Genomic DNA, 103,538 nt, shown 5'->3' with positions numbered 1-103,538 from the left:
TAACTGGACAAAAAAAACGCCTCGGGGCTTAACCTGAAATTTTGGCAGCACTGTATATTGAATGTTCCGAAAACAGCAGACACAACACAAATTTAGAGTTGTCATATTTTTCGCTTTCACGTTTTTCTTGTATTTTTCGTGAATGTTTTACAAAGATATACAAGAATGAATGCTAACAAAAATAGTTAAATACATTTTATCATTCCAAACGTCAGTTTTCACGTTTGTAAGTAAATTCTAAACAATTTATGAAATAGGTATTTTGGTAGCACCGATTTAAAACTGTTCAAAAAGTTAAGCCCAGAGAAATCTCCGGGCTAAACAACTAAGGCCAAGGGGCTAAAGTGTTGTTGCATTTAACATGTAAATTGCTTAGCCCAGACTGCGTTTTTTTTGTCCAGTTAAGACCGGTGGTAATAAAAAACACACCTATTACCGGTCTTAACTGGACAAAAAAAAACGCCTCGGGGCTTAAGCCTGGTACGCTGCTCGCGCTAAATTTTAGCTGAGATAAAATTCCCATACAAGTTATCGATAACTTGTATGGGATCCATTTTATCTCGGCTAAAAATTTTCGATAATTTGTATGGGAGCTAAAATTTAGCGCGAGCTGCGTACCAGGCTTTAACCTGAAATCTTGGCAGCACTGTATATTGAATGTTCCGAAAACAGCAGAGACAATAAAAATTTAGAGTTGTCATATTTTTCGCTTTAGTCATTTTCCTGTATTTTTCATATATGTTTTACAAAGAGATACAAAAATGTATGCTAGCAAAACTATTTTAATACAATTTGTCCTTCCAAACGTGAGTTTTCACGTTTTTTAATAAATTCTAAACAATTTATGAAAAAATTAGTTTGGTAGCACAGATTTAAAACTCTTCAAAAAGTTAAGCCCAGAGAAATCTCCGGGCTAAACAACTAAGCCCAAGGGGCTAAGGTGTTGTTGTATTTAACATGTAAATTGCTTAGCCCAGGCTGCGTTTTTTTGTCCAGTTAAGACCGGTTGTAATAAAAAACACACCTATTGTTCACATCAGACAGGTACTACATGACTAAAAAGTTATTTGGAAAAAAAATTTTTCATTTTCTTGGTACAGTAAAACCAACTTAAGTGCTTAAGCCTGGTACGCTGCTCGGTACGCTGCTAAATTTTAGCTCCCATACAAATTATCGAAAATTTTTATCTGAGCTAAAATGAGTCCCATACAAATTATAGATAACTTGTATGGAAATTTTATCTTGGCTAAAATTTAGCGCGAGCAGCGTACCAGGCTTTACCTCCCGTTTAAGCCTGGTACGCTGCTCGCGCTAAATTTTAGCTGAGATAAGATTCCCATACGCAGCCGTGAAAAAAATATTAAAAATCATGTGCTTTACTTAAAGCCTGGTACGCAGCTCGCGCTAAATTTTAGCTGCCATACAAATTATCTAAAATTTTTATCCGAGCTAAAATGGATCCCATACAAATTATCGATAACTTGTATGGGAATTTTATCACGGCTAAAATTTAGAGCGAACTGCGTTCCAGCCTTTAATAACTGATCAAGAATTGAAAATAAGAAAGAAAATGAGTGCCCTTTGCCCCACAAAATTATTTTGCTCACTTTCAAAATGAATTGAGGAATTGGGCCTTTTAAAAATCGGTCTTTGTATCATAACTGTTTATTAAAGAAGTACCATTAAAAAAAAAACAACCAATCAAATCTCCTCACCTTAGAAAAAAACAAACAAAAAAGTTCAGATGGTTTTAGTATTCAGTCGGCGGTGATTAGAGGTGATTAAAGGAAACTAAGACAGTCACTGTGGTGTATGCGTATCTTTTGGAATGCAACAATCTTAACGTCTATCTTCATCAATCTTACTAGCCCAGTCGGGATGTACAAAAAATTAAGCTGAAATGGAAAAAATTAGATCGTGCAATTTTTTTTTCATAGGACGGTAGAGGGGATCACTGAGAGCTTAAAACCAGTTTTTCGGGGAAATCGACCTTTTGCTTAAGCCGCCATCTTGGATTGAAGGTAAAACACGTTTTAGTGAATAACTCGGCCATTTTTGATTTTTGACAAAAATTATATATGTAAAACTTGTAGAAAATTTTATTTTCTATAACTTTTAAAATTTTCTATATGGCCCATATTTTTCGAGTTAATTTGAAAAAACTATAGGGTCAGTGTGGGTAAATGTAAACAATTTCACTTTTTTTTTTTCTTTCGACTTTAGATTTTTTTATGTTTTCACGGAACAACTTGAATGGTATCTTCAAATGCAAATATGAAATGATGGCAATTCTTCTTTATAAATATAAACAAATATTTCCCAAATTGTTTACATTACTGTCAAATATGGCATGTTTACAAATACCCCACCATGTTTGAGTTTTTTTGCAAATTCGGGGTAAATGTAAACGGTGGTATAAAATTTAGAATTTCCTCTTTATCATATGGATAACAACTTGAAAAACGTTCAAGAAGGAATTTGACAAAAACTTTTTCAAATTCCAATAAAAGTTTTTGTTTTCTTCCTTTGATTCTTTATATAGGCGCCCAATATGCATCCTTCGCAGCTCGGAACGTAATATTTTTTTGTTTTTTTACGTCAAAGGCCGATTTTGCAACATCATTCACTGAAAATGATGGTGTTGGCTACTTTAAAATGTGACTCCGCGGCACTTTAGCAGTAGTAATTGACTAAAAATATGTTATTTTTATTAAAACCAATAATTTCACCAAAAATTTATGTTTATATTTACCCCCAGAATACGTTGTTTACATTTACCCATTGTGAAAAATATTCTGGGGTAAATGTAAACACATGCAAATCGACATAAATGTCCTGTATTTTAAAATTTGCTTGTATCACATAGAATCTACATCAAAATTAAAAACAAAAAAATATTTGCAAATTATACTGACTTTATTGAATCTGCAAAAATATTTAATTTTTCTGAAAGACTAACGACTTGTTTGGCACTTTAAAAAATTATCTTTCACGGAAAATACGCTCGTCGAATGAATTCTCTCTTGACAGCAATGAGCTTGACGTATAAGTTAAAAGATACATGCGTCCGCGATTTGTACTTATGTATGCATCAAATAGATTTAACTGAAGCTTGTAATGAGCCATGTTTTCATTTACCCCTGTTTACATTTACCCACATTGACCCTACCCCTACTCAGCTTAAACTTTATACCCGCTTTGATTAGCTGCGTTCCTTTGGAAATATTTATCTACTTTTTAGTACTTAAAGCTGTTTTGAACTACTTTTTCAGTATAGCAAAGTAGATCAAAGTAGTTTTAACTACTAAAAAGTAGATAAATATTTCCAAAGGAACGCAGCTATTATAAATTTTAAGATCAACGCAATATGGGAGTGTTTTTATATGTTTTTGGGGATGATAAATCTAGTTGCAATGTTAGTTTTTGCAAATTCCTGAAAAGGAACTATCTCAAAATCGGTAAGTGTCGTTTTGAACAAAATTAGTAAATATTATAACTGATGTCTAGCAAGAAAAATTAAGTCTTTGAATTTTTCGAATCGGTTCATTAATGCCTGAGATATGACCAATTGTTTATAATAAAAGCTTAAAAGTGAGAGTGAGTTATAAACAATTGGTCATATCTCAGCCACTAATTTTGTTTAAAACGACACTTACCGATTTTGAGATAGTTCCTTTTGTTTATGAAATTTCAGGAATTTGCAAAAACTAACATTGCAACTAGATTTATCATCCCCATATTGCGTTGATCTTAAAATTTATAATCAAAGCGGGTATAAAGTTTAAGTTGAGTAGGGGTATAGTTTTTTTCAAATTAACTCGAAAAATATGGGCCATATAGAAAATTTTAAAAGTTATAGAAAATAAAATTTTCTACAAGTTTTACATATATAATTTTTGTCAAAAATCAAAAATGGCCGAGTTATTCACTAAAACGTGTTTTACCTTTAATGCAAGATGGCGGCCGAAGCACAAGGTCGATTTTCCCGAAAAACTAATTTTAAGCTCTCAGTGATCCCCTCTACCGTCCTATGAAAAAAAATTGCACGATCTAATTTTTTCCATTTGAGATGTTTAATTCGACTGGGCTATATCTCAAAATTTGTGAAGAAATTTGTTGGAATAACCATGAAAAGGTGTAGGAAGGATAATTTTTAACTGAAAAAACAAATTTTGATTTTTAAGAGTTTGGTAATTTGAGAAAAGTTTTTTGTTATAATTTTTGGTTTAAATTATTAAAATTACCATACTTAATTGAGAAAAAGTTTAAAAATGACAATTTTTACACTGAAAAAAAAAATTGATTTTGATTTTTAATAGGTTGGTAATTTGAAAAAAAGTTTTTTTTTCTTAATTTTTGAACTCAAGGTGGGGTAGCGAAAAAAAAAAAGTTGGGCTATCCTGGGCTAACGTTGGGGAAACGAAGCACAGTGCAAAACTAACAATTTTTGACACTGAACAAAAAAAATATATTTTTTGTGGTTTTTGAGGTGAAAAAAAAGAAATAATTCCATTATAATTTTAGAACTAAGGGTGGACTAGTAAAAAAAAATTGGTCTATCCTGCTTTTACCTTGGGTAAACGAATCTGGCGAATTTAAAAAAAATACCATTTTGGGGTGGCAACTTTAACAGGTAGTAGGTACTAGTGCACACACTTTTTATTTGCACTTCTTGCTAATTAATTTTTATTATTATTTTTTTAATATTCATTGTTTAAATATTTTGTATGTTTTATAAAATATTTACTTTTCCAAAAACCTATAAACATTGAACTGTTAAATTTGTTTCACTTATTTAAGTGGCCCAACCTAATATCGCAAAAAAATATTTTTTGCACCATCTTTAATTTGATATATCATACATAACAGTACCTACATAAATTCAAAAAATTATCAATTTCTAAAAAATGTACCTGTGGAGATATTTTACCAACGAATTGAAATTCCCCTTAAATCCCTAAAATCAATTTTTTTTTTCAAAAATTCAAACTGCTGTCGTTTGCCCACCTCGAGTTCTTTACATATATCAAAAACCATTGTTTGTCCACCCTCCGTTTATTAGATATTATTAAAAAAAAAACAATGTTTTTATAGCATTTCTAAAATCCCCAAAAATATTTTTTTTCAAAAGTAATTTTTGGGGATTTTAGGGACTTTGTAATTTTCTGTAGGTACACTGGGGTGTATGCGTAACTTTTTTTTGGGAATTTTAAAAAAAATTTTATTTGAATATCTCCTATCTCGATGATTTTTGGTATGTATCCATTTCTCCAGGTGGAAAAACGAAGGCCGAGCCGTTTGAATTTTTGAAAAAAAAAATATTTTTTGAAGATTTTAGAAAAAATGATACTTTGTAAGAGAGTTATAATAATAATAATAATTTAAACTATATGCCTGTAAGACCTAAGGTCTTTTTAAATGCATACTGCACGGCACTAGTTAGAAAGAATAGAAAGATAGGAAAGAATTTTTTGTTGGCACAGTGAATTGAGAATAAGATGATTATTATCTCATATAATCCCACGGGTGGCTTCTAAGCTGGGGGATATAGAAAAGAATGCTGCCTGAGGTAGGGCTCGAACCCACATCACTAGGTTAGCAGTCAAGCACTACATCCACTGCACCATTTCCACCCACGAGTTGCTATAAAAATATTTTCAATATCTAATAAACGGATGGTGGAACAATGGGTTTTGGTATATGTAAAGAACTCAAGGTGGACAAACAACAGCAGTTTGAATTTTTGAAAAAAATTAATTTTTGGGTATTTTAGGGGAATTTCAATTTGGTTTTTTGAATAGAACTCGAGGTGAACAAACGGTTGCAGTTGGTTTTATACGTCTACCTCAAAATGTGAGCGTTTTAGACGATTTTTCATTTTTCAGACTTCCTATAAAAAAAAGAATCTCCTCTAAAATTTTTTTGAAAGGTGGACCAACGAACATTTTGGAAGGACAAACATAGACAAAAGGTTGACAAACGAATTAGACAAGTTTGGTTCAAAAATTTTGGGGTCGCAGTTCTGACTTCACGGAGCTAACAATCACTCTCATTTAACCTCATGAAAAGAAGAATATGATTAAGCCCACCAACGAAACTTTTGATCTATACAAATGCAACTTCTGGGACCAGTCAGTGCCTATAGCTTTCGGGCATGGCGCATCATCTCAAAAACAGTCATGAAGGAAAGAACTACAAATGCTCGAGAAAAATATATTGAGGATGTGCACGGGACGGTTCTTCGACCAGCAGCGGCAGAAGTACTATAGCAACAAGGGCGACAATAAAAGGAAATAGAAATAAAACCCTTGGGCAATGGACAAGTATGTATGTGCTGCAATCGGCGAAGATACTTGTAGGAAATATCGCCAAAACCACTCCAATCTACTGATGAGAAGGACGACTACAAGTATCCTAAGGGCTTTGGATGTACTGTATGAGCACATGATTTCAGCGGCATAGATATTACGCCAGCCCAATTAAATCAACCTTCCAACTGGACATACGGCTCTGAACACTTCGAGGACAATCTAGTCAGCAGACTTGTTAGTAATTAAACATTGTATAAGGTTAGGCCATCTCTGTGCTAGCAACATTTTGTATCAATCAATGTTTTTTTTAGAAAAAAGTTAATTTGAAGTCAATTGAAAATAGCAAGTTCAATAAACTATAATTGAATTTGAATAGAATTGATGGCTTTCATGTAATTTTACTTGAAGGTCCCCCTTCCAAAATTAATGTGGGGTCAAACTGGTAGCACGTTCGTCTATTTCCTTAAATGCCGTGTGCGGGACATGTTATACAACCAATATGACTTACTGCCTGAGTGACTTAGGTGAAGTCATTAGACCACGATCAGTAGGTCAGATAATGAATGGAAACTTGAAAAAAATCGCTGGTAATATAGCAATGTATAAAAAAACTTTATAGCTTCCACCTAGGTTTGAAATACCTTCCTAATTCAATACTTTTACACTATATGATGTATTAAAGCCCATCAGAATTGTTTACATGCACGCAATATATGTAGATACAATAGTAGGAATTTGTGTTTTTATTTTTCAACAAAGAGTGTAGTGATAGCTCCATATTAGTTGTGTCCATTCATATCATCCGGAAGTATCTCAATATTTTTCTACTCAACTACTGATGGATTAGTTAGATTCCATACTTTTTACAATTTATACAGGGCAGAATTCTTTTCAAATTGAATTCTATATTAGTTTTGAATTTTAGTTGAAGTTTGACATTTCACATATGAGTATGAGTTTAATAACTTACTAACGTGGTTGCGGAGAACAGAAATTTTTTATTGTTAATCCAGATTATAGTATATTTTATACTACAGTATGCAATATACAAATAAGTTTTATTTTATATGGATTGTAACGTTTCAAATTTTGTATATCGGTTGTAATTGTGAAAAAGGCGATTTCGGTAAATACTGCTCAATATTTATTTAATTTATTTCAATAATGAGTGTTTTGTAATAAAATTTCACTAAATTATCGATTTCATAATGTGTAACTCTTATTGGTTTTAAAGTAAAGTGTGGTCAATTATTGTGATTTTTCTATGTAGAAAATTAAGGAAATTTTGAATGAGTGCCTTAAACTAGTTCGTGAGAAAAACTTTATCCGCGAATTGTTTATTAAGACAGTAAATTTATCTTAAATTGACTAAAAAAAAATTTTTTTTTTAATTTATATGGACTAAATACGAATATATTTCACTAACAACCTTCATCCATTTAAATATTTGTACCTGAAATCGACAGATTTGTTATAAAACTAAGAAATAATGGTCTCAAAATAGTTTGGATTGTGCCTTGAAAGACTCTTAAAATTGAAGCATATTATTAAAATATTACATATTTTAAAATTAGAGTCAGAAATGTCTTAATTTTTGGAAAAAAAATGTAGTATTTGATAAAAAAAATTGTAACTCTTAAACAATCGAAGTTTAAAAGAAAAGCCATCGCAAGAAATCATTGCAAGTATTGTGTTTTTTATTTTTGTTATATCTCAGTAACTATTCAACGTGTGTTTAACAGGAGTGTGTCAGTATGTGATTCTATCAGAAAAACCACCTCCCCCCAATCTCAACAAAGTTTAATAGGAATAATCTAGCAGTTTATCTTTCACGAAATTAAGTTTCATATATTCCGCTATGTAAAAACCGCTTTAAAAACTAAGCCTGTTTCGCAGATCGAGGAAGATTTAGCCGAGCTAAACCTTCCATACAAAAATTATTGATAATTTGATACATTTTAGCTCGGCTAATTTTTTTTTATAATTTGTATATGAGCTAAACTTTAGCTCGATCTGCGTAACAGGCTTTAAGGCTTTGTTTTTCGCAAGTGAAGAAAGTGCAGTAAAATAGTCCTGTCTGGAGTTTGTGTGACCCTAACACAGGCATGTCAAACTCAATGGTTACTAGGAACCAAAACAGCGAGATCTAAATTTGTATGGGCCGCAAAAAAGTAACAATAGAATTTTAATAAAACAGTTTTTTAAAAATCCTAGGCGTAAGTTAGGTTTGATCTTATTTCTTTTAATAATAAAAATATATACCTACTCGCATCGGAAGGTTGTGTGAAATTTGAAAATGATTTTATATAGAAATTTTAAATTGTCAAAATCTGATTGAAAAATACTAAAAAAGTGGATACTCTATAAGTTTGGAACTTACTTCGGAGTCACACTGAAAATCGCATGCCTCCATTTCCATATCATTAGACATTTATTCTATTTTTATGAAAAAAAAGAATGCCATTCATAGGGCACTCATGATTTAACCTACCGTTGGGTTAAATCAGAACATTTGCTTCCTAATTCACGAGATCTTATAAATTTATAATTTTGTTTTCAGGTAGGTACCTACATTCCATATTTATTTGTTCATTAAAAAAAGAAGAGGTGAATGTGCGTTGAATAGAAAATATAAATTATAAACTATGTAAGTCCGTTACGCAGATCGAGATAAATTTTAGCATATTTCGAATTTTAATTATTCATCAAAACAAACTCATAATAAGATACATTTTAGCTCGTATACAAACTGTCGAAAAAATTTAGCCGAGCTAAAGTTTATCTGAGCATCTTATCGATAATTTTTATGGGACCTAGTACTTAGCTCGGAATGTGTACCAGGCTTTAAGCTCAAAATTTTCAAAAATGTCGAGGGCCGCATAATTATTCGTTGTGGGCCGCATGCGGCCCGCGCGTGGCAAGTTTGACATGCATGCTTTAGCCTATTGGAATGTTTTAACAATATTCTACACTTTTTCTACAATAAAAGCGTCTGAACTAAAATTCTTTGTATTTCTTTTCTTTGAACTATTGAATCGCAGCTTTTGAAGTACATATAACCGACCGCAGTAAATAGATAATCAAAATTGCTTCGCTTGTTTGACTTTGGAGACAGGAATTTATGCACGTATCCCAAAATACAACCAGAAAAGTTAATTTTCTAAACGAAACAAGTTGTTATCTTTTAACCGCGATTAGCAAATGCAGTACATGCCTCCGTGAAATTAAATATCAATAGGCACTGCCCATCACAATTTCGTTAATACACTGTGCAGTGTGCAAGTCGAAATTTTAGACGTCTGCATTGTTGACTGTTTCCCCTAATTCGGACTTGAGAAATCGATTGGCATCATTAGTTTTTCGATTTATCGGTACGACTTCGTTCGAAGAAACATTTTTTTAAAGTTTTTTTCTTCAATTGTAAGCATTTTGAACGGTTAAGAGTCATTTTTCTTCTTAAAACAATATTTAAGTTGCTATTTATTCTACTTAAACTATTTCGAGCAATTTATTTGACAATTAAGTGTTAATATTTTTTTAATAAATTTCGATTTTTTGGCATTGTTATCGTTTATTATGTTTGAGTGGAGTTTACTAAAGCCAATTACAGATCCGATTTTGATGATTTTTGTTTTTAAACGTCGGCAATTTAAAATAGTTTAACCTCTATGAGTTAAAAATTGATATTTTTTTCAAATTCAACAATTCAAGTCTAGTGGAATTCTGCCTTACCCCGCTGCACCATGATCAAAAATTCTTTTTTCGTGCTTAGGGGCCGGTTATAGCGATCAGGAAAATGAGTCAGGAAAAATACAAACACAAATGCTATACCAATCGATTATAAATGACTCAAAGAATTTTGTTTGAAAAGAAAATTCACAGCTGATTGTCATTTCACAGATAATGAAACAAATCGTTCCCTAAAATGTTTCACTTTTGTCCGTGTATTTCAATCAGGAAAAAAGAAAAGAAGATAGATTTTGTGGTTTGTCAGGAAAAAATATTCAATTGCATACTGTTTCTTTTTTCCGGATGCATTTTCCTGATCGCTATAACGGGTCCCTTAGGCGGAGAATCCCCCAAAATTATTCCATAAGAGAACTTGCTAAATTATTACTTTGGCGGATCCTTTGTGGCAGAATCAAAGAAAAACTAATCTCAGAAATTGAAGCTAGTTAAATGGTAATGTGTTGCGCAAATATCAATTTTCTAGTTCCTAGGGTAGTTTTATATTTCAATTTTAATGCACTTCCAGTTTGCTCGGACAGTGGACATATTCTGAATAAAATATGGTTTTTATTTTTGTTTGTTTTGTCGTTAATTATTGTAACTTTTTTGGTGTAAACGCCAAATTTGTAGCTGAAACTTTTTGAAATATTCAAACTTCAAAGTTTAGCTTTGAAAATACGAAAAAATGCAAAATTCTTTTGAAGTAACCTAGACCTTATTCGTTTACATCCCCGATTTTGTAGAAAATTAATCGAGCTCTGGGTCCGGGCAAAACAAATTTTTTGAATTTTGAATTTTTGGATTTTGGAAGCTGACTTTTGAGCTAACTTTTATTAACAAAAACATTTTACGCAAAACGCAATAAACTCTCTTTTAAATAGCTCCAATTTCTGAGATTATTTTTTTTTATTATGATTTAATCAACAAATTTGCATAAAGACAAGGAAAGTACTACTTTGATAAGTTTTGGTGCAATGGTACTTATTAACATAAGTGTTTTAGTTAAAACAAGCTTATAAGGCCTTGTTCAAGTCTAGGAAATGGAGGGGCCCCCCAAAAAAATTCGCATACAGGGCCTTCAAAGTGTCGGCTACGCCAGTGGGATATTATAGGTATTGCTAACGGAAATATGAATATTGTGTTTTGGCTTTGCTATAGCTGATGATAAAACGTAATGGGAATTCGACTTCTAAATATCGAAGCAGGTTGAATGTTCTATTAATTGTTTTAAGGCATTTAATTAAGTGATCATGATTCGTAATAACGTAATCTTTATGTCAAAATAAAGATGATGGCATAGAAAACCTTCCGCTTGCAAATTTTCGCACTAAATTTACCTACATTTCTCTTGAGCTATTGGGGGTTTAACCAGGGCCGTCTTTAACAATCCTGGGGCCCTTGGGCACACATGAATTTGGGGCCCTTTTGGAAAGTAAAATTAGTACAATGGTTGGCTAAAAGGCAATGGTTGGTTAAAAAGGCGTGCCTAATATATCGTTCCATATAAAGTACCTAGTGTGTATTATTGGCAGGGGGTGCCAATAATACGTGCATTGAGACATTAGTCTTGCCACTGCCAATAATTGTACTTACTTTTATACTGCCAATAAATTATACCCTGTATCCGTTATAAGTTTCAGTTTGAAGAATTGGAAAAAAACGATTTGTACGTGATTTCCAAGAGCCGTTTTTTTATTTTATTTAATGTCTCTTTTTCAACGGATATCTCCAATATAAAGTTTTCGAGATATTGCAATTTTCTTAAAAACAGATAAAAAGAAACATGTAATGCTGCAAATAAGGCCGCACTTTTGAAAAAAGAAAAATATCTTTTTGGATCGTTATTAACGGTACCTACTTGCCATAAAACCGATTTCATAATGTAAAGGACACGACCGATTTTAATGAAAATTTTTACATAAATAGGTTCATACTGATATTAAAATTAAGAAATCTTAAAAAAAAATTATTTTTGGATTTAAAAAAAATTAATTTTTTTTTGAAAAACAATTTTTTTTAAGGTTTTTTAATGAATTTTATGTGTCAATCTTTAAATACGAGAGCAATTCGCAATTAAAATTAAAAAATGTTTGGGGTGCCAACTGCCAACCATTGTAAGATGGGGTTTTCCATTGAACCAAAAATTGATGTACCGTCGACGAGCCGGCAATAGTTTTTTCTTAAACGTTTTCCAACGGAAAAAGTATTGATATTTTTTTCCCGACGAATTATTCTTTTTTCGTCTTTTAATACGAATCTACACATATTTTTAAACTGATTTTAAACGCACTACAAATTTGACAGTTTTGCAAACTTCAAACGAAATTATTTTTTAAGGAAAAAGATAATGGAAGAGAATTCGTTGTTTTTATTAATAAATAATAAATAATCTTACTACAGTGAAAAAAAGATATTTTTCTTGTTTTTTGAAAATATTAATGTCTTATTTTTTTTTTGAAAATTGAATTTGGGTTTGGTCGTTTGGATTTAAAATTTTGTCCGCATACAACGCCACATAATTTGTTTTGATTGTTTGGTTGCCATATAAAAACTAAAATTTTTTGGTAAATGGTCTGCCCGACAAAAATGTTTTAAGAATAAATGTGTGAGAGAAATGTTCGTTCCTTTGGGGCCCCCCTGAGAATGGAGGCCCTGGACACGGGCCCCGTGTGCCCTTATGGTAAAGACGGCATTGGGTTTAAGAAACGGAAATCGTTCAAAATTTTGTACTCAGCCTTTTTTTCAGCCGATTTTCATAAAAAATATCTTATTGAATTTAGAAATAAAAATAATTTCGAAATGTAAAAAAGAAATTATTTGGAAATTGGAAATTGGAAATGTCGAGAAACCAATCAAAAAGTAATTTTTATTTGTCATCTGAACAACCAAAGGCCCTGTTCTGTAACTTTTATCACTGGCAATAAAATTTTTGAACGACTCTAAAATTCATTTTATAACATCAAAATTAAAGAAATTTCATTGAAAAGTATATTTTCTTTCTTAATAATTTTGGAATTTGAAAAAAGTTTTGCTTTATTTTTAGAAGAAAGTGGATTTTTTAGACATTCAAAAGCGTTTATCGCCAGTGATATAGTTACAGAACAGGGGCCCAGAACTGAAAAGCTCTGGGATCGGTGTTTAAAATGCAAGCTATTGACAAACTTAAGAACTAATTTTATATCAAATCATATTGTCAGTTCAAACTTTTACTAGACTAGTTTGTACAAGAAATTGGTTTTTGAGATTGAACTTTAAAAAAAAAATTTTATTTTTCTCATTCAAGACAGTATTCTTATCCATTCAAACCAAGGCTCAAGTTACGAAGATCGTGAACCACTTAAAGTACGATCATATTATGGTTCAAGTACTGAATGTGCAGCAGGAACTGAATGCAGTCCTATGCACGAATGCCCTTTGATGATCTATGAAGTCGCTAAAATGTGTTTTTACGGTGAAAAAACTCTGTTCTGTGGCAGTGAAGAGGATACACCTTACGTCTGTTGCCCCAGCAGTCCACTGGAAAAAAATCAGGTGTGTGGCAAGGCTTTAGTTCAAGGCCATTTTTACAAAGGCTTGGGTTCGTACCCATTCATTGCTAGAGTTGGATTCAAACGTAAGTGAAATTAACAGGTTATTTTTCTTCGAATCTGCTAAAATTTTATTTAAGATGTCAACACTGGGAGTTTTGCTTATCCATGTGCTGGGTCCATTATTGCACGTCGCGTTATTTTAACTGCCGCTCATTGTGCTTTAGCGAAGGCTGACGGTCATCGTCTGTAAGATATGAAAAACGAAATAAATCTTATTGCGATTTGATATTTTTTTAAATTTTATAATGACATTATAATAAAATAACTTGCTGGGGTACAAATATAAAATTCTATATTAAATTTTTCATTTTTTTAATTAAGATCATCAGTCCGAGTCGGAGAGTATGATACTTCGACGGACCCCGACTGTGCCAGTACCGGATTTTGTGCTCCAAGAGCTGTGAACCATGCAATTAGTCACGTGATTGTTCATCCAGATTATAAACAGGGTCAGTACCATCACGACATTGCGCTGCTTGTTTTAAAAACGCCTTTTAATTACTCAGGTAAGCTATGATGTTTTGTTAAATATTTATTATTTGTACTTCGTTGTTGTATGTATGCATGTATATAAACACAAATTCATATAACCCGCACATAAAAATTGAATAGTGTTTATATTGAAATAAAATGTACAGCTAGGTCGCATGTACTTGCTCTTTTGTTGTAAATTCCTTTGAATGTGACCAAAAGCAAATATTCTAAACAAAATTATTAGATTTGACTCTAATTGAAAGAAGCTTTGCAATTACATCCCATGTACCGTAAGCTTTTGATCCTAAATACAAATTCCATTTTTCTTAGTAACTAGGGCTAGGGTTTCCTGAACTTTTATTTTTCATATACCTAATTAATTTTGTGTTCGCTTAGTTTATAAACAGAACTTATTATAAATTATAATTGAAGTTCTAATTTTGCACAGCTATACTTAACCCTCTGTAGGCACACCTATTTTTTGCAAATTTGGTTTATACTTTTTCATGTCACTAGAATTTTTTTTGGTCTCACTATTTTATAGAGTATCAGATATGAAATTCATGTAGAGGAATCGAATATTGTATTCATAATTTGAAAAAAAGAAATATTTTCACCCTTAAAAAGAGACTTTTTTGTGATCACTTTTTATTTTTGTAATGCCAAATTCGCACCCGTGTGCCGACAGAGGGTTAAAACTATCCTCAGTAATATTGCATTCCAAGATATAATTAAAAAAAATTCTTGAATCACAAAAAAATCGAAAAGGAAATCCTATGAAGTTTATTACAACGGCTTAACCAATTTTTTGCAAACTTCGTCAACTAAAAATTTTCATAAGTGTTTTAATTTCCTTGTAAACATTTTTTTAAATTTTATTTCATATATTTTGTTTTTTTTGTTTTCAATTTAAACTATTTCAAATCTATGTTAAGTTTATTTATATACTATGTTTAAAAGGTTTTTTTTTGGCGACCATATGTTTTTTCACTCACATTTCAATATTTTGTTGGAAATACCCAACAAAAAATTCCCTCAAAATATGGTCCCCTAAAATTAACCTCCTCCGCGTATGAAGATTTCGCATTCAAAATAAGTTTGAGTTTTTATTTTTAAGATTTGTACAATGATATTTGCTATTTCAACTAGCTAAAAACCAAATTTCTTAGGAATTCGGATTAAATTATTTATTTATAATATTTTATACATTTTAGAAATGAGTTTGAAAAAAAACCAAAGAGATTTTCAAAAGTAAAGGCTTACCATTAGACTGGGCCAAAAAAATAAAATATTTTTTTTTTGAAAGTTACTTCGAAAATCTTGTTCAGGATGATGAAAAAATAATTTGGTGAAAATTTGAGCCGTTAAAAAAAATTTTAAGAGGTCTATCATCGGTGTTTTTTATTTTTATACATGATATGATGTTTTACAACAGAACTGCTAGACGATCAAAGTAAAAAAAATTTCTGTTCATTTTTTCTTATATAAAATTAAATTTCCTACAAAAAAGATCTAATTGAAAATTTTCGTCAGACGAGCCGTATTCGAGTAATTAAGCTTTTTAAATCGAAGTGTTTTTTCAATTTGCCTGTTTCACTTTGGAATTTTGTGATGAGCAAATAAGTGAATAGAAAAATAAAACCTTGACAGATTCTTATAGGAAATTTAATTCTCTACAAAAAAGGTCTTGTAGTAATTTTCCTTTAATTGAGTTTTGAAGAAGTTATTCACGATTTAAATCGAGAAAAAAATTAAAAAATCAATTTTCAATTTCAAAATTTTCTAATTCACTGAAAATTCAATATTTTCAAATTAGCAAGATGTTTTCTTGTAGGGAATTAAACGTTCTATAAAAAGTTCCTTGGCAGCAAATTAATTGCTTTAACCGTTAAGAAGATATTCGTATCAAAACCAATGCCCACTGATTTCAATAGTTTTCTTATGACAAGTATGCATTTGCGATTTGAATACGATTATCTTCTAAACAGTTAAAGCAATTAATTTTCTGCCAAGGAACTTTTTATAGAACGTTTAATTCCCTACAAGAAAACATCTTGCTAATTTGAAAATATTGAATTTTCAGTGAATTAGAAAATTTTGAAATTGAAAATTGATTTTTTAATTTTTTTCTCGATTTAAATCGTGAATAACTTCTTCAAAACTCAATTTAGGGAAAATTACTACAAGACCTTTTTTGTAGAGAATTAAGTTTCCTATAAGAATCTGTCGAGGTTTTATTTTTCTATTCACTTATTTGCTCATCACAAAATTCCAAAGTGAAACAGGCAAATTGAAAAAACACTTCGATTTAAAAAGCTTAATTACTCGAATACGGCTCGTCTGACGAAAATTTTCAATTAGATCTTTTTTGTAGGAAATTTAATTTTATATAAGAAAAAATGAACAGAAATTTTTTTTACTTTGATCGTCTAGCGGTTCTGTTGTAAAACATCATATCATGTATAAAAATAAAAAACACCGATGATAGACCTCTTAAAATTTTTTTTAACGGCTCAAATTTTCACCAAATTATTTTTTCATCATCCTGAACAAGATTCTCGAAGTAACTTTCAAAAAAAAAAATATTTTATTTTTTTGGCCCAGTCTCCTTACCATGCTAAATCCCTGTTATAAAGATAGAAATTCGTGGGAAAAAATAAGCTGGAAGCAATTTCTACCGAAACACTCGGGCGTATGAGTATTTTTTTTATTAGGAGTAGATTGTACAATTAAAAAATAAATAACAAAATTTGTAATTTAGCTACTTCTTATAACCTTCAAGATTATGAAAGCCATTTAACTCTCTATAATCTACAGTAAATGGCATAATCTTAACCTTCTTCTTCCTTTGCATGGAGCTATTATGCGTCATTTAATTATTATTATTTCTCTTCCACCTGCTTCAAATTAATCCGTCTGTGGGGTTTGTCTTTTAAGTTTGAATCATTCCATTCCTGAGGATTTGTAATGAATCGTTGCATTGTGTATTAGTATTGCACTATGAGTTTCTTGGCTTCTACTATGGTACTCACCTAACTCACTTTGGTGCGGTACCAAGATATCTATAAGCCAATTGAAAGTTTATGTTAATGCAGCAGTTCTTTGTTGGTTATAAAACCTACACTCTACTAGGTCCCACAGCACAGCAAAAAAAAAAATGCAATGTCTTCAGTATATTTCCTATCGCTGATAATTTCTTCTTTCTCTTATTGTTTATGTATGTTCAAATTCTATTGCCGTATAATAGTAGCTCATCTCAAAAGCTCAACAAAAAAATTTAAACTACCAGCTCAATAAGTTATTATAAGGTTTACTTTTATATATTTATTTAGTTGCAACTCAACCCATTTGTTTGCTTAAATCAAGAACTAATTTGGTTGTTGGAAAAAGAGCGATAATAGCTGGATGGGGAAAGATATCCACATCGAGTAAACGTTCATCTGATATGGTTCAAATGGATGTACCGTTAACCAGCTGGGATATGTGCCTTAGAAATTATGGGGCTACCGGCGCTCTGGAATCCCCGAATTCAATTGGTAAGATTTTCATGTATTTAATTATTTTTTTCAAAGTAGTATACAGGGTGACCCACAGTCACCACCTCAGAGCATAATTATGTGTTCTTGAGATAATTTGAAGTCGAAAAGCAATTGTTTCATAACTTTTTCCTGTTTATGTAACGGTTTAATATGGCGGAATTTTTTACCAAAGATAATTTTAATCTTTTAGTCTTGTTTGTTCCTGTTTTTTTTTTTTATTTTGACATTATTTTATTCAAAAAATGCGTTATTGAGTAGAATCTTTTTCTTCTGATTATGAAAGACCAAATTATTTTCTTCAAATCATTATTATTAAACATTTTTTTAATTAGAATTTTTTTTAATTAAAAAAATAAAAAGAAATAAATTATGTTAAAATGAAAAAAAGTTAAATTTTTCAAAAAAATGGATATAATATTTCGACACTGAGTTGTTGTTATGTTTAAAAATCTCAATAATTTAAAAAGAAAAATATTGTAATCACTTTAAAACTACTAAAAAACAATTAGACAACTTTTAAGACAACATTTTAAGAATTATGTTTGAAAAACTTATATTTTATACGTTTAGTTTAGAAAAAAATTATATGTTAATTCTAATTATGTATATAATAAATGAACTAGTTAAAACTTTTAATAATGTTTTGAAATTCTGATAATATTTTCTTTTACATACATTTTTGTTTATATTTTAGAGGGCCAATGGATGTGTGCTGGGGGTGAGGGAAAAGATGTTTGTCAAGGCTTTGGCGGCGCTCCATTGTTTATACAAGAAAGTGGAATCTATTCACAGGTGATAATAGAGTCTATAAAAAAAACCATATTTTTCAACCAGCTTTGATTTATATTTTAGATTGGTATTATGTCTTTTGGATCCGATAATTGTGGTGGTTTGCGCATACCAAGTGTTTATACTTCGGTGTCGCATTTTTCAGACTGGATTCATGATAATACACCTTTGGATTGATTTTTATTTTAAACTGTGCAATAAAGAGAAATATTTTGCAGCGAAATCTTCAGTTATTATTTTATTTAGAAGAGACGTCACGGCGGATCTCAGTAGGTTAGGTGGGCTTTTAATGTTTAAATTTTTGTACAGCATTTTTTTGTTTTTTTAAATAACGAACACACCTTCTTAAAATGTCTATATCTTCAAAATTAGTATGAATGTTATATAATTTCTTGCATACCAAAGATTTTTTAGATTATTTTCTGGAAATTTTAGAAACTTTTTTTTAAATATAATAAATACATATTTATCTACATCTACATAGTTTTTTTTAAATAAAAAGAGGATTTGGTATGATATTCTTAAAAATTAATTTTATTCGACACAAATAAAAACAAATTAAACTTTCAAAAAAATTGATTAAAAAAAATTGAAGTATTTTTGAAAAATCCAAATGTTCAGAAATCAATAAAACGTTTTTATGACAGGTACCGTTAAATTCTGTTTAAAACGTATTTTTTTATTTCAAAAGTAAGATCTCGTGTGTGATAATACACGTATTTTTTTAAAATCAAAATCGTTAGAGCCGTTTTTGAGAACAACAACTTTTCTTCATTTTCCTCATATGGCAAGTAGGTAGGCACCGTTAATATTGATAAAAAATGACACCTCCAAATGCTAATTTTTTTCAAACCTGGTTCGATTGCCCAAGGTTAGCCCAGAATAGCCCAACATTTTCTTACTTGCGATATAGGCACTATAGGGCAAGTTAAGGATTCGGAAAAAATATCGAACTCGAGATAACAATCACACATGACATTACGATGGAGAAAGCCCAAAAAGTGGTTTTAGGTGATTCCCTGGAGCGTAAATTGAAATTTTTGTTTAAGGACCAAAACTAACGGTACCTGTAATATAACGGAAATCGAAAAGTATATTTCTATCGATTTTGAATAAATTTGTTTGCATAATTTTAAAGATAAGACCAAACTTTTGAAATAAAAGCCATAGAACCGTTATTTGGGTTTCTGAATATCTCTTACTAACCTGATTTAACCGTAATATTAAAATTTTGGAAAAAGTTCAAAAAAAAAAAACGGCTCTAACTATTTTCAATTTTTTTTTTTCTAAAAATTCGTTTTCATACAAAAAACCAGATGGCATAGGTACTACGTTTTGTAATCAGAGCCATTAAAAACCATGATTTATTAATTATAAAAACATATTTTATGTCTTTTTTTGCATTCTCAGAAATATGTTATAAAAATAAAATCAAATTATAATTTTCCCTAATTTTTTGTTTATAAAATTAAAGATAAGAGCTTCTTTTACCATAAGAGCAAGTATACGTGCATTTTATTTTTTTTTTTAAGAAAGCAATTAAATCAATAAAAATTATTTGAATGTATCAATAAAACACTGCAATTACTTTGTAATTTATAGTTAAATATATTATGTTTTATTTATTTATATGCACCATGTTTTTGGACAGTATTTCAATTATTATCATTAAATTAAAATTAAATTGGTAATACAGTTTGGTAATACAGTTTATGAAGTTGCTTTGAGCTATAATAAAGCAATTAAAGGGTCACTTTATCCTTCATCTACTACTTATCTTAGAAACTATTGCGGAACTCCACCCTATCCAAAACAGGGACAAGAGCTTGACGATCCTCTATTCCCAGAACATTACGGACCCTTTCAGCTCCCCTTCTCCACGGATGAAAGCGTGTAAGATTTAACCAACCTTTCCGGTAGCATAACCAAACGAGCAATACAAATATAATAACAGCAGCCGCAATCAACATAACTTTAACAGGAGTGATTTTCGATTTCGATGGTACACAAATATCAATATCAAACCATTTGCTAACTTCACTTCCTCCCGTGGTTACAACTCTTATATTAAATTGGTTAGGCATATACAGATCTTTAAATATAACCGTGACCTTATATCCATTGGTTTCAAATTTCTTTCTACTTATGCAATGGCCGAATCCATAGTCCACCGTTGGAACATTAACTGGTTTTGTGTCCTGAAATTGTATAAAATAATTTAGTATAGCTCCATTTGGGGTCGGAGGCTCAGAAAATCTTATTATATGTTCCTGAGTAGTTGAATCTCTACAGCCATGTGCATTAGTGATTATATTAAAACCTTTTGCAAATGATGTTCTCTCGGTGTGCATAAAATAAGTTCCACAGCCCATGTCATTACAGGCATATAAAAAGGAGGTGTATCTTGTAAAATGCCTTAAACTAGCAAGTGTGAATTTGTCCGCTTTGGCGTCAATTAGCGTGATCGTTGTCCCAAAAGCATTCTTTATCATAGGATGACAATTTGGCTTTGAGCTCATACTGCATACGAATTTAGCTTCCATATCGCTTTTGAACTCGTCATCTTCTAGCTTTTCTCGTTTTCTTTGACAACAGTCATCGAAATCTTCTAAGCCACTTTCTGCATAGTGTATCACAGGCGATAGACAGTAGTCTCTTGTGTCTAAGGTTTCTAGATCATTGGTCAGTTCGTATGACTCTAGAATATAATATTTAACGACTTCTCTTGATTTATTTCGTGGAATAAACATAAATGTAATATTATCAAATTTTTTGTCATATGTTATAAGTTGGGGTGGCGTGGGAAAATCTGGTTTTGTTAAAAACCTTTGAACATGAGACCTTGCAGAGTAAGAGTCTTTCTTTTCAAAGGTTTTTACAAAGTAATCATAAAAAGTATAGGACGTTAGATTGGATATGAAATAGGTTAAATGAGTTGAATTTTCTGGCTCAACATCAGTTTTGAACATTAAATCTCGTTGCCAGTGAACTCTGAAAAAATAAAATTATTATTTTTAGTTATTTTAAAGCAATACCAATGAATAAGGAGTAAAGGAATTATTTTTCTGGATTTGGATTTTGAAAAGATAGCCCATTTAAATCGTATTCAGACTTATATAAAAGTGGAAAATTCTGGTGTAATTGTTTTTTGTTTATGCTGAACCCGAATCTGAATCTGTGCAACAATATTTCTGATGGCAAACAAATTCGTATAGAATAAAAATACAAAAGGGTAGGTATGTATCTATTTTTTTGTGGTTCAAATAGTAGTTTTCACTCAAAAGAGCGTCGAAAAACCTTGCTTTTTGTCAAAGTGTTAAAATTTTTATTGGTCTTTAAAGTGAAACATATAATTTCGAATTTACACGACTGGCAACTTGCAAGTAATTTTGCCATTTTGTTACCATTATTATTTTCGTTGTATAAAAGTTCTGCCATTAAAAATAAAATGCACGACTGAATCGCACGTACTTGCTCTTACAGTTCAAAACACTTTTATGCTAGTTTACTTGCAAGAGCTGTCTCTATATAATTATAAAGAAATTTTGTTTATGTTGGGGAAGAGCCGACATTTGAGCAAAATTTTGTTGAATGAAAAAAAAATTTTTGTTAGTTAACTTTTTTTTTGGAAAAAATAAAAATACAATTGCTTTGAATATTACGTCTGCAAAGTTTAATCAAAATCGTTAGAGCCATTTTCGAGTTATTTTGTTTGAATTGAAAAATTTGTATGGGAGGTACACTTTCTAGGCGTGATATAAAAAAAAAAACAAAAAAAAAAAACAGCTTTCAGAATTCTATAAAAATCATCTGTACCAAATTTGAAGAAAATCCGTCCACCCGTTTAGGCTGTGGAAATGTGTACAGATGGACGCACAGACGCACGGACGGAATTTGGAGACCCCCTTTTTTGGAATTCTTCATCATCTTAATGTTGGTTTTAATTAAAACCGTGTCGAAAACGACACGAAACTAATACTTGCCCTATAGAGCAAGTAAAAATGGTAAGGCGCCATAACAAAACCAGCTCATTCTTTGGCAATATTAAGGCATTTGACAGTTGTGTGCCAAAATTACTGGCAAGTTGCCAGTCATGTAAATGGTGCATAAGTCTTCCAAAAAAATAAATAATGCAAAGCTACTTACTACTTAGGTTCTCCGCCTACTAGGTACATAAATGGGTTATCCCTTAGGCTTAGGGGACATTGGGTTTCAACAAAACCCACACGCCATTGTGTACACTTTCTAGCGATGTAATATTTTCCTCCCTCCACCTCTATCTAAATTGCGCTGACTCTTCCTCTACTACTGTCGAAGCTTGGCCTTGAAGATCAAAGAGTTATTTCTACCGATATTGGACAACATACCGCACGCAGCTTTTGCCTTCCCGATTCGGATGATGATGTCTTGTTCGATTATCTACACATTTGCCATAAACTACTTGTATTTTTCTCTACTGTTATTCGTGGTAAATATCACTTTTCAAGTAATAAGCCAATGGTTGCCATGATTCAGATTCGTTTTCAGCACCCCAAGGAACATAATAAAACAATAATTTCACCACAACTTCCCTATTTAATACAATTCACCTAGACTTAGAGATTGGATTTGACATTTAGAAGATTTTTAAAATTTTTGTTTCAGCACTTTTTATGGCTTACGGAAATTCCTTTACATCTCTCATTTATTGAACAAGCTTATGTACCTCATACAAACATCATCGTCAAGTTCACTTTCTTCGCCTTTGAAATATTGAGATTCACGATAAATTACTTCTACTTCATCAGCTGTTTTCTCTTTCAGCCAGGATATTTGAACACTATTTTGCGTAGCTCTCTGCAATGAATATTTGAAGATTTTATGATGGGTTAACAAAACATATTTTGATAAATTTAAAATTTCTCAATATTAATAATTAATAAATAAATAATTAAAAAAATGGGCACGTTCAGGAAATATTAGGGACTAGATATTTAGGTAACGTCATTTTCTGAACGCAAATTTGAGTAAATTGACTAAATTAGTTTGGATCTGATGTTATTGTCAAATTTCGAAATTTATTTAAGAATTTTTAGATATATCGCATGGGGCAGACACTAAATTTCACTTTTCTTTAATTAATTATAACCGATAATACACTTTTGCTCGTTGTTCACACAAATAGATTCCATTTTGCTAACGCAATTCTATATTTAAAAACAATCAGCTGTCATGTTGACAAAAAAAACTTTCCTAATTGTATAGGGAAAAATTTCTTGCCTAACTTTCCAGTCAGCTTTCCAATAAAATTACCTAAATTGGAAGGATTTTTTTGACAGTTGACCAATCAGAGGCCGAGAAATTACCTAAATATTTAGTCCCTAACGTTTCTGAACCTGCCCAATAAGTTAAAGGTGAGTTGACATTGACAAAATTGTAGGAAATAAAATAATTAAGACTGTCATAAAAATTTGTCAAAAAATAAAAAACCACCACGGGTGGAATCGGCTTATGTGATTTGAGATCGGTGACACGTGACAGTCACATAAGACAAATTTGATCTGCATAAGATGATAGTCACAGTGATAATCACATTTTTGTGATTCTTTCCTGTGAAAGCTTTTTTGTTATCACATTCATACAAAATTGACACGTGCTCAACATTTTTGTTCAAGAATTTTGTCAATTTCTTTATAAAAATGAATGTTTTTGTGCCGGTTCAACTATTTTCAAGAAATTCAAATGCAGAAAGTGAAATTAACTATAATACAAAAGCTCGGTACTTTAATTTTTTGTATTTATATCTCAAATTTTACAAATTCTTGAAAAATTTTCGAATGACAAAAAAAAATATTTTCGTTTGCACATCCTAAGGCTTTTGGATTTACCATCTGGAGTTCGATCGACTCATATTTCACCTACTCTGCAATTAGCTACGACACTGAAATTTTTTTAGCTCCATTGCTTAAAGTTCTTTTTTCAGAGCAATGAAGCAATTGTCTCTCTTTTGACTTTTCGTCGGAAAGAGTGGACACAATTTTTCAGTTTAACTATTGTTCCATTTAGTTTTCCAACGACTTACTTATGCAATTGGAACTTTCTTTTTGTGTTTCGATAATTTTTTTCTGCAGCTGTATTTGTTTTTGTACAAGTAGTTTCCTCTTCAACTGATTTACTAGTTCTAAATAAAAAGAGAAATATAAAGAAGCTAGTGCCCATGTTCTGTAACTCTCCTGCCCTTTCCAGAAGACGTAAATTATTCTTGGAAAAATATTTCTTAGAAGATACTAGTGAACTATTTAGTTCATACTGACATCTTAAACCTTCGCGGCTTCATTTAAAGCTCCAACTGGTTTATTTAGGAGTTTCCTTGCAAAATCATGGTAGCCATTTCTACCTAACCTAACCTTACCTTAGGGAATCTAATTATTTAATGATAGGTATATTTCTAAAAATGGATTCGTTTCTACCAGCTCTCCACTAGAACCTACATACAAAATGAGCACAGGAAATTCAGAAAAGGGTCCTGTAAACATATATGATCCAAGCTTAACGGAATGTAAACTGCTGTTTAAAATACAAAAATAAATAAAAAAACATTTAATAATTGAAGCGTTTGGATGAAGAAGGGGGTAAGTGACATTTGCAACATTTCGAGATATAAGGACTTAAAGTTTTTTGTTGAGAACTTTTTTCGTAAATAAATAAAATTGAATGAACTAATAAAATAAGAAAAATAATAGCTTTTTAACAATGTTACTTTTATTTCAATAAAGCACTTTGGTATATTAAAAAAAAAAAACAAAATTTTTCAAAAAAAGAGCAGTTAACTCTTTCTTGCACAAAAAGCTTATTAGTATTTTGAATTTTTAAGAATACAAAGGGGTTAAGTAACACAATTCATTTGTTTTTCTTTTAATTTTGAATATTTTTTTGTTCGCATGGTTCCGATAAAGCTTTTCCATAAAACCAGTGGTGTTCCCTTGGCATGAACATCATTTGTTCCTTTAAATTTTTTATTTTCTCAACAGAAAGCTGCTTTATCTTTTTTTCTCGGACGAAAAAGCCTTGGTTTTTTTATTTAACCCAAAAAGGAGTTAAGTGCTGTTACCCCATTCTTCCACTCATATTATGCGATTTTTTTCTCGGACGAAAAAGCCTTGCTTTTTTTATTTAACCCAAAAAGGAGTTAAGTGCTGCTACCCCATTCTTCCACTCATATTATACTATTTTTAGTTTTGTTAATTACCCTTTTATACCAAAAATTAAAGCGCTTAATAAGAAAATACGAATCGTAGCGTGACATAGATTAGAGAAATTTAAGTTTTCGCTAGGCATCCTCATTTAAAAAAAAAAAACCGAAAATCGAAAAAATGTCACTTACCCTCTTCTTCATCCAAACGCTTCAATTATTCTTTTTAGATTTTTTATTTTTTTTCAGCTGAGAAGGTAACAATAATGGCGCAAAATTTTAAACGATTAAGTAAAACGCTAAGGCTATTTTAATAAGTTACTAAGTTAAAGAGCATACTGATTTTTAACTTAAGTTAATTACTAAAATGGCTTAAGCATTTTACTAAATCGTTTAAAATTTTTTGGTTTTTTACTTCACGACATTTTAAAACCGTGTCGTCAATGAATATTAAATTAATCAGAAAACAAGAAGCAGTAGGCGTATAGATGACTATAAATATTTTTATCACCATTCAAAAACTATAGAATGTTGGAATGAATACGCCAGTTGTGGAAACAGGTCTTTTCAACCCATTTATAGGTAATTATATTATTTTGATAAATTATACAAGGTTTCCTACAGTCACCGCTAAAGACGAAAACCCTGGGGTCGAATTACGGCATACGTTCGTTAACGAATGGTTGCTATGTATCCCTATCGTTTTCTAATAATTAAATAGAGACAGAAATAGTCAAAACGTTAACGTATGATCGTAATCGTGTGCCGTAATTCGACCCCTGGTTTCGTAGTAATTCTAAGTCGAAATCAGTAAAACATAAAAACCGTTTAAACTTGAGAATGAAGCGAAAACGAGAAATTTACCACATACATTTTTTGACATAGATTTAGTATTTTTTTCTATGGTGGTGACTGTAGGACACTCTTTGTCTGTATATGTATAACTATTAATTAAATCGAAATTGTGCATTTCTAACATAAAATACTCCGTCGACTCCATTAACGAAACTACAATCCTTGAGTACAGTTTTTATCCGGTTCGCAATCATATTGCTATGGACAAATATAATGCCAAGCAGACCGGTGGTGGTTACTCGTCTGTGTCAAAAATAGAAATAAACGGTCCAATGTTTTGAGCTCAGGTCATATTATGGACATTTACTTTCCGGATTACCATCTTATAATTGTGACTACCAGAAATTACAAAACGCAATGGAAACGACTAAAAACCACAAAAATGAATGTTTCACTGAGGAAATTTTAACAGAAAATGACTGCAGCAGCGAAAATACGAACGCAAAAACAATATTTTACTAGTTTGTCGCAAGCCGAAGAAAAAGCAACTGAAGAATCAAATGTTACAACGAATTCCAGCTCCAATGGACAATTTGTACAACAGCCAAAACAATAGGTGTGTTTTTTATTACCACCGGACTTAACTGGACAAAAAAAAACGCCTCGGGGCCTAGCGAGAAAAATTGGCAGCACTGCATATTAAATGTTCCGACACAAAATGTTCAGCTGACACAAAAAAAATATATAATTGTTATATTTTTCGCTTTTGGGTTTTCTTGTGTGTTTTTGAAAAAAATAGTTTGACTAGCTATTAAATAAGTATTTAAAATAATAATTGTGAACAAATTCTAAACAATTTACGAACAAGTTGATTTGGAATCACAGATTTAAATCTGTTGAAAAAGTTAAGCCCAGAGAATTCTCTGGGCTAAACAACTAAGCCCAAGGGGCTAAAGTGTTGTTGTATTTAACAATTGCTTAACCCCGACTGTGTCTTTTTGTCTAGTTAAGACCGGTGGTAATAAGAAACACATCTAATATTTTAAAACAAGTGCTCAACGTAACCGTGTTTTACCGACGGCAACCGTGTCGAAGGAAAAGGGAAAGAATGACGAAGAGCGTAAGCGCATGGCAGCATTTGGAGCCATGCGCATGAAGTTTAACGACGATGAGTATGCGGCTTGTTGGTAGAAATTAAATAATGCAAAGCATTCAATCTTGTTTTGCATCAAAAACAGGTGGAGTTTTGGAATACTGCGATCAAAACTATGAAGTCCAATGAACCATCACCATTTCAACCTCAATCATATCCAGTCGGCACTATTTTCAGTGTTCCAAACTCGTCTGTCAAAAGGTTAGCAAGTCACATGCAATTTGCGGCATCAAATGCTACACCTGATTCTGGCTGTACCAATGTGCCTTTTACTACAGAGCAACAATTTGAAAAATCCGTTATAGAAGCATTGGGTAATCAACAAGCTATTATTGAATTTATACTGATAATGACATTTTCAACGACACTTTTTCTAAATAAATATAATAATCAGTCCTTTTTAGTAGAAATAAAAAATCGAAATTTAAGTAAAATTGAAGCATTCTACATATATAAAACAAACATTAAGAGCCGATTTTTCAATCTTCTAATAAACAGTCAGTTAACTGTTGGTTCGCCTAGTACGCAGCTGAAGCGAAACGAAAATTTCTATACAAAATTTAATTAACGAGATCGAGATCTTGAACTAGAAATTTCGTTTTGCTTTTCGTTTTTTCAGTACGCAGGTCTAGCGAAAAATTGGAGAGTTTTCATTCATTTGTCACTTACTTTTTACTATCCTGTGCATTTTTCTTGACTCCAAGAACAGTGTTGACGGTTTTTTTTTTCACTTTTAAAATTATTTTTTGTTGATTTTTCTTGATTTTTAATTAATTTTGAATTTTTTTATTTTGACTTTGACAGAATACTCGATGATATTTTTTCGTAAGCATTTTCGTTGTTGACTTTGGAGACTTTTCGCTTCAGCTGCGTACTAGGCGTAATAAACAATCAGATAAAAACATTGAATTTTTCAATCAAGTAAAATCTATTCTACAGAATAACAAAAAAAAATATGTCAAATTAAAAAATATTCATTTTCAGTCATAATTGTTTTTGTTTTCTTGTGTTCCGGTCTATTTTTTATCGATATTTTCTTCAAAACAGCTTTGACAATTGACACAATATTTTTGTTGTGATTATTTCTTAGAATAATTTTTATTATGATTCTGAACTTTGCAGACAATTTGTGGGCTGAGGTTTGGACAGCCACCAAAGTCGCAAAACTCGTCTGATTAAAAAAAAAAAAATAAACGGCAATCGCTTCATTAAATCATATATATTTTTTGGTTTTTTTTTTATTTGTCTTAACAAAAAAGTTATAGCCAAAAACCGCAAAAAACACCAAAAATGTATTAAAACAATTTTGGACTTATGTCACAACTGTAATAATGGACCGATTTTCGCTTCGATTAATCAAAATCATATCATTTCATTAAAGTAAAAAAAACACGTAAGTGAGTTCTAATTTTTTGAGCTTATTATTAAAGCCCAGTTTATTTTCTTAAAAAAAATAAGTTTTTTCATAAAAAAGACTACTGATTTAAAAAAAAAAAACTGAGTGAATTCAATTAATTTTTGTAATTTTTTTTTATGTTTTTTTGCGTTTTTTGGCCATAACTTTTTTGTTAAGACAAATAAAATAAAATGCACGGCTGGGTCGCACGTACTTGCTCTTGTGGGTCAAAGTATCGATATCTTAAATATCTATCGGAAATTTATGATTTTGTTAAGTTTCGAGAAAAAAATAAAAAAAAATATACCTAAAGCTAAAAATAAATTTTATATTTTTTTTCAAAAACTTAATTTTTTGGTTACATTTAACACTTCAAAATTATAAGTAATACCTGTCTGTAAATTTTGAATACAATTGGCTTATGCTTTGACGATATATACGAACCTTAAAAATATGTCAATTTTTGAAGAACGGCAACGCCAAGTTTTCGTTCTCCGCATTTTTCTAGAAAAACTAAAAACGCAGTTTTGTTACAATCAATGAGACTATTACGTCCACCAAATTTAATCAAAATCGTTAGAGCCGTTTTCGAGAAAATTGCAATACCTCGAAACGTTATATGGGAGATATGCGTTAAAAAGGAGATATTTAAAAAAACGGGTCTGGGGAATTACTCAAAAATCATCTGTGCCAAATTTCAAGCAAATACATTCATCCGTTTAAGCCCTAGCTCGATGTACAGATGGACGCACAGACGCATACACGCACAGACGCACGGACGCATAGACGCACAGACCGACGGACGGCATGACGATCTTCTCCATCATCGTAATGTTGGTTTTGATTAAAACCTCAATTTTTTTTCTACACGAAACCAATACTTGCCCTATATAGAGCAAGTAAAAAAAAACTAAAAAATATGGCCCGTAGATTTTGATTTAACGAAGCGATTGGCGTTTAATTTTTTGAATTCAGACGAGTTTTGCGACTTTGGTGGCTGTCCAAACCTAAGCAGACAAATTAGGCGTGTTTTTTTGGCATTTCTATCCGCATTAGGATTTCCAAAAAATCAACATTGAACAAAAATTTATATGCACGCACCAAGAGAAAGGAATACGTAAACTTGCATACCTCCTCAAAATTCTACCCGCAGCTTGGTTTAGTTTCTAATCCTATCGGCAGCTGCGTGTTGTTTTTGTAATGCATGTATACGGCAACTGCGGATACGGATAGAAATACCAACAAAACACAGCTAGTGTCTGCAAAGTTCAGGATAATTTTTTATTCGTCTCTGAAAGAAACAGATAGTTTTATTCCTCTTTTAAAAGTTTTATTAAAGGAATAAGCTATATCCGACTGCTAAAAAATTGATTTTTTCTCTATAAGTACTAACTGATTGTTTAACTAACTATTGAAAAATTGGCCCATGGCCCTTAATCTAATTTAATTTTTTTGAGTTCACAGTTCAGTTAGGGCTGAGTTATTGCTGATTGCTATAAACGCTCACCAGTAAAAGATTTCAGATTCCTGATGTTTCAATTTTTACTGATGGATTTTACTGATAGCTATAACTGACGCCTAAGTAATGTTTCTTTACATATTTTATAGGAAAAGTCAGATTAACAGGAACTTGTTTATACTCAGAAATCAGAGTAGTAGTACTTGATGAAGAAACGCTGGGTACCTACTAGACAAAAGGACTTTGGCACTTTTACGTCTCAAACTTCAAAAATAAATTTTTAATTCGTACCTTTTTTAATTTTGAATAAAGCAAAAAAACCCATTTTTTAGAGATTTTGCCTGGTTTTCTGAGTTTTCTGGCAAACTTGTAAACAATACTTTTGTTCATTATTGTTTTCTTCATAAGAATAAATTTATAAAACACTATTTTTACAACACATTTATCGGCCCCAAAGTCAAAATTATCATGGGTAAGAAAAAAATAATTCCATTTAAAAATTAATATCTAAGTAACTAAAAAAGATTTTAATATTTCCTAAGTGCACGTTTCTTCTAAAAATCAAGACATTAATGAAGTTTTTCTCATAAGTATTAACGGAGTAAAGGCATGCCAAAGTAAGCATTTTCTTCGATCATCGCTAAATGGTATCAACTTTGCAGATAGAGAGTTACTGTAGAACAATTTTTTTCTTAGAATTTACCCAAGAATCATCCCTCAAAGTCTTCTTATCTCATCCCGTGACACCCTGTATAACAATAACTTGTACTACTTCTTCTAGCTAAAAGTTAAAACACTATTTTTTACAAAATTAGGACCAGAATTTAAAACTTTTAGCAAAAAAAAAAAATGTGAATTAAAGTCCCTTTTTCGATAAAAAAAAACTAAATACCTATATGATATTTGACTAACTTTTTGCACTAACCCAGTAACTAGGAATTATTATCTCAACTGAAATGCCAGCTGCTCTTAGTGCAAATTTGTGTTTCAATACTCCACGCTATTCAAAACTTCCCAATACCATGAAAGCCAAAAAGAATCCAATCAAGATAGCTACTTCTTCCAAGTTTTTTCCACCAAGTTGCTAAAAGTTAAAACACCCATTTTGTTATTTCAACTTTAGTAAAATGTTAAGAAATAATAAAAAGAGATAGAAAAATCGTTTAAAATTTGCAAATTCTTCTTTTCAACCTAGTACCTAACTTACTAAAATGGCCGTAACATTTTACAAAATCGTTTAAAATTTTGCGCCAATATCTTTAAATCATATTATATAAACCTCTTTTACACCCTTTCACACCATCTCCATTTTCATTAATTTTATGATAAATTAACATGATTGATAAATAAAAAACGATTTCAATTTCTTCAATATAGAAAGATTTAGTGAGTTATTTAGATAGCTATAAACAGCTATAAACAGCTATAAACATAAACAGCTATAAACAATAATTAACCTATATTTATGTATAATTTAATAAAATCTTAACTTACCTTTTCATTAACATATAATCTAACAGGTTCACAGAGTACATCTTGGTCATTTATCTGGATTAAATCCCTTTCTTTGTTGTGAATTATCTTGCCATCGAAGTCTTGAACAATTTTGTTACAAAGTTTGTTATTCGCATACGAGTAGATTCCTCCATTGACGAACTCTACAATCTTTTCTGGCTGTGGATTCCAAAGCTCTTGAAGATTCTGATTATTGTATAGAACTAAGGCAAAAGTATCATTTTCTAGTGGTTTTCCTCCGATTTTTTCTAGATTTTGAAGAAAATTCAGCGATCTTAGGAACGGGGAGCTAAGGCAATGATATAAGTAATATTAAGAGCTAAGTCAGTATTTATTTTAACAACAACATACTAATATACTTTAATGTATCCATCAACTATTTGCAAGCTTTTTAAAGATTCAGCCAAATCATCTTCCTCAACTTTGGCTCCAATCTGGATTACCAAGCTGCCTTTGAGATGCTGACAGCCTTTAATACCTTCTGCGTCAGATAGGCTTAAAATAGTATATTCTTGATAACCTTCATCAGGGTGACAGTCTCTAACACACTCGGATTCACATTTTACGCACTCTCCCAATCTTCTGCTGCGATTATATCCTGAGGGACACTGTCTATTGCATTCACGGCCGAGTATATAGAATCTTAAACTATAGCATTCCTCTTTTGTGTAACAACGCTGATGATTTTCAGAATAGTACCTATCAAAATAAATATTATTAACACTGTTTAAAAAGGGTTTTATCATAAAAAAGAATAAAAATATATTTTATAAGTGTATAGTTTTTTTCCAGACCTTATAATGGACAGAAACGTTAATAACGTACACAGTACATACAGAGGCGGCGGAAGGGGTGTGCGGAGTGTGCCCCCGCACACGGCCCCGCGCTTAGAGGAGCCCCGCGGTCGCTAAATGAAAATGTCTCACAAATAATAGAATCCGAAAAACCATGTCTCTTCTCTTTATTCAAAACAATCAAATAATTGAAATTGGCTTGTTTCCACTCGATTTCCATAATTCCATCGAGATGAGTCGAAGCATACATTGGCCACTTTTTGCAAAAGTAGGAAATAAAAAATAAATCAAACAATTTAAGATTATTGTTTGTTTTTTTTTTTTTCTCAAGTGAAGCAAATAATTAGTTTGCCAAGCAACTTGGATTATCTAAAATTTTGCTTATAAAATTCCCAATTAAATTTAAAAAATACAAAATCTCAGTGATAAAAAACAGTTTTTTTTTTCTTTTTTCTATTTTTCAATTTTGTATAGGTATTTAAAATTGTATGAAATAAGTTTTTGTAAAGGTTAAGAATGGGTAAACTTTATTTCCCTTAAATAAAATTCTTTGCTCGCTTACGCTCGCAATTTATATAAACTGATTTTTTACACTTTCTATTTATACAATTTAAACACTTTGTTACGTAGGACTTAAGAACATTTCTGTTTTCCGCCGCCAATTTAATGATTAAAAAGGACCATTTTATTCAGTGGAATTTTCGAATTTTCGCTGTTCGAAATTTCGTAGGTATTCGAACTCATTTTGCGGATTCATTGATGTTTCAAAATACGGACGGATTTACAATCCACCAAACTTCAAAAAACTGTTTTAAACCAAAGATTTTGCTCAAACAAACATGCGAATAATTTATGTTTTTCTCAGTTATTTCGTAAAAAAAATATTTAATGATTGATAAGTATCTAACAGAGGAAAAACATCAACAAAAACAATTTCAATTTTTTATATATCTTCCTGTATTTAGCAGGGGGAGCCCCTTGGTTTTTTCCGGTCTCTTCTTCTTCAACTAAAAAGCAAAATTGAATCACCATTTAAAAGAAGCAATAAGTCCTCAATATTCCTAAAATTACATTTTGATGTTAATCTTGTCTCTATACAAAAGAAAGAAAAAAAAAACGATTTTCTAATAGAAATCATATACATATACAAGTGATTTAAAAAAAAACAATAGTTTAAAGAAAGAAACAAATCCCGACCTTATTTCCTTCTTCCTACTGATAAATTTTAACTTTTTTATTTTAATATAGCAATGGCACTCAGCTATATTACAGGTTGTTTGAAAAGTGTAAATTTTCAAATTTTAAGAATAACGTGAGACTAGCCTAACCACATTCTTAGAACCATCAAATAATGAAGTTTTGCAGTTATTTGCGTTTTGCCAACAATAAGATGAGATGGACTTATTCCCATTTTCCAATTGGTAATTCAATTGATATTTTTATATTCTAAAAAAGAAACCGAGAAACTGACTAAAACAAGAATTTCTACATTAAAATAAATAGCTATATTATACTATACCAATTTTAGAAAATTACAATTTAATCAAAAAAGCAATCAAGTGTTAGTTTTTATTTTGATGAAGAAAGTTTGATTTTTATTTGAATAGTCAAATTTTAGAAAATTTTGCATTTAATTTTTATGAAATTTGGAATGTAGATTAAAAATTTCTGCAAAATTTCATATCATTTTTTCTTAAAATAGTTTTTTTCCGAAAAATGTTTATAGCGATTTCTAACGATTTTGATTTTTTCTAAAAACGCGCCCTAATAAAAGAAATCAATTTGCTGAAATTCATTCTAGATGTCGATTTTGTTTGATTTGAAGAACGAATTATTTTTTTTGATATGTACGTTTCAGAACATTTAACGAAAAATCTTATTTATATAAAAAGTTTTAAAAATTAAAGGAATCTGAAACTTAAGAAAAAGTTCGTGAGATCGAGTCGTTCATTTTGTTTTTCATCTACAGCCCTGTTCCATTGGAAGTGGTAGTCTTCTAATAGTAGATGTTTTGGTTAATCTAGGACTATCATCTACTGTCTTGGGAATCGCTAGTAAAATACTAGTAGTACTTTGCCACCTCCCAAAGGAACAGGGCTTACATTGAAATGAAACGTTTTGTCTTAAGGGGTTATATCTAGTTGTAAGTGCAAAAAATCCTTCTTTTTTGTGGATTTTTGGGGAAGAGGCATTTAATTATATAAACATAAAGAATACATATACACATAGCAAATTAAATGTATTAAAAGAATTCGCTATGTATTTAAAAAAATATTGGGTTCCGTTGTTTTTGTAGTAGATCTCCTAGACGACCTCCAAAAAAAAGGTATCTGGTGGTGAGCAAGATATCTCTGATCCAAGTCACTCAAAATTAAAAAAACCAAAAGATTCATTTTCAGGATAGACGAATGCAGGTAATGAACGAAGAAATAGTCAAAATTTTGATTTTTGACAAAATGGCGGCTTCCCAAAGAAAAAAATCGTTTTTTTTTACGAAAATTTACACTTTAAAGTGGCTTTAAAAATCGAATTATTGTCAAAAACCTTTTTCCTTCCTTCATTACATGACAAAAGTATCTAAGAAAATTGTGTAAAAATTTAAAGCCGATTACTTCAGCCGTTTGGGAGAAAGTTTGCTCACCGCCAGACACCTTTTTTTTTGAGGTCGTCTAGGAGATCTTCTACAAAAGTTACGGAACCCAATATTTTTTTAAATACACATTGAATTCTTTTAATACATTAAATTTTCTATATAATTAAATGCCTCTTCACAAAAAATCCACAAAAAAAGTTTTTTTTTGCACTTACAACTAGATAACCCCTTAAGTTTGTTATTAGAATTTTGAACTTGAACTTGGACGGAAGATTTGATACTTTTTTTCAAAATAATAGTCCAAATTCATTTTCTCAGGGGCCCCGAAAATTTACTCTAGCACACGCCTCATTTTGGTCTAGCGCCGCCTCTGAGTACATATAATAAGGTAATATCTTCCGAACGTTGTCAAAATTTGTTTGTCAAAAATGGACTTGGGCACCAATCTGTCAGATCGGCCTTTAATTTTTATATTTCAATCGCAGTAAACAGGAAATTTGTTCTTTTAGTTTATAAAATGTCATTTGAAAAAATTATAAATTGAAAAATAACAAATTTCTTCGTGTTTCTTCGTGGAAAATGGTCAATAATTGTTAAAAAATTATTGGTGTGGATTATTCTCATGAAATTTGTCAAAAAGAAGGATCTTAAAAATGATATAATAAATTACCGAACTACCTATAGCAAAACTTTCAAGTTTCAACCATAGGAAAATTCCATGAAAGCATATTTGACAAGACAATAACCCTTAATAATAGAGCTTAATTTAGTGAAAACTCGGTTTTACTAAAAAATTATAAGTAAGAAACTTTAAAATCTACTTAGTTTAAGACTTCTTTTTTTCTTAAAATCGAGTTCTACTAAATTCGGCTCTGTTACTAAGGGCCAATGTTTTTTCGTCTTCAAATTATCTTATAATAAATTAAAATATTCGAAATTAATAATAAATAAAATATTTAAATACTGTGAAATAAAAGCGAAATATTAAAAACTAATTAATGGGTATTGAAAAAGGTCTTAAAAACTAAATGTCATGTCTCGAGTTTGACTTTCTTTACGAATCCTAAATTTGCTCTACATATATAGATACCTATAATCACAGATCATAAATTACACTGCACAACAAAATTAAGCTTTTTGTTTGATGAATTAACCAAACAATACTTTTCCAAAGGTTTTTGGTGTGCTGAACTCAAATCCGAATTCAGAAATATTCTATCAGCTCCCGTTTTTTAAATATTACCGTTAGAATATGCAAAAACACCTGTTTCTGAAGTTATGCTGCAATGTGTGGGAATTTTTTTGCAACACTTTTTGTGAAGGTTTGTATAAGAATTGCCTTTCTTCTTTAAAAATCTGTTTAAATCTTTGGGATATCTTTTTTATAATCCGAGATATTTTAATTTGAAGTTACTGCAGTTTGAAATAACGTTATTGATAAAATAAGCCAAAACACACGTACTTAATCTTAAGATATCTCAGATAATAAAGCAGATATCGGAAAGATTTAAACAGATTTTCAAAGAAGAAAAACAGTTCTTATAGAAACCGTTAAAAAGTATGCCAAAATAAGGTACTTCACATCAAAGCATAACCTCAAAAAACGTGTTTTTGCATTTTCTAATGGCAATATTTCAAAAACTAGAGCTGATAGAATGTTTCTGACTCCGGCTTCGAGTTCAGCACACCAAAAACCATTGGAAAAGTATTGTATAGTTTATTCATCCAAAACCTTGTTGTGCAGTGTTATTAAAAAAATTAATTATTAAATTATGATTATATTATCTGTGCTATAATATAGCAAGTAAAAAAAAAATGTGCGATTAAAAGTTATACCTACTTAAATATCATTGACTTATGGCAACGATTAAAAAGTGTAAAAGAACACACTATACCTACATAGATACATAAAAGAACGTACCTGCAGTAGTAATTACTAAAAAGAAAATACATTCGATGCCAACAAAAATTTAAATACAAATGGTCTAAATGGTCTCTCTCAAGGGAAAATTTTACTCGAAAATAACACCAAAAGAGGTCTTACTTAAAAAAAAAATAGCATAAGAGTTAATAGAGTCTATCTGCTTTAACTTTTAGTCATACTTACATATCAGGAGGACATTCACCTACACACTCTCCGTGATCTGTGATTCCTTTGCAAACATTACATCCTATGAGCGTATCATTCCAGCATCCGCCAAGGCAATGTTGACTACATTGAGTATTACCGCTGTAAAAGTAAGAGATTTAAAATATTCAGACGATTATTCTATTTTTCTAGTATATCGTGTCGCCCGAGAACTACATCGTTGTTTCTCAAAACAATTCAAATTTAACATTTTCGCAATTACGCATAATGCATATGTTAGCCTAAAGCTGTGTTCACACTAGGTTGATCAACACGTTCACAATACGTTCCAAATTGACATAATGAACAGTTAAACGGTTTAACTGTCACGGTCTAAGTATTATCAACATTTTTCTCTCATTCACGATTTAATAAAAACATGCTTTTATTTTTAGTAGAGTAACTAAAGCTCAAAAATGACAATATTAGAGAACCCGGCCGAACAGCTGTGATTTTGATGATCTTTTTTTTCAAACGTTTGAAAAAAAAGATCATCAAAATCAGAGCTGGGGGCCAATTCCCTATCTGTGAAGCTGTGAAGTGATAAAAATAATATCATTTTATTTTTTACCGTATCACTTTACAGACACCCCTTATGCGATTCTCAAACTCAATGTGTACTAAAAAGTACTACATGAAAAAAACTTTCATTTGCGAGAAAAATATCGTTGCCGTTCAATGAAAACTCCCTAAGTCCATTTTTGGCAAAAATGAGATAAATACGCCATATTTATTCAAATAACTTAATCTACGATTTGTTAAAGCTCCCGAATGGCTAGGTTCTATTACTACCAATCTAAATCTATACAGAATGAAAACTCCCTAGATCCAATTTATTTTAAATATTCGCCAATGTGGACTTAGGGAGTTTTGTTTGGTATAATTTGTAGGTTTTAGTTTTATTTGAAACTAACTTATGGATCTTCAGTAATACTTTAATGAAGCAACGGAAAGAGATTTTCCATCATTTTTTCCACTGAATTTTATTTCACTCGTAAGTTTTTAGAGCCGTGAATGTTTGTGATAGAGTCTTATGCCAAGGTAAAATTCAAACTATGGCTATAGCAATTGTTTTTAATATTTGTTTTAATGTATAAATAGATGCCCAATAGCTCTCAGCTCTAATGTTGTTAATGTGATTTCTAATAAAGTAGAAGTGAGTATTTGGCCAGAATTAACCCCCTCAAAAAGTTTTTAGACTAATGTAAATTTGGTGTAATTAGTATCAACAGGAAGATCTTGATTTTGATAACGATGACGTGGATATAGATGAAAATTATTTGCCTTGTGATAGAAGTTCCTCCGATTCATCTGAACATATAGCTTTACAACCAAAGAAACGAAGTCGGTGGAACAAAGCAGATCATGAAAGTTGGTTGTACAATATAGAGAAAAAGAAACGAAATTCTACGTTAAAAAAAAATATAATTGTTGCAACAAAAACTCCAAAACCTATTACCTGTTGCAAATGCTACTTCAAATGCACAGAGAAGTTTTCAGAGCATGAAAGAGAAAATATTTGCAAAGAATATTGGACTATTGGAAATTACAACAGAAAAAAGGATTTTATTCTAAGAAGCATAGAGTTCAATGAAACGGTAAGACAAAGACCAAGGAAGCATAATGTAAAATCGAGAACGCAGGCAACCAAATATTTTTTTTTGAAAAATGGATCTAAGACTCGAGTTTGTCGAAACTTCTTCCTCAAAACAATAGCCATAAACGATGAACCTTTTAGGTCCGTTATTAAAGGAGCAAACTTCGCAAAAGGAAGGATTCGATAAAAGAGGTCGTCATGCCCCGGGAATAAAAACATCAGACGCCGACAAAAATGCAGTCAATAAATATATTAGTCCAAGAGCTAGTGGCACATTTGACTAAGGTAGTTCTTGTAAGGCTAAAAATTCTTACAGTGATAATTTTTAGCATGCTAAGTAAAAAAATCTTGGTCTGGCAGGCCTCAGCGGTGCACATCATATATATATATGACCTTGAAAGTGTAAAAAAAATTTAAAAAAAAAAGTTGCTCTTGTAAGGCTGAAATTTTTATAGAATTTAGTTTACCCATCGAGAAGAACAAAAAAAAAATTGCCAGACTTTTTTGAGGTGCACAAGTGCCTGCCAGACTGGCCGATATAAGTCCTAGTTAGGTGAGTGGAAAGATGCAACTTTCTAAAAAATGACTTAAAATCCAATAAAAAATATTTAAAAACAACGGCAACACTTGCAGTTATGAGTGATACTTTTTTTAAAAGGTTAAGTTGTACACTTAATTTTAAATTTTAAAACAAAATATTTTAATCAATCGTTTTTGAAATAACCAATTTTAAAGTTAATATTTGGGAAAAAAAACTTTAAAAAAACACATTGAAAAATAATATTGTCAAGACTGTGAATGAAGAGCAAAATTGAAGGATACAGAACATTAATCCAATGAATTTCCTATCAAACACTGAAAACTACATGTCTCTACGACTTCTAGGTTTTGAGAAAATTGAAAAATAAGAAAACCATTTTTTTATCAGATTTTTATTGTTTTATTTATATTTTTAATATTTTTTTATATTTTCTTATTTTTCAATTTTCTCAAAACCTTAATTTCATATTCAAAATTCGGAGATAACGTTAAAAAGATGTTCTTTTCCAACACACGTTATATCTTTTGATCTAGTGGACATACAAATTTGATTTAACTTTAATACGCATGCTAATAACATAACCTTTTATTTGATACATCACTCATAACGGTACGTGCTCTACATGTTACACAATCTTAAATTGAAAAAATTTAAAAATACCTCAAAACTCCTGTGGAGATCTGTTGCCGATGACCAGCCACCAGTATAGGAAGTACCGTAATCTCACTTTGAAATTTCGGCATAGTTGGGTTTAAAAAATTCTTACTTTTTTTGAAGGCATGGTAGAAATATGATTGAAACGTCATATAAAAGGTGAAATAAGCTTTCAGATGATATAAAATTTATATAGGTTGTCATAAAAAAACATGGATTTAAAGGTGATAGATTAAAAAAAATGTAGATTTTTTCAGTTTTTTTTTGTTTGCAAGAAAAATTATTTTTTAAGGTTTCGCTTCTACCACGTGTGAATTGCACACATGATTTTTTTTTTCCCAAATATTAACTTTAAAATTGGTTATTTCAAAAACGATTGATTAAAATATTTTGTTTTAAAATTTAAAATTAAGTGTACAACTTAACCTTTTAAAAAAAGTATCACTCATAACTGTAAGTGTTGCCGTTGTTTTTAAATATTTTTTATTGGATTTTAAGTCATTTTTTAGAAAGTTGCATCTTTCCACTCACCTAACTAGGACTTATATCGGCCAGGACCGGCTGTAATTGCACAGTTCTTCTTAAAATCGCTTGGACAAACACATATATAAATTTCGACTTTACAGAATAAAGTTTCGTTTAATGCATGTAAACTTCGCACCTTTAAGTTAGTCTGGCAGGCACTTGTGCACCTCAAAAAAGTCTGGCAATTTTTTTTTTGTTCTTCTCGATGGGTAAACTAAATTCTATAAAAATTTCAGCCTTACAAGAGCATTTTTTTTTTTTAAATTTTTTTTACACTTTCAAGGTCATATATATATATGATGTGCACCGCTGAGGCCTGCCAGACCAAGATTTTTTTACTTAGCATGTTAAAAATTACCACTGTAAGAAATTTTAGCCTTACAAGAGCTACCTTAGTCAAATGTGCCACTAGCTCTCCTACTATATTGAGAGCTTTCCAGTGATGGAATCTCACTTTTGTCGAAAATCCTCACAAAGAAAATACCTCGATTCAACACTGTCAACTGCTTAAATGTATGAGTTGTACCAAAATGAAAGAAAGTCGCAAAACCAGAAGGCAGTAAGTCTTACAACTTATAGAAGGATTTTTGCAAAGGAGTACAATCTGTCATTTTTAAGCCAAAAAAAGACCAGTGTGCTGTTTGTGCGAAGTACTTAGCTGCAACTGCAAGTAACGAAGAAAAGCATGAACTGGAAGCTGAGTATTATTTGCACAAAGAAAGGGAAAAGGAAGCTCTTGCGATTAAAGCTAATGACAAAGAACTAGCCACCCGAGATCATTCTTTTGTTACAGCCACTTTTGATCTCCAAAGTGTACTACAAATTCCGTGCAGTGATTTTTCACCCATGTATTACAGTCGCAAGCTATGCTGTTATAATCTCACGATTTATGTGGTGGTCCACCTAACAATGCATATTGCTATACCTGGTCAGAGATTAATGGGAAAAGAGGAAGTGTTGAGATTGGGACATGTTTGTACAAATACCTCCATCAGCTTCCAGAACACGTTAAATCAGTCTCTCTGTTTTCGGACACTTGCGGTGGTCAAAATCGCAACCAGAATGTTGTTGCTATTCTCTTGTTGTACTGTCTACAAGAAGATTCGATTTAAGCCTGGTACATACAGGTGAAGCAAGTCGTGAATCCATACAAATTTGTATTTGGGTTCACCCGTGAACGTTTGACGTGAGTTTTGCTCCACGAGCGATGAAGTAGTTCACGAGCAAAATGTACGGGAATCTCTTTCACACAGATGAATTAATTAAAATTTTGAATTTTAGCATGAGGAGGAGGCATAGAACCTCCTTTATATTTTTTCGAACAAATAAATTTGAAAATTGATGAAAAAAAGGATTGTGTGTATTTTGTTTATTGTGTGCGTATTCGTGAGATGAATGAATTAGACGTGTGTACCAGCGATGAATGTTAAATTTTCACAAGCTGCGATGTGTTCACGTTCACTTCACCAGAAGTATATACTATGCTTTAGACATTTGTTTTATTTCTTTCACAAATCAAGAATTGAATTTAGTGTGAAACTGGGAATTTTCTTTAATTGTTTTCATTTCAAAATATCACAGAACGGGAATTGACCCCCTGTTCGGCCGGGTTCTCTAATAATTTGCTTTAGTTACTCCACTATTTATTTGAAATCGAGTTTTTTGTTCGTTAAATCTCAAACGCCCGTTTTTTTTTCATATACGATCTTGTATTTTTCGGGCGGCCAATATGTGTTTATTTTTTTTACCGTGCTAGATTAAATAAATTAGAATTTTCAAACTTTTGGCAGGCTCTGTATGACCAACAGTAATCACAACCCAAGCAGTCAGCAAGATCACATGAAGATTGTTCTGCTGGAAATATGTGATTCTCCCCTGATGTTAAGGTCATACGTTCCCAATTGATCTACCGAATTAAAAGTGATGGTAAAATCATGGTTTACTAAAAATACTTAAGAAACAATACCTTTTTTAAAAAGCACAATTTAGGACAGTTTCCGATGTAAACGTGACCACGTTGTATTGCAATTAAAGATGGAAACTCGATCTGAAAAAAAAAAAAAACAAAAGATGTTTTGTGTGTACATAAAGAAAGTAAGTAAAATAAAGTAAACATGTCCTTAAATGCTATCGTATTATACCTATATGACGTTGAGAATAATAATAATAGTTGAGTTGTGTTCACCGAGGATTTTTCTAGATCAGAACAGGACAGCACAGTTTCGTGAGAAACGTCAGAACAAGTAAGAACAGTCATTTAAACGTCAGTTGTCAAAATTAAAAAAAAACAAACACATTGTAAAGTATATGAATTTTTTGTTAATCGTTTCTCGTTTATTTTTTCTATTTTTTTGTGTTTTTACTACGAAAAATATAATTAAAAATTGTTTTTAGTTATAAAAACCACGAGCACCCGAGAAATATTCGCACAGTTAAATCAAAACAAAAACAAAAAATTACAGCTTTGATTTCGACTCTTCTCATGAATCTGTTCTAACCTGATCTGACTCAAAAGCAAGAACAGAAAATCCTGTTCTAAACTGTTCTAGATTTGTCAATGAGCAGCAAACTAGAACAGTTCGGCACAGAAAAAAACTCAATGAACAGCAAAAAGCTGTTCTTTTCTGCCTAGAACAGTCCAGCATAGCGTCAGTGAACACATTTAATGTCACAGCTAAGAATTTTATTATGGAAATGTGTTCGCCTTTTCATCAAATATTCTGAATTTGCGTATAGCATTCCGTATTCTGCTAATTTGCTGATAATTGCTGATTGCTCACAGGCGAAAAAGTTTCGAAATTCTAAAGACAAAAACTCTTCAAGTCTTAAGTTACTATATCATTATTATAAGCCCAACCGATTGAAGTTATATTTTTTACTTGCGATATAGGTACTAGCACCTGGATGACCTTTGCTTGGCATATTTAAATGTTATAACTTTCAGTGAAAAAAGTCAAATGCAAACAGCAATTATTTGGAGTGGGTTTGAGTTTGCAATGAACAGTTTTTTCGCGGACATCAACCTTGACAATCCGACTAATAAAACTCATGATATACCTAGGATAGGCTACTAAAAAATAAAAATTTCATTCATTCAAGATTTTATTTTTGAGTTGTAATACTATCATTCTCAAACTGCATTTATATACACAAAAATTTATAAGACACTTAATGATATGTACAAGTACATACTTCATCATTTTATTTCATAGTGATATAATTTTCAAGTAACTTAACCTAATACCTCCTTTCTTACCTACTATACCTATATTTCGAGTATGTTTTGGATTTTCTTTTGGAAGGTGAACTTTTGATGCGCTTCGTCGTTTAACTCGTGAAAATGCTACATACAACGTCCCAAGCATATGGAAACTGATCCACGCCAACAATTGAAAAGTTTGGCTTTGGGCCTTGTGCACTGTCATCGCAAAAGCTGGCCTAATAGAAAATTAGTGTCTTTTGATGAGTCAAGAGCAATCCTAGGTATATGAACTTCTTTGCCAGATTGTTCACCAGTTATGATTTTTGCCTTTATAATGTGATTGCATTGACTTGTTACGATGAGTCTTGCGCCATTACAAAGTCCTTCGGAAACACCTAAATTTTGCAACAGCATTATTATTGAATTTTTTTTTAGTTTTAATTCGTGCGGTGGAAAGTCTAAAATGCTGACTGAATTTAGAAATTCAGTTGTGAATTCCAGTCCTCTCTGATGTTGGTGACTACGGTAGATTTTGTAATCTCCAGGTAGTTTGGCTATAATTTCTTCGTTGATTTTATCGACATCTTTGTTTAACGGCGGGCGCTAGAATTACTCTGTCCTTCATTCCTTCATAATTTTCACTGGACAGGCAATTTCCCAACAATTCGTCAATTAAATTGTTGTTTGATATTACTTCTAACAGCAATTCAATCACATCCATTGTGTTCAATGGCAATTCACCGTTACCCAACTTATGAAGATATCCTGCGAAATGCCTCTGCTTTACATCAACGCGAATGTTATCTTCAAGTTTAAATGTTTTGAAACTCGACCATAAGGAACATCGTTAAATGGAAATATCTATTAAATAATTTTTGTTTCCTCGTGGCTGTACAGGCAAACATTGACGAAAATCTCCCCCAAGTTCTATGACTTTTCCACCAAAAGGTCTAATAACATTTGTTATTGATCGTAAAAGTTGGTCAATATTCTGCAACCCATATTTAGGAAGCATTGGAGCTTCATCCATAAGAAAAAAATCTATTTCAGATAATTGTCTGGCTTTTGATGATCCAGCTTTAATACTTGAAACTGATTCTGGTGTTAAAGGTACTTTTAATCCAAAAGTCTTATGGGCTGTACAACCATTAGGCAATTATATTGATGCATAGCTAGTTAAAGCAATACATTTTACTGTTTGCTGTTTTCCAGTGAGCATGCAATAAATGGTCTTATATTTTATAGATGGACCATTAATAAAGAAGCATTTTACTTCAGCATTTGTAATACCTATTCATAGCTTGAAGAATGGCATCGATGATTTCTTTTTGTTTTCCAGTAATAGATAAATTTGCTCTCCTAATAGGACTGCTGATTCATACGTGCTCATAGAATTTTCATTAGCTTCAACGTCGTCATCATCAATATCATTAAAGCCAAAAGTTCTTACCCAGTATAGGAAATTTCTGCCTTTCATAGTTTCAGTCAGTAGGCGCGATTGATAGCAATATAAAAATACATTGTCCATTTCCATGTCTCCCATAGTCGCTTTGGGTTTTCGGGCGAACCGTAAATTAAAATTTGAACAAAAAGAGATCTCATTTTTAAAGGCATTTTTGATAATGCCGATTCCTGTAACCCTTCTATCCTTTGCTGATCGTCGTTTGCCAAACCACGTCCTCAGCAGGCTTGCTTATATGTCGCATACTGGATGTCATTCACTGTTCGAAGATCTTCCAAATTGGTTGCGTTTTCAACATCAATCAATAATTTCAAATGATAAAACTCTGGTTGAGCAACGTAATTCACACAGTGAATCCTGCCAATGATCCGCAGTTGACGACGTCTTTGCTCCCATTTGCCAAAAACAAAGATATTCCATACTACCAGGATGGTAGTATGAAATATATGGATGTCAGAAGACATAACCAGAAGCAAATGCATATGTGGGTAATCCTCTTTTCTGAAATTCAATGGTATATACAAAAGCTGATACCTTTCCAAAGGTCTATTTTTTAATCCAAATCTTCTATAACTTGATTAAATTTTATCTTTGCAATTCGGGCGACGATATCAGGACGATTCTGGGGAAGCTGTTCCAATATTGTACCATCATTTAGTCTTATTTGTAAAGCTTGTTTTATTTCTGGCCAGTTCCAGTTGGGATTTTTTTGTTAGTCTGATGCACAACCATTTCGTTATCTGGAAAACATTGATCAGCATTTAGTGTAGAAGTAGCGCAAACTGCATTAGAGGCAGGCATGTTTAACCAATATGTTGATCAGCTTGCCCAAAGACTCTAAACAAAAGCTTAACTTTCGGAGGAGATATTCCTTGGGCAAAACTTAACCGATTTACTTCTTCCTCTACTTCTCGCATCATTTTGTAACCTCGTACATAACCATTATTGCTTGAATAATGTTTTCCAGTAATTTCATTACAGAACTACTAATCCCACAATTTAGCGAATGATTAAGTCGCCCATTATCAGCGTCACAACTCACAAGAATCTAAAAAGTATAGTTGGCCGTACTGTGTCCTTTCAAAGATACCTTCATTGCTCTGCACTGGTTGAGCAATGAGCAGCCATATTCATTTTGTGGTATACTTGCCAACAAACAGTAAAACTATAAACGCCAAAGTTGTTAACGGTTCTATCGTCTTCCACATTGAAGAATGCGAGCACAAAAGATGCGTTTTTATTCCTCATTCTTTTGTGAAATTCCTCAGAATGGCGATGACGGTTTAAAAAGAGAATAGCTAATTCGTTTGAGAACTTTAGTGGCTCTATTTCAATTCGTCCATGTAAACAACAGTCACTGAAGGAATCAATATTTGTTCGATTAGAAACTCGTTCCTCAGGAAAATGCAATGCACCGCAATGAATACAAAGAACTTGAAATGGTCCTATAGAATGATACTGTACATCCGCACTAACGGCGCATTTATATGTTGGTAAAGAAGTTTTTCCTAAAGCTCTTCGGTGTCTTGTGTTTCGACGCCTTTGCTCTTTCAAACGTTGCTCTCGTTGCTCGCTACTTTCATTTGCCAGACGGTGGTGTGAAGAACGATGTCTTTGATCTTTCTGGCTTTGCTCACCTTATTCAACACTTTCATTGGCCACACGGTGTGAAGCACGCTGTCGTAGATTATCCAAACGTGTGTCACGATGTGCATTACTTTCGTTGGCCACACGGTGTGAAGCACGCTGTTGTATAGATCATCCAAACGTGTGTGTCACGTTGTGCAGCACTTTCATTGATCACACGCTGTCTTTGATCTTTGAGACGTTACTCTCGGTGTGACGCAAGCAAACCATCAATCTATTCTTTCCCTTCATCGCATGGATATTGTTTAAAAATCAATGGAACCAAATTACAGTCACCTTCAAAAGTAAGTGCACAGATAATCTTAAATTAGTATTTTGTCTAAAATTACTTATTTTTTTCAATTTCATTAAGTCGTTGCTTGTAAATGTATGGATAGTAAGATAGCACACTACAAACTTTTTATCGCAAACTTCAACGATTAAGTATCGGCTGATCAAAAAGTTTGTTTGATCGAAAAAATAGTTTGTTTTGCCACACAATTGCCTTCAAACTAAAATATTTATTTCGACTAATAAGTCGCGTGCCTGTGCGCACACTAGGAGCCCAACGCGACTAAACTATCGGCTGATAGAAGTCTGTAGTGTGCGGGGGCTCTAAAATGAAAAATTTTATTAAAAAATCTTAAATTTGTTGAATATTGAAAAAGAAATTTTATTGCATTTGACTGTAAAAAATCTTAAGTTTGTTGAATACTGAAAATGATTTACTGTATATGGATGTGCCTTAATTTTGAAGGTGACTGTATAATTAACTAACATGAACACGGAGAGTGCAAAATTAACCGTAAAAATAATGAGAGTTTGAAGTGAAAAATTCTTGTGTTGTCTAGACTCTAGACTCTAGAGGTAGGTATACAGAAAACTGCTAATGTTAAAAAATAAGGTAAGCGATGTTGACAAAAAATTTAACTGTAAAACTGAGTTTAAATGTTATGAACCAGAAGAGAAAAAAGAAAAACAATTTACTGATCATTCATTCATTCGTCCGTTAATCGTCACATCCACTGCATAATAAAGAATAGTGAAGAATTAGAAAAAAAAATTTGCGAATTAAAAAAAAAATTGAAAAGCAGATAGAGAGGTTATCGGAAAACCAAAAATCTTAAAACCGAATTAGAATGATGGAAAAAATGTTTATCGCTAGTGTAACTGAGGAAAAAGGTAATATTTTCTAATAAAATTGTGTTTAATTAATCAATTAATGTGATAACAACATAGTTTATTTTACAGTTAAGGATGAAAAAGCTCCCATAAGGTTGACCAATGCGGAGATAAAAGAAGTCGAGGATATTTCCCTGCTATTCGATGAAGCTGAAGAATATGATTTTGGAGAATCTTTAGCTGCTATACCTCCGCGAGGTATTAAAAAATCCAAGTGATTTGGATTGCATGCCTTCAGTTCAGGGTCATAGGGTTTCCGTAATAAATTAAGAAAAATAATTGAATAGTTTGTACTAAATATTTTATTCAATAAAATCATGTACACTAAATAAGTAGTTCTTTTTTGTTTGTTTGAATAAATTGTCGGAGAGTTTTGTATATACATAAATATTTATAAAGTTACTCTTCTTTTTTTCCAAGTTTAGTCTTGTCGACCAAAATTTTGCTTTGTTCAAGAGATGCCTATATTGAAAAAAAAAACAAAAAGAGGGATTTTGGCCCCTATCTTCAATTTCCATCCTCTCATTTAATGGCACTCCGCGGTTTTATCTTCTTTTATAACCCATTGAACGATTCCTGCAATAAAAACCCATGCACGTCTACAAAGGCTTGTTTTTTTTTAGTTTTGTAATGGTCATAGGCGGATCCAGGGGGGGGGGCACGGGGGCACGTGCCCCCCCCCCCCAGAACTTAAAGTTCATACTTAAAGGAAATCAAACTATAAGAGTTTTAAAAATATATGAATAATAACAGAAAGAACTTGAGTGAAACTCTTGTCTATTTCTGGCTGAAAATGCGAATTTTGTTGATTGTTGCATCCCTTTCCCATGAAAAGCTCCACCTCACAAATAAATAAACGGCTATTTGTTGGGTACACACGAATTTTTTTTTCCGATTTAAAAAAAAGTGAATTTTCAAAGTGAATTTGGTGAAAAATTTTGATATGGACATCGAATGACATTGAATGATATAAAAAAAATAATTGTATATGCAACTCTATTTTTTCATACAGAGGGGTTAAAAAATTTGAACTTTTTTCGTTGTTTTTTTTTAACATTAGTGTTTTTAAAATATCGGAACACATCACAAAATTGCATAAACTATATATTATAGAACTGCTGGATATGTAGAACAAACTTGCATTTCAGAAGTTTGCCCAAGTTTGCACCCCGAAAATAAAGACCCCTTGAAAAAAAAACTCCTCAAAAGTGACCCTTACTTATAGAATTTTATAAATATTATTTTATTGAGAAAATTTCTCCAGGGATACCTCTAAAAATATGTAAAAAAAATAGTGTTCCAAATTTCAAAAGAATCGGTGCAGTAGTTTTGAAGTTATGAGGAGCACCGGCGTTGAAAACATTAGTTGTGGGGATAACGATTTAAAGTTTTGAACTCTGGACTAAAAGACTAAAACGTTCCTAAGGGAAGTATTAAAATACTCATAACTTGGTCAATTTGGCTCCAAGAGACCTACAATTTGAACACAATATTCTTGAGGTATAAAACAATTTAACCCCTTGTAGCCCCATGTGACATTTCTGTAACAAACCGAAAAAGATTGCATAAAAGCTCTACAAACTATTTTTTATTCTTTTGAAGCTTATAATATTATAATCTTTAAGTATTGCTTTATCGAAATAGTACTTCAAATTTCTAATAAATAGCACCAATAGTTTTTAATTGACAGTTAATGTTGAAAGTTGGGCTTTTTTTTGAAAATAAGCAAATTTGTGTAAAAATTACGAAATTCATAAAAAAAATAGTTTTTGTTAGTATTGTGTTTTATTTAAGATAAAGGCCAATCGATTGACTTATTAATTTTTAAATTTACGACCTTGGGTTACAAAAGGTTAATGCAAATAAAAATAAAATGCACGACTGGGGTCGCACGTACTTGCTCTTGCAGTTCAAAACACTTTTATGTTAGTCTACTTTTAGATTTTTAAAGCTGGCTCTAAATTAAAAAAAAAAATTGATATTGGGGAAGAGCCGACATTTAGGGCAAAATTTTGTTAAATGAAAATTTTTTTTGTTGTTATTTGACTTTTTTGAGAAAAAATAAAAATGCAGTTTTATTGCCACTGCTTTAAATATTACGTATACAAAGTTTAATCAAAATCGTTAGGGCCGTTTTTGAGAAATTCGCAATATCGTTTTTTGTATGGGAGGTATACGTTATAAACGAGATATAAAAAAAACAAAAAAAATCAACTTTCAGAATTCCATAAAAACCATCTGTACCTGTGGAAATGTGTACAGATGGACGCACAGACGCACAGACGCGTCTGTCTGTCTAGACGGACGGACGGAATTACGAGACCAACTTTTTCGGAATTCTCCATAATCGTAATGTTGGTTTTGATTAAAACCTCAAATTTTTTTTCGACACGAAACCAATACTTGCCCTATTGAGCAAGTAAAAACAAAACTGGGTTTCCCGGCAAAAAAATATGATTCAGTTTTTTTTGTTATTCTTAGGAACTTTAATATTTATTAGAATGAAGTCTTTAGTATTTGACTAAAAACTACTAGGTCATTAACTAATGGTATAATTATGTCCATAATATTGCAAAAATTTATACAAAATCAATTAAACAACGTAAACATTTTTTTTTCCAAATTTCATCTTTAAAACTTAATTTCTCAAAAACTATTTGGTGAAACAACTTAAGTCAAAAAATTAAATAAAGAATAGATTACTAACTTTAATATAGCACAGAATTGTACGTGCATTTTCTGATTTTTTATATTTTTTTCTTCCGGCTAATCCAGGAGTAAGAGGGTTAACACTTAAGTGGCTTTTACTGTAACAAGAAAATGAAAATGTTTCCTTCCGAATAACTTTTTGGTCATTTGGTACCTATTTGATGTGTGAAATGTGCCTAAATATTTTTGGCCAGGTTTTAGACCACTGTGGGTGGTTAAAATTTTCTGCTTGTTAGTCAGTCGTATGGTACTTCACTTTATTTCTAACTGTCCCTTGTGCCCCCCCCAAAAAAAATCCTGGATCCGCCCCTGGTAATGGTAATAATCGAAACTCGAAATGAACAATTTTTGTCAAAGTAAATCAAAACTAGTAGATAGTAGTTCAAATGAAAGAAATGGATGATTTGCTTAACATTAAAAGGAAGCGGTCCTGTTGTGTTCGAAAAATCAACAAAGACCGAAAAAAGATTTGTTTTTACATGCAATATTCTTAAAAATTAAGGACCTCGATGGGCAATTTTTCATATACCTACACAAGAATGCGTCCCGAGGTGAATAATTGCTTGTTGAATTTGTTGTCACCACTTATGGCCAAAACATCTATGAGAGAACCAGTTTCACCCGAATGTCGTCTAGCTCTTCTCATTTATGGAAAAAAAGCAAGAAAAAAAAATTGGAAAAAAGCCAGAAAGTATCTGGCGTTTTTTCCTTTTTTTTTGTTTTGGAGAAAAAATTGCCAAAAAATTCTGGCGTTTTATCCTTTTTTTATTTTGGAAAAAGAGCCGAAAAACTGTTTTTACATAAATTTGGTAAACAAATAACAGTTATGTTGAGTATTATTTTTTGTGGTAGGTAGCATGTACATCCAAAGCGATATCATTTAGTTTCTTTCGAGCGTTTAAAGGGGATTGTAATTGTAAGAAAAAAAATTCACATGGAAAGTTTTTTATACGAAATTGTGCCCGGAAAGCGAAAAACCAGCAAACTATTGTATGTGATCGACCACAAGCAATTATATAAATAAAAATATTGTTACAAAGATAGTGTTGTATATATGTATTTGTTACGTTAAAAACTGTGAAGCAAAAATGATGTTGAATGGTGATGGAGTGTGTTCAAAAGTAAAAAAATGTATCGACCATAACCACAGCGACCAACAAAAATTCTACGAAGAGTTGAAGGTGCTTAACAAAATAAAGGGAAAGTTCATGAATTCCGCAGTAGTATTGAATGATACAAATGCTATGAGCGGTATTCGCCGAGCTTTTAGAACCGTTTTCGAAAAGTATAAATAATTTTCAATTTTCTAATTACTAAACCATACTTAAAACTGACATTTTGACAGTAATCAAGATGCTGCAACGGAATTATATTTCCCAAAAATTGAAAGGGGCCTACGATACTTGACCACCAATATCTTCGTCAAGGTCACCTGTAGTGTAGAAGTCATTGAAGCATTCCAAAAAGAGTCGATTTGGAACGACTACGGCCTTACTGAACACGAGAATCGTCCTCGCCCATTTTGTATGGCATGTATTTGAAGAAAGCGATTTTGCGCTCTGTATTTTTGCATCTGAGATGATTTTAGTCCTGAGAAGGGAAAACATCCTTCCGTCCAATCGTTTAATCGTGATAGATGCCACTTTTAAGATTGTGCCTACTGGTTGTTTTAAACAGCTTATAATTATACACATACACTACTTCAGCATGTGAGTAAAAAAAAAAAAATGACAAAAAAATCGGAACAATGCTATACAAAATTATTCTCCTATACAGGGTGTCCGGTTAAAAATGGATAAGCCTGAAATGGCTGATAGCTACACTTATGACTGTACTAAACCCAAAAAGAAATAAATTCTATCGCAACCAGTTTAGAAAATATTAGCTTTTTTTCGTTCAGTGTATTTTAAATTTCATCATCTTAAGTTTTCGTTCACCACAACCACGAATGAATGAATTGATTAAAATCAGGAGCATTTAAAAATTTTCATAGCTGTTGTACTTTTTCTTTCAAAAAATATTGAAATTAGTTTTTTGATGCAAAATGAAAAAAAAAAATGTATGAAAAATTTTAAACACCTGTGGTATAAAAAAAATCTATATGATCGTAGGTGGCCAATCCGAAAGGGATTGCAGAATGGTAATAGTTATTATCAAATCTTAGATTACTAGGAAGTTATTGGTACCAAAGTGCAAAAAACGCCTATTAATTTAATGAATTATTTTAACTAGGTACCTATATAATTTTAAGTTTTGTCACATATTTTACAATAATTTTTCTAAAACATTACCATTAAAAAAATACCCTTGAATAGTGGCTATAAAAAAGTAATTTAACTTTTTTTAAATGCAAAGTACAAAGAATAGCATTTCTTCTAAAAATCAAGACATTAATGAAGTTTTTATCATAAGTATTAACGGAGTTATTTACATTTACATGAGCAAAGGCATACCAAAGTAAGCGTTTTCTTAAATCATCGCTAAAGTGTATCAACTTTGCAGATAGAGAGTTACTGTAGAACAATTTTGTTCTTAGAATATAATATACCCAAGAATCATCCCTCAAAATATTCTTATAAATGGATTTTGTAAACAAAATTGAATTAGTCGCCATAAACGTCTAATTCACATCCAACGATTTTTTATATACAAAAGCATAAATAAATATTAAATATTTAAGTCAGAAATAAAAAGAAAGGTAGGCCTAAAAACTCCTGGTGCAAGCAAAGGCAAAAACACCAGCATTCTTAGCCTTAGAAATGGAACAATACAAAACCGGGAGGCTTGCCGCCGATTTCTGAGGTCAACCCGGCGAACCCCACAAGCGGATCACTAGTGTGAAGCAGTAACGTGGGATAGTTATGATCCCCTCGACATCGAGATCATAACAGCGCCGAGAAAAAGGAAGAAGAAGAAATATTTTAGTCACAATGAAATATAAAAAAAATAATTTTTTGCCTTTAAAAATAAAATTATTTTTGGATTGATAAAAAAAATATTGAAATTTTTTTCTTTTAAAAATCAAAGTTTTAATTTTTTTTTAAAAAAGCATGTTATTGAAAAAAAACCAAAATATTGATTTAAAAAGTCAAAATAAAATACTTATTGAAAAAAATAATTTTTGGATTAAAATTTTTTTTTTTTGAAAATTAAATTTTTGAAAATAAGATATTGATTAGTAATTGCTACAAAACGGCAAACCAATTTTATTTTAGTTAAAAATGAAATGATTTTAAATTTTATATCTAAAAGAGCATTTTTATAATGGCATACTTGTTTTGGAGCTCAATTTCATTTAAGGTTGTTGTTTCAACTCAGTTATGTTGGAATTGCTTTGAATATTACGTATGTAAAGTTTAATCAAAATTGTTAGAGCCGTTTTCAAGTAATAAGCTATAACTTGAGAATTTTGCAGGTTCTAAGCAAGATATAAAAAAAAATCAAAAAAAAAAATTAGAATTTTATAAAAATCATCTGTACCAAATTTGAAGAAAATCCCTCACCCGTTAAGACTGTGGAAATGTATACAGATGGAAGCACAGACGCACGGACGGAATTGCGAGTACCACTTTGTCCGACATCTCCATCATCGTAATGTTGATTTTGATTAAAACCTCAATTTTTTTTTTTCGACACGAACCCAATACTTGCCTTATAGCGCAAGTAAAAAACTGTAGGTACATAACATAAGTAATTATGGAAGTTCTTAAGTATAACAAATCCATCCGGAATATGAAATTCACGTAAAAATATTTCATTTCTGCATAGGATTTTCAAATAAATTTGAATCTACTGATGCTAAGCTTTCATTTAATAGCTATTTCACTGTTGTAACCTACGCAATTGTTGCACTTTATAGCAGGCTAATAACCCCCTCACAATACGCACAAAATTAAAAAAATGACCGACATTTGTGGTGAATTCTTTTAAGTTTTCAGCTTTAAAATCCAAGTGCAAAGGCAGGGTTACCTCCAGCAGACAGTCTGTCTAGAACAATTATATGAACTTCTAAATACGTAGTATGTCATGTGTACACATAAGCTCATACATTGTATATTTTTGTATGATCCCGACTTTTTGTTTTGTTTTAGAATGAAATAGAATTCGATTGAGTTTGTTATAAAATATTCAATGAAATAATTTATGACGAAACCAAGAGTGAACGAGAGGATTCAGTCACATGTTTTTTTTTAGCGAAATCACTATTTAAATCCTATAAATAATTATAAGTTATTTTGTACTTACTATTTTTAATTCAGGTACATTTGAAATAGCTAAGGCATAACTCTGGAAAAGTCTCCTACCGCGAATTACAACCAGGTTAGGAAACATATTTTTCATATCGGTTATACCATTCACTTCGTACATCAGAAAAAAATCCGTTATTTCTCTAAAATATTTATATATGATAAATTAGGCATTAACACAAGTATATGTATGTTGAAATACGTATACCTTAATTTAGGAAACGTTAGATTACTGTAATTAGTTTGTCGTAAGTTTTGTTTTATTAAAACTATAAGTAAAAACCCTTTAATTACACTGCAGTCTTCTAATAGACTAAAACTAGCTACACTATTTCTTATGTCAACATCTGTACATTCTCGTGCACTTATTAAAATAGGAAGGTCTTGTATAATTAACACTACAAGTGCCAAAACAATTAGGCTGAAAACTGCTAATCGAGCCATGACACTTTTTGTTTTTCTTAGCTCAAATGCCTTTTTTTTTTGTAATGAATAATTATTTATAAAAAAAAAACTTATTAAACGCACATAACAATTAAACACGGAATAAAACAAAAAAAAAAAAAAAACAAAATATCACGATAATTGAATCTAACTAATTCAGACTTGTAAAATGAGAAATTAGGACGCGCACGCCGCCGTTCGTAACGTCGATTGTCGATCAATACTTGAATATTTTTTTATCAGCAGCGAAAGCTCTGCCTGTTTTGGGGTAGGGATTAATTCGGTGATTTGTTGTAGCTTCTTTCTCTAGGTTGTCTGCTCAATAGGTACCCACAGCATCAAAGTTCTAAGGTTAAACCATATGCGTAGCAAAGGGGGCTTGAAAATAAAATTTTTAAATGTGCATATTTTTGTCTTCGCTGTGTAAGGTCACATTTTAATTTTTATTTTATTAAATTTCTTGGAATTTGAACGTCTTTTATTAATTAATTAATCCGTTTTGAAAAAATTGATTTTTCAACTAAATTGATTTATACCTATTTACCTAAAAAAAATCCAAAATTAATTTTTTGTGAAAATTTTTCTTAACTTTCAAATTAAGACTACTAAAACGTTTTATTCAAAAAACAGTTAAATGGTGAACGAGAAAGGGTAGAAAAATCAGTTAAATGGTTAACGAGAAAGTCAGAAATCAATTAATCAATAAAAACGGTGAAAAAATATTATTTTTATTTCAAAATCGTTAGAACCATATTTTCAGAAAAAAAAAAATCTTTCCCATTTTGGTCATATGTCAAGTACCGTTTTTTTTTATTCTAAAAAAACAATTTTATTTTTTCTCTAGGGAATCTCCCAAAACTCATATCTACCAAAAAATCGATTCGGTGGTTTAGTCTGTAGTTCGAGATAGAGAAAGGCAGAGAGACAGAATTACGAGACACACTTTTTTCAAATTCTCCATCATCGTAATGTCTTGCCTCATTGATATCTCGAGTTCGATTCTTTTTCTTACGAAGCTTTAACTTGAGGAGTGCTTCTATATGCGCCCTTTAAACAAGTGGTGCAACTATCTAAAAAAAACGACTTATCCATCGCACAGGGAAATAGGTAGTTGACTGCAAAGCCGGCATCGTGAGTGCAACCCCAAGGTTCAGCTAAACATTTCCTAAAATCGCCAGCTAAACTAGAGTTTAACATGAGACAATTTTTGACTTTGTCTGCTCCTCTTCTGTGCGACGTAGTTCTCTGTTATTATGTTCTTTGTACTTTTTTAAATAATAATAATGCATAATAATTAATTTTTGATATTTTAGTCTAAGATCAAAAACAAAATATGGATCACTGTGGCGTATACGTAACTTTTTTCATATATAGTAAAACTTAAACAATTAATATTTTAGATTTCTATGCTGAAATACCATCAAATCAGATTATTACCAGAAAAATAAAAGTGAAGTAGTTTTTTTTTTATTTTTGTTTAATGTAAGTAGTGAATTGGCTTAACAGTGATTAGTAGTCAGTTTGCATGAAATGTTCATAGTACTCAATAGAGTGGCATGTCGTCATATTTTAATTTTTAAGTCCAGATCACTCACAAAAGAAGTCAAACTCTAAATCTATATCCTATTTTCAAACTGCATCTCTTTTGAGCACGAATTTAGCAAACCAAAACAAACTAAAATAATATAAGTAATAATAGGTATAATAATATAAGTACCTGCCAGTCTGGGACAGTTTTTTTTTCCTACTCAATTATCAACTCTGGGGTTGTACCCGCGATACAAATTTAAATAGATTACAAACTTTTGAGAATAAATTATTAAGATCATTTGTAAATGCGCCGTGGTATATAAGAAACGAAGATCTTCACAGGGATCTTGGAATCCCCACGGTTCGCGAAGAAATAAAAACGTTTGCCCAAAAACATCGAAAACGGTTAGTCGAACATACTAATAGAACAATACTAGAAATTCTCGACGAGACAAACTTAGTACGACGTTTGCGAAGGACTAAACGTTCCGATTTGGTACAGTGAAATTTTTTTTATCTCAAAATATCGGCATTGATTAATATAAATTTAAATGTTTTAAAGATTTTATTTGTTTAACTTCCTATAAAATGTTTTTTTGATACCAAAATTTAAACCATTACTTAAATGATTTAATTTAAAACAAATGTTATTTATTTATTTTTAAATATCATCAGTAGGAACTTTCATCGGAAAGTTACCTACAACACGTAACTTAACTTCGAGAAAGATAAATTGCTAGATAAGTTCCATCTGAACTTAGTTGTAATCGGGAGGATGTGGTAGTTTTAGTGGTTAAGTGTCCCACATATCTATAAGCACGTTTTCCGGTCCTCGTAGAATCTTTTGAAGATTTCAACACCTACCCACGGACAAAAAAAAATTAATGTATGTAACCTAACTACATAACTCGTTAAAACCATTCGACAAAGAAATGTATTCAGAAAACAAAAAAAAAAACTAGATCACGACTCATTAGAACCATTTCGTTCAAATTAGTTACGAACAAGGAGAGTTTTTTATGGATATCTAAATGAAATTGTAGGAAATAAGAAATGTGTAGGTAATATTATATTGTTTTGTTTTAGTCGACAGTTGTGGGAAAAATAAAAAATAGACTTTATCATATAGGTATATTACAGGGTTTCGTACAGTCACCGCCCCAAATGAAAACCATGGATTCCTGAGATCAGTTTAAGTCGAAAAACTTAAGAGGTAATTTTTTCGTTTTCTTCCCGTTGTCGAGTTATGAAGGTTTTTATGATATTTGCTCTCTTTTTGCCTTATCTTTGCCAAACTATGTCCGATTCGTATGATTTTTAAACCAATCAAGAATTAATTACAGTTTTAGTTTGTCCCCAAAACGTTTTTTTTTCTGTGGACAATCGTTTCTTCGCTATTTTGCATCAAAAACAATTTTTTTCGTTATTTAAGTTGTTTTTTTCACTTTCATATCATTTTATTTAAATAATCACGTAAATTAGTATTTAATTTTTCGCCCAGTTTAAAATAAAAAAAAATAATGTTTTTTTCATAAAAAAGAATACTAATGGCCAATTTCATAAACATTTAAAAGGCTTTTAAATGACGTTTTTTGTATGGAACAAACGTCATTTTAGGATGTAAAAGCCTGATAAATAATAATTAAAAGGGCTTTATGAAACTGGCCATAAAAGTAATAAAAAAGTAAACAAACTGAGTGAATAAAATAACCTCTAAAGTTTTTCGACTTAAAATGACCTCAGGAATCCATGGTTTTCATTTAGGGCGGTGACTGTGGAACACCATGTATAGCCCAGGAAAATTAGCAAATCAAATCGCATTTTTTGCGGGACAAAGTTTTTTCATGGAATGTTTTTGAGTTTTTACCCTTATCATAAAAGTCTGTTTGTTGATATGATAGAATGTCGGGAGCAGCCGCTATCTTGAAAAAGAGTTTGGTACCATTTTTATTAATTTTAACCAAAAATGTTCAATTTTAGTTTTTAGCTTATCAATCTTAAATTACCATTAAGCTTTTTCAGCACCTAATTTGTACTGTTATGAGGTATTCTTCAATTTTTCTCTTGAGAAGCTCCAAACGACATTTTATATGGAACTCATGTTTGGAAAATTGATAACAAGCTCAAAACTAAAATTGAACCATGTTTAAAAAGTGTGTTCTAAATAATGAAGGCGCTTAATGTACCAGAAAGGAAAACATAAAACATTTCCAAAAAACGTGGTTTTCACTTTTGTATGTATATTATTTTTTTTTTTTTTCAATGTAAATAGGTACCTTACCTATACATTTTTATTTTTTTTAATTAATCCGTATTTAGTTGCTAAGACCAAAAAATGTAAGCTACTTCGATAAAAACCTCAAACATTGGCAAAATAAACCAAAAATATTTATAATTTCGTGTGTGAGTGCTCTCTGCGCTCTACTCCCGAAATGGTTCATTTTACAGGAAAATGTTAAGTTCAAATCCTGGAAAGGTAATAATTAACGCTATCCACCGACAAAACTACCTTCGATGGACTCTCAAACAAATGTACCCACTGTTTTACTTTCATTTAAAAAATATAGTGGTAGTAATGAACAAAATACGAAATTATTTATCTATAATATATGTATGTATGCGTATACACACATAGGTACACAATATACAATAGCTTAAAATTGTGATAGAAAACATTAATAGAACACAAGCGTGTGGCAATGAATAATGATTTAAAATGGAAATTAAGCTATTGACCTCTGTCGATTTACAGCATCGTACTTTTATTGAGTATTTTTTTTACGCATATGCTCATCTAATAACAATCCATACATTTGTCACATATGCCCATATGCGGATGCTTGCATGTAATCAAAGGGAGTAAATTAGTCAAACACTCAGAGACAGTGCAATCCATAACAAAAAATTCCACATGAGCGCATACAAAATTCTTTCTACAGGGAACAGGGTATACCTGCCCCTAGAAAAAAGACGCTCCAGCTGTATTGAAAAACCAAATTTCATCTTCCACGTTCCAGCGCATTGATTCACTTATGATGAAAAGAAAGTGACTCAGTCAAAATACAAAGCTTATCTTGTACAAGCAGCTGATCGCCTTTCATCACCTATTGTTTTTCTACATAGTTCACTGTGACAAAATCTTTCCAGCACTCACCTACGGTTCACAATGTTGGACAATGTTCAGAAAGTATTGGAGTAAATTATTGGCAGCTGAGATGAAGATGATTCGCATAACATATAACGAATAAGAAGTGCGAAGATCCGAGTAATGCTACATGTCAATTTCCCCCAAATATCACACTGGAGACTCTGAGAACCCCGCCGCACACTAGTCGATTCAGTACACACTAGCTGGTCAAATGTCAAAAAAATAAAGTTGTTGTCATTATAAAAAATACCGTTAAGCTGAAGGTCTAAACACTGAAATAATAAAAAACAACAAAAAGAATTTTTCAATTCCGTTATTATATTCATGGGAAGCATCTCAATGTAATGTAGTTGATTCAAGATTTGCTCCTTCTCTATTTACCCGGTAATGAAGTTGAATAGTCAGTTTTAAGAACGGAATAAGTCCATTTCACAAAATTGTTGGGAAAACGCAAAAAACTGAATAGCTTCTATATTTTACTGTTTTCAGATGTTTGACCTTCAGATAAAATAAAGATTATATGGATTTGATTTTTTTTTTGTTGTGATTTAATTGTGCGAATATTTCTCGGGTGTTCGTGGTTTTTATAACTAAAAACAATTTTTAATTATATTTTCCGCAGTAAAAACACGAAAAAATAGATAATAGCCTGTTTTCACTAGAGCAAATGAGATGATTTCGATCAAATTTGCCAAATGAGGTTCGAAATGAGATAATTTTCCATACAAATTTCAAATTTGAAATGAGATAATTATCATCTCATTTCAACGAAATTAGCTAGGAAATTAAGTCAAATCGCCTGAACGCACATAAAACTTCATTGTGAATAGGTCACAATTACGACATTTCACGAAACGTCAAGCTAAAAAAAAAAAAATAACAAAACGGTAAATTATTTTTAAAGATAAATTTTTCTAACAGCAATTGAGGTAGAATAAAAGTGCAAAATTTCTCTTAATATTATTAATATTTTTTAATAGTTTACAGGATCAAACAAGGAATTCTCAATACATGTATCCAGAAGCAAGAAAAAAACAGGTTCGCAATGCATTTTCGCAGTTTATTGGCGTTTTGATTTGTGAAAGAAAAGAAGGGATAAATGGATTTAATAGAGCTAAATTGGGGATATGAGTGTTGGTTTCTTCGGGGGTGGTTTGGGCTTGGAGCGTTTGTTTTCTTTTACTTGCAAGGCGTCCTCATTTAACGCTTTTGTTTTCCATTAGGGTAATTAATATATGAAACAGTAGTTTTTAGTCTAAAGTAAACAAAATATGTATTGCAATGTACTTTCAAGAGATTATTATTCAACTTACAAGGCATTTCGATTTCCATTTATTAAATTAATTAAATTTTCAAGAATTTGTCGTCTGTTTTGAGTTCAATTTAATTTTTTTTATTCATTGAGTGTCAATCTGTCAATAAATAATTCTAAAACCATACCTCAGTGTTGACAATTCTTGTCAGTCGAAATGAGATAATTTGTAGTGAAAACACGTTTTTGCTAATTTGCTAAATTATCTCATTTGGGCTGTAGTGAAAACACGCTATAAAACAAATGAGATAAGCAAAAAATTCATATAGTTTACAATTTGTTGTTTTTTTTTTATTTTATCAACTGACGCGACGTTTAAAATGACTGTTCTAACTTGTTCTGACGTTTCTCCCTGTGCTGTCCTGTCCTGTTCGGATTTAAAAAAAATTCTCGGTGAGCAAAACTATAATCAGGTGCCTGAAATCCTGGATTTATTCTGTTGTTCAAACATACCTATAAAATGTTTCAGGTCCTGTAACTTCGAAACCACAAAATTTTTTTTGGATTTTTTCATTTTAGAAAAAAGTGGACTTATGTCGTTTTCTTTCACTCCAATGAGAGTACCCTTTTAGTACTTATTTTTGCACTTTTGAAGGTTTTGTGTTCTTTGACGCCACAAAAGTGTAAAAAAAAAATTACTCCGGAGTAATTTTAGTACTACGGAGTACCCCGGATTTACTCCACATTTTTAGTCAGATTTACACCGATTTACACACACACTTATGAATTTGAAGTTTGACATTTTAAAATTTTGTTTGAAAATTGAAAAATGCGAAAAGTTTTTCTTTCAAACTCTTTTGTTATTAACAGAAAACAACCATTATGAATATATTTTTACTGTATTATATTTCGCCAGATATATTTCTTCCATTTTTTTCTTTAATTCTTCACTTTTTCCAAAATGAAATTGAAAACCGAATAAAAAAAATTTTCCGCCAGTGTTCTTCATCAATAAAAAAAAAATCCTGTGCCATATAACAAAAAAATCCCATTTTTTTCTGCGTTGATGGGATATTTTTATTTTACAATTATAAAATCAAACTAAGGGTGTGCGTCAATTAGGCTGAAAAAAACCGATCAGAAGCATAATGAAAAATACCAAAAGCAAAACTAAGTCCGCTTCTACACGAAGACGCAAAGCGCGATACGCACATAAGAGCAAAGGAGAAATAAAGTTCAAAAAAAAGGAAGGAAGATTTTCTACCGTGAGTCTCCGGTAAAAAAATTTGTGACTCTTTTTGACGTTTATCTTTGATCTTGTTCTTTTTTTTTGCTGTTCTGCTTTATTTTATTTCGTCGGTTGCGGAATCTGCTTCGTCGGTTGTGTATTATTTGCGTGTATAGTAACGTTTTTAATTTATGCAAAAGTTTTCGTTCCACATAGACCCCGCACGGGGGTTGTTTTTTTTGTATATTTTGGTGTTTTTTTTAATTAAAATACATAGTCTGCTTCTACACGAATACGTAGACGCACAAGATGCTCATAAGAGCAAAGGAGAAATCGATCTTTCTCCCTCTCTTGTTCTTATGTGCATCTCGTGCATCTACGTCTTCCTATAGAAGTCGTCATACGAAAACAAGAACAAAATAAAACCAAAGAAAATAACTCAAATTTGCGTCTTCAAAAACAATAATACGCGTGTAGAAGCCCGTGACGCACCGTAACGAAAATCAAAAGGAAATTGGAAGATGATTTCTACGCCTTCCGTCTTCGTGTATTATGCTTCATATGTTATTAATATTATTTTTTTTTTTCAATTCATAAAATGTTTTCCCTAGGCCTGTTATCACTATTTTTTTCAAGGATATTATCCATTTTTGCCTTGTCACACACACTATTACATAAAAAAAAAATTACTCTCATTATGTTCTTTCGGTGCAGGGTCAAAAGTCCACGGGCCAAAAGTCCATAATGGACTATTGGCTCACTTGTGTGGGTCATAGCTCCATAAATCAATTATGGACTTAGAACCCACCCAAGTGGGTCAAAAGTTCACACAAAATTCCTGTGGACTTTTGGCCCATCGATTAAAAATTTATAACCAATTAGGAAAGCAAAAATTCATTATGGGGCGGAGTTCTCATATTCTAATTTTTTTCGCAATACCTCTCCAAAACATTTATAAAAAAAAGTGATCAAATATCTTTTAAATTCGAGTGAATTTTAGAAAATTAATTTAATAAGAATTCAAAACTGGAACAATCGTCAATTTTCGAAAGTTTCTTCATTAAATGTTCAATTGGTGTCATGAAATTAGTCCAAGTGAAATAAGACCAACTTTCAAAATTGGTTTTACTTCAATTTTCAACATTTATAAATACACAATTATTCAAAAGCTTTTTAAAACATTTGAATAAACATTGAAAACATGTAAATGTAAAAATCCTGTTTTGGCAATTGTATGATAATACCGCACACCAAAGATGTTTTTGTTATAACTAGGTAAACGCGAAGCGGGAAAAAATTTGCTCACATGAGAATCTATTTAAATTGCACAAGCCAAACGCGAAGCGGAAAAAAATTTTGCCCACGGGAGAATCAATTTTGAGGTGTGAAAATAAAAATTCGCGCGAATTTTTATTTTCACACCTCAAAATTGATTCTCCCGTGGGCAAAATTTTTTTCCGCTTCGCGTTTGGCTTGTGCAATTTAAATAGATTCTCATGCGAGCAAATTTTTTTCCGCATCGCCTTCCGCCAATTAATTGGGATTTATTTGTTTTTAATCTTCATATTGTGATAATTAATTAGGCCGCTTTGTTTGCGAGATAGTTTCCCAAATAAGTGGCGATTATCACTATGAGACTCCAAACTAATCGTCTTTTGAACAAAATTTAGTTCTTCTTTGCTTTGTGCGAATTTTCGAAAATTACTTCAATAAGCTTTACAAACAAAACTCGAGTCAGTTAAGAAAAAAAAACATAAAATTTTCAAAAAAAAAAAAAAAAAATCATAAAAAAAAAACTAAAAAATCAATTTACAAATATTGTTGAAACAAAATTAACGTTTGAACATTCTTTACAAATTAATATTCCTTAAGCACCTTCCACATCTTTTTCGACATTATGGAGTTCTGGCTCACTTTTTTGTGGGTTTCTGACACCCTTGGGTGGGTTGTAAGTCCATAATTGATTTGTGGACTTATAACCCACCCAAGTGAGTCAGTAGTCCATTATGGACTTTTGGCCCGTGGACTTATGACCCTGCACCTGTTCTTTCACTCCAGAAAAAGGAGTAAAAATTTAGAGTACTCCTTAATAGAGTGAAAGAAAACGACATAAGAAGTACAGGAAGGGGTGTTTATCCAAAGAAGTGAAGCCGCTTTCTATTAGTGTGAGTTGTACAGATGCACATGTATTGGTAAAGGGTCGGAGTGCAGATATATTGTTCACTCAAGGGGCGCCAACAGAAATGTAACTGGTCTCGTGGGAGACTTCCGTATAAATGCTATTTTTCATCATAATTATGTACGAATTTTAAACTGTTTTTTTCCTTAACTAAAAACAGACTGAAAATTGTTTTAAAATCATCAAAAGTAGCTGAAACATTGGCGGTCAATGATTGCATCGCCATGTCATCACCGATAAGAGTGTTCGCCCCTGGAAAACGAGCTCGAAATTTGACAGATTATATAAAATTTTTGACAGTTTATATAAATTTGTTTTTTTTTTTTAATTTTTTTGCGGCTTCACTCGCCAACTCTATAGGTGTGATATACACCCCTTCCTGTACTTCTTATTCAATGGTCGTTTATTGGAATCTGACATTTAATAAGTGTAATGTACCTTGGCAGTACTGTTTTCTATCGAGAGAAAGTAAAATCTGGATAATTATCTGGATTTTTCAAAAATCTATACAGATAAAGTTTTTGTTGTAATTAACACGTAAATTGTTTTCATTTCAAAAATCTCGATGTCGTTTTTTTGCACAAAATCTATATAGATAAACAAAAAAACACACCTAATATATTTTCTACTGTATTATATTCCGCCAGATATATTTCTTCCATTTTTTCGTTAATTCTTCACTTTTCCCAAAATGAAATTGAAAACCGAATAAAAAAAATTTTCCGCCAGTGTTCTTCATCAATAAAAAAAAAAATCCTGTGCCATATACAAAAAAATCCCATTTTTTTCTGCATTGATGGGATATTTTTATTTTACAATTATAAAATCAAACTAAGGGTGTGTGTTAATTGCGTGTATAGTAACGTTTTTAATTTATTCAAAAGTTTTCGTTGCACATAGACCTCACTGGAGTTGTTGTTTTTGTATATTTTGGGTTTTTTTTTGGTATTAAAATGCATAAATACAAGAAGACGTAGACGCACAAGATGCACATAAGAGCAAAGGAGAAATATATCTTTCTCTCTCTCTTGTTCTTATGTGCATCTCGTGCGTCTACGTCTTCCTGTAGAAGTCGTCATACGATAACAAGAACAAAATAAAACCAAATAAAATAACTGTCAAATTTGCGTCTTCAAAAAAATAATACGTGTGGAAGCGCGTGATACACCGAAACGAAAATCAAAAGGAAATTTGAAGATGATTTCTGCGCCTTGCGTCTTCGTGTAGAAGTAGACTTATTAACGAACGCTTATTATGCTTCATATTTTATTATTATTAATATTTTTTTAATTCATAAAATGTTTTCCCTAGGCCTGTTATCACTATTTTTTTCAAGGAAATTATCCATTTTTGCCTTGTCACACACACAATTACAAAAAAAAATTACTCTCATCATTATGTTCTTTCACACCAGAAAAAGGAGTAAAAATTTAGAGTACTCCTTAATAGAGTGAAAGAAAACGACATTATTCCGTTCTTAAAACTGACATTCAGTTAACAAGTGCTTACAAGTTACATTGATATTGTATGAGAAAAGTGAGTGGTTGATTTGAAACAAAAATGACAGTAAATTGCTTTTGGTATATGTTTTTAAATCAAATTTGTTTTTTGTAAAAAAAAGTTAGAATCTATCACTAACACTATTATACCTAACTAGCTGACCCGGTGGACTTTTTTCCACCTTTTCTAGTATTTATTTCCAATTTTTGGCACTTTAGTGTGCGAACCTATGCATTAAAAACACAAATCGTTCCTCAACAAATCTAATTAGAGCCACCATCTTACAAAATGGGGTAATAAGGTTTTGACGTTTGGCATTTGGCAAAGTCAAAAGCAACAACAATTTCCAAGACAAATTTGTTTACAACAACAATTTCAATGGGCTGGGCTGTCATTAATATTTTTTTTTAATTTATAGTTTATTTTTTTTTTTTTTTTTAATTACTTTCAATATTCTTTTTAATGCAAAAAAAACTTAGTTTTTTAAAAGAAATTAACTGGGCTTTAATAATAAGCGAAACAAATTAATACATACTCAGTTACGTGCTTTTACCACAATATTTACCCCGATAAAATGTTTAAAACTTAAATTTATAATAAAACATTAAGAGCGGAATTCATAGTCGTTACTCAAGTTAAGATTTTTCTCAACTCCAGTAAGTTGAGAAATATTTCAAGCAGTCGCTCAAGGAAATTGAAAATAGGACTGTCACTTGAGTAAAGAAAAATCTTGTCTTGAGGAAAATTTTTTCTCAAACTCGAAAATTTGACTGATTTGAATTAACTGTCATAAAAAATAAACATTTTTTTTAATAATTCAACTTCGGTTTGATTTGTCGCGGTTAAACAATTTTTAGAAATATATAAACTCAAAACAAATATTCGCGATTCATTTATTTTATTATAAAATAAGTACAAATTTCAATTGGTAAATACAAAAAAACAGACTCTCGCAATGACACTTGCGTTTTAATGTCAATTGACTGAAAAAAAAACTTAAGCGTTTCCTCAAGTAAAAAAGCCTCCTCAGAGGTTCAGTTGAGAAAAATTTCGACTCCAGTGAAGACTATGAATAAGGATAAGCTTGAGCGAGTGCTTAAGATATTTCTCAACTTGAGTGACGACTATGAATTCCGCTCTAAATTTTATTATGCAAAATCTCAAGTTTTCTTATCCAAGTTCTACTGAAAACTGAAAGTTGATTAACTCTTGAGTTTAAAATCGAAAGTTGAAAACGTCAACTTTGAGTGAACAAAAGTAATTTCGGAACAAAATGACCCTTAGTGATTCTAACAAAATTGCGTTTTCAGTTTTCCTCAAAAAATGGGACCACAGAAATATGGCGCTACCGTTTGTTGCAAAACAAGATGTATTTTTAATTAATCTCGTCAAACAATAATCCGATTTTGTTCAAAATTTACAGACATTTCTTATCATTTTGAAGTGTAAAAAGTTTTTAAAAAATTTTTTTTTAAATAAATTAAAAAAATTACATTGTTTAAATCTTTGATTCCCAATAGTTATTTTAAACGTCGAATTCCTTTAAAAAAAAATTAAATGAAAATCAATCTTGACGCGATTTACGTGTGGTAAAAAAGCATGATTTATTGAGCAAAAAATCGTTTTCAAATCGATTATTTAAAGGAATTCGACACAAGGTGTAAGGTATATAGATACTTTGAAAGTTTGAACTACAAAAGCAAGTACGTACGACCCATTCGTGCATTTTATTTTTGAAGCTGTCCAGTACCATCTTAGCCCGAATAATGAAACAATTTATGCACTTTTAATCATACAACTTGTTGCAATATTTTTAATTAACAAAAAAGTATGCGTTCATACAGGCATAATTATAAATAAAACTTACTTCGCTAATTTCGAAGTCGCGAACGTATTTATTAACATTCTTAAAAAAACAACATAAATATAATTATCACAAAAAAAAAATGTATTTAACTTTCTAAGGACACCAAATTTGTCCATTAACATTCAAACGATCTAAAACGTGCTGCGGCATACAGAATGTCGGATTTATTTTTTGCAAATTTGGATATCCAAGCAGCGAAAGTGCTCCTAGTCCAAACAAAGTATGGAATATATCGGGCAGGTTCCCCGTCCTATCACTAAAACCACCTGTCTCCGAATCCTGACAAGATAGTATAAAAGACTTTAATTTCTCCGAGCTTATCCAATGCAACCGTCCCATTATATTCAACGATGCCAACACCCACCACGAATAGCAAACATCTGGAAGTTTTTCTGGCCTACCATTCAGCCCGCCACTCGGAAGTTGCCTCTCACACAACCACCATGACAATTTATCGCAATCTAGTCGATGCAATTGCTGTGTAATCGAAAAGAAACCAACGCAACAATAAATAAGTCCAGCATGCGACTCAGCGAATGGCTTTGATCCAAATCCTCCGTCAGCATTGCAACAAGAGAGCACAAAGTCTATGGCTTTTGGTAGCTTGATAGCGTCCATACGATTAATGAGTGTAAGGATAGCTACTGCGCAGAATGAAAATCTGGTATCGGCTTCTCCCCATTTATCACCGAAAAAACTGCCATCGGGCTGTTGCAAACTGGTCACATAACGAGCCAGAGCGTCGCAATCGATTTCGTTGATGCAATCGTAGATGCAAAGTATTTGCACGGCAGATAAGGAATATAGAATATGAGGATCGTGACCTTCGCAGGCCGATATTCCTCCGGTAGTAGGACATTGGCATTTTTTAATGAATTCTACTATAGACTTTTTATCTAAGCGTGAGAGCTGATTCATAGTATCGAGTGCAGTTACTCCCCAGTAGATTCCAGACATTCGTAAGAATTCTGTGATGCAATATTCGAAATCATTTTGATCGTTTCCATGATTAGCGATATATTCGACGTGTTTTTCATAGAAAAGGTCCTTTGATTCGGAGCTCATCTCCACGTCATTGACAAACAACGGCATTTTTTATCAAGTGGTAATTGTTAAATGCAAATGTTTAAGGAAAATTACTCTATTTTACTTAAATGTAATAATTCAACTTAAATCTATTTTGTTAATTTAAAAAAAAAAGAAAACAAAAATTTTATTTGAATTATTACTTTTAATTGAATGACTTCAATGTCAATTTTAATTTATCAAACAAAAAAATAACACCCACACAAAAGAATCCGAAGATACTTCATTATAAGATGAGAGACCTATGACGTATACTTAAAAAAAAGATAAAGATGGAGAATTGGAGAACTTCCAGGTTATGTCAGTTTTGGGGTGAAAAAGATAAACGTATTTTGCACCGAAACTAGATTTTTTGTTGTAATTAGCATTAGTGCCTGGCTACACAGTGATTTTTCAATCGATTGAAAAATCACATGCGGTGGCTACACACTGTTGTGCCCAATGTTCCTGGCTACACGGTGATTTTTCAATCGCCTAAGCAGTGAGTTTGTGCCTGGCTACACAGTAGGTGTGTTTTTTATTACCACCGGTCTTAACTGGACAAAAAAAACTCATCCCTCTTGCCTACAAACTCACTGCTTAGGCGATTGAAAAATCACCGTGTAGCCAGGCACATAAGAACTACTTCTTAGGGCCAGTTGTAGAAATATTTAAGGCTTGGCCACACCGGAGGGTACATACGGTAGCGGTACGGGTAATTGTATGAAAAAAATTCCACATCTGAACGTTGATGTGTCAGTTTGGAATTTTTTTCATACAAGTACCCGTACCGCTACCGCATGTACCCTTCGGTGTGGCCAAGCCTTTAATCCGTGGATCAGAAACTTTTATCTTCTGAAATCGGTAGCAAGGCTGAAGTTTAGCACTGGTTCAAGGTTCATATATGTAGAAATAGCCACATTCATGCTTGAACTGAAGTTGACCCACAGCTAATCTACCGAAATCGGTGGGTTAAATTCATGAACCAAGGCTGATCCACGTTTGTACAACTGGCACTTACTGCTGGAACACAATGGTGTCGGAGCCGGAATTGGAGTCGTAACTGGAATAGCTGTCAAAGTATTCAATGTACGCAAATGCAAATGTACCCTTCAAGCAAACAAGTCCGACCTCGGTCCGAATCCGCTTCACCACAGGCGGAGCTGAGTCCGACTTCGGCTCAGAAACGGGTCCGAAGGCGGCTCAAATTAGTATGGAAATAATAATCACCGCGGAGCCGATTTTATATGTATTGGTTTTTTCACCACGATTTCTCCTTCGACTTTGTGTTCATACACAAAAAGTTGCAAGTGTTTCTCAGTCGGAGTGTCTTTTCTGAACTCCGTTTTCTTGCTTGAAGGGCTCTGAGGGCTCAATGTCATTTTGGAAGAGAGGACAATAATTTTGTGGGACAAGTTTCTCACATGAATCCAATTTTTTTTTAAATACAACACTTTAACTGCCACTTCACACAACTGCAACTTTTCTTCAAATATTAAATTTTGATAAAAAATTATTTCAAAATAAGATCGTGAAGCAAGATCAAAATAATAACATTTTCTTCAAATTTTCAATTAATTTTTCATGTTTTTAGCATTTTTATAAGTGCACACCACCCAAAAAAAATCAAAACAAAAAAAAAACTAAAGAAAGAGAAAGAAAACTGAGAAATTGAATCCAAAAAAATTTCGTCTCAGAAATCTCAGAAAAAAAAAGTGAGCGCTCAGCTGATATTTTTTGTCTCACTTATGGTGTTTTCGTTTGGTAAAAAAATCAATTTAATTTTTGATCTAAATCTGTCAAAAAACTGTTGTTGCGACTACTTTATTGTAGTTGAACAGATCAAAAATTGTTTTTTTTGACAGATTCAAGCCTGGTACGCTGCTCGCGCTAAATTTTAGCTGAGATAAAATTTCCATACAAGTTATCGATAACTTGTATGGGATCCATTTTATCTCGGCTAAAAATTTTCGATAATTTGTATGGGAGCTAAAATTTAGCGCGAGCAGCGTACCAGGCTTTATCAAAAACTAAATTAATTTTTTTGCAAAACGAAAACGCCATTAAAAAATCTATGAGGAACGCACCTATTGTGTTCCAGCAGTTATGGTGAACACCGTCATGTGATTCCGCGGAATCACATAGCTGTCAAAATGAATAGTCGGAGTGAGGCCAATAGGTGTGTTTTTTATTAAGCCTGGTACGCTGCTCGCGCTAAATTTTAGCTCCCATACAAATTATCGAAAATTTTTAGCCGAGATAAAATGGATCCCATACAAGTTATCGATAACTTGTATGGGAATTTTATCTCAGCTAAAATTTAGCGCGATTTAGATCTGATTTAAATCTGTTGAAAAAGTTAAGCCCAGAGAATGCTCCGGGCTTAACAGCTAAGCCCAAGGGGCTTAAGTGTTGTTGCATTTAAGGCCGTGTGCGAATTGCGTTAAAATGTTGGTTAAAATTTCTACCACTATTAAAATTTGACGTTTGGTTAAAAAAGGGATCAAATTTATTTTTTTTGCTGTGCGAATTGGGTTAAAATGTATTAAATGGGACTTTTTTCTTGGTACTACTTTGAATAAAATTCCCTCAAGATAAAACAAAATTACCCTCAAAAATGGTTTTTCTTATATTCAATTAACTATTTGTTTAAAACAAAACCCAGTTGAAAATATATCAAGTTAAATATTCTAGTATGAAAATGTAAGAAATTCTCAATTTCACATACTTTTTTTTTTATTTTATCGATAAATTCTCATTTCATTATGATCAAAAAGAAATTTATTAATTCAGTCTTCTAACACTAATTCGTAGTTCACCAGCTGCCAACAAAATAGAAATATAAAAAATAAAAAACAAACAAACAATTAGTAGATTTTCAATTTTTCAAGATGAATATTAATTTGAAGAAGTACTTTGTATTAATACTTTTAACATTTCTTAAAATACCAACGCATTATAACAAAAATAATTTCAAATCTATCTTGATCTTTCTATCTTGAGAAACGTCAAATTTTAACCACTAGTGTCAAATTTTACCCTGCTCCGCAGCTGGGTAAATTTTAACCCATTTTATTCACCATGCTAGTGTCAAATTTTAACCAAACGTCATATTTTAACCAACATTTTAAAGCAATTCGCACACGTCCTAACATGTAAGTTCCTTAGCCCCGACTGCGTTTTTTTTGTCCAGTTGAAGCCTGGTACGCTGCTCGCGCTAAATTTTAGCTCCCATACAAACTATCGAAAAATTTTATCTGAGCTAGAATGATAACTTGTATGGGAATTTTATCTGGGCTAAAATTTAGCGCGAGCAGCGTACCAGGCTTAAGACCGGTGGTAATAAAAAACACACCTAATGTAAACACCGCCATTCAAACACGACCTTAAAAAAAAAAAATACTGGGATCAAATTTTCGCATATCTTTTTGGTATGTCTGCTTTTACATGAAGACGCAAGGCGCAGAAATTATCTTCGAATTTCCTTTTGATTTTCCCTTCGGTAAGTCGCGCGCTTCTACACGTAGTAATTTTTATAAGACGCAAATTTGACAGCTATTTTTTTTATTTTATCTTGTTCTCGTTTTCGTATCTATTTTTATTTAAAAAAAAAGCACCAAAATATACAAAAAAACAACATCAGGGGGCTCTATGTGCAACAAAAACATTTAAATAAATTAATAAAAGTTAGTATACACCCAAATAGTATACATCCGACGAAGCGAACTCTGCCACCGACGAAATCAATTAAAGCAAAACAGCAAAAAAAAGAACAAGATCAAAGAGAGACGTCAAAATGAGTCTCAAAATTTTCGACCGGAGACTCACAGGGTAAAAAATCTTCCATCCCTCTTTTTCGAACTTTCTTTCTCCCTTACTCTTCATTGAATCTTGACTCTTGCGTCTTCATGTAAAAGCAGACTATATGTTCTGAAGTAGATGATCTTTCTACACCAAATATATATATCTTGTGCTTTTCATTCTGCGCTGACGCTGTGCTGTCAAATTCGTGCAGAACGTACAGAAAGCACAAAAACGGGAAGTTATGTTCATAAATTTCTTCAATTTGCAATAAGATTTTTTTAATTCCTGAGAATCTGATATCGAATTTACTCATCCACATGGAATATTTATGAGTTATTGGTGCTACCGTAAGCTATTTGCGGGATCTTGCAAAAATAATGTCCAATGGTGATGATGTACTAGACAACTGGGAAGAAATCGACGAGGCTGGGGTAAGTCTATTGTGTTGCAGTTTCTACCAAACACGATGGTTAAGGAACTAAAAGTTACAACTACCCAAGAATTTTATTTAAGTAATTGCAAACTGATTGTTTTTCTACTTAAGATTAAAATCACAAAAACTTAAATTCCTTTTTAAATTTATAAAATAATTGCAAAATTAGAAATATCAGAGTCACCAATGCAAAATCCCCTTTCCCACCCACGTGCCACCCGTCTTCCATTTGGATTCATTTCGATATTGCATTTTGCATATTAGTCTATCAGGAAGAATTTAGACTGCTTAAGTTAAATTAAGAAATTAGAGAACTAGTACTTCTAAGAAAACTGGTCTGGATTTCTCCCGGACATCAGATAGGTCACTTTCCAATTAAGGTTTAAAATAAGAAAACAACTTTAGATCGTATTAGATTAGAGCAAAATTATTTTTACGAACAAACACGCTTCACTTTTTAACAGAATTGATTATAGAGGTTGAAGTGATTTCATTCTAATAGTTGACGTTTCAGAAGGCTCAGGAAACTGAAGAAGAATCCTGGGACTTCTATGTCAAAAACGAAGTAAAATTAGGATTTTGGAGAAATTCTTTCAAATCTCAGGAAACCTGTAGGTACTGACTTATTTTTAAGATAAAGGTGTCTTAAATGAACACTTAGACCGAGAGACCACAGCCAATTTAGGGAGTAGAGGTATAACCAAAATTTGAGTAAGCAGTTTTATAGCCTTATGGGAATGCGAATATAATTAACAATATAAATTTCATTATTTAGCTGTTGAAAAAAATAAAAATAAAAACCTGTTAAAAACGGTCAAAAAACTTATTGTTTTTCTCGTGATTCAGTCATGAATCATTTTAAAATATCAATTTTCGCATGCATGCGCACGGTTTTAGACTATATTTTTGAGATTATTTGAACGCTACGAAAAATTTATAAATATAAAAACTCGCCCAAAAATACCCCGAAAAAAGTGGTGTTTTTCAAAAATTCAATTCAAATTTTTTTTATTATCTTTCGTTTTTCAAATTGTCAAAAAAATGTCTGTACTAAAAACACTACTACTACAAAGGTCTACCTCATGTTTTAGTTTTAGAAATCCATTTATTACTTCGTTTTGAAAATTTGTAGAATTTTTTCAATACCATTGTCAGTCTTGCAATAAATTTGTCTATCGTTTAAAAAATAATTCAACTCTTTACATTGTCGCGTTTAGAAAATAGCCAATTTAGTTTTACCCTATTAAATGACGGAATTTTTAGAAACCCTTCATTTGTATTCAACTTTAGGTTATTATCTTTCAAATAAGCTATAAAAGATATTTGTACCTCTAATAGTTTATTTTTAATTTGGAATTGAAAATTTTGCAGCACTGCGAAAAATTTCAAGTGAAACGGGAGCAAATGGCGTCACTTTTCTGTGGTGGCTGCCATCGAATTATAAGACGTTATCACGTCAAAAATGATAGCTACAACAATAAGGTTTAAGTCGGTAAAGTTCCAATAGAAAGCTATTGTTTTCAGCCTTAATTGACATGCGTCATCATCTGATTAAGTGCGACCACGTTTAAGACTGTCGTAAAGTAGCCTTTCCCACCTATTTCTTGAATTCTTGTCGGCCTTGTTTCTCGAGTCTTCACAACCTGTATCACCTTCGATTACCGTTGCGGTCATGAACCACCGAAACACAGATATCGCCTTGTTATTTTCTCCTTAGTACAATGAACTAATCGCACTAGTTTTACAAATTACAATGCAGTAACCCAAATTTTGTTTCAGCTTGAGGTGACATCTTATTATACACAATTATATTTGCAATATTTGAAATAGAAAAATGGAATTGACAAAAAAAATTTTATTGCACGTTGAGATGGATAGTGTAATAACTGATATTGTTCCGATTTTGAATTAAATCGACACTCGAGTTTGCAAGGTCAAGGTCTACAACTTGCCATTAGAAAGCAAATCACTTTCTCATTTCACTTTTCCTGAAAAATTTTGTTTTTTGAGTTGTGACACCATGCTTCTCAACGTGCAATTTAAATAAAAGCTCACCATCAGAATTATGGTACAAATTTAAATGTACACTCCTGCTCAAATATAACGCACATCGTGATTATTTTACAGAAAATTCCTATTTTTACTTTATGACACAGAATTATGGTTATTTTCTGAAATAAGAGAGGAGTGATCATAAATTCAAGGTATGAAATAAAATGTTTATCGGGAAGATTTGGAGAGATTTGAAGTGTGCTGTCAACTAGCGAACCTTTTAGAGAAGAGTCATAAATTTTCATGGAATAAAATGTGCTTGACAATACTTACGGAGTTAATGAGCTCTCCTAGACCTGCGTTAAGTACCAAAATATACTTGACTGATATTCTCGAACAGCATCTGGTTCCAATCACCCCTAGATTTGGTCTTCAATTTAGTATGATGCACGATAATGAATGCTAGAGTAATTTGAGAATACCTACAAGATTTTAATATACCAGCTTTTGATTGACTACACAGAAATCCGGATTTAAATTCAATAGAACATGTCCTTGAAATGTTGAAGAGATGCATTTGCGACCGAAATCCACCTCCAAGCAGTCTTTATCAACTGAAACTTGCAGTGAAAGAAGATTTACAACAAAACCTACAAAAGTTGAATGAACAGACGTGTTGTCATATGCACTAGAGGAGACAATTCCAATTATTAAAAAAAAAAATATTGAAAAGATCTGTCTGTTGCTTTCGTTTAAAAAAATTGTTTTTTTCTTAAAAAACAAAAAATTATTTTAATATCAGTTTTCAGACCTTGAATTGTTAAATTTGGTTTATGTTTTTTTTGGTTGATAAAACCGTTGCAGTTTAGCATTTTTTCGACTTGCTAAGTAAGCTAAATGCCAATTAGAAAAATCTGAGAGACATATATCGTTGTAGATAAACTTAATACAAAATTTGGAAAATGATTTTCACATCTTTCTCGTTTTTCTGAGCTCCATGATCAGCCCTATCGAGATAACCGTTCGGAAGAAGTTCCGAAACGGTAGTCCGTTTCTTTCGGAACTTAGATTTCTTTCGAGGTATCCACTTCGGAACAAAAAAAAAATTAAGTGTGCAATCGCATTCATTTGACAAATGTGTCAGCTGGATCAATTCAATAAGTAAAAATCTTTGTTTTGGAAGCAGAGGCCTTAAATACAAGAAAATGGCACAAGCAGAAGAGACGTATCTTAGGAGATAACTCGAAAATAAATCTACTTTCAAAAGCAACAATATTTCGCAAAATTATTTCTAAGTTTTTTTTATTAAAGTTTAAACAATGATCTCGCTGAAATTCTATCTTAGTCACAGGATAATGGACTCTTCCTTAATCCACTCAGGTCGAATTGCACGGTGATTTTTGATTAGTAAGAAAGTGCTTAATTTAGACTATTTTCCAAATATCTTTTTAAATGGTTCCCCAATCGCATACACATCCAGTACAAGAAATCTAGGTATGTTGTTTAATACAAAAGCTAACTTGGGACAACAATATTAATGCGGCTGTGAATAAGGCCTATGAAGTCCTTAGAATAAGTACAGCAGCATTTCATCTTACAACAATTGATTTATCAATGCTCGATGCAGCATAAGCAAGGGCGGGATTATTATTAGAACGAGGATTCAATAGTTCCTTAAAATACCAAACAGGATATCAGGGGTTAGATTTTGATGAATCGTAAATTTATTTCCCTTTAAAGTTCGGACTATATTCCAAAACTTAATTGGATTACCGGCACGCGCAAGTTGTTTAGCCTAAAACATTTGGAGAAATTTCTTTTCTTCTCTCAGCTTATTGATCAAAATAATAAATATTAAACTGATTGAAGTATTTATACAAACATTAAAAATAATATTCATACCTTCCAGCTTGACAGCAAATTAAACCAAATTAACAAAAATCGTAAGGAACCTAGTAACCAAGATCAAGAGAAGAAACAAAACATGAGCAATTTGGCAATGTCCTTCCATAATAGTATTCCCATGATGATGGTTATGCAACAAACAGAGAATGAATACAAATCATCTAACTATACAACGGAAGCGATGCCGACTGTAAAAATCCTTAGAAGACCCGTGCAACACAGCTCTGTTTCAAGCAGAAATAATGGTGTACGGCCTAAACAACCTATTAAAACTCTTCAACAGCGCGAACAGGAATATGCAGAAGCAAGACTGAGGATTTTAGGTTCTGCCAAAAATCCTGAAGATGAAGTGGAGTAAGACTTTATTGTTTTGTTTTGTTTTTTTTTTTTTTTTCTATAGAAATATCTTTTATTTTGTTTACAGAACATCTTCCCATGGCGCAGTTGAGTTATTGGATACCGCCATATCACTACCAAACCCAGGGCAACATTCTAATTCTCCCAAAAGTTTTTCTGTGCAAGCTGATGCTGGTGGTGTTAAAGACGAATCCAACTACATTGCCTCAACTTCGTCGATGATGGTTGGATGTATAAACATGCGGCACAACCAGAATGTCTTACGGATGCCTAGAGGTCCAGATGGGACGAGTGGATTTCAGATGCCGCGGTAGTGCCTTTAACATCAATGTGCGATTTTAATTTCTGTTTTTGATTCTTTATATTATATTAGTAATATTATATTATATTTTAATTTTAATATGTTCTATACAAACAACTCTTCGCATTAAAACTTTCAACAGAATACTCGACTTTCTGTAACCTTAAACTTTTTAATTGCTTTTTTACTCGGTATACTTATGCAAACCAGAAATAATAATAAAAAAAAAAAAAACAATATCATAATATTTACTTATTCTTTTCAATTCAAAATTCATTAAGCATTTAATTGTTTCGTCCATTCATAATAAATCGTTATTGGTATAGAATTGTTTTTTTTTTTTTTTTTTTGGGATAAAGTAGGGGAAAGGTGCGAACAGTAGACACTTGAAGGGTTCAGGGGAAAAACAGGAAAAGTCCATTTCAACTCATTTCGAGAAAAACGCATTTTAAAATTTTGTTCTCCATATAACTTAGTACATAAAGCACACAATTTGTTTATTTTTTCAGCTAGGCTTAAATTTGTTTTATAAAAGTAAGGATGCTCAGTAAATACTACAAGACCTCATCATTAGTTTATTTTTGACAAAAAGTGGACATGTGCCGTTTTTCCCCTGGACCCTTCACTTTTTAAAATTGGTATATCTCAGAATGTTTCCAAGCTCATCGAATTTTCAGCATTTGTCCTTGTTCGAGAGTCCTGAGTGGCAATTTCTAAAACCCTTTAGAAATTGCCACTCAGGACGCTCGAAATTGCTAAGTGTGCCGCTCAGGAGGGGGCTTAAGCCTGAGTCGTTTTGAAAGAATCGATTTTTGAAAAAAAGTTATATATTTTTTTAATAAAAAAAATGTTGCTTGAAAACTTTATTTATACAGTATTTTTAGTTACAGGATTCTGAATTTAAAGTACATATTTTGTTATGATAATAGGGCTAGATAGTTTAAATACATAGAGGTATGTATAACATTTTTCAGAGACGTCAGATTGCCTTAATTTTTTTTTTAATCAACATTAAAAAATATTTTCAAATCATGTATTTATGTGTGTTTATTACCATTGCCCGTTATAACTAATTTTGAAAATCTCTATCTCGCGGTTTGGCCCTTAAATCGCAACTTGCGGACATGAGATTTTTCTAAACTCTTGAGGTGAGTTATAGAATGCCACAACGAAGATATATATTAATAGGTATTAATAATTCCAACCGGTAAATGTTGAATTCGCCGCAGTTTTGTAAGAATTACTGAGTTCTGAGTACCTTCATTAGGTGCACCAAATTTGACCGAAATCGTTAGAGCCGATTGTGTTATATGTTCTTTTGTCTTAAGGTACACTTTTTAAGTGAGGTATTAAAAAACTAACGTTGGAAATTACAAAAACAAATTTTACAAAATTTTCACCAAATCGTTCTACCCTTTAAGGCTGTGTCTCAGAATACAGCGGATTCAAAGACGACAGACAGACAAACTGTGAGCGAAAACCACTTTTTTAGATTTCTTCATCCTCGTAATGTATGTTTGATTAAAACCGACTTTTGTATACGAAACCAATAATTGCAAGTAAAAATACAAAAAAATTGCAATCGTAAATTAAAATAATGATGAAAAATAAAATGATAAAGCAAGCTAAGTTCAGCAAAATTAACTTAAGCTTTCAAAAGATATCCAGCCCCGCCCTATCCTGAGTTTCGCGTGATACCCGAAATATTTTTGTTCGCCCTTATGCGTTGAAATTTGTCGGAGAAAATTTCCGATCAGTTGATCGGAGAAATACCTCAAAGCAAAAAGTCTCCCATTCGTAGAAAATCGGAAAAAATCCGCTCCGACGGAATACGTCGCTAGGGCGAGGAAATTTTTATTATTTTAAGCGTTTATTAAAATTTTCTAGAAAAATTTATATTAAATTCCATGTATTTGGGGTCAATAAACCTAAAAATCATATTCATTTTTTTCTAGGAGCTCTATTTTTTTTAAATATTTAAGTTTTCCACATTTTAGGGGTTATTTCGTACTTATTTTAAAGTTATGCTTATTTTAACTGTTAACATTTTCCAGAAATTTTCTTATCGAACCTAATGCATTTGGGTTCACTAAGCCTAAAAATCACACTGGTTGCTTTCTAGGAGCTCTATTTTTTTTTTTAGATAATCGGCCCTAGCGAGTTATTCCGTGGGAGCGGAATTTTTTTCAATTTTCTACGAATCGGAGACTTTTTGCTTCGAGGTATTTCTCGGATCAAGTGATCGGAAATTTTCTCCGACAAATTTCAACGCTTGTCATTCCATGCGATGAAGCACTTCTAATAGTTGTATTTTTGACAGATACAAATAATTTTTTTTCCGAAGCCCTCCGACAAGTTTTTGTTGCGGAATAAATAATTAAAATGTAAATAATAAAGAAAAATAAGTATTTTAGTAAACTTTTGTTATAGTGGAGTAACTAAAGCTCAAAAATTGGCAATATTAGGGAACCCGGCCGAACAGCTTAGATTTTGATGATCTTTTTTTTCAAACGTAGGTAATTAAAAATACTTTAAAGTCTATAGATTAAAAATTGCCGGTGTTGCCGTTTTGATTTTTTAAATTTAATTGAAGATTTTTGTGAACAAAAACAAATTTTTTTCAAAAATTTTTCTTAAATTTCATATATTAATTGATGCCAAAAGATTGTCTAGGAAATTCAAGGAAAAAAAATATATTGGAGTGAGGGACAATCTTCCATAGTTCAAGCGATAGATGCAATTTTCTTATTAATTGACTTCAAACACAAAAAAAAAAGAGTTGAACACAACGGCAACACCTACAATACTCAAATATACATTTTTTAAAAGCTAGAAGCTTAGTCATACATGTAAAATTAAAATTAAGTTAATTGAATGAACGGCTTTTGAAAGAATGGTAATTGAACTCAGATTTTTGAAAAAAAAAAAATTATTGAAAAAATTTTAACATGTCGTTTTTTAAACTTGGTTGTAATATAAAATGCATTTATTTTCAAATTTTTTTGGCCGCATTTATTATGATTTCAAATTATAAAAGGAAATGTCAATATGTATTACGGTTTATGAAAAAAATTAAAAAGTATTTCATTTTCGAAGAACTTTTTTTAATAAAAGTTTTGAAAAAAATTGTAACTTATTTTTTTTTTTTTTAGTTCAACATCTAAACATAAAATTATTTTTTATTCATTTAATAACCCTTACTGTTGAAAGTTATATAGCAAAAATTTAAACGATGGAAGATTGTCCCTTACTGCCTTTTATATATTTTCCTTAAATTACCTAGAGAATCATTTGCTATCATTTGTTTTATGAAATTTAAGCAAAAAACATGGTTTTGTTAAAAAAAAATTAATTTTAATTTTAAAAAACAATACGGTAACACCGGCAATTTTAAATCTATAGACTTTAAAGTATTTTTAATTACCTACGTTTGAAAAAAAAATCGTCAAAATCAGAGCTGTTCGGCCGGGTTCCCTAATAATTTGCTTTAGTTACTCTACTATTATTTGTTATGAATTTTTGTGTTTAGGCAAAACGAAAAAAAACATAAGTACCTATACAAAAAGATCGCCAAAAATTGTGGCTGTATTGGGAAGATCTGCCCAATCAGTTAAATTGAATTGGACCACGACAAAGGAATGTTGGTGAATGGAAAAAAGGATGACATAAGTCCAACATAAAATAAAACTATTGATATGGGCACGTTTGTTGTATTTTCAATTGTTTTTTCTTTCAACTGCACTTCTGCAGATGTTTTTTTTTCTGTAACTGTGATATTTATAGAGATGGCCTTCTCAAAAAAAATATCGATATTTTTCGATTCGATATTTTTTTGCATAGAAATATCGCAATATGGATTCGTTTTCAAATTAAAGCAAGGATGTAATTTACCGTACATTGACATTCTTACTTATGAAATTAAACTCTCTTTATAGTTATGAGCGGAAAATCTCCGCTCCGATGGAATACCACGCTAGGGCCGAATAATTTAATTTTTCACATTTTTGGGGTGATTTCATACTATTTTTTATAGCTTTTATTATTACAAGCGTTCTTAAAGTTTTGTTGGAAAAATGTGTTTCGAATGTAATGTATTTCGGTTCATCAGTTAGTAAAGTAAAAATAAAATTTAACAAAAAAAAATTCAACAAAAAAAAAAAAAAATTATATGAATTTCTATGCCTCTTCATGTATGAATAATTTAAAAACTGGAGGTGCTAAAAAAAAACTAATGTTATTTTTGGAATCAGCACCCTAAATTTAGTAAGAATTGATAAAAAACGGTCTGGAAAATTTGTGTGTGTTGGGCAGTGTAATTGATCTTTTATAGCAAAAGGAAGTTAATATTAGTCGTTTGGAATACGACGTAAAAAACATGATGTCTCATTATCCCATAAATAAATAAAGATCCAAAATCTGGCTGTTTAAAAGTCACTTTTATGAGGCGCACTTCTCTCCTACGGTTTTAAATAAATAAATGGAGCGCTTGTTTGTGGACTTATCTTTTCTCTTTAATCCCTTATCTCTTTAAAACCGTGTTCTTATTTCATATATCTTATGTGAATTTCCATTTGCCACAAAAAATCAGGTTTTGATCCTCTATCAAAAAATACCCTGGAAATACCTTCTGGTATCTCAAATTCTATTTGCCAAAAGAAATAATTGTGTTTACACCAGGTTTGTTCGTCGTTTTTCGCTCGGGCGCTCTGAGTGATGTCAATCAACTGTAAAAAGAATTAGAGTTGCTCGGGTTTTCTATTTACATCGATCACCTCACAGCTTTTACTTTACTTACTTTTCGCACTCCAAACACATTTTTTTCTTCTAAAAGACAACACCTGATTTATTTTGGCAACTCTGAAATTTGCGTTTTGACAAAATACCCAGACTTGTTCAGGGTGCGCCCAGAGCGCGTTCCGAGAGCTACAAAAAATCTTCAGGTCCAGTTCACAACGACCTAGAGTACGTTACAGCTCACAACAAACCACATATTTGCGCACGCACTTTCACGCACACGGCAGTATTTAACATTTATGTGAACATTTGTTTTTTTAAATTTGTAACAGGTTTTTTTTTAAGTCGCCTATTCAAAATCGGAAAGTATGTAGATAACAAAACAAAATTGTGCAGGGTTTATTGCTCTCAGGGTGAATCAGGAGCAATGTGCCAAAACACAAGAGCGTGTAGGTTGGGTCGAGACAAAAAAAATCGTATAGGACGGGGATCTAGAAATATATTGTCACTTTCGAGAAATCAACAAAAAACCAAAACTCCTTTTTTCTTGGAAAACTCTTTATTTTTTGTTTTTACGTGGCTAGACTAGAGGATGCAACAAAGTGACGACCCTGAATTGATCAACTTTTTTTCATTGGCAGCACGTAAAAACTCACCTGAGAATTTTTCTTACTGTCTGGAGCGCCCGCCGCGCCGACCAAGAATTCTAGCTGTTAAGGCCTTAAGGCAATAAATTTTTTATTTTTAATATTTTTTTTCCAAATTAAGCCATTTTTTTTTTAACTGCCCCTCCCTGCTAAACGAGGGGGAATAGACCCCCTCCTGGATATTTTTTTCTTGTGTCGACCCAATCTACACCCCTGAATCACCCTGTATGTATATCTAAAGCTCTAGGGATTATAAATTAATATACTAAGGGCCTTTGCATTTTTGCAAAACAAACACAAGACACAAGATGATGTTTGGCACATTGTTTATTAAAAGTAAATCGGTTCGAGATTGCTTTTAATTCGATTTTTTTTAAGGAATCCGACGTTGATTTAACCCAATCACGGCAGATTTATGAGAAAAAACGCAAAAAGATTTCCTAGTGTCTGTGAACACTTTTTGAGATTATATAGAGAACCTGACGTGATCGAGCGAAGTGAAATTGACCAAGGATCAATTTTGTTCTTCTGATCTCCAAATGATTAGAGCTGTCTTCAAATTATTCTTCTCAATCTTTTGATTCTAATTTTTAAATTTTTTTTTCTCAACCTTTATATTTTGATTTCTACAATTCGATGATTGATTGATGTGATTAATCTTAATTCATTCAAAATTATATAACCTCAAGGAGGGCGAATGAATATCCAATGCTTTGCAAGTAATAAATTAGAGCGAATATGCTTTTGTTATTCGTTTTTCAATAATTCCGTTTTTATAGAATATTTATTTAAAATATAATTGGATTTAACTTTGAACAAATTAAAATGAAAATGTAAAAATAAGAAATGCAAAATAAATGTAAACAAATTGCACGTCTAGTTTGTCCAGGAGCAACATGTGAATATGAGTGGCTGTTCATATTAGAACTCTGCGCAAAAAATTTGCAAATTCTGTAATGGAACAAAATCATTTCTTTTCTTAATTTATTTATATTGTAAGAATTTGCCATCTCTATAGTTTTTTTTTTATGTTTTCATAAGTAAAGACAAGCTTTTCATATACATTTTATCGCAGTAACAAGCACATTCCCCTCTAGTTGACAATCGGAACGTCACCAGGATTTATAATTTCATAGTCTTTACCCGCTAATTCTGAGCCATCACTTTCTTCCGATGATGTTCGCGTGCTGAAAAAAAAATCTTAGATTAGTTCATAAATAAATAATGACAAAAGTACTATAATTTATGTGTCGAATTTATACAAGTGAAAACTGCCATTAATTTTCCACTCATCTGAAGTGTGTTCTTTTATGTGCAGATGTTAACTATTGTTACAAAATGTTACATTATCACGTCACAAATTGCAATGTTAAACTGTGAAATAGTTACATTTTGCAACAGTTTTGTATGAGAAGAGAATTTGTATGTTTGTTTTCATATTTGAAATTATTTAATGCATATTTGTCTTCATTTGGCTAAGAATTCAATTTGAAAAAATTATGTCAATACAAAAATAATTCTTTCTTATTTATTCAAAATTGAATTGTGTTGTATAAAATGGTGTTCAACTTGTTCCAGACTTTTTTGCAGTCTAGATTTTAATAATTTCACAATTTCTTTCTTTCATAAATTTCTTTAATAATTTGATCACAACACAAGCAGTTAAAAATTTTCATAACTATTGCACCTTTTGCAAATTTTTTGAAATGTGTTTTTCAATGCAAAGAGCCGAACAAACTTTGTGTTTAATTTTAAGCACATGAAAGGTTAGGATTTTCTGTCTTTCTTGTTTTTAGTATTTCAACTAATATTAGCAAAAAAACATGGTATATGTTGTTTTTACTTCCTGACGTGTTTAGAGTACAAAGCAATTAAATTAATAATAATTAAAAACATATTACATAAATAATTTAATTTTAGCAAAAATCATAAAAACAAAAATAAACTATGCATTTGATTTACGAGATTTATCAGCGATGCTAAAACAATAAATATTTGTTTGCATTCAAAAACAAAAAGTTAAACAATTTTATATAATATTCAATTTTATAATATTCAACAGATATAATATAATTTTTTTTTAACGGGTTATGTATCGGAAGAATTATTCTTAAATATTAATTAAGAAAAAACGATGGAATTCATTCTTTTGCATATTGTATAGATTTTTTTTATACTAGAGGTTGAAAATTTTTCAAAAAATATTTTTTTTTCATTTTACATTGAAGAACAGATTTTATTTTTTTTTTAAGAAAAGAAAAATGAAATTAAAAATACACTGAACGAAAAAAATCTAATATTTTATGAACTGGTTGAGATTAAATAGTTTTTTTAGAACAGTCATAAATGTAGCTATCAGTCACTTTAGACTTATCCATTCCTGATCGGACATCCTGTATAATAAGTGCGCGCACTCAAGGGAGTAATCTACCCTTAATAGTGTATATTTATGGCATGAGACGTTAGGTCGGTGCTCAAGAGACGTAATTGTGTCAGATATTACTGTATTACTGCTCTTTTATATAATGTAGGTACATCGATTTTGTATTCTGTCTAAAAACTTAAGGAGGTTATAGGAGCAACTGCTCGGGTGTTTTAAAAAATACTTTCACAGAAAATGGTTTTTAATGGAAATACAGAGAACGGACATCTTCTATGTGCCACTCATTAAATTCTAAGCTCGTTTAAAGTATTTAAAATTGATAAAACAAACTGTTTTACTTACCCTTTCGAATTCGAAATATCCTGTTGACAATCACTGCTTTCACCACCGCTATTTTCAGCACCATTACTGATGTTCGTTTTTCTTTGCCTTAGCAACATTTCAGCATCATTTTCTTTAATTTGTTCAATTATCTCAGGCTCTAATGGGGGAACATCTCCAGCTGCATCCTCACCATCATCACTATCTCTTTCTTTTTTCTTCTTTTTAAGTTTTTTATCATTTTTTCCCTTGATTTGATCCGAAACGTATTTGCTCTAAAAATAAAATTAAGTTATAAAATTTCACCATTTTGTTTTTCTTACTTCATATAAAGGCCAGAAAGACGCAAAGAATCCAACATCTTCTGTAAGATTTGGGAAAATCCAGAAATGCCATTTTGCGGCTGTAACGACCCACACCAGAGTGAATATGACAAGCCTTATAACTGTTAATGCCAGAATGAAAACGAGGAATCCTGCGGCCGCTACACTTAAATAGTATACACCTTTGCGCAAAACTAGCGGCCATAATGGAAATAGACATATCACAATAGCTCCAAGCAATAATATTAAGCCATAAATCCAATAATGAATTGGGATAGGGTCATATATCCAAACATATGCCTCGGAACCATCCACAAATACTTGTTCAGGATGCATATCCAGACGAATTTTTCTCTTACGCTTTTCTTTTCCTTGGAGTTCGTCAGTGGGTGTTCCAACTTCTGCGTTGCCATTTTCTGCATCAGTTACTTTTTCTACGCCAGAGCCCTTCTCTGCCTTCTCATTCTTCAGTTTTTCATCTGTTGGTTCTTTTACGTCCTTACTTGACGTATCCTTTGGTTTTGAAGATTTTCCCGAACGAAGCTCATCAATGCAAACTGGAACTTTTTTTGCACGATGGAAAAATTTGTGCTCCAACATAGTGTCGAGCATTGTAATAGCATGTTCTCGTGTGGGAAACAGTGAGTCTTCGCCAATTGCGAATTTTGATTTCATCAATGCGTCGACAGCTTTATTTGCTGTAAAATACTCAACATTGTGACTAAGAAATTTTGTTTTTTTAGTCTTTACATTGCTGCGAAGCCATTTAGCAATTTTATACTCCTGTTTTGTTGGTTGGTCAGTATCTTGTTCGCCAGGTCCAATATATTCCTGAAAAAAAAATGAGCAATGAAAAATTTCCTACGTTTTATCTACGTTTACGCAGGTTTATAAAATAGAAAAGAATCTTAAGATATTCAACCAATAGAAGTCAAGGTATAAGCTTTGTATTTTGCATACTAAAAAAAAAAAAGTTCAGATAACAATCGAACATGAAATTACGATGATAGAGCACGCGAGTGGGTCTCGAAAGTCAGTCTATCCGTCTGTCTGTCAGTCTGTAAGTCTTTCAGCGGCTCCTACGATTTTGATCAAAAAATTCAAGAATAAGTTTTTAGATAAAACCATTTTTTTCAAATGTGGTTTTCTCCCAAACGATTTACTTAATTTCAATGATTTTTTTGTAAACAAAAGCACTTATAATGTTTTTATATTAAATTAAAAAAAAAAATAATTTTTTTTGAATAATCTATAATTTTCTTTTTAATTTTGGTAGGTATACCAACTTTATGTTAACACTTTCACTTTTCGAAAAATTATTTATAAAAAAATATTGTCTTTTTAACAATTCTTACGATTTTGATTTTTTTTAATTGCATCTATTTCATTTAAAGAGTTGTTTTCATTTGAAGAACAAATTTTTATGTGTTTTTTTTTTATTTTCAAATACAAACAATTTGTATAAAAAAGCCTTAAGCATTTTAGTGCTTTGAATTCTAAGAGCAAGTACGTGGAACCCAGTCGTGCATTTTATTTAATTTCTCTCTATTAGAATGAATAATCTTTGTCACCAGTAAAGAATTCTACAGAATATAAAGCAAGAAGAGTAGTCTCACTTCTTGATGGATTTCCAAAATGAACACATTGTCTGTCATCTAAAACAACAGAACTTAAGATCAAATAAATTTCTATCATTATACTTATTGATAACCAACAAACCTAAGAAATGTTAGTCAATAAATCTACATAATCTTTTTCAACAAGCCTATTTCGAAATAAGAACCATAATATTTTTGCGCAATAGTTAACAACTTTTTCAAACATAAAAGGCCCGATCCAACACGATGCAAACTCACGGTGGGCAGGAAGCATCGATAGGTATCACAAAAATGTCGACAAAAACTGCAAGTTGGGTTGTATTCGTTGATGATTATACGTCCAAAATCCGTTGGAATTGAAATCCTAGCTGCTCCTTTTCAAAAGTTATTCATATTTTTGTGTTTCTAATCGGGACAATTTGGAATACAAATCTTGGGGAGAGTACGATAACTTAGGTGACAAGAATTGATAACTCTATTTTGTAGAGGAGTTTAATACAATAATTTTTTACTATGGGAGGGGGGTCCATCTCCCCCCGTTTAGGCGGGAGGGGCAATTTTCTAAAATATCAAGTTAAATACAAAAAAAAAATATTTAAAAACAACGGCAACACTTACAGTTATGAATGATACCTTTTTCAAAAGCCAGGATTGTACACTTGACTCTAATTTTTAAATAAAATTGTTGCAATTAATTGTTCTCGAAATAATCAACTTCAAAGTCAAAATTTGGGAAAAAAGTTGAAAAAAAACACTTTAAGTACTATTTTTACCAAGAATGTGAATTTAAATGCGAAATAAATCAATGAAATAAACTGCCTCAATTGATTTATAATCAAATTCTGAAAATTATATGCTTCTATGCTTTCTAGTTTTTGAGAAAATTGAAAATTAAAAAACTTCCTTTTTATCGGATTTCTATTTTTTAGCTGTTTTCGTGTTTACATAAACATAATGCTTGCAAGCAGTATGTCCCCTTGCAACCCCCCTGGTTGAGCTCACTTTTATAGGATTTGGGGTGGGTGCGAGTTTGGGTGAAGACAAATTTTCTTCAGAATTTAAAAGTTTTTTTGAATTCAAAAGAAACTTTGTACATACCCAACCTTGACCCCACCCCAAATTCCTATAGTGTGCCCAAGCTGGGGGGTTGCAGGGGGGCAGCATTTGAAATTTGAATCCTGAGAACCCGCGAAGTGAGCCAGACATGATACTTTTAAGTTAAAAAGCTGTTCATATTGGCGAAAATAGTTAAGAAAATGAAAATCAGATAAAAAGCTAATTTTCTTATTTTCAATTTTCTCGGAAATTATAAGGCATAGAAGCATATGGTTTTAAGTATTTGATAAGATTGAGGCAGTTTACTTCATTGATTTATTTCATTTTTAAACTTTCAATCTTGGTAAAAATTGTATTTAATGTGTTTTTTTTCAACTTTTTTCCCAAATTTTGACTTTGAAGTTGATTATTTCGAGAAAAATTAATTGCAATAATTTTATTTAAAAATTAGAATCAAGTGTACAATCCTGGCTTTTGAAAAAGGTATCATTCATAACTGTAAGTGTTGCCGTTGTTTTTAGATAATTTTTTTTTGTATTTAACTTGATATTTTAGAAAATTGCCCCTCCCGCCTAAACGGGGGGAGATGGATCCCCCCTCCCATAGTAAAAAATTATTGTATTAAACTCCTCTACAAAATAGAGTTATCAATTCTTGTCGCCTAAGTTATCGTACTCTCCCTAAGATTTTTATTCCACATTGTCCCGATTAGAAACACAAAAATATGAATAACTTTTGAAAAGGAGCAGCTAGAATTTCAATTCCAACGGATTTTGGACGTATAATCATCAACGAATACAACCCAAATTGCAGTTTTTGTCGACATTTTTGTGATACCTATCGATGCTTCCTGCCCACCGTGAACTATCAGTAAAACTCTCAGGAGGCATGTGAAGAATGGTTTGATAAATCCTTTCTAACCGCAGTTTAACGGAAATATTGATCTGCCAAAAATCAAAATTTTAACTTTTTTCACTTCATCTACATACATATGTATGTATATGCTTATGAACCGCAGGTGCCACTGTCATAAAGAGGCCAACCCATAGATTCATTTGCAACCGTGACGTCGTCGGCGTCGACAGGTTTAACTGACAGCTTGATAAAATACACACGGTATTATAAGAATTGACCCATACATGACTTACTCGACGGATTCGATTTATGAGTCGGTTCTCATAAGAACTAGTGAATTTTATCGATCTGTTAGCTGGATTGGCCCTTAATTGATCTTAGTGTGATTTTTTTTCTAACTATGAATGTCGAAAGTCAATGTTATTGAGCCCAAGTGTAATCTATATCTAAATGCTGCAAATACATACATAGGTACATATATGTGAAAAAAATCAAAATTATGACCTTACGAAATCTTCTATTTTGGGGAACTTTACATTGCCTTCGTATTTTGTAGAGGTTTCGGAAGCCTGACTGATTCTTTTTAAGGCCAACACATAGTAATGGCTGTTTTACAGTACTGCTGTCAAAAATCTGTTCATTTCGATGTGCGATACTATATGCTATGAATGTGTTTTTATTTCGTTTTTTTATTGCACTTCAATAGATTTCGCAATTGAGAAAAAGTCAATTTTTTTGTTCAATTAATCCAACCTTTGGGCCGTGTGTGAATTGGGTTAAATTTTTCACACTATTGAGGTGAATAAAAAAATTTCAGCTGTCAAAAATTTAATGAGCTCTGAGACCATGTTAAATTTTTATCTTCAGAGGTTAAATTTTTCACTGTAGGATAAGCAATTTTATTAATAAGTAATCAAAAACTGAAAATAAAGAGTGAAAATTGAGAAAGAAATAAAACATTATGAGTGTATATCAAGGGAAAAATAATATTCTTTGATATACATACATTGCGATTCACTTGAATAAAGGCACATATTTCAGAAAAGAAAAAAGCAATTGGAGCTTTGGTATGGTAACTTGCCAGATTCTAGATTTTGGTATTTCAAAAAGCAATTTATAACAAACAATATTGCAAAAACAAAAAGCCAAAGCAGAAACCGTGTGGCTACAAGTTGCGTTTTTACGCAACTCTTCACAAAACACAGTGATTCACTTGAATAAAGGCTGGCTATCAAATCGGTTAAAAATTATGAAAAACGGTGGATCAAACTGGTTTTAGCATTTTAACCAAATATGGACTAAGAGCTGTTATTATTAACCACGAAAAAGGAGAAAATCAAAGTTTGCACTGGAAATGCATTTTCACAGTGCACAATCACGGACTAAAGTGGAGAAATTACATAAAATGCTTGGTAACATCTTAAAAAGTAAGAAATTTTAGTTTTCCAAAACATTTACATTCGATGAGTATGAAGGCTAGTCCAGTGAACTTTCGTCTTGATCCAATATGCATCAGTTTTATTTCTATTGCGATGTGATTTCGGGCATTTACCTTATGAAATGCTCATGACGTTTGTTTACACATAGTGTTAACCACAACGAAATTTTTCACTGTTATTTGTTTGTCAAAGTTTGCGATTATTTTCGCATATTATAAAAAATAATTGTTTCCTATTACACTTTTTAAGGACCTTTGTTGGTGATGCAAAAAATGTACCTCCTTTCGAAATCTAAGAAAAAGGACTAATATCGTTCTGGAACAATTTAGATGGTTTGTTTTCCATCCAAAAATGAACTCTTTATTTTACCCTATTTGACCATAATAGTGGTCTTATTCTGCATCAAATACATCAAATAAACACCACTCTTCGTTTGATTTTAGGGCCAACGTTAATGGAACGTGCAACTAGTTTTTGAATTATTTTTCTTTGGCTCTTTGTCTAGGTGCCTCTTGCTTTACTTTTACATTAAATCACTTTCACTACTTTACGTTAATTTCAAAACAAATTTATCGTATTTACCAACACCATTCACGACTGTGCAAAGTAGAAGTGCATTTTTAATGTTAGCTTCTATTTTTGCATTTTCTGTGGTACCTTATGGTAACTCTTAGCGCAAATTTTGTTAAAATACACAAATTATTACAAAGTTTCACTTCTCTATACTAAAACAAATTTTGTCCACGCTTTTTCATCATTTTTACAAGATTTAAAAGCCTGCCTTTATTCTAGTGACGCACAAAAAAAAAACACAGTGTTTTGTGACGACATGCGAGAAAACGCAACTAGTAGCCAACGGTTTCTGTATTTGGTTTTTTGTTTTTACAATATTGTTTGTAATAAGTTACTCTTTGAAAACCCAAAACCGAAAATCTGTTAAGTTACCAAACAACAGCACCAATCGCTTTTATCTTTTGTAATATTAGTGCCTCTAGTCAAGTGAACCGCAGTGTATTTCCCTTTATTGATGATGAAAAAAAAATGGAAATGCATGAGAATCAAAAATAAAATTCACAGAACAACTTGTGTTGGAAGTTTGTATATTGCAAAGATTTATAAAAGTTTTTAACATTTTAGATACAAATTTGTGACTTACAGTTGGTTGCCCTGACCATAAAATTAAAAAAAAAAATCATTTCATGAGAAGGGACCAAAGATGTCGCAAATATTCGAATCCGAAAATGCAGAGCTTCAGAATCTACATCCGTATCCGCAATAATCAATCCGGATTTTCGTGCAGATGCAAATAAGTTTCGAAAAGAAAAAATTTGGGCGGAGTGGGTGAATGGCGCGGCCAATCGGGGTCCAACTGGTGGCTCAGGAAAAGATTAAAGATGATAAATTATGATAATAACAAATTCTAAGAATGAGAATTCCGAAGAGACTAAGAGGATAAAAATGACGGATTCCCCAGAAAACATGATGAATAATTTGTACCAGGGCATCAGGGGCAAAAAATTTAAATTCCGATGTATAAGTATAAAAATAAAGTTTGGACTCGAAAAACTCGTCTTTAAAAAAATGTAAGGTATGAAAAGTGTTTTTAAGTGTTCCTTGCCATGACTTTCGTTTCATGGAAGTAAACAACCAAATCCATTTGTCCGTTTTGAGCTACTACATATATTGTGCTTCATGGAAGCAAATAACAAATTTCTCTTCTTATTTTTAGGTTGAAAGAGTTTATCGTAAAAGTAAGGTGCGATTCAGTGATTGATAACATATGAAGATTATTTATTTTACAAGTTTAAAGAAGAATATCATTTCCTTCCCAGAACTTTATATGATTTGATTTGATTTATTGAGCACGTTAAAATCCTAACGTTTATCTCAGCCATTGGCTATATGTGCCCATGATTATGAAAGTGGACCAAGTCACTTTTTGCCTTGTTTAAAGAAAAACTTACATAATAATTTTCTTATAACGATTTAATTATATTTTTTTTACGAAATCACTAGAGGAGCAATAAAGAAGTTTATTTACTGCGATTTCGCTTTCAAATAAACTTTACCCTTTAAATAATAATTATTTTAATTCTAGATTTGAGGCCATTTTTAGGAGTGACTTAGTCCACTTTCATAATTAAGGGCACATATATTTTGCTCAATTTTTTGTTTTATCGTTTTTTTTTGTATTGTGATGCTTTAATAATAATGTGTGATGCTTTAATAATAATATAAAATTTGCTTTTTCTTGTTGATACTTGAATATGTATGTTAATATTTTTGTAGGTATGTTCAATTAGGCTGTGTCATTTTAAGGCAACTTTTATTTTTCAAATAAAAAACAGGCTTAACATTTTCGAAAATATGAAGAAAAAAGTATCTCAAAAGAGTAGCTATTTATATCAATATTAAGAGGTGCCTATTTCTGATTATCTATTTTTCATATAAAGAACATGAGAAAAAAAAGTTAGTTTTTTCTTTCTTATTTCCTTAGTTTTGCAATAAAGCATTGTGAACATTAACTAAAATATGATTTCTATAGTCTTATGAAATTGACAAACGTATTTGCGCTCCTTAAATGAAACTTATGTCGAATTCCTACTAAAATCGAAACATTTTGGCTTTTTAAGTAATTAAAAAAGTTGCGATCTCTTCTTGTGAAATGTCAAAGTAACAGATGACAAAAAAAAAAATAAATATGTATCTTGAAACGATTTCATGTTTTATATTTGTTTATTTTTATCCCAAAAAAGGTTCAAAATAATTCACAAATAAACAAAAACCGGTTATGGAATGCTTTGTTTATTTATTTTTTTTTCACAAATTATAGTTTGCTTTGATGTTTTGCATTTCTTAAAATTGTAGTGTGTGAGAAAATTTGTATAAATCCGTCTCAAAAAAGACATTTAAAAAGTAGCGATTTTTTTTTCATTGGAATTAATTTTTAAGAAAAAGTAAGGACCATAGTCGACTGCATAAATCCTTCTCAAAAAAGAGATTTAAAAAGTAGCGATTTTTTTTTTCATTGGAATTCATTTTAAGAAAAAGTAAGGACCATAGTCGACAATATGGATCTCCGTAAAAAAATGAAAATTATACAGATCCTCCAGTCATGTTAAATGTTTTATTGGGTTTTATTTGGATGATTTATTTAGATTGGTATTATTCATTTAAGATACCTACGCAGTTTGACTAGGGAGTGCAATTGAAATTAACTTTCGAACAGGTGCGAAAGTAGCAAAAAAATACATAGTAGGGCCCCAGATAGATTTTTTGTTTGTTTGGAATTCAACATTAGGTTATGTTTTTAGTGTCATTGATTACGTAGGTTGACGTTCTCTCAATTAATTATGTATCGAATGAGCAAATGGTCCTTAGTTTTTAGCTTCTATATAATATGGAAGACATATTTCACTACCTATGAGACCCATCTTTAGTAAGATAAACTATTGATCATATGTTTTTGTAGTAATGACAGCTGTTAAATTTGAAGTGATCTAGATCAAAACAAAAAATGTTTACGTCGTCGATCGGACATTTTAAATTGGTCTCGCTAGATGAACAGAAGGAAAAATGTTGCATTTTCACAGTGCACAATCACGGACTAAAGTGGAGAAATTACATAAAAAGCAAAAAAAAAAAAAACAGTGTTTTGTGACGACATGCGAGAAAACGCAACTAGTAGCCAACGGTTTCTGTATTTGGTTTTTTGTTTTTACAATATTGTTTGTAATAAGTTACTCTTTGAAAACCCAAAACTGAAAATCTGTTAAGTTACCAAACAACAGCACCAATCGCTTTTAGCTTTTGTAATATTAGTGCCTTTAGTCAAGTGAACCGCAGTGTATTTCCCTTTATTGATGATGAAAAAAAATGGAAATGCATGAGAATGAAAAATAAAATTCACAGAACAACTTGTGTTGGAAGTTTGTATATTGCAAAGATTTATAAAAGTTTTTAACATTTTAGATATAAATTTGTGACTTACAGTTGGTTGCCTTGACCATAAAATTTAAAAAAAATCATTTCATGAGAAGGGACCAAAGATGTCGCAAATATTCGAATCCGAAAATGCAGAGCTTCAGAATCTACATCCGTATCCGCAATAATCAATCCGGATTTTCGTGCAGATGCAAAAATCCGTCTCAAAAAAGAGATTTAAAAAATAGCGATTTTTTTTCATTGGAATTAATTTTTAAGAAAAAGTAAGGACCATAGTCGACTGCATAAATCCTTCTCAAAAAAGAGATTTAAAAAGTAGCGATTTTTTTTCATTGGAATTAATTTTTAAGAAAAAGTAAGGACCATAGTCGACTGCAGGGGCCCGAAATTCGATTCTCTAAAACAATATGTTAGAATTCGCAAAAAATGGATCTCTGTAAAAAAATGAAAATTATACAGATCCTCCAGTCATGTTAAATGTTTTATTGGGTTTTATTTGGACAATTTATTTAGATTGGTATTATTCATTTAAGATACCTACGCAGTTTGACTAGGGAGTGCAATTGAAATTAACTTTCGAACAGGTGCGAAAGTAGCAAAAAGTAACATAGTAGGGCCCCAGATAGATTTTTTGTTTGTTTGGAATTCAACATTAGGTTATATTTTTAGTGTCATTGATTACGTAGGTTGACGTTCTCTCAATTAATTATGTATCGAATGAGCAAATGGTCCTTAGTATTTAGCTTCTATATAATATGGAAGACATATTTCACTACCTATAAGACCCATCTTTAGTAAGATAAACTATTGATCATATGTTTTTGTAGTAATGACAGCTGTTAAATTTGAAGTGATCTAGATCAAAACAAAAAATGTTTACGTCGTCGATCGGACATTTGAAATTGGTCTCGCTAGATGAACAGAAGGAAAAATGTTGCTAAACTCAACTTTCTACATCGTAAAACTACAGTTCCAAATTGTAGTGTGTTATTTAGGTTCTCGTTCTTATTTCTACATCAAATCTGTTGCAGAATTAAATACAAATAATACAGACTTGTAACAAAAAACAAATAAAATGCGAAGAACATTTGAGAAGTAAAAAACCCTAAGTCGCCATATGTTTACATAGTTATTATACACATGCTTTAATTGATATGAGAAAAGACCCATGACTGATCTTGAATAAATGACATGGCATGACACCTCATCAGCCTCATTAGCTTAAACAAAGTCACAAAAATGCATGTAAGGGGTGATTGAAAGCAAAGTACACAGAAATAAATAAAAGTATAGGTACTTTCCGAAAAAGTTTTTTTTTTTTTATTGTTCAACAGAACGTAAAGTGCCACATCAAAATTATTGGAATATCTGGTCCACAAGTTAATCTTATTTGTTTAATAATATATATTTCTTTTTATTTTGCTGACGAATCGTCTTTAAATTTCTAAGAAAACATTTTCATTTGCAACTTCAAAAATATAATAAATTGAACAAAAAATAATATCGGAACATCACATAGAAAACTTTTTTTAGTACAATGCAGACGATTAAACTTTTGTTATTAGTTTTTTAATAATTACTTAATTCACTATTAAAACAATCTTTTTGAGTAAAACTTACATCCTTACGACGTCTTGATTTCTTTTTTTCGGACATCTTTCACCAGAATTAAATAAAATACAAAATATGAAAGTTACAACTTGAGTTGTATTTTTTTTTCTGCGGGAAAGAAAACTAGAAAATTGAATACAAGATGATAAAAAAAAACAGCATGAATAAAATGAAAGTTTGACTTGGGGTGTGCATGAGCAATTTTTTATAGCATGCAATATTGCTATAGAAATATTTGCTCTTGGATACTGTATTATAGTTAGGATTTAGACTTTGCGATTTGTGTCTCTCAGAAATCGATCCCATTTAAACCCTAGTATAACGCTGCTGATGCGAGATGAAAAATCCCATACAAAAATAGCCCAACGGAACGTTTACGAAAAAATTGGTTTTGCTTTTGGTTCTGCAAAACTTTCTACAGTACGCTGTTCGACACAGAGAAATTAAAAAGTCTCCATTTCTATTTCTCACACAAAAATGACATTTGAGTTTTGTTTTTGTTTTTAATTTTTTCATTGCATGCCTTTCTGAGATGTGTGTTTGCTTTGATTTTAATACCTACTAATGTTTACAATGTGTGAATATTTTTCCGTTGAGATTTCGCAAGCATTAAAACACGTGCAATAAAAATATCTTCTTAAAAAAATTAGATTTCCTATTTTTCAATTTTCTTAAAAACTGGACGGCTTATGGCGTTTTTAATTGGCATCCTGGAAGCAAAAAATAGCAATCTGAATGCGTTCAATTGGGGAATACTGACAGTTCTGATTCTGAAAAAAAGAGAATTTCTCTTCTGGTTTTAAAAACAGAATCATAAGCAGAATCACTCACACATTCATAGATTTAAATGTCATTGGTCTGTTCTTTTATTAAACAATGTTAACTTTGGTTGTTGTGTCAAAAAAATCGGTGTTGTTGTTTTCGTTAGATTTCGTTGATCTGTCAAAACAAATTTTTTGAGGCCAATTTTATGAATAAATAAACAAGAAATAATTAATTTGGCACTGAAATAATTCTTTCAAATAATTGAATTCTTAGCAAATTAAAAGAAAAATATGCATTAAATAATTTCAAATATGAAAACAAACAAAAAGTTCTTTTCTCACATCATCCCCTCTCTTCCTCATTTATTTGTGTTTGACACATTAACATTGAAACTCAAGTTCAGAAGCTGAGTTGGAAATAGTAACATTTACTATTTGACACTTCAACATTGGATTTAAGAACGATGTTGTGACGTCACGATGTTACATTTTGTAACTTTTTTCTCATTTAGGAACGATGAAAGTTAACTTTTGTTAACAATAGTTAACATCAGCGAATAAAAGAACGCACCACAGATGTCACACTTGACCAAAAAACAAAAACAAATGAAATTTGGCGCGAATACACATACATGTGACACATTTCAAACTCAACAAATACATTTACACCAAACTTTAGATTCTTAGGAATTAAAAAAAAACTGTTCAATTGGGATTCCGAATAGAAGAACAATTCCGGATTGCCAATTAAAAACGCCATCAGGAACCGTGTTCACCGTTTGATTAGAAATCAATTTATGGAGTTTATTTTATTAGAAAATTTTGTATTCAATTTTATGTAATTTTTTTTAACTTTTTTTTTCCCAAATTTTAACTTTGAAATCGATTATTTCAAAAACTATTGATTGAAATAAGTTGATTTAAAAACTGAAATAAAGTGTAAAAAGTAAAACTCTGGCTTTTGAAAAAAAGTATAATTTATAACTTAAGTATTGCCGTCATTTTAAATATTTTTTTAAATTTTTAGTCATTTATTAGAAACTTGCCCCTCCTTCCTAAACGGAGGGAGATAGAACCCCCCCATCCCATACTCCTCCAACAAGAATCCGTTACTTATTTTCACCGCCTTAGTTGTACCCAGATGACAATTGTAAGTTTTATTTTCCGAAAAACAATGGGATGCACATTGTTTTGCGAGGAAAAAAATCGTGGAGAGTATACATTTTTTTTAGATTTTTGAACACACCACAGCTGGTGTGTTCAAAAATATTTTTTTTGAAAAAAAAACTAAAGAATCTCTCCTATAAGAAATGCATTGTTTTTCTTTAGAAGAAGAACTGTGTAAACTTATGTCGTTTTCCAAAATTCAAGGAGTGACACTCCTAGCTATATAATCACTCCAAAAGGAGTGATTTCGAATTCCAAAATTGAAAAAGGAGTGCATTTTTGGAGTGAATTCTTCACTCCCAAAATTTTGAAGGAGTGACGGAGTGATTACCAATACTTCTACATTTGACTTCATGGACTGCTTGTCAAATTGTTGGGTGGTTGTTTTAACTTTTTTTTGTGAAGGAAATTATATTTATTTGCAAAAAAATTCAATAAAGTATTGTAAAAATCACTAAAAGTGAACTTAAAAGATTGTGTTATTATTTTATTCATTATTTCGTATTACAAACACATGCAAAGCAAACGTCAAATCACTCCACTTGTCAAATTCTACTTGAACAAATTCCAAAATTGCACGAAAAAGGAGTGATTCACTCCCATAATTTTGGAAAACGACATTAGCTTAACTGGCTGAATATAGAATGGTGTACAAGTGGCTGTAGCTTGTAGACTTGTAATACTGTCAAAATTTTGTTGAGGGAAAACCATACAAAATTAGGCTTCAGCAGAGAATTCTTAAATTCGTGCCACAAACTACAGCTACAGCTACAGCTACACAATGACCATTGTATTCAGAGGGTAAAGGAAAAAATAAAACGTGTCAAATTTTAAGGAGTGGGGATGAAATACTCTCAGAGAAAGAAAAATTATGTAAAAGTAGAAAGTACCCAAACGCTTTTAGGACAAAATTTTCTGCTCCTTTTTTACTGTCAAAAAATGTTAACGACAACACCGAATTAGAAAAAAATAACAAAGAAACGAAAAATACCAATATAACACTTTATTTATTTCCAGGTAGCTGAGCAATAACAAATGAATGGGAAAAAACACTTTTGACGAGGAGGATTCTAAAAAAAAAAGAAGAAAGATTCTCAAGAGGTAAGTGGTTATTTCTACATAGAATCAAGTACCTAGGATTAAAAATAAAGCCGTTAATAGTAGAGTTGGGCACTTTAGTTCATTTGAGTGATCGATCATTTTAGTTCAAATCACGCTACTGAACTAGTTCAGAACTAGTTCATTTTAGATCAATTTATTTTAATCACTCCGGTTTTGTTAGAATTAAAAACAAAATTAGTTTGTACAAACTGTATGCAAATTTATGTAAAAAAAATTTTATAAAAAACAAATACAACCTTAAAATAATAGACTATTATTCCTTTCTTCGTGACCTTTGTTAAATAACTTAACTTGTTTTTCTGTGTAGGCTATAGGTCGTTTTTGATATTTAATTATTTTTATTCGACGTTTCAAGTGTGAATACACTCTTTGTGTAGTATTCATGTATTTAGTATAATGTAACACACATATATAATGTATTACCTATACACTCCCACGTAACTCTAACTCTTTTATACATTGTAAATGACTAATTATATTTTAGTATTAAATCTACTCTTGAACTATTAACACGCGTCTTTCAATTCTTTTAAGAACATTACATGGTGGCAGCGGTGCAAGTAGAAACCACGCGAGAGAAAAAAAAAAAAGTAAAATAATTTAGAATACGCGCATTCTTTAATTTGCTTTACGATTAAAATGCCGGATGATATACAAGTTACTGTGAACGCGCCTAATCAATTTACATTTGATGACCCTTCGCAATGGGGTAGATGGAAAAGAAGGTTCGAGCGTTTCAGAATCGCGTCCGGGTTATCTGCAAAATCCCAAGAGGACCAAATAAACACATTAATGTATGTGATGGGTGACGCCGCCGATGATATCTTTTTATCATTTCGTTTGAAACCTGCAGCAAGTCAGGACTATAAGTCAGTGCTACAAGCGTTCGAGGATTTTTTTGTTGTGAGGCACAATGTTATATTTGAACGAGCTAAATTTAATTCCAGGTTTCAAGAAGAAGGTGAGTCAGTGGAGAGCTTCATGACCGCAATTTATAGATTGTCTGAAACCTGCAATTACGGTGACCTAAAAGATGAAATGATTCGAGATAGGTTGGTGGTAGGTGTGAGGGATAAAGGGTTATCTGAAAAGCTACAACTAGAACCATCTCTAACGTTAGACAAAGCCATCACTACAATTCGCAGCAATGTGTCCGTTCGTCGTCAGCAGCAAGAGCTTAATACGTCATCACCATCAATCAACCGTTTATGTATCGAACGGAGAGTTGATTAACTCTCGTTCGATGTTTTCTTTTAACTGAACAGAGCTACCTTGTGCTCTAGTTCTATGTTTCTACGTTTTTATGCTTTTTTTCTCTCCATCTTATTGGAGAGAAACCATTTTTTCTTCAGTCTTGGCGCGGACTCGGAAGGATTAATACGGAAAGAATCGAAAGAATTATTTTAATTGTAAATCGAAAGAATTGTTTTAATCGGAAATCGAAAGAATTATTTTAATTGTAAATCGAAAGTTTTGTTTTAATCGAAAATCGAAAGAATTGTTTAAATTGTAAATCCAAAGAATATCAAATCGGAAAGAATTGTAATTGGTAATCGGAAAGTTTTATACGAAGAAAGAACTATGTAAAGTGGAAAGAATAAACCGTGGTTTTTGCTAAGGCTTTTCCACGTTAAAAAATTGGTTGTGTTTTATTTAATCGGGTTTTATTTAGGGCTTTATTGAGGGTTCTATTCAGGGTTCTATTAAGGGTTTTATTTAGTGCCGGGTTTCGGACTTGCGCTAAAACATTGGTCATTCGAGACAAATTTGAACCAGCGCCGTGGAAAGTTCATGCGTGTCGCGGAAAGAATATATATATATGTTTGGATGTGCGTGTTTATGGTAATTTTATGCGGAAAGAGCACACGCATGCGAAAGTGGAAAGAATGTCTAAAGATTGTGCGGATAGATCCGAAAGTGCGGGAAAGATTGTGCAAATAAGTGCAAAAATCGAGCGAAAAGCTCTGGTGATATGTATGTAGTTACACAACAAATTCAAATCCCAACGGAAAGAGGCGACATGTTGAGACACGCAAGGATAGAGTTTGTAGCAAATCTGCACAAACGGAGAGATGGTAAGATCATTCCATATATTTAAAGAGGAAAGAATATGCCGCAACGGCATTTTCATTCAAATTTTATTTCCCCACACGAAAGAATATGCCACCACGGCATATACACACACCTTTTTTTCTCTTACGAGAGACTAAAAAATAAGCCACAACGGCATTTTAATTTTTCTCGCTTCAATTGCTTGAGAACGAAAGAATGTGCTACACCAGCACATTTATTTTTCTCTTCGAAAGAAATGAAAGAATATGCGCGCGCATCTTTTTGAACATAAAAAAGGCGCTGCAAGAAAACGAAAGAATGCCATCCACCACTTTTGTGAAGGCGAAAAAGAAACAACAGCACAAGTGAAATAGTTGTGCGCATGTCCTTGTTTCTACGGAAAGATTTGTGCACAGCTGCATGCTGCACATCAGAAAAGTACACTTACAATGTACATACGAAGGTATATACCAAAACGAAACGGAAAGAACTAAATTTAAAGAAAAAGGAAAGATATAATTTTCAAAGGAAAGACGAAAAGAAATTAAGTTCGATATTTTGCCTAATCATACGAAAGAAAAAACATATTATTTTTTTTTATTTTTTCTTATTATTTGAGAAAGAAAATATTTTAAATTTTGGAAAGAAAAGCACTCATATCAAGAGAATGGGTGTCAGAGTTTTGGAAAGAAAATAATATTTTTATCGAGAGAAAAAATATTCTATCATGCTTTTAGTTTTTTTTGTTTGTTGTATTGTTGTTGGGACAGAGAATGTTTTGGAAAGAAAAGAAGAAAAATATATCTTCTATCGGAAGGAGAGGCACGTATGTGCTATGGTTGTTTGGATAGAAAAAATATTTTGGAAAAAAGAGAAGAAAATATATCTTCTATCGGAAAGAGAGGCATGTATGTGGTATGGTAAGTTGGAAAGAAATATTGGTTATTGTGGTCAGGGATGAGAATGCTAAGCCCGAAAAGTGAAACATATTGCCCAAAAAAACGAAGTAGATTTGGAAAATATGTAGCAGATAATGAAAAAAAAAATATACATATAAAAAATATATATATAAAATAAATATATTTTAAAAAAAGCCCAGCACCGATTTAAATGAGGCCTACATGGCTTGAAAGAGTATCACTCGTACACAACAAATATGAACTTTTTTCTCAAAAAGCCATCCCCTTAATTGCTATAATGATTTTTAATTTCAAATTATAAAGTGTTTTTTATTGCAAAACTATTTTCATTCAGGGAAGTCAGATTTACTTGGTTTTAGTTCCATGAGCAAAGATGTGCCATCTGCCATAAAATAACCTAAGATTGTTTTTTAAA

At 31.5% G+C, this 103,538-nt stretch overlaps 5 protein-coding genes across 7 annotated transcripts; 2 read left to right on the top strand and 3 right to left on the bottom strand.

Moving 5' to 3' along the window:
- The first annotated feature begins 7,094 nt into the window (after window positions 1-7,094).
- Window positions 7,095-18,661, top strand: LOC129906566 (chymotrypsin-like protease CTRL-1). Its single transcript, XM_055982375.1, has 7 exons — window positions 7,095-7,437; window positions 13,324-13,653; window positions 13,708-13,816; window positions 13,952-14,136; window positions 17,437-17,640; window positions 18,338-18,435; window positions 18,496-18,661. Exons 1-7 carry the CDS (start codon window positions 7,350-7,352, stop codon window positions 18,607-18,609), a joined length of 1,128 nt encoding a protein of 375 aa, XP_055838350.1. The 5' UTR covers window positions 7,095-7,349; the 3' UTR covers window positions 18,610-18,661.
- A 1,371-nt stretch (window positions 18,662-20,032) lies between these two features.
- LOC129906553 (insulin-like peptide receptor) lies at window positions 20,033-55,903 on the bottom strand. 2 transcript variants are annotated; one of them, XM_055982360.1, is made up of 10 exons: window positions 55,390-55,903; window positions 55,180-55,324; window positions 42,720-42,800; window positions 42,502-42,659; window positions 37,416-37,538; window positions 32,273-32,620; window positions 31,901-32,210; window positions 23,138-23,268; window positions 20,753-21,423; window positions 20,483-20,630 (listed from the first exon to the last, which is right to left on the bottom strand). In XM_055982360.1, exons 1-10 carry the CDS (start codon window positions 55,623-55,625, stop codon window positions 20,614-20,616), a joined length of 2,220 nt encoding a protein of 739 aa, XP_055838335.1. In that variant the 5' UTR covers window positions 55,626-55,903; the 3' UTR covers window positions 20,483-20,613. The 2 variants fall into 2 exon arrangements, with proteins under 2 accessions (XP_055838334.1, XP_055838335.1); XM_055982359.1 differs by having other exon boundaries at window positions 20,033-21,423; window positions 55,390-55,901.
- Window positions 55,904-68,312: 12,409 nt separating this feature from the next.
- LOC129906570 (geranylgeranyl transferase type-2 subunit beta) lies at window positions 68,313-69,611 on the bottom strand. The gene has a single exon (XM_055982382.1). It carries the CDS (start codon window positions 69,419-69,421, stop codon window positions 68,423-68,425), a length of 999 nt encoding a protein of 332 aa, XP_055838357.1. The 5' UTR covers window positions 69,422-69,611; the 3' UTR covers window positions 68,313-68,422.
- Window positions 69,612-73,362: 3,751 nt separating this feature from the next.
- On the top strand, window positions 73,363-78,354 carry LOC129906575 (SUZ domain-containing protein 1). The gene is made up of 3 exons (XM_055982386.1): window positions 73,363-73,629; window positions 77,533-77,882; window positions 77,953-78,354. The coding sequence occupies exons 1-3, from the start codon at window positions 73,576-73,578 to the stop codon at window positions 78,197-78,199; spliced, it is 651 nt and encodes a 216-aa protein (XP_055838361.1). The 5' UTR covers window positions 73,363-73,575; the 3' UTR covers window positions 78,200-78,354.
- Window positions 78,355-84,304: 5,950 nt separating this feature from the next.
- LOC129906565 (translocation protein SEC62) lies at window positions 84,305-97,261 on the bottom strand. Of its 2 annotated transcripts, XR_008770827.1 has the most exons (5): window positions 97,108-97,261; window positions 86,595-87,425; window positions 86,293-86,546; window positions 84,575-84,754; window positions 84,305-84,518 (listed from the first exon to the last, which is right to left on the bottom strand). XR_008770827.1 is itself a non-coding variant. In XM_055982374.1 (4 exons), exons 1-4 carry the CDS (start codon window positions 97,141-97,143, stop codon window positions 84,661-84,663), a joined length of 1,215 nt encoding a protein of 404 aa, XP_055838349.1. In that variant the 5' UTR covers window positions 97,144-97,261; the 3' UTR covers window positions 84,305-84,660. The 2 variants fall into 2 exon arrangements, 1 of the variants encoding a protein (XP_055838349.1); XM_055982374.1 differs by having other exon boundaries at window positions 84,305-84,754.
- Between the last annotated feature and the right edge of the window lie 6,277 nt (window positions 97,262-103,538).

The sequence above is a fragment of the Episyrphus balteatus genome, chromosome 1, assembly GCF_945859705.1.
Source record: "Episyrphus balteatus chromosome 1, idEpiBalt1.1, whole genome shotgun sequence".
Taxonomy (NCBI): Eukaryota; Metazoa; Arthropoda; class Insecta; order Diptera; family Syrphidae; genus Episyrphus; species Episyrphus balteatus.
The sequence above is the reverse complement of the archived record's forward strand: the minus strand, read 5'-3'. Positions and strand labels throughout refer to the sequence as shown.

What these genes read in the sequence shown, in the direction of transcription:
- LOC129906565 (XM_055982374.1), bottom strand. Translation starts at nt 97,143, where the DNA reads ATGTCCGAAAAAAAGAAATCAAGACGTCGTAAGGAT. An exon ending in AATCAAGACGTCGTAAGGAT is followed by an intron (nt 87,426 to 97,107) that starts GTAAGTTTTACT and finishes TTTTTTTTTCAG; the next exon opens with GAATATATTGGACCTGGCGA. An exon ending in CTTTCTGGCCTTTATATGAA is followed by an intron (nt 86,547 to 86,594) that starts GTAAGAAAAACA and finishes TTTTATTTTTAG; the next exon opens with AGCAAATACGTTTCGGATCA.
- LOC129906575 (XM_055982386.1), top strand. Translation starts at nt 73,576, where the DNA reads ATGTCCAATGGTGATGATGTACTAGACAACTGGGAAGAAATCGACGAG. An exon ending in AAGAAATCGACGAGGCTGGG is followed by an intron (nt 73,630 to 77,532) that starts GTAAGTCTATTG and finishes CATACCTTCCAG; the next exon opens with CTTGACAGCAAATTAAACCA. An exon ending in AATCCTGAAGATGAAGTGGA is followed by an intron (nt 77,883 to 77,952) that starts GTAAGACTTTAT and finishes TTTTGTTTACAG; the next exon opens with AACATCTTCCCATGGCGCAG.
- LOC129906553 (XM_055982359.1), bottom strand. Translation starts at nt 55,625, where the DNA reads ATGGCTCGATTAGCAGTTTTCAGCCTAATTGTTTTGGCACTTGTAGTG. An exon ending in GGTGAATGTCCTCCTGATAT is followed by an intron (nt 32,621 to 37,415) that starts GTAAGTATGACT and finishes TTATTTTGATAG; the next exon opens with GTACTATTCTGAAAATCATC. An exon ending in GACGATGATGTTTGTATGAG is followed by an intron (nt 21,424 to 23,137) that starts GTACATAAGCTT and finishes TTATTTTTTCAG; the next exon opens with AGTTCACTGGCAACGAGATT.
- LOC129906570 (XM_055982382.1), bottom strand. Translation starts at nt 69,421, where the DNA reads ATGCCGTTGTTTGTCAATGACGTGGAGATGAGCTCCGAATCAAAGGAC.
- LOC129906566 (XM_055982375.1), top strand. Translation starts at nt 7,350, where the DNA reads ATGCAATATACAAATAAGTTTTATTTTATATGGATTGTAACGTTTCAA. An exon ending in AAGGCTGACGGTCATCGTCT is followed by an intron (nt 13,817 to 13,951) that starts GTAAGATATGAA and finishes TTTTTAATTAAG; the next exon opens with ATCATCAGTCCGAGTCGGAG. An exon ending in AACGCCTTTTAATTACTCAG is followed by an intron (nt 14,137 to 17,436) that starts GTAAGCTATGAT and finishes ATATTTATTTAG; the next exon opens with TTGCAACTCAACCCATTTGT.